This window comes from Corvus cornix, unplaced genomic scaffold, assembly GCF_000738735.6.
Source record: "Corvus cornix cornix isolate S_Up_H32 unplaced genomic scaffold, ASM73873v5 scaffold14, whole genome shotgun sequence".
Taxonomy (NCBI): domain Eukaryota; kingdom Metazoa; phylum Chordata; class Aves; order Passeriformes; family Corvidae; genus Corvus; species Corvus cornix.
The window spans coordinates 1-119,082 of record NW_024108682.1 but is presented as its reverse complement, the minus strand read 5'-3'; the positions used below and the strand labels follow the sequence as shown (position 1 = coordinate 119,082).

At 62.1% G+C, this 119,082-nt stretch overlaps 19 protein-coding genes and 5 long non-coding RNA genes across 32 annotated transcripts; 13 read left to right on the top strand and 11 right to left on the bottom strand.

Annotated features, from left to right (window-relative positions):
- Positions 1-5,084: 5,084 nt before the first annotated feature.
- Positions 5,085-10,767, bottom strand: LOC120412133. Of its 6 annotated transcripts, none has more exons than XR_005604760.1 (6): positions 10,686-10,767; positions 9,799-9,904; positions 7,315-7,439; positions 6,722-6,916; positions 6,175-6,361; positions 5,085-5,106 (listed from the first exon to the last, which is right to left on the bottom strand). It is a non-coding gene; the product is annotated as an uncharacterized LOC120412133 (long non-coding RNA). The 6 variants fall into 6 exon arrangements; XR_005604759.1 differs by lacking the exon at positions 5,085-5,106 and adding an exon at positions 5,113-5,443; XR_005604761.1 differs by lacking the exon at positions 5,085-5,106 and adding an exon at positions 5,591-5,661.
- Positions 10,768-17,524: 6,757 nt separating this feature from the next.
- Positions 17,525-17,929, bottom strand: LOC120412132. Of its 2 annotated transcripts, none has more exons than XR_005604754.1 (4): positions 17,911-17,929; positions 17,765-17,835; positions 17,645-17,685; positions 17,525-17,564 (listed from the first exon to the last, which is right to left on the bottom strand). It is a non-coding gene; the product is annotated as an uncharacterized LOC120412132 (long non-coding RNA). The 2 variants fall into 2 exon arrangements; XR_005604755.1 differs by having other exon boundaries at positions 17,765-17,808.
- A 7,837-nt stretch (positions 17,930-25,766) lies between these two features.
- Positions 25,767-26,246, top strand: LOC120412112. Its single transcript, XR_005604751.1, has 3 exons — positions 25,767-25,884; positions 26,010-26,047; positions 26,139-26,246. It is a non-coding gene; the product is annotated as an uncharacterized LOC120412112 (long non-coding RNA).
- Positions 26,247-26,389: 143 nt separating this feature from the next.
- On the top strand, positions 26,390-31,983 carry LOC120412128. The gene is made up of 9 exons (XR_005604753.1): positions 26,390-26,470; positions 26,553-27,762; positions 27,857-28,024; positions 28,104-28,183; positions 28,259-29,335; positions 29,414-29,455; positions 29,691-29,975; positions 30,080-31,350; positions 31,528-31,983. It is a non-coding gene; the product is annotated as an uncharacterized LOC120412128 (long non-coding RNA).
- A 766-nt stretch (positions 31,984-32,749) lies between these two features.
- PSMB6 (proteasome 20S subunit beta 6) lies at positions 32,750-35,924 on the top strand. The gene is given in 9 exon segments (XM_039572460.1): positions 32,750-33,206; positions 33,628-33,669; positions 33,671-33,696; positions 34,627-34,758; positions 34,838-34,967; positions 35,272-35,353; positions 35,356-35,385; positions 35,388-35,414; positions 35,708-35,924. Coding segments are annotated over 9 exon segments (696 nt in total). The 5' UTR covers positions 32,750-33,116; the 3' UTR covers positions 35,845-35,924.
- A 110-nt stretch (positions 35,925-36,034) lies between these two features.
- SLC25A11 (solute carrier family 25 member 11) lies at positions 36,035-39,319 on the bottom strand. The gene is made up of 8 exons (XM_039572458.1): positions 39,168-39,319; positions 38,499-38,651; positions 38,049-38,255; positions 37,856-37,946; positions 37,514-37,604; positions 37,322-37,421; positions 37,157-37,208; positions 36,035-36,731 (listed from the first exon to the last, which is right to left on the bottom strand). The coding sequence occupies exons 1-8, from the start codon at positions 39,242-39,244 to the stop codon at positions 36,504-36,506; spliced, it is 999 nt and encodes a 332-aa protein (XP_039428392.1). The 5' UTR covers positions 39,245-39,319; the 3' UTR covers positions 36,035-36,503.
- A 67-nt stretch (positions 39,320-39,386) lies between these two features.
- On the top strand, positions 39,387-50,664 carry LOC120412123. Its single transcript, XR_005604752.1, has 4 exons — positions 39,387-39,713; positions 45,889-45,995; positions 48,253-48,361; positions 49,968-50,664. It is a non-coding gene; the product is annotated as an uncharacterized LOC120412123 (long non-coding RNA).
- PFN1 (profilin 1) lies at positions 41,325-43,917 on the bottom strand. The gene is made up of 3 exons (XM_039572454.1): positions 43,746-43,917; positions 42,147-42,339; positions 41,325-41,578 (listed from the first exon to the last, which is right to left on the bottom strand). Exons 1-3 carry the CDS (start codon positions 43,875-43,877, stop codon positions 41,481-41,483), a joined length of 423 nt encoding a protein of 140 aa, XP_039428388.1. The 5' UTR covers positions 43,878-43,917; the 3' UTR covers positions 41,325-41,480.
- Positions 49,040-51,241, bottom strand: SPAG7 (sperm associated antigen 7). The gene is made up of 7 exons (XM_039572453.1): positions 51,062-51,241; positions 50,628-50,695; positions 50,443-50,531; positions 49,988-50,072; positions 49,823-49,912; positions 49,475-49,631; positions 49,040-49,269 (listed from the first exon to the last, which is right to left on the bottom strand). Exons 1-7 carry the CDS (start codon positions 51,210-51,212, stop codon positions 49,139-49,141), a joined length of 771 nt encoding a protein of 256 aa, XP_039428387.1. The 5' UTR covers positions 51,213-51,241; the 3' UTR covers positions 49,040-49,138.
- A 191-nt stretch (positions 51,242-51,432) lies between these two features.
- Positions 51,433-60,326, bottom strand: CAMTA2 (calmodulin binding transcription activator 2). Its single transcript, XM_039572455.1, is given in 26 exon segments — positions 51,433-51,827; positions 52,086-52,168; positions 52,170-52,388; positions 52,669-52,689; positions 52,791-52,862; positions 52,961-53,165; positions 53,518-53,738; positions 53,811-53,903; positions 53,905-53,981; positions 54,471-54,705; positions 54,895-54,973; positions 55,141-55,340; positions 55,550-55,674; positions 55,886-56,023; positions 56,105-56,228; positions 56,325-56,631; positions 56,633-57,047; positions 57,508-57,648; positions 58,101-58,184; positions 58,187-58,286; positions 58,364-58,435; positions 58,957-59,092; positions 59,173-59,240; positions 59,586-59,686; positions 59,760-59,849; positions 60,284-60,326. Coding segments are annotated over 25 exon segments (3,411 nt in total). The 5' UTR covers positions 59,791-59,849; positions 60,284-60,326; the 3' UTR covers positions 51,433-51,763.
- Positions 60,327-61,494: 1,168 nt separating this feature from the next.
- KIF1C (kinesin family member 1C) lies at positions 61,495-69,952 on the top strand. Of its 2 annotated transcripts, XM_039572462.1 has the most exons (22): positions 61,495-61,578; positions 62,650-62,773; positions 63,025-63,101; positions 63,170-63,349; positions 63,434-63,499; positions 63,899-64,077; positions 64,160-64,271; positions 64,840-64,917; positions 65,010-65,075; positions 65,198-65,273; positions 65,350-65,428; positions 65,527-65,648; positions 66,080-66,192; positions 66,304-66,383; positions 66,619-66,694; positions 66,785-66,864; positions 66,960-67,054; positions 67,337-67,420; positions 67,700-67,862; positions 67,946-68,003; positions 68,342-68,953; positions 69,207-69,952. In XM_039572462.1, exons 2-22 carry the CDS (start codon positions 62,668-62,670, stop codon positions 69,696-69,698), a joined length of 2,994 nt encoding a protein of 997 aa, XP_039428396.1. In that variant the 5' UTR covers positions 61,495-61,578; positions 62,650-62,667; the 3' UTR covers positions 69,699-69,952. The 2 variants fall into 2 exon arrangements, with proteins under 2 accessions (XP_039428396.1, XP_039428397.1); XM_039572463.1 differs by lacking the exons at positions 61,495-61,578; positions 62,650-62,773; positions 63,025-63,101 and having other exon boundaries at positions 63,177-63,290.
- A 411-nt stretch (positions 69,953-70,363) lies between these two features.
- Positions 70,364-75,180, top strand: PCOLCE (procollagen C-endopeptidase enhancer). 2 transcript variants are annotated; one of them, XM_039572464.1, is made up of 8 exons: positions 70,364-70,527; positions 70,922-71,039; positions 71,577-71,835; positions 73,252-73,376; positions 73,772-73,923; positions 74,317-74,582; positions 74,695-74,868; positions 74,947-75,180. In XM_039572464.1, the coding sequence occupies exons 1-8, from the start codon at positions 70,397-70,399 to the stop codon at positions 75,087-75,089; spliced, it is 1,368 nt and encodes a 455-aa protein (XP_039428398.1). In that variant the 5' UTR covers positions 70,364-70,396; the 3' UTR covers positions 75,090-75,180. The 2 variants fall into 2 exon arrangements, with proteins under 2 accessions (XP_039428398.1, XP_039428399.1); XM_039572465.1 differs by having other exon boundaries at positions 70,365-70,527; positions 73,787-73,923.
- Positions 75,181-75,738: 558 nt separating this feature from the next.
- Positions 75,739-80,080, top strand: LRCH4 (leucine rich repeats and calponin homology domain containing 4). The gene is given in 17 exon segments (XM_039572467.1): positions 75,739-76,124; positions 76,547-76,691; positions 76,765-76,891; positions 76,974-77,079; positions 77,160-77,436; positions 77,522-77,544; positions 77,547-77,617; positions 77,713-77,770; positions 77,857-77,903; positions 77,991-78,037; positions 78,127-78,204; positions 78,413-78,452; positions 78,562-78,658; positions 78,739-78,785; positions 78,889-78,981; positions 79,409-79,471; positions 79,550-80,080. Coding segments are annotated over 17 exon segments (1,629 nt in total). The 5' UTR covers positions 75,739-75,925; the 3' UTR covers positions 79,661-80,080.
- An 816-nt stretch (positions 80,081-80,896) lies between these two features.
- LOC120412119 (arf-GAP domain and FG repeat-containing protein 2-like) lies at positions 80,897-83,682 on the bottom strand. Its single transcript, XM_039572451.1, has 11 exons — positions 83,450-83,682; positions 83,071-83,164; positions 82,875-82,990; positions 82,694-82,790; positions 82,502-82,595; positions 82,271-82,384; positions 81,769-81,817; positions 81,638-81,681; positions 81,483-81,554; positions 81,341-81,400; positions 80,897-81,101 (listed from the first exon to the last, which is right to left on the bottom strand). Exons 1-11 carry the CDS (start codon positions 83,680-83,682, stop codon positions 80,956-80,958), a joined length of 1,119 nt encoding a protein of 372 aa, XP_039428385.1. The 3' UTR covers positions 80,897-80,955.
- Positions 83,683-85,055: 1,373 nt separating this feature from the next.
- LOC120412118 (basic proline-rich protein-like) lies at positions 85,056-89,204 on the bottom strand. The gene is made up of 7 exons (XM_039572450.1): positions 89,035-89,204; positions 88,224-88,374; positions 87,456-87,756; positions 87,217-87,354; positions 86,531-86,836; positions 86,303-86,448; positions 85,056-85,955 (listed from the first exon to the last, which is right to left on the bottom strand). Exons 2-7 carry the CDS (start codon positions 88,370-88,372, stop codon positions 85,388-85,390), a joined length of 1,608 nt encoding a protein of 535 aa, XP_039428384.1. The 5' UTR covers positions 88,373-88,374; positions 89,035-89,204; the 3' UTR covers positions 85,056-85,387.
- Positions 88,743-90,990, top strand: LOC120412117 (TSC22 domain family protein 4-like). The gene is made up of 5 exons (XM_039572449.1): positions 88,743-88,750; positions 89,425-89,902; positions 89,980-90,074; positions 90,318-90,366; positions 90,646-90,990. Exons 1-5 carry the CDS (start codon positions 88,743-88,745, stop codon positions 90,838-90,840), a joined length of 825 nt encoding a protein of 274 aa, XP_039428383.1. The 3' UTR covers positions 90,841-90,990.
- A 61-nt stretch (positions 90,991-91,051) lies between these two features.
- Positions 91,052-92,306, top strand: LOC120412125 (formin-like protein 2). The gene is made up of 4 exons (XM_039572457.1): positions 91,052-91,350; positions 91,568-91,792; positions 91,871-91,983; positions 92,076-92,306. The coding sequence occupies exons 1-3, from the start codon at positions 91,261-91,263 to the stop codon at positions 91,874-91,876; spliced, it is 321 nt and encodes a 106-aa protein (XP_039428391.1). The 5' UTR covers positions 91,052-91,260; the 3' UTR covers positions 91,877-91,983; positions 92,076-92,306.
- On the bottom strand, positions 92,295-95,666 carry MEPCE (methylphosphate capping enzyme). The gene is made up of 4 exons (XM_039572456.1): positions 94,526-95,666; positions 93,648-93,866; positions 92,921-93,047; positions 92,295-92,613 (listed from the first exon to the last, which is right to left on the bottom strand). Exons 1-4 carry the CDS (start codon positions 95,657-95,659, stop codon positions 92,561-92,563), a joined length of 1,533 nt encoding a protein of 510 aa, XP_039428390.1. The 5' UTR covers positions 95,660-95,666; the 3' UTR covers positions 92,295-92,560.
- A 1,069-nt stretch (positions 95,667-96,735) lies between these two features.
- On the bottom strand, positions 96,736-100,943 carry ACTL6B (actin like 6B). Its single transcript, XM_039572448.1, has 14 exons — positions 100,919-100,943; positions 100,464-100,535; positions 100,086-100,251; positions 99,625-99,724; positions 99,452-99,549; positions 99,058-99,152; positions 98,772-98,878; positions 98,351-98,440; positions 98,046-98,107; positions 97,850-97,964; positions 97,521-97,601; positions 97,335-97,430; positions 96,971-97,057; positions 96,736-96,884 (listed from the first exon to the last, which is right to left on the bottom strand). Exons 1-14 carry the CDS (start codon positions 100,941-100,943, stop codon positions 96,804-96,806), a joined length of 1,275 nt encoding a protein of 424 aa, XP_039428382.1. The 3' UTR covers positions 96,736-96,803.
- Positions 100,944-101,047: 104 nt separating this feature from the next.
- Positions 101,048-102,893, top strand: POP7 (POP7 homolog, ribonuclease P/MRP subunit). The gene is given in 4 exon segments (XM_039572447.1): positions 101,048-101,102; positions 101,379-101,486; positions 101,760-102,062; positions 102,065-102,893. Coding segments are annotated over 4 exon segments (1,026 nt in total). The 3' UTR covers positions 102,625-102,893.
- Positions 102,894-104,621: 1,728 nt separating this feature from the next.
- Positions 104,622-107,615, top strand: EPO (erythropoietin). Its single transcript, XM_039572446.1, is given in 8 exon segments — positions 104,622-104,895; positions 105,261-105,341; positions 105,344-105,392; positions 105,640-105,787; positions 106,318-106,402; positions 106,405-106,434; positions 106,437-106,489; positions 106,960-107,615. Coding segments are annotated over 8 exon segments (843 nt in total). The 3' UTR covers positions 107,083-107,615.
- Positions 107,616-107,997: 382 nt separating this feature from the next.
- LOC120412135 (transferrin receptor protein 2-like) lies at positions 107,998-111,330 on the top strand. Its single transcript, XM_039572468.1, has 9 exons — positions 107,998-108,061; positions 108,464-108,533; positions 108,638-108,843; positions 109,426-109,614; positions 109,805-109,939; positions 110,069-110,174; positions 110,245-110,365; positions 110,487-110,602; positions 111,057-111,330. The coding sequence occupies exons 2-7, from the start codon at positions 108,501-108,503 to the stop codon at positions 110,326-110,328; spliced, it is 753 nt and encodes a 250-aa protein (XP_039428402.1). The 5' UTR covers positions 107,998-108,061; positions 108,464-108,500; the 3' UTR covers positions 110,329-110,365; positions 110,487-110,602; positions 111,057-111,330.
- Positions 110,328-115,214, top strand: LOC120412113 (transferrin receptor protein 2-like). Its single transcript, XM_039572445.1, is given in 14 exon segments — positions 110,328-110,365; positions 110,487-110,602; positions 111,364-111,541; positions 112,030-112,148; positions 112,464-112,546; positions 112,626-112,689; positions 112,793-112,860; positions 112,958-113,034; positions 113,124-113,208; positions 113,281-113,344; positions 113,347-113,492; positions 113,711-113,851; positions 114,143-114,414; positions 115,133-115,214. Coding segments are annotated over 14 exon segments (1,533 nt in total).
- Positions 115,215-115,419: 205 nt separating this feature from the next.
- Positions 115,420-118,787, bottom strand: LOC120412129 (ephrin type-A receptor 4a-like; the record flags this gene model as incomplete). The annotated part of the gene is given in 9 exon segments (XM_039572461.1): positions 115,420-115,522; positions 115,659-115,844; positions 116,007-116,127; positions 116,130-116,256; positions 116,575-116,722; positions 117,003-117,220; positions 117,654-117,901; positions 118,254-118,367; positions 118,648-118,787. Coding segments are annotated over 9 exon segments (1,405 nt in total), but the record flags the coding sequence as incomplete, so codon positions are not given.
- Between the last annotated feature and the right edge of the window lie 295 nt (positions 118,788-119,082).

The window sequence follows — 119,082 nt, the reverse complement described above, 5'->3', positions numbered from 1 at the left end:
TGTTTGTTGTGTAGTGTGTGATTTTTGAGCCCTTTCTCTTTATTCCCTGGACTCCCCCGGGCTCTTGGCCTTTATTATGTTCTCCTGCTGCCTCCTCTTGGGCTCTTGGCCTTTATTATGTCCCCTGGAATGTCCCCTGGCTCTCGGCCTTTATTGTGTCCCCTGCAGTGTCCCTCCTTGGCTGCCACCCTCTGTGTGTTCTTCTAACCTTTTTTGTGTGGGTGTTGTCCTTCCATGGGGGCTGCGGTGTTCTCCTGGTGCTGGGGGGTCTGCCTGCTGCGGCTGGGTGGGCTAAAATGGTGGCCTGAGGGTGCTGTGGGGTGGTGCATAAATGGCGGGAAGGGGGGGCTTGCAGGGGGGGCGCCCTGAGGGGAGCCGCAATGGCGGGAAGGGGGGCCGTGAGGCGGGAAGGGGCGGGGGGTACCCTGAGGGGACCCGCAAAGGCGGAAACGGGTGCCGTGAGGTGGCGGGGGCTGCCCTGAGGGCCCGCGGGCGGCACGGGGCGGGGATACCTTGAGGGGACCCACAATGGCGGGAGGGGAGCGGCGGCGGCGGGGAGGTGCGGTGGGGCGGTGTGAGGCGGCAGAGCGGTGCGGAACCGGCGGGGGGGCGGCGGCGGCTCACGGGGGCTGGCGGGTGGCTGCAGGCGGCGACGGGTGCCGACCGGTGGGCTCCGGGTGGCGGCAGGTGCAGGAGCGGCGCGGGACTGGCGGGGAGTGGTGCCGGGGGCAGGAAGCGCTGTGAGGGAAGAGGGGCGGGGCTACATTGCGCGCGCGCGCGAGGGAAGGGGCGGAGCGGCGTGACGCGCGCGGCGGGGGCGGGCCGGGGGCGGGGCCGGGGCGGAGCGGCGTGACGCGCGTGGCGGGGGCGGGCCGGGGCCGGGACCGCGTGACGCGAGCCAGGCGGGCGTGACCGGGGGCGGGGGGCGTGACACGGGCCAGGGGGGCGTGACGCATGTGTGTGGGGTGGGAGCCTGTGATGAATGGGGGGCAGAGCTTAGGATGAGTGAAAGGTGTGGGTGGTGTGTGTGCGCACCGAAAAATTGGCTAATTAACTAATTATCCAATTATCTAATTCAATTAATGCTCCAGCTGGGATATATTAGATTTGACAAGGAAATTCAACTCATTTCCTTGTCAGAGAATAGTCAAAAACACCAGTGAGCAATGGCTCCTGTACCTGAAGGGAGCCTACAAGAAAGATGAGGAGAGACTGTAAGGGCCTGGAGTGACAGTGACCCACAAAGACCGTGCTGTACCCAGGCCCGTCCGTGGTCCTGGCACTTTTCCTGCATTCTGATTTTCTGTTCAGAAGTCACTATGTGGCCAAATCTCTGGGTCTGGCTAAACAGTGTTTAGTGCAGAACTGATGCGATGGTCACTCAGAATCGCCCAGAGCAGGAGCCAACTTGCAACTCTGGTGAAACTCAAGTGACACCAGCTGAGGCACACGCTCCAGATAACACACTGTGGGTGTGCCAGGGTCAGGGGCAAATGGTCAGGGCTTACCTTCTCCTGGTTTGAGGCCCGGTTTGGCAGCAACACAACATTCCAGTGCAGGATCATTGCCAAAGGGAAAGGCTGCAAAGATGCCCTGAGCCCCAGTCTCTGCATCAGCAGCAGTGGGTGGGTGGAACTCACCTATTTCCAGATTCAAATCCATTTGTTTGTCACTCCTGCTAGTTTCTAGGCTCTGAAAGCTCATTTCAGCTGTTGAGTGACAGCACTAGCTGGTCCGTGGATTTAAGGAAGCAGACAGTCTTTGGGAATGTGTGTTGCCATTTGTCCAACAAAAGGGGCACAGGGGGACAGGAGGAGGACAGGTGTTAGGGACCGAGTCCGGAGAGCTGGCCGCAGAAACAACACGTACACCGATACGATTAAGCATCCTTCTCCCCTTATTGTTCAACTATGCCAACTTATATCTACTTTTGCAAAGATTCATGCCCGGTCCCTCTAGATGGCCTCTAATCAGAGGGGAGCCGGGCAGCTGTATACCTGCCAAGGACTCTCAGGGCTGCCTGCAGTCAGGGGCCTGTTCAGGGCTTTTCCTCAGCAACCCTGGGTTGTCCAATCTTTCCAGGGTATCATCTGCCCTGTTCCATAAGGAATCCCTCTACAGACAGGGAGTTGTCACCGGCCCTGTGCTCATGGGCTGCAGGGGACTGTTGGGGTCCCTCCCCTGCCGTGTAGCCCTGGAGAGGGGCCCTGAGCGCACAGACACGGGGTTTCCCTGCCCCTGCTCAGCCTCGTTCCCATTGGTTGGTTTGTGTTCCCTGCGCGGCAGAAGGACCCTTGGTCCCGTGACTGGAACAGTTCCTGGGCAGATCCCGGCCATGCGGCTGGAGAAATAAACATCTCTGAAACAGCTATCAAGAATCTGTCTGTCCATATATATTTCCTTTCCACGGGACTCCTGGTTTGATATATGCGTGTTGCAGGATCCCCACTGCAACAAATGGTGGAGAATTGTGAGCAGAACGATCCCCGATCCCTAAGCGACTGATTTGTGTGAGTAAACCCTGGAAACTTTGGATTCCTCTTCTTGGTTTTGCTTTGCTATTCCGTATCTAAACTATGGAGGAACGGTGGGAAGACTCTTGGCTCTCAGAGCCGCATATGGACATTTATCTTAAACTTAAAATGATTCTTGAACAACGATTTGTAAATTTTAACTTGATTCAAGCTCAAAAAGAACTGAGACATTTCCTGGCATGATTGTTTAAGAACTTTTTCTATGTTTCTTGGGATTTAATTATTACCAAGGGCTTTTGGAAAACCGTTTGGACACAGTTAATACTGGAGTCAAAAATATATGCGATGGAAGAATATTTTCGTGAATATTATTTAGTTACCGAGACTGTTGAGCAATGTCAGCTGTGTCCTGGCGAAGGGAAGCCTGCGCAGACCGTGCGGCCCAGGCCACATGCGCCGAGCGCTCTGCGAGCAGCAGCGAGGCAGTTCCCGCGCGCGGGCGGAGCCACGCGAGCCGCAGTGTCGGTGGCGGAGCGAGGCGTGGCGGGAGCGGCGGGACCCGGCGGGACCCGCACGGCGCAGCACAGCGCGTGTGGAGGAGCCCCGTGAATGCCCGGCCGAGAGGGGCGGCGCGCGGCGGCGGCTGGCGGCGGTGGCGGTGGAGCGGAGCCGCGCCCAGCCAAGACGCGCGCTGGAGCAGGGCGCGGGGGAGCCATCGCTCGGGGCCCGGCCGAGATGTGGGTGCAGCACCTGGAAGTGGCAGCGAAGCTGCGACCAAGGAGGCGACGCACGGAGAACTGAGCAGTGCGGCCCGGCCCGGCCCGCGCAGCCCCGAATGCGACCCTGGAAGAGCGCGCAGGCACCAGCAGCCCCGACAATTCCAACACGGGAGCGACCGAAAGAGAGGGCAAAGACGCAGCAAGACAGAAAACAGCAGCCACTCGGAAAAAGGAAAAGATCATAGTAACTAAGACCTTAGGGATAGTAAAATGGTATAATGTTAAGCAAAATTATGGTTTTATAACAAGGTGTGACAACCAGCAAGACATATTCGTGCATAGAACTGCTATTAAAAAGAATAACCCTGAAAAATGCATCCCAAGCTTGGGAGATGGAGAAGTCGTGGAATTCAAAATTGTTCTAGGGAGAAAAGGGTTACAAGCATCGCAGGTCACTGGCCTGATGTGTTCCTGTAAAAGGCAGTATATATGCAAAAAATCGTAGTCATGTTAGACAATATCTCCCTTGTAAACCCCCCCACAGTCTCCCTTTCCTAATCCCACTTTCCCTTTTACCCTATGTCCTATTACCCCCAGTGTATTCCCAATCTGTTTTTTCACCCATGGTTTCCCTCACAAAACCATGCTTTTGCCAACTGTTTCCCCAAAAATCCCTTTCCAATGCCGAGTGGGGGATGAAAAGGGGAAGGGAAGAAGTTAAACCCTCTCCTGCCTCAGTTTCCCCACAAAGCATGCTCAGAGAATTTCTGTCTCCCTTCTGTCAGCCCTAAGATGTTCCACAGAATCTGTTTGGACATTTATAGACTCAGGAGGGTGGCTTGTTTTGTTTTGAAACTGTTCTTGTTATGTTTATCCAGTTGTTTTCATTCTCCTTTTATTAAAATAAAACGGGTGAGGTGTTGGGGTCCCTCCCCTGCCGTGTAGCCCTGGCAGAGGGGCCCTGAGGGCACAGACACGGGGTTTCCCTGCCCCTGCTCAGCCTCGTTCCCATTGGTTGGTTTGTGTTCCGCGCGGGCAGAAGGACCCTTGGTCCCGTGACTGGAACAGTTCCTGGGCAGAGCTCCGGCCATGCGGCTGGAGAAATAAACATCTCTGAAACAGCAACCAAGAATCTGTCTGTCCATATATATTTCCTTTCCACGGGACTCCTGGTTTGATATATGCGTGTTGCAGGATCCCCACCCCACTGAGGAGGAAATGGAAATGGGAAAGAGGGAAATGCAACCTGGTGGGATGCACCTCTGGCACCACATTTCCTCTTCTTCCTGCTGTCCTGGAAAACCCCAAGTAAATCCAGTCCCTCAGACCTTGCATCCCTGAACACCAGGAGAGCTGGTGTTTTACCCAGATCCCAGTGCCCTGCACGGCTGCGCTGACACGAGCGCAGGCCGATCGCTCCGCCCAGCACCATCCCTCATTTTCCTCCACAGCTCCCCAAGCGTCCCCAAACCACCCCAGCGTGTCTGTGCCGGGGCCAGGGCCTGCCCCGAGCCCGACCAGAGGCTGTCACCCAGCCCTGCACCAGCTCCCACCCCTGGGAGAGCTGGGAATGCACTGAGAGCTCGGCTCCCCGGGCTCCCCAGCACCCAAACCGGTCCTCAGACACACAAATAATGCCCAACCTGCCCCTCTGGGCACAGCCAAGCACCACAACTCCATCATCCCCAAGGAACTCTGGCAGTTGCCTCTTCACCTCTGCCCATTTCCAGTAGCCGGGGCTAGGACCGGCCTGTCAGAAAGCATTCCCTAGCAGTTCATCCCAGCCCAGAGGAGAAGAGGAGCCTGTCCCTGACCCACACCATGGGCAGGACAAGGGGGCCCTAGCTGGCTTTGCCTACTCTAACACCAAAGCTCTTGGTCCCAAAGATGGGAGTTCAGTGGTTTTTCCTGTCCTGAAAGAGAGCAGAAAAGGGAAGTTAATCCCACTGTGGAATCCAAGACTCCTGCATTTCATATTTCTGCTCTGATTGCTCACCGTGCAGTTTTATCCATGGGAAAAAAAAGGAGAATGACACCATATCAAATAAAAAGTGCCCTTTTCGAGCATTTTTTTTCCAGGCATTAAAAGGATGCTCATTTCTCTTCTAGCATTGTTTCCCTCATTTTAGGAGAACCGTTTTCATCCCAGACCCCACTCGTCAGTTATTCGATCCTCTGGCACTGGCTTTGGACAAAGGAAGGGACGCACCCGGATCGCAGGAAATCACTGAGAGAAAACCCTTCCAAAACCTGACAGAGAAAAACAACAGGACATGCAGGAAGACACATCCCTCATTTGCACGTCCGGAGCTTTTCTAAAGACTTCTCTGCATCTGGATGCTCTTTGCTCTTGGCTTTCTTTACAAGAATGCATTTGCTGCTAAACACGTCTCAGACCCTTACTTGATCGGGATAAGGTGGGATGGAGATGAAGACTCACACAGGGAATAGCCAGGGAGATGCAGGGCCTGGGAACATCAAGGACGGAGAAGAGATGGAACAGGGATTGTTTTTCTTGTTTAGAGCCAGCAGTGCTGTGAGCTTGGAGAACACACGGCACCGCAGGGATCCAGGGCAGGAGCGGGATAACTCCGGGATAAGGGGAATCTGCTCCCACTCCAGGGCTGTGCCAGTGAAGGAGGGGAATTTTTTAGTGCCTTCATTGCACACAAAAACCAAACCCAGCACCACCGAGCTGGACTTTCGTGAGCTGCAAAACAGAGCGGCCCCTGGCCTTTGGGGAACACAACCTCCCCGAGTCACGGAGCCAGGGGATGACACTTGGGAATGATCCTTGCTGCCTGCAGGCAAATCAGATGAGGAAGCCACAGGAGCTCTGGGGTTTCCTGCTCTTCCTGCAACGCCATCGGTCCAGACCAGGAGACCTTTCCTGGAACAGATCTTCCCTGTAAAGGGAGCTGCACCAAAGCTCAAGCCCTCATTTAGAGACCCTTGGAAAAGCAAAGGTGAGAGGGGATTACCTGGAGCCCCAGGGGACCGAGGTGAAGGCGATGAAGAAGCAGACAGCAAAGTGCTTCCACTGCTTCTCACTCCAGCAAGGGGAACATCCCTGGAATTTCATGTCCAGCGTCGCTCCCAAACCCCACAGGTGAACCCACAAGACTGATCTCCTTCAAACTTCCAGCAGCACAGACCCACCGGGAGGAACTGCAATCCAAGGACACACATCAGCAACCGTCTTCCCGCTTGCCGCTCTCTCCACATTTTCCCTTTCCAGTGGGATGCAGGTGCCACCCCCCAGAGGCAGGAGAACTGCCTTGCAATCCAGTACAAAACCTGCCTGGAAAGCCCAGGATGCCCGCAGCCAGCAGCCGTTTCTCCTGGAGCTCCTGCTGACAGGCATTTGAAGCCTGCTGTGCCTCACAGCTGCTTTTCTGCCAAGGGCATTCCCATCTTTTCTTTTTTAGCCCAAATAAAGGTTTGCAAAGCTGAGTTTTGTGAGAAGTGCTTCATATTTGGATTATTCTTAACTTAGAGTTTCCCTTGGCACCAAAATCAGGGGCTCACCTTTTGCTTGGAGCTTGGCTGAAGTCCTCAGCAATGCCAGGGAATGTGGCCATTGGAGGCTTTGGGCAGATTTGGCTCATCTACCTTTTTAGGCTTTGTTTCTTTCTCTCAGCCTTCCCACTGGATTGTGGCTTCCGAGGAATACGTAAAATCCCATTCCATTCCTATTCTTTTGGACAATTTTTTATACCGTTCCTGTACAAAACGAGGCCCCCTGTTTGGATGCTTTTCCCCACCGTTCCCCGGCAGTTTTATCTGCCACTGCATTCCCTGCGTTGGTTGGGCTCTTCCCAGATCTCTGAGCTCCTTCACAAGGCAGGAGATCGATTTGGCCCAGGAACTAAACCCTCCCGAGGAATTGTCTGATGCCATCTCCGCATTTGACAGCTGATCCTTGTGCTCAAAGGATCCCTCTTTCTTCCCTTCAGCCAATTCCAAGGCTCGCTGCCCCCAGCTGGGATCAGTTCCCAGTCTGATCCCTGCAGTCTTCCCTGCCGGGATCCTGCTCAGGAATCCATGGGCTACAAATGTAAGAATTAAATCTCCCCACCCCTGCCCAGTTCTAATTCCAAAGGATTTGGTGTCTGCCTTACCTGGCTGGAGCCTGCTTCCAACTCTGTTCTTGCTGCTTCTGCTGCTTTCCATTTCCCAGGAATTCCACCGACGGAGCGACAGCGTTTTCCACCTCCTCCAGGATTCCCTCTGTTGCGTTTGGGTGCTGGAAGGATATCAAAACCAGGGTCTCTAGGGCTTTACTATCAGGAAATTACATCCCCGGATTTGTTCATTTCCAAATATTATCTCTTCCCAACAAAGCACTGGGCATCCAAGGAATACAGAAAGTGATGGGCTGACCACTGCTTACTCCTCTGGAATGTCAGAGCTTGGAAAAAAAGGGCAGTTGAGGCTTCTCCTGGTGCTGCCTGTGAGGTGTATTTTACTTAAGAGCCCCTTCCCGTGTCTTTCCCTGTATCCACCAAAAAATCCACCCGTTCATTCCCCAGCTGCTTGCTTCCTCCCTCTTTTCCTGTATCCAACAGAATTTTAACAGGTGAATATTCCCCTCTACAAGAGCACCTTTCATTCCAAACCTAAGAACAAACGAATCACTTTCCTTCAACCTTCCTTATTAGGATTGCACTGAGAGCAGTGGATGGAAAATGATCCTCTCCTGGTCCCTGCTGGATTCCCGGAGCAGGGATTCTTTCCCTCTTTCCCCCCCCTGCAGTGCCCTCCTCCCCCTCCCGCCCCACCCCGCACCCTTTTCAGGCTTTGTTCCACAGCTTTTGCCTCCAGACCTCAGATCCTTTCGTTCTCCAGGAGCTTCCAGCAGCTCCACAGCCTTTCTTCTCCCATCCTGATCATTTCTCCAAGAATGGAGCTCTGCATTTCAATTCCCTTCTCTTTTCTCTGACAATTCCCACCAGTCCAGACCTAAAGCTGACACAAGGAACACTCGGTGCCCACAAATCCAAACCCAGACCCGGCCATCCCTAAACCAGCAACTCCCGGACAATTTGCGTTCATTCCAACCTAACACTGAGGACTCACCCAATCCTTCAAAATTCCCAACAAATATCCTGTTGCCTTCACAGCTCCCAGGGGATTCTGCTTCGTGCTCACACGGATTTGGGACTTCCCTGAAAAAACGCATGCAGGGCACACTGGAATCCCCGATCCCGTGAATCCGGGGAGCGTTAAAAGCTTGGTCCAGCCTGGGCCCCCGGAAATTTTTGCCAAATATCCCCCAAGTCCTCAGGATAACAGAACTCTCTGGTACTGCATTTTTGGCGTTGGAAAGCCTGGAATTACTTTATTCCTAGTGCTGGGCTCTGTATATGGCCGAGAAAATCCCGGCCTCCACACAGACCCAGATTCCAAACTTTTTGATACATTTCAGCAAACCGAGAAATTCACCTTCCCTGCTTCTTCTTAAGGGCATCCTTCTCTTCCCTTACCCGGCGTGCTCTCTCCCACTGGCGGTGGGTTTTCCCCTTCCCATGCTAATTAGTCCCTACTTCTAGGAGGTTTAGGTACCTTTCTTCCCTGGGAGGGATTTCTTAACACAGCTACCGAGGCTTTGGGAGTCTTCTTTTTCTCCTACTTTCTGGAAAAACACCCTGTGATCCATAAATGCCACAATCCAGATGCCCAACTTCAACAAGACATCCTTTTTACCTAAAAACACTCACTCTCAACTCTTAGATCTTTGGAAGTTTTACCCCACAAAATTCCCCTGTTTTTCCACCACTGAATTCCTCAGTCCTGCTTCCAAGGATTTCTTGAATACCACGGGGCTTTTCTCAAGATTTACCCCCACAACCTTCCCTACGTGCCCACTGCTCATCACCTCATTTTTCCCTCAATGTCTTCGTTTCCACCCAGAGAGTTTGTCAAGTGTTGCCCAAAATGTTCCCCATCTGTCCACTACTGAGTTCCATTTTGCCTCCAAAATATTCCTTCTGTCTCCTCCAGATTGCATCCACTTTTACCCCAACATTTTACTTCCTCTACAATATTGATTAAACCTTTTCCACCCCAAAAATGTGCATCTCTCCCTTAAACAGCACCTCAGCTTTTCCCTCAAAAATGCCCCAGAGAGAAACTCAGATTCAGCCCCCAAACTCCCATTTTCCTACACAAACAGTTCTTGTGGCCCCTCTCAATTCCCCCAGGCTTTCAGCTAAAGGAAGAACTGGAAGCCTATTCCCTCATCTCCGCCCGTTTTGCTTTCCTGGAAAACCTTGCGATCCCACGCTTTCTCCAAGAGATCTGCTGGGAGTACTGCAAGGTTTGCTCTGTCAGAGCGCCAGGGGGGTTTACAGCACTTGTTCCTCTGCATCTTTATCCTTTCATCAAGTTTCCTCTGGAACGGTGTTGTGGGAGAAGCTTGGAATTACTAGGAATGGATCAGGTTCTCATTTTTGCCCCACCAGTTTTTATCTGGTTTGAAATTCCTGGAATTACCCTCAAATGTGCCCTTAGAACACTGCTGTGAAAGGATCAATGAGAAGAACAGCCTGAAAGCAGAAAACCACCTCCAGCAGCAGCCGGAATGATCCCATTTCTCTTCTTACCTGGTCCTGCCAGAGCTCCCAACAGCCATTCCCATTCCGAAACAAGAGCTATGGAAGACATTCCTGCTGTCCGTGAGGGTGAGGTGGCAGTTCTGGATGTTCTTTGCTGTGGAATCAGACAACAAACAGAGTGTAAATGATCTTGGTGGTCCCTTCCAAGCCAAACCAGCCCGTGATTCCATGCGTGGATCAGCACCTGTCCCAGCTCCATTCCAGAAACCTCCTCCCACTAACCCAGAACTTTCCTTTTTCTGCTCAACATCAGGGATTTGCTGCCGAGTGCCCCGGCAGGGGACGCCTCAGCCTTCCCTGGGACCGCAGCATTCCCTGCGCTGCCTCAGCACTCCCTGCGCTGCTGTTCCACGCCGATCCCGTGGTCCAGCGCCTGTGCGGGCTGCAGTGCCGGGCTCTCCCCACAAGGCGGCAGCACCGGGAGCGAGCAGCCCCGGCCGGTCCCGCTGGCTCGGGGCAGCTGCGCCTTGAACCCGCCCTGAGCCGGCGGGGCCGTGAACACAGCGGGCACAAACCCCACCGGTGCCCTTTATTTCACCCTCAGAGGCACAGGATCGCAGCATTTCCTGGGCTGGAAGGGACCCGCAGGGAGCATCGAGTCCAAATCCTGGCCCTGCACCCCAAGAATCCCACCCTGTGCCCGAGAGCCTTGTCCAGACCCAAACTCTTCCCCCAAGATCCTGAAAACACAGCGGGGCTGGGAGAAGGATGACCATGGAGGATTTTTTATATAGATCTCCTTGTACGATCGTTATATAATATTATTAGATAGTCCAGGAACCCATCCCTGTGCCTGGACACCCATCCCTGGGCCGGAATACCGATCCCCCGCGGCCCCCACCGTCCGCTCGGGGCTGTCCCCGTTCCCCGCTCACCTCCGAGCCCGGAGCACCCGCGCCGGTGCCCCCGGCCCGGCAGCGCTGCTCCCCGGGCTCCCCGCCATTGCCGCTCCCGAGAAGGGCGGAAGTCACCGGGACCGCACCAATGTGGCTATTCGACCTTCTCAAGATGGCGGCCGGAAGGACCCCGCTCCGTCTATTCGACTGCCTGAATGCTCCCGCCTGCCCCAGGCGCCGCTGACCCCACAGTCGGTGTCCGCATAGCGGGAAACGCCTCAGAAATCTGCGTGCAAGCGCTGGGCTGGCGTCGGCGTCGGCGTTCAGGCAGCCGAATAGACGCAGCTTGGGGGGCCTTCCCTGCCGCCATATTGAGAAGGTCAGAAAACAGCGTACACGGCCGCCATCTTTAGTGTGGCGGTGACGAAACTTCCGCCCTTCGCCGCCATCTTGGGTGCTGGCAGAAGCCACTTCCGGTCGAGCCGCCATCTTTAGTGTGGTACCCTTAAGGGCCCCCGCCCCTTACAGGGGCGTCTATTCGGCTGCCTGAATCCGGCCCGGACTCCGACGCCGGCCCCGCGCTTTCCGCGAGATTTTCCGCGGTGCTTCCCGGTGCGAGGACACGGCTGGTGGGGTCAGCGGCGCCGGAGGCGGGCGACTGCTCCGCGACCGGCGGCAGGCATCGGCAGGGACACCTCTCAAAGGGGCCTAGTGCGTCCGCCATCTTGAGTGTGGCGGAAGTGTAAACCACCCTCTGCAAGCTCCTGGCAGGTTCTAATAAAAACGTCACTTACCGCCGTCCCGAGAGCGCCCAACTGCGCCTTCCTTTCCGAGCCGCCTCCTTGAGAGCGACACGCGGGCGGCTCGATTCCGACCGTGCCCGCCCGGTGCCCCCCGCCCGGGTCGCGCTGCGACCGCGCCTCTGCTGCCCGGCAAAACCGGCCGCCGGGCCGCCCCCGCGCTGTCATTCCTCGCGGTCGCGCCCCGCACGGCGCCCACTCCTTTCCATAGCTGTGGCCCCGCTCACGCACGGCCGTGTCCCTCGGCGCTCCGAACCGCCCTTCGCCCCTCCCCTCCGCTGACAGACCCAGCCCCGCTCGCTCCCGCTCCTTGCCCTTGCCACGCTCGGCAGCCACCGAGGCCGCCGCCCTCTCGGCTCAGCCGGCACCGGGCGGCAGCAGCGCCGGGGCGCCGTGCCGGGGGCGGCAGTGCCGCGCTCTCGCCACCAGGCGGCAGCAGCGCCGCCCAGCTCAGCCCGGGGGCAGGGACAGAGCAGAGGCAAAAGCCGGCTCTGGGCGCTCTGCAGCTCCTGCAGCCCGAGCGTCTCGGCTCCTGGGGCCAGGCACTTGCTTCCTTCCTTCCTACAGAAAAACGCCGGCTCGTTATTCTCAAAACTTGCTGATCTCTATTCCCAGCTTCTTATATTCCTGTATGCGACAGAGTAGAGAGAGAGGGCTGGCGCATTTCAAAATGAATTTACATCTAAATCAGTAGCATTTGCCTAGAGATGTAAAAATGAAGAACTTAACAGGTTTTAGTATTCTGCACACATCCCTCGCTGGGAGGAATGGTAAAAAGTTAAAAACAAATGAAATTTAAAAAGTAGAAAGTTAAAGTTACAACAACAGAAATTTAGAAACAAACAAAGAGGTAAAATACAAGAAACTAACAAATTTCTAAAGGTAGAAAGTTAAAAACAAACAAAGTTAGAAACAAAAAAAAATTAGAAACAAACAAAATTAGAAAGGTAGAAATTTAGAAACAAAGTCACAAAGGCAGAAGGTGTTGAGCCTTTGACAGGGTACCCTTCCTTCTCGGACCAGGGTGAAAGAGCAGAGGAGGCTGCTGTTCTGCTGAGTTCTTTATTTCACGGTCTCACAGCTGTCCTGAAGGCAGAGTTCGAATGGGGTTACATGATAAAGCCAAGCAGCAGCAGCAGGCAAAACCAGCTTCTTCTATATGCTCCATACACTGTATTTTTTCTTACAGAAGTGTGGATTCTATTTGTTAATTGACCAGTAAGATTAACACATGATTCTAGTTTTCTTTTTCTTAACCCATCCTGGTCTAATTCTAACAGTCGTAAGCCTCACACAAGTGTTACATCTGTATTACACAGATTTACACATGCAGTTTCTATCAGCTCTTACTGTTTATGTGAACAGTCTAATTCTATCTAGATTTTGTCTAAAGTAAAGAATTCTGTGAAAAGGTAACACTGCTGCAGCAAGAGCTGTGTTTAAGATCTCTGCTACAGCTTTTTCAGCTTTAAGGCACTTAGCATCTATTTCTACTAAAAGTTAAAAATCTGTATTTCTATTTCACTTTGGTGTGGCTTCATGGATGTCAGCTTGTTCAAAGGTTTTATTTCAAACTTAATGCTTTGGCTTCCCTCTGGGCCTGAGGGAACTTCTCTAACAAGAAGGTTAGAAACAAAGTTAGAAAGGTAAAAGTTAGAAAGTAAAAAACAAATTTAGAAAGGCACAAAGTTAGAAACGTAGAGTGTTAGAAACAAACAAAGTTAGAAAGGTAAAAATGGGGAGAAAAACAAAAGTATAAAGTTTCAACGTTACAAACAAAGGCAGAAAGGGACAAATCTAGAAAGTTAGAAACAAACAAAGGTAGAAAGTTAGAAAGGTAGCAACAAAAATGGTAGGAATGTAGAAAGGTAGAAACAAGCAAAAGTAGAGAGTTAGAAATGTAGAAAGTCAGAAAAGTAGAAACAAAGATAGAAAGTCAGAGACGTAGAAAGTTAGAAACTACCAAAGGTAAAAATGAACAAAGGTAAAAAGAAACAAAACTTTGAAAGGTGGTACAAAGTCATAAAAGTAGAAACAAAAAAGGTAGAAAGGCAGAAGGTCAGAAGGGTAGAAATGAACAAATGCAGAAAGGTAGAAACACAGAAATGAACAAAGGTAGAAATGTAGAAAGTTAGAAATGAAGAAAGATGGAAAGATAGAAAGTTCAAAGGGTAGAAACAAACATGTCAAGTTAGGAATTTAGAAAGGTAGAAAGAAACAAAGGTAGAAAAATAGAAAGGTAGCGACTCAGAACCAAACAAAGGTAGAAAGTTAAAAAGGTAGAAATGAACAAAGGGAGGAAGTTGGAGAGGCAGAAAGTGCAGAGGCTGGCAGCAGCCATTCCAGCCTTAACGAGAGCCCTGAGTGGGAGAGCAACTTGTTCCACTGATCTTCACTTTGCTAAGGGCCTTCTGCTCTCTTGGGAAAGATGCAGAGCAGGCAAATGCTACAGGTAGAAGCACCAGGTGTGACTGTTCTTCCTTCACCTCCCAGAAAGCTGGGGGGTTTCATGTTTGAGTCAGTGGCCTAGAAGGGGCAGAAAGTCTGCCCTGACAAGTGTGTGGGCATGGATCTGTTTTGTCTTTCCCTGTGCCCATTGCCAAAACTCTCTTAAAACTTTCCCAAGATAGAAACACAGAAATACTGGGGCTTGTGTAATAAAGAGAGATCCTGCCTGAAGAAACAGTGGTCTCTGTTTTTTTCCAAGCTGCTACAGAAACAAACAAAGGTAGAAAAGTAAAAACGAACAAAGGAAGGAAGGTGAAAAAGGTAGTTCAAAATCTGTTTATGGCCCCATGAAAAAGAAAGTTGCTTTGAGCTGAAAACCTAAGGAGGCTTTAGGCCCTCCCTGCAGGCACAAATTCCCTCTCTCTGCTTCTTCTTTTTCTGGGGCTGCATTTTGGAGCAGCCCAAGCTCAGGGATCAATCAGGGAATAAAGAGGATTTTTTCCCTTCACCTCTGCTTCCCCAATCTCCTGTGGCCAGGGACATTTAACAGCCCCCATTTAAAGAGCTCTGACCTGCAGACAGCAGGAAAAAGCTGCTTTTTCCTCTGCTGATCCTCAGATGTGTTTTCAGTCCCTGCTAGGCGGCTCCCTAATTCCAGCCCTGCAGCAAAAGGCCCATTTTAAACCCAATATTCCTATTTCAGGCAGAGCTGGGGGGATTTTTGCTGAGTTTGAAGTTCCTGGAAGCCTTTGGCACTTTGCTTTCAGTGATCCTGGATCCAGCCCAGCAAGAGCTGCCCCAGATCTGGGGCAAGGTGGAAAGAAGGGAGCAGATTAAGACCCTAATCTTGATTCCATCACCGATTTTTTCATCACCAGTCCTGGTGAATCACTTTCACTTTTATTATTGCTCCTGTCCCATTCTCCATCTGGGAGATAAGATCTTCTTCCCTGGGCTTTTTTTTAATTTAAGGTAGATTGCACTGACACCTTCTGAGCTGGAAAGTGGAAAAGTTAGAGAGAAAGAGGAAAGTAAAGCTAAAGAGTTAGAGAGAGAGACAGAGAAAGAGAAAGTAGAGTTGGAGAGAAGAGGAAAGAGAAAAGTAGAAAAGCACAGGAATAAAGACAAACAGAGGAACAAAGAAACAGTTAAAGAGAAAAATAGAGAAGGACAGAAACAGAGCAATAAGGAGAAAGAGAAAAGCAAAGAAACAGAGTTCTAGAGAAGCAAAGAAATGGAGTCAAAGACAAACAAGGAAATAGTTAAAGAGAAATAGGAAAATAAACCTGGAGAGAAATATAATTGGAGAGAGTGAGAAGAAGAGAAACAGAGACAGAGGTAGAAACTGAGAAAGACACAGAAATAACGATAGACATGGAAAAGTGAAGTGAGGAATAGACTAGAAAGTAAAGCAAAGCAAGAAATACAGTGAAAAAATGACTAAACCACACCAAAGAAAGACAGGAGCTGGGGGGGGGGGGGGGCTGGGTATCTTTATTAGGGTTTTAGGGTTTATTCAACTTGATTGAATGGATTTTTGTATACAGAAACAACAATGTATACAAATAAAGTACAAATACAATCCATATACACACTGGTAAAAGTCCAATTTGCATACAGAGCAATACATGGAAATGCAGCAGCAAACACAAATACAGACCAATACAGAGCAACACAAGCCAAATACATATCAATACAATATAACAATTATTCTATTCCTGGAAAACTTGCTACATTTTGTTTTATTGTTAGAGGAAACCCAAAACAACAGCACCACAGGGAGAACATAACAGTCATCCACCACACACACCTCTTTGAGCTTCCACACAACCCCACCATCATCTCAACCACTCTCCCCACCCAGGCCCCTCGGGAACAGGGTTCCTGGGAGCCTCCAAATTGTCCTGCCTGACAAAACCCCGGCACAGTCCACACCCAAACCTTGGCGATGAACGTCGCCTCGCAGACCGGCCGGGACCGAGGAAAAAAAAACCCAGCCGGGGGGAAAAAAAAAAAAACCCCAGCTGGGGTTTTTTTATTCTAAATTTAAAAGTGTGTTGAAAAACTGAAAGGCAAAAACCAAACACACAAGGTTAGACCCAGTCCACACACACACTCTCACAGGCAAACACAAACACATAGGCAGACACAACCTCTCACACACAGATACAGACAGTCACATGCTCTTCAGCTTACACCCTGACTGCAGCCATTCATCAAAACACTCCACTGATGGAGATACTTTGGTACATCTCCCCCGCTCTCTCGACATTGAACCGTAGATTCTGGGAAAATCCGTAGCATTGGTGACCGTGGAGATCCAAAGCCGCCTCGGGACCTGCGAGACAATGTGAGGTGGTCAGAGAGTGGCCCGTGGCTAGGAGTTATCCCCACACCAGGCCCATAAATTTTCTGCCCAAAACCCCATAGAAAATAGATGAACCCTTAAGTTTTATGACTGTTCTACCTAACTGTGACTCTACGTGCAGGGCAGGGCGGCTCCGACCCTAAGCGGCACACGGACGGCGGCACCCCAAATTAATAAGATGACACGAGGGCTCGAGATGAGTCTCCAGAAGATTAGTTCTCGAGCGCGATACGCTTAGAGGCGATGGAACCTACTGAAATGCTGCGGTCACGGAGGGAGGGTCCGATACACTCCCTATAGAAGTCCAAGGGAATGGTATGTGAAAAGAAGCCAGGACCAAAACTGAGAAGGAAGATGGATGAGAACATCTTGCGTACTTCCTCCGCTCTCAAGAAGTAAAAAGGTAAAGATGCCAGAATAAGCCCCATCCGGGCAAGTAGGCAAGTAGAGTACAGGCAATACAGCCCAGAACAATGCAAAAAAAAAATCACTGACATGCAACAAAGCCCCGTGACACAGAGGACAATGGACGCTACAGAACATAGACACAACCTACAGAACACAGACACAAGTTGAAACTGCCCAGCAGTTTCACCTGATGGACCCAAGATTCCTACTGCAAGATGAGCCAGAAGCTGATGATGCCAAAGGAAAGAAAGCTCTATGGCAATAGCACATGATGGCAAAACATAAGTCCCTACAAGAAGTTAGTACCAAAGCTGTTAAGAGGATGCTCAAGAAGCTCACTCAGTAGGCCTAGAGAAGAAGGCGACAACTGCTAGGGGACCGGGGCGATCGCTCCGGACCCGAAGGCGAGCTCCTCGGGCGAAAAGATCCGCGATGACATCGAGACTCAGAGAAGGCCGATGACATGAAGCTCGTGAGAACGCGGAGACGGGTCGGAACCGTCCTGCCCGGCAAAAGGTCGGGCGATGCTGAGGAGAAACCCTCTCCCTTTACTTCCAAGGGGCCTATCCCGCTACGGCCCTCTCCTCTAAGCTAACTTCAAATTGCCTCCTGCAATTCCAAAGGGTTTTCCCTTGTCTCCACCACCGGTCCCGACACTTAGCTTTTGGAAGACGAGCCGACAAAATCCATCCTCGATGGAAATGAACACGGGCGCCGTGGATGTTGATACAGTCCCCAGGGTCTGTTTCGGCTAAAAATTCAGAAAAAAAATTCAGACCGCGATGAGACGTCCCAAAAGCGACCCCTTCTGCAAGACCTCCCTCCCTCCTAAGAGCCGAGGCTCATCGCTTACTGTCCGCTTCCAAACTTTGGCTCCGGACCTGCTCACAGTACCTAAGACAACAAAACAGAAAACATCACTGTGGCCCTCGAGAATATTAATCCCCGGGTCCTCCACACCTACCCCGGCTCACCTCAAATCTTCATCCGATTCCAGAGGCGGCCCAGAAAATACCTGCAAAGCAAAAAGGTACATGCTTAGCACCGCCACATACCGCTCACCTATTACTTGCCCCACTTAAAGGCCAACTCACCTGATTGTCTCTATTTCTTGGCATGTCCAAGGCAGCAGCAGCACCTGCAAAGAAACAAAGCAAAAAAAAACCTGAAAGACTCTGAAATCACAACCTCCCCCCTCCAATTAAAGTACACTGCACCTATACCTTAAGCTTGCACCCACCTGGCTGCCAGCATCCCAGGACATCTTGCAGGTGGACCTCCTAAAATGCACAAAAAACAACAGATGCTTAGAGCTGCACCCGAAATTGATAACTGAGCAAGAAAAACTAGTTCAGTCCACCGGTCACCGCTTACCTCACTCACTTGACCTTGATGGCTGAGATCTGGCTTTACCTCCTAAAAATAAAGACAAAGAACAATGCTGGAACACAGCCACCATTTACACTTGCCCCACAAACACAAATGGTGGCTGACCTTCCTGTGGGAACCCCCTCACCCGGTCCAGGGCACTCTGCCATGGATTTAATCCCTCCGCATCTGAAAGAAAGCAATGACAAAAGTCAAAGGGCTGCATGAGAACTTAACAGCTCCAGCCATCTTGTGTCAATCTAGGAATATCATCTAGAGGCCAAACTACAGCCCAACCACCATTAACACTTGCCCCACAAACACAAACGGTGACTGACCTTCCTGGCCTCACCCAGTCTGGGGCCCTCTGCCACAGATTTAATCCGTCTGCATCTGAAAGAAAGCGATGACAAAAGTCAGAGTCCTGCATGAGAACTTAACAGCTCCAGCCATCCTGTGTCAATCTAGGAATACCATCTAGAGGCCAAACTACACCCTACATGACAAATTTCAAGGCCTTGGGACTTGTCCTACTACACCTATACACCAGACTACGCGGCAGGGCAGAGCAGCTCCGGGCCAAACCCACGCAGGTACCTGTGACACAGGAAATGACAAACGAGGAAATGCGATGAAGAGAGAAAACTCTGGCAAGAGGAATGACCGCGAGGACCGAGAGAATGCGGAGCGAGATGGTCTCAGTGAGACCAACGAGGCTTGAAGAAGATGCTAACAGAAGGGCTTCTTCCAAGAACTGCAAAGATGGATGCCCGAGAATCGCACGGTCAGAATCCTCTAACCCTCCTTGCATTCTGACAAGTCTTAATCCCCTGTAATGAATCACTGCGGTGCACAGCTGTGAATACAGCTCACAACAAGACCATCAAAGACCTCTGGCTCAATGCTTCTAAAGGGAGATGCGATTCCGATGCACATCCGAGCTCGTCGGTCAAAGGTCTCACGGTATCGGCACCCGGCCAAGGATGCTAAGGATGATGCCCAGCATTTCTGATAAGCTGGCCCCTCAAAGGGCTAAGGAAAAAGACCTAAGACGCAAGATGCCCAAAAGACACAGAACATACAATAGACAAGTGACACGACACACACCGGGACTGCTCTGCCCGCCTCGGCATTGTGATCAAAAGTGAGACTTGCCCTTTATGTGGGCTAAGGGGCCCCTTCTTGGACATTCCCGCCTTCAAAGCTGACTCAAAAATCCCTCCCGGCGAGGCCCGACCCGGCACCCTGCTTTCATCCCCTCTGTGGGTCATAACCCTCGACTTATCTCTCGGATGTCCAGGATGTGAATCCACCTCGGGTGCAAAACAAGGCTGCCTCCGCTGTCCGGGAAGTTCCTGCCATCTCCTAGTCGGCTACAATGAAGAAAACCAAACATCAGTACATGAACTTAGTGGCACGTCAGCCAAAACCTGACAATTCCGCTACTCACCGTCTCCTAAGAAGGCCGGGGTCCTCTGGCAGCACGCTTCGGCCACACTCTGAGGCCAACGCCATCGTTGTGGGGTATGCCTGGGTTAAGAAGGGACAAGGTGCTGTGGAATTGCTTGAACTTGAGGGGACCCTCGCTCCTCTGCATCCCTCCCCGACTCGCCGCAACTCCTCTGCCGTTGCCAAAGGTCACCCGCAAGGCACCTTGGAACAGAAATGTAAAGGCTTCATTGCAGAGTCCCATAACGCTTTGGAGGGCTCACAAGGGTGGCGAAGCCGGCTCTGTCAGCCAGTCGGTGAGGGATTTGGCATAATACAAGTGGACTGCCTAAAACACGCAAATGACCGTGGCTGCTTAAAGTCTAGAGTACCGGCACTTGGCCCCCGAGCAATAACAACTCTTTCCTTCCACCGGTCACCGCTTACCTCACTCACTTGACCTTGACTGCTGCTATCCAGCTTTATCTCCTAAAAATAAAGACAAAGAATGGTGCTATAACACAGCCACCATTTACGCTTGCCCAGCACAGACAGTGACTGCCCTTCCTGCGGGAATCCCCTCACCCAGTGTGGGGCTCTCTGCCACCGATTTAATCCATCTGCATCTGAAAGAAAGTGATGACAAAAGTCAAAGGGCTGCATGAGAACTTAACAGCTCCAGCCATCTTGTGTGAATCTAGGAATATCATCTAGAGCCCAGACTACACCCTACATTACCAATTTCAAGTCCCCAGGCCTTGTTCTATTACACCTACATGCTGGACTATGCGGCAGGGCAGAGCAGCTCCGGGCCAAACCCATGCAAGCACCCGTGACACAGGAGATGACAAATGAGGAGACATGACAAGGAGAGAAAACTCTCTGTGAAAAGAACAACTGCAAGCACATCGAAGGGCTAAGGCAGAAGAGACAAGATGCCCAAAAGAACATAACAATAGACAGGTGACACAACATGCACCGGGATTGCTCTGCCCTGTGCAATTGTGATCAAAAGTGATACTTCCCTTTATGTGGGCTAAGGGACCCCTTCTTGGGTATTCCCGTCTCCAAAGCCGGCTCAAAAATCCCTCCCGGTGAGTCCCGACCCGACACCTGGCTTTCATACCCTCTGTGGGTCTTAGCCCTCAACTTATCTCTCAGACGTCTGCCTCGGGTGCAAAAGAAGGCCGCCTCGCCATCCGGGAAGCTCCTGCTGTCATCAGGCTGTTGTCTCTTAGTCAGCTACAATAAAGAAAACCAAACAAACATCAGTGCACGAACTGAGCGGCACCTGGGTCAGAACCCCACAATTCCTGTACTCACCGTCTCGTAAGAGGGCCGGGCTCCTTGGGGCCGCACGCTTCGGCCGCGCTCCGAGGCTGACGCTGCTGTCACAGGGTACACCTGGGTTAAAGAGGAGACGAGGGGGTGCGGCATTGCTGAAACTTGAGCTGACCCTCGCTCCTCCTCCCTCCCTCCCCTCCCCCCAACTCGCTGCAATTCCTCTGCCGTAGCCAAAGGCTGCCCTGACAGCACCTTCAAATGGAAAAGGGAAAAGCTCGGTCACAGAGTCCCGTAACACTTCTGGAGGGCTCACGAGGGCGGCGGGCCGGGTCCATCGCTTTAGTGTGTTTTAAGACGTGTAAATGCATCCTCTGCGCTTCAGGAAAAGCCTTAGGGGGGCCAGAATAGACACCTTTTCCTACCATACAGCCCTCAAAACCCCTCCTGGTGCTTCCTAAACCGGTTACCCTGTGTTGGAATGAAAGCTCCTCTGGACTCACGCCCAGAGGGAAGCCAAAGCACAGGGGTTGAATTAAAACCTTTGCACAAGCTGAGATACCTGAAGCCACACCAAAGTGAAGTGGCAATATAGATTTTTTAACTTTTAGGAGAAATATATGCTAAGTGCCTTAAACATTAAAAAGCTATAGCAGACACCTTAAACACAGTTCTTGCTGCAGCAGCGTTACCTTTTTACAGATTTCTTTACTTTAGACAAAACACAGATGGAATTACATTGCTCACATTTTTTAGATGGAGTCTTCACAAACAATAAGAACCGATAGAAACTGCATGCCCATATCTGTGCAATACCTATATAACACTTGTGTGAGGCTTATGAATGTTAGAATTAGACCAGGATAGGTTAAGAACAGAAAGACTAGAATTGTGTATTAATCTTATTCATCAGTTAGCAAATATAATCCACACTTCAACAAGAAAAAATATAGAGTCTAAAAAATACTGTATAGAGTCTAAGAAATAGAGTTTAGTATATATAGAGCATATAGAAGAAGAAGCTAGCTGTGCCTGCTGTTGCTGCTTGGCTTTATCATGTAACCCCCTTCGAACTCAGCCTTCAAGAAAGGTATAAGACTATGAAATAAAGAACTTAGCAGAACAGCAGCCTCCTCTGCTCTTTTACCCTGCTCCAAGAAAGTAGAGTACCTCAATAACCCTGCTCGTGCTTCCTTTCCCAGTCACAATCCATGACTTACCTATCAGAAGCCTCAATTTTGGATGCCATCGCTGATGTGGGGCAGAGCCCTTTTGTGGCACAATGAAGGGGCTGAAAAAATTTGAAGTTTCATATTCGAGGCAACCCAGAAGTTACAGTGCTCCTAAAACAAAACAAGAACAAAAAAAGAAATTATAAAAGCACCTTACTACCCCTGAGCACACAACCCAAAATTGACAGCTTAAATACTCCCTGTGTTTAATGCTATCTTCTTCCCAGTGTCTTTAATGCCTCTATTGCTTTAGAGGCTAAAAGCACCCACTTGGAAAAAGAAAAAAAAAAAAGAAAAAAAGAAAAAAAAGGAAAAAAAAGGCTGCAAAAGGCTAACAGAGTCCCTTCCTTGAAATGAAAGGAGAACCCCCACCCCCATCAATCCCACAAGGGGAATAAATCCCCTTGCAAAAGGCTGGGGTTAATATACCCCTGGCCGGGCCCGCCTCTCCTTCCCACGATTCCCAGGAAAAGGGAGGGGGCAAATACCACGAGGTATAAAAGCCCTCAGAGGAGCTGCAGCTGCTTGCATCCTCTGGCTTAAGTGTAAGGTGAGTAAAGGGCTGGAGAGAGGAAAAATTTCTTCAGGGAAATGATAATGCCTTCTTTTTTTCTGCAACTGCATCAAGTGAAAGGGCAGAGACTGGGTAAGAAATGAAACTTTATGCTTTGGCAGCACAGACAGATAAGTGATATAACTAGTTGTTAATTGCATAATTGTTCCTTAGTGATTACTAACTAGTATTCCACATGTAACTAATTATGTGAATGGCTTTACTCACCTCAAACTTAAGTCAGGTGAGCTAACCAGCTGCAGCTCATTTGAGCTTTTACCCCTTGTGTTATTTGCCTCCTTCCTGTTCTAGAGCATCTTAGGAAGGACGGGTGGGCCTGGCCAGGGGTATATTAACCTCAGTATTTGGCAAAGGCCTTCATTCTTTTTCTGGGATTAACTAGTAAAAGAGCCCTTCTCTTATTTCAATGAAGGGAATCTTTCAGTTTATTTCAGCTTTTTTTTCAACAGGTGCTTTTGGCATCTAAATTGCCAGAGGCAGTGAAGAAGATAGCATTGAACAGAGTGGGTATTTAAGTTAATGATTTTGGGTTGTGTATCAGGGATGGTAAAGTGCTTTTTCTATTTTTTTTTTTTTTTGGCTTTGTTTTTTAAGAAGCATTGTAAATCCCTGAAATTCCAGGCTGTGTTAAGTATGGTACTTCGGACTTTTTCAGCAAATTCAGTGTGTTGCAAAAGGGATCTGCTGTTGGGGAGGCTGAAAGTTTGGTAAGACAGTTTCACAGCTATGTAGGCTTGGCAGAAAGACGTCTGAATGTAGAAACTGGGGATGAGGTAGAAATGGAAGCAAGTTTTGATATGGAGTAAAAGATGTTTTGCCGAAACAGTGATCGCTGAGTAACTGAGAAGGCAAAGGTTGGAGATGAGTTGGAAGGAGATTTTTAGGAGTAGGACAAAGGTATGTGATTACAAACAAAGACGTGTTTTTCACCAATTAAATAAGTCTCAAGAAGAGCATAAGTAAATAGAAAAAGTGTCTTTGCCAAAAAGAGAACTATGGCAGGCAAACAAGAAATGTTGATGTAGCAAGAAGAAGAGAAGTCTGAGAATTTTCCACTGAAAGCTTAAATTGTAACTTACTTACTCTTGTGATTGGATAATAATGGCTATAATATGGTGATGGTAGTAGCTATGATAGGCTATAGGCAAATGTAAAGGTATTGGGTATGGTGCTTCTTGGTTGTTATGTGTTAAGATACTCTGCAAAGAAAAGTATCTAATGCTTTGTAACTTGAACAGCAAGTAGCTTCAGGTATGCCTACAGCTGGAGCTGGCAGCTGTAGGGCTGGCTCTGGATACCCACTCCCTGAAATGCTGTAACTTCACCTATGCAATAAACAGCTTTCAAGAGAGCCTCCTGAAGTCCAGACATCCTTCGTGAAACTTTCTCCTATAATCTGCCCTGTGTCAGAGATGATGTCTCAGATTGAGGCTTTCCAATGGGTAAAGGGGAGGATTGTGACTGGGAGAGGGAGGGTGAGCAGGGTACTGGGTTAGGAGTTACGGTGGAGGGGTTTTGAAGGTAGCACAGTGGGAAATGGTGTCTGTTTGGGGGCCATTAAGGCTTTTCCACAGGCACAGAAGATGCATTTACATGTCTTATGGCACGTAAAGAAAGGCCACATAGCTTTGTCTCTCGCTAACCTGGGTGCCCATTGTAATAACGACTGCAGCCTTAGACTCGGGATGAAGCCTTAGGCTCCAGGACCCCGGCACACTTGCGACAGGGCGAGTAGCCATCTTGGTGTTTGGCCCATGTGCCATTAAACTCGTGCATTGATTTTGGTTTTCTTTACCGTAGCAGACCAAGAAGCTAACCGGTGATCGTGGGGCCTTCTGAGATGGCTGAGGTGGACTCGTTTCATGCATCTGGTGTGGATTCACATCACTGGTCATCTGAAAGCTAAGTTGGGGGCCAGGGCCCGGAGATGGGATGATAGCAAGGTAGTGGGTTGGAAATTCCTGGGAGAGATTTAAAAACTAGCGTAGGGGAAAGGGATGCTCTCCAAGGGGCTTCTTAGGTAAGCTAAAGGGAGCAGCCCTACTTTTGACTGCAACTGTAGGGTGTGCAGCGCAGAGCAGTTCCAGTGTGTTGTGTGTTGTCTAGCGTGTTTATGGGATCCCATGGCTCAGATATCTCTGCTTTTTCCCTTGAGGGCCTTATCCCGAGTGTCAGATGTCATCTATAGGTTCTTGAATGTTTGTGCTTCTCGGCATGACGCCGATATCGTTCGTTCTTTTACCGGTGGGCTCGGCCACATCTAGGAATTGCATCTCAGAAAAGACCTCGTTCCCGGCCGTGTTGCTGTCCGTCCTTTCCAGCTGTGAGCTATAGTGTCCTGGGGCTTATAAGACCATAAGGATATGGGGAGCATTCTGAACACAGCATTGTCTCTCAGCCGTCTTGATCATCGTGACCGACAGCTCTTCTAACGGGTCACTCTGTTACAGTCTTTTCTTCTGCTCCTTAGAGCCTCTTCCATCCACCGTTGCCGTGCCATCGGTCATCTTTTTTGGCGTCGTCTCAGTCCTCGCTGTCATTCTTCTTCCCGAGAGCTATTTTTTATCATTCTCTTGTCATGCTGCTTGTAGCATAATGTCTTGTTTGAGTTGGTGTTTAGCTTGGAACTGCTCTGCCCTGTGGAATAGAGTGAGGAGTAGGTGGAATAGAAAGAAGATTTTACAGGTAACCTTGAGCTTTGCCTAGCCACCCGAGCTGCACCTCAGACAGAGCAACCATGGCTGGTCTATTCAGGGGTGGGCTGAGACAGCAGGTGCACCTTGCAGTCCTCTAGGTATTTGTTTTAATGCACGCTGTTTGCGGCTCCTAGATGGTTTGCTTTGAGAAATGAGAACTTGGGGAAGGCTAAGCTTTCCCTGTGTGCCTGAGTGACTTTGACAAATAATTTTTTTTGCAGAGGGATAGGATGTAAACCAGACACAAATGGAGGAGGCCAGAGGAGCACGGCACCGAACCCCTGAGCGGCGGCCTGACTTTCAGCTCTGTGTTTACCTCATCGTTTGGCTTTTCCTTTAATTTTGAAGATGCAAAGCACTCGGCACGGCTGGGTATCGGCGCCGGGGGGACCGTGAGCCCGGTGAATACCGGCAGCCGAGATGAGTATTGATTCCAGCACACAACTGGGTGCTACCAGAGTTGTTGTATTAGCGATGGAACTATAAGCGTCCTTTGTTTTTTGTGTTTTACAGGTGGTCTGCAGAATTCAAACCACTACTCCAGTATGACAGAGACTACTGCAGAAAGAGGTCGCAGTGCAGCGGTTTCAGAGGGAAGTTAAACTGGCAGTGTGATGCTTTCGGACCCTATGTCGGTACAGGACTTTGCATTTTGATTTGCCCCTTCTCCTCTAGGAAGGTCAGTTAGTGTTCAGCTTTTCAGGGGAGGTGTGAATGGTGGCTGTGTTACAGCATTGTTCTTTGCCTTTATTTCCAACAGGGAAAGCCAGATAGCAGCAGTCAAGTCGATGGAGCGAGGTGAGTGGCGACCCGTGGACAGGAGCTGTTATTGTTTGGGTGTCAGGTTCTGGTTCAGCTCCAAGCATCTGTTATTGTTTGAGTGTTTTAGGCCATCTGCTCATTATGCTGAACCCCCTCACTGACCAGCCGATGGACCCGGTTCGCCACTCTCGGGAGCCCTCCAGAAGTGTTACGGGACTCTTCGACGGAGCCTTTACCTCTTCCATTCAAAGGTGCTGTCCAGGCACCCTTGGGCAACGGCCGGGTAGTTGCGGTGAGTCGGGGAGCGAGGGAGGGAGGAAAAGCAAGGGTCAGCTCAAGTTTCAGCAATGCCACATTCCCTCGTCTCCTCTTAACCCAGGCATACCCTGCGACAGCGGCGTCAGCCTCGGAGCGCAGCCGAAGCGTGCGGCCCCAGGAGCCCGGCCTTCTTACGAGACGGTGAGTACAGGAGTTGTGGGGTTCTGACCCAGGTGCCGCTCAGTTCGTGCTCTGATGTTTGGTTTGGTTTTCTTTGTTGTAGCCGGCTGAGAGAGAACAGCCCGGCAACGGCAGGAGCTTCCTACACGGCGAGGCGGCCTTCGTTTGTGCCCGACAGGGATTCACATCTCCGGATGGCCGAGAGATAAGTCAAGGGTTACAATCCACAGAGGGGGTGAAAGCGGTGTGTCGGGTCGGGGCTTGCCGGGAGGGGTTTTTGAATCAGCTTTGGAGATGGGGATGTTCAAGAAGGGGCCCCTTAGGCCCCTTTAGGGCAAAGTCTCGCCTTTGATCACAGTGCTGAGGTGTGCAGGGCAGAGCAGTCCCAGTGTGTGTCACTTGTCTATAGTGCATTCTCTGTCTTCTGGGCGTCTTGCGTGTCTTTTCCCTTAGCCCTTTGAGGGGCTTATTGGAAAGGCCGGGGGTCATTCTCAGCATCTCTGATCTCTGCGTTCCTTGGCTCGGCGCTGATAGCGTCGAACCTTTGACTCGCCGTGCTTGGGGGCGCACTCGAATTGCACCTCTGTTTAGAAGCGTCGAGTCAGACTTCTTTTCAGGTCTTGTTCTGAGCTGTATCGACAGCTGTGCACCACAATGATGCATTATAGCAGGTTAGGACTCGTAAGCATGCAAATACAAGTGGAGGGTTCCACCTGTACGGTTCTCAGGCATCCATCTTTGCGGTTCTCAGAATAAGTCCTTCTGTTTGCATCTTCTTCCTCCAGTGTTCCTGGAGCCTCCTCGGCTCACCATCGGTCTGGCCTAGGTCATGTCATTTGGCATTCTCTTGATCCTTGTGATCGTTCTTCTGTCTAAGAGCTTTCTCTCCTTGTCATGTTCCCTTGTTTGTCATCTCCTGTGTCACGGGTGCCTGCTTGGGTTTGTCCCGGAGCTGCTCTGCCCTGCTGCATAGCCTGGTGTATGGATGTAATAGGACAAGGCCCAGGGACTTAAAATCTGTCATGTAGGGTGTAGTTTGGCCTCTAGATGGTATTCCTAGATTGACCCAGGATGGCTGGAGCTGTTAAGTTCTCATGCAGCCCTTTGAGTTTTGTCATCGCTTTCTTTCAGATGCAGACGGATTAAATCTGTGGCAGAGCACCCCATGCAGGCTGATGGGGTTCCTGCAGGAAGGTCGGTTACCGTCTGGTTTTGCTGAGAAGGTGTAAATGGTGGCTGTGTTACAGCATTGTTCTTTGTCTTTATTTTTAGGAGGTAAACCAGATACCAGCAGTCAAGGTCGATGGAGCGAGGTGAGCAGCAACTGGTGGGCAGAAGGAGTTGCTGATGCTTGGGTGACACCTTCTGGTACAACTCTAGGCATCTGTTACTGTTTGTATGTTTTAGGCGGTCCACTTGTTATTATGCCGAACCCCCTCGCCGACTGACAGATGGACCTGGCCCGTTGCCCTTGTGAGCCCTCTGGAACGATTACGGGACTCTGTGATGAACTCTTTCCCTTTTCCCCTCGAAGGCGCTTTCTGGGCGGCGTTCGTCAACGGCCGAGGAGTTGCGGTGAGTCAGGGAGGGAGGAGGAGCAAGGGTCCACTCCGGTTTTGGCAATGCCGCGTCACCTCGTCGCGTTTTTATGCAGGTATACCCCGCAATGACGGCGTCGGCCTCGGAGCACAGCCAAAGTGTGTGGCCCGAGGACCCCGTCTTTCTTAGGAGACAGTGAGTAGTGGGATTGTCGGGGTTTGGCCCACGTGCCACTAAGTTCACGCGCTGATGTTTGGTTTTCTTTATTAGAGCCGAGTGAGAGACAACGTCCTGGCGGTGGCAGGAGCTTCCTGGAGCGCGGGGCAGCCTTCCTTTGCGCCCGAGGAGGATTCACGTCCCTGGATCTCCGAGACATAAGTCGAGGGGATGAAAGCGGGGTGTCGGGTCGGGGCTAGCCGGGCAGGATTTTTGAATGAGATTTGGAGGCGGGGATGTCCAAGAAGAGGCCCCTAAGGCCCCATAAAGGGAAAGTCTCACTTTTGATCAGAATGCCAAGGTGCACAGGGCAGAGCAGTCCCGGTGTGTGTCACTTGTCTATTGTGCGTTCTGTAGCTTTTGAGCATCTCGTGTTGCGGGTCTTTTGTCTCTAGGCCTTTGAGTTGCTTCTGGGAAACGCTGGGCATTATTCTCAGCATCTCCGCTCTCAGCATTCTTTGGCCCGGCGCTGATACCCTCGATCCTTTGACTTGCGAGCTCAGGGGCACATCGGAATTGTGTCTCTCTTTAGAAACATCAAGTCGGATGTCCTTTCTGATCTTGTTCTGAGCTGTATTGACAGCTGTGCACTGCAACGATCCATTATAGGGGATGAGGACTTGTAAGAATGCAAAGATAGCTAGAGGATTCCACCCGTCCAATTCTCGGGCATCCGTCTTTGCGGTTCTCGGAATAAGTCCTTCTCTTAGCATCTTCTTCCACCAGGGTTCTTAGAGCCTCGTCGGCTCACCATCAGTCTGGCCTAAGTCATCTAATTCCTCATTCTCTCGGTCCCTGCCATCATCTTGCCAAGAATTTCCTCTCCTCTTTGTGTCCCATCGTTTGTCATGTCCTGAGTCACGGGTGCCTGCATGCATTTGGCCCAGAGCTGCTCTGCCCTGCTGCACAGTTTGGTGTATGGGTGTAATAGGACAAGTCTCGGGGACTTGAAATTTGTGATGTAGGGTGTAGCTGGGACGCTAGATGGTATTACTGGATTGACACAGAAGGGCTGGAGCTGTTAAGCTCTCATGCAACACTTTGACTTTTGTCATAACCTTGTTTCAGATGCGGACGGATTAAATCCGTGGCAGAGTGCCCCATACCAGCTGAAGAGGTTCCTGCAGGAAGGTCGGTCACCGTTTGTGTTTGCGGGGCAAACGTAAATGGTAGCTATGTCACAGCACTCTTCTTTGTCTTTATTTTTAGGAGGTAAAGCCAGATATCAGTGGTCAAGGTTGATGGAGCAAGGTGAGCGGTGACCGATGGACAGAATGAGTTGCTATTGCTTGGGTGTCAAGTTCCAGTACAGCTCTAAGCATCCATTGTTGCTTGTGCATTTTAAGCGGTACATTTCGAAGATGTCCCTGCCCAGGGTGCCGAGTGGGCGCAAGCTTAAGGTCGAAGTGTGGCATACTTCAATTGGAGCAGGGAGCTTGTGGGTTTAGAGTCCCTTAGCGTGTTTTTTTGCTTTGTTTCTTTGCAGGTGCTGCCGCTGCCCTGGACGTGCCAAGGAACAGAGGCGAACAGATGAGTCGGCATGTAGGCGGGGCGACTAATAAGCGAGCGGTATGCGGCGGCTCGCTGAGCGTGTACATTTTCCTATTGCAGGTATCCTCCGGGAAATCCCCAGAGTCAAATGAAGATTTGAGGTGAGCTGGGGCGGCGGTTTGGAGGAGCCCCTCCATGATTACTCTTCTGCAGTCACGTTTCCTGTTCTGTCATCTTAGCTACTGTGAGCAGCTGCAAAGCTGAAGCTTGGAAATGGCAGGTAAGCGATGAGCCTCGGCAGTTAGGAGGGAGCGGGGCGTTGTGGAAGGGGTCGCTTTCAGGCCATCTTGTTGCAGTCTGAACTTTCTTTCTGCATCTTTGCAGCCGCCGAAGAGGACCGCAGGGAGCGTATCGACGTCTGTGGTGCCCACGCGTTCTTTTCCGTTGAGGATGGATTTTGCCCGCTCATCTTCCAAAAGCTAAGTGTTGGGACTGGTGGTCGGGAGTAGTGAAAAACCTTTGGAACCGCAGGAGGCAGTTTGAAGTTAGCTTAGAGGAGAGGGCTGTAGCGGGACAGGCCGCTGGGAAGTAAAGGGAGAGGGTTTTTCCTCGGCATCGCCCAACCCTTCACTGGGCAGGGCAGTTCTGACCCGTCTCTGCATTCTCGCGAGCTTCGTGTCATCGGCCTTCTTCGAGTCTCGATGTCGTGGGCGATCTTTTTGCCTGGGGAGCTCGCCTTTGGGTCCGGAGCAATCGGCCCGGTCACTCGGTGGTTGTCGCCTCCTTCTCTAGGCCTACCGAGCTTCTTGAGCATCCTCTTAGCGGCTTTGTCGCTAACTTCTCTTAAGGAGTTACGTTGCACTGTCGCGTGCTATTGCCATAGAGCTGCCTTTCCGTCGGCATCATCGGTCTCTGGCTCATCTTGCGCTAGGAACCTTGGGTCCGTTAGGTGAAACTGCTGGGCGATTTCGAGTCGTGTCTATGTTACGCGGTTTGTGTCTGTCATGTTGTTTGTGTGCATCGGCTTCTGTGTCACAGGGCTTTGTTACATCTTGATGCTTTGTTGGTGTTGTTCCGGACCGTATTGGCCATACTCTACTCGCATACGTTCCCGGATCGGGCTTATTCCGGCCTCTTTACTTTTTTACTTTTGGAGACTGGAGGAAGTACACAAGATGTTCTCATCTGTTTTCCTTCTCGGTTTCAGTACTGCCTTCTTTTCGCGTGCCGTTCCCTTGGACTTCTATAGGGAGGGTATCAGACCCTCCCCACGTGACTGCGGTAGTTCGGTAGGTTCTGTCGCCTCGAAGCCTATTGGGCTCGAGAATTAACCTTCCAGAGCGTCATCTCGAGCCCTCGCATCATCTTTGCTTATATTTGGTGTGCGCCGCTCGGGGTCAGAGCCACCCTGCCCCGGCACGTAGAGTCACGGTTAGGTAGAACAGTTACAAAACTTAATGGTTTGTCTCTTTTCTATGGGGTTTTGGGCAGAAATTTGCGGGCTCTGCGTGGGGATAACTCCTAGCTGTCGGCCGCTCGTGGACTGCCTCACGTTGTCTCGCAGGTCCCCGAGGCAGCTTCGGCTCTCCGCAGTCACCGAAGCTACTGATTTTCCCGGAATGTACCGTTCGACATTGAGGAACAGCGGCCAGCAGGTGTGTCGAAGCGTCTTCGTCAGTAGAGGGTTTTGAGTAAGGGCTGCAGCGTGGGTGTAAGCTGCAGGGCGTGTGACTGCGTTTGAGGGTTTGTCTGTCTGCGTCTGCTTGTGTCTGTCTGTGAGAGTGCGCGCGTGGAATGGTTCTAACCTTGTGTGGATGATTTTTGCCTTTCAGGTTTTTTCAAACCTAACCCTAACCCTTTGCCAGTTTTGAGGGGACAACTGGGGGTGCCCTAGTTCCCGGCAGCTTTTGTCTGCGACGTTCACAATTTTAGGAGGTGGAATCCTGTTATTGCCAAAAGCAATATCCCCTTTTGTGCCGTGGGCACCTGGCTGCGAACGATGGCTCCTTCCTGCGGGAAGGAAATCCTGGAAACCCGGTTTCTCAGGGACAGGTGAGAGGTAGCTCTCGAGGGGTCAAGTCCAGCCAGAGCCCTGAGCTGCCCAACTTCCTTTCCTGTGGAGAAGAACCATCCTCCCAGCCGGGCCCCAGGTGCCGAAATTTCTGCTCTGCCTCGGAATTTATGTACGGGCCGGGACCGCTCCCTCGTGAGAGACCGGTTGTCGGGGCGCGCGTAGAAGCGCTGCGAAATGTACGGGAACAGCTTGATTTAAACTCTTAGAATGCTGAGTGTTGGGCTTTTCCTTCAATTTAATCCTCTGAAATGAGTGAAAATGGGGTGGTTTTCCTCAAGTTAAATTAAATAAATGGGTTCCTCCCTTTAATTTAATCCTCTAAGATATCAGAAAAAAAGAGTTTTCACTGCTCTTTCCATCTCTCAAATGATGGGAAAAGGGGGATTTTTCTCTCCATTTCAACCCTTAAGAAGGAGGGACAACAGGGCTTTCCCCTTAATTTAGACCCTAATATGATGAACACGGAGGGCTTACCCTCAATCTAAACCCATAAAATGGCATGGTGAATGTTTTTCCCTTATTTTATTTTTAGCGAAAACAAATGGAAAACGGGATTCTCTGACAACTGGTATCCCTAACATCCTGGAAAAGGCAGGTTTTCCTTCAATTGATACCCTTAAAATTGCAAGTGAAGGGAGATCCTCCCCGGTTTAAATGCGGACAATAACAGAAAAAGGAATTTTTCCATTTATTTAAACCCCTTTTTCTCGTTGTATCGGCCGTTTTATTCTGGAGGGGCTGAGGGCACTTCAGAGGGACTGGGGGCACTGCGGAGAGACTGACACGATGAAATCTGAAGGGTAAAGGAGAAAGATTCCCCCTATGCCCCCCCCCCCCCCGCTGCTCCGCCTGCTCAGGTGCTGCCCCTTGGCCTTTTCTTTGTCCCTCGGCATTTTGTTGGAGCTACGTTCCATGACCAGGTACATCCGGGTGCTCCCCCAGCCCCTGCGCGATGTTCCAACCATCCTTCCTTGAGAGGCCTCCCGGGACTCCCCGCTCGGGCCCTGCCCACCAGCAGCTCCCTGCTCCCGTCGGCCCAGATCCGCCTCCCCGCAGTCAAGCCCCAGCAGCAACCGCCCCCTCCTCATCCTCGCCGGTCAGACCGGGGGCCACTGCACGGGGTGGACGCGAGGGGGGGCGAAGCCGCGCGCGAGGAGAGGCGGGCGTGGGAATTCCAGGTCGGGGGAGAAAGTCGGGGGATTTTTTTCCGAGAAAAAACACGACCGCCGCTGCGGGCGCCACGCTGCCGTAAAGCATGGCTACCGCCCCGCCGCTCCTGCCGCGCTGACGTAAAGCATCGAGCCAGCCGCGCCGTGCCGACCAGGCTGCCGTAAAGCGCGGGGGAAGATGGCGGCGGTGACGGTGTGGGAGCCGCGGGCCGCGTCAGGCCCCGCCGGGCTGCACCGGGAGTGGACGGCGGAGCCCGTCAGCACCGGCGTGAGTGGGCCGAGGGGCGGCGGGGGACCCACTTGGAGCGCTGCGGACTCGCGATGGGCGAGGAGGGATGGAGATGTTACGGCCCAGGAGAACCCGCCACGGGGTGGAGGGGGGCGGGCTGGGGGGCAGAGGGTCTCCGATGTGTGGCTGAGGCTGGACTTGGGGCTGGGTACGGGGCAGAAGGGGCTGGCGGAGCGGAGAGTTTCCCAAAGGGTGCGGGAAGGGGAATATGGGTCAGAGGGACCCCCCGGAGGGGGGTACTATGGGGCACGGGGTGGTTTCTCTGGGGAGGGAGGAGTTGCTGTGGGTCGGGGAGTTCTGCGGAAGGGGGTTTCTGTGGGGCCGCGGGGTAGTTTCTGCGGGGCAGGGGCTGCTGTGGGGCAGGGACTCGCAGCGCAGCCCCTCCCTTCCCTCCCCCCAGACCACCATCATGGCCGTGGAGTTCGATGGAGGCGTCGTCATCGGGGGCCGACTCCCGAACCACCACCGGGTGAGCGCCACGGGCCGTGACGTCCTCAGTGACCTCACGGGGAGTCCCGGATCCTGTCATGGGGTTGTCACTCTTGTCATGGCGTCACCGTGACGTCACTGGGAAGCCACCCCTAAAGCTGTGGGCAGGGTCCCAGATGTCTCAGGTATCAATGTCACACCTGACAGGCATTTTCCATCACCAAAATCAGCTAAGAATCCTTTATTTATGTGGAATAAGTCCTGCAAAAGCATTCTCAGGTTGAAGCTTGTGTTCTCGGTCCCAGTCTTTGGATTTCTCTCCAGGGATCCCATTTTTCAAACCATTTTTCCTCTTTTCAGGGGAGCTCTCAAATCCCAGAGAACCATTCCCCGGTGTGGTGGTAAAAATTTGATTTAAATCCCGTGTGTTAAAATTGCCCAATCCAAAGGGTTTCCTGAAATCCTTCTCTGTCCCATAATTCTCAATTCATCTGTAAAATATGGGACGCTTCCCACACTATCATTGTTATAAGTTTGAGTCCATTATATGGAAAAATTCTTTCCGATGCCTCAGATCTTTGAGCAAAACCTGAATTATTTTTATTGATTCCATCCTGGTAATCTTATAAAATCCGTTTCCCATCGTTTCCCGGGGCTTATCCTGGGCTTTCTGGGATTTCCTGCCCTATTTTTTTTTTTTTTGCTCATTGGCACAGCAAATGCCACATTTCTAAGTCCCTTGCCTGTAAAACCCAGCGCTTTGTGCCCAATGAAATTCCGGCATCTTTTTGGGACCGACGCCTGCTTTCCGGGGGTTTCTCAGCACCTCCAGCTCGTCGCTCCTCTTGCGGTGTCACCCTGGGGGGTTGTTACAGTAATATCACGCTGCTGTCACCCAGTGCCTGTTGCTGTGGTGTCACCTCCAGCTGCCGGGGGGCCGTGGAGGTGACATCACCACGGTGTCCCGCAGGTCCTATGTGGCCAACCGGGTGACGGACAAACTGACCCCCGTCCACGACCGAATCTTCTGCTGCCGCTCGGGCTCGGCAGCCGACACGCAGGCCGTGGCCGACGCCGTGGCCTATCAGTTGGCCTTCCACAGGTATCCCCCGTGGGCGTGGGGCAGGGCCGGGGGGGCTGTGGGGCCAACCCCCGGCCCCACACCTGGCCCTGCCCCACAGCGTGGAGCTGGAGGAGCCGCCGCGGGTGCGCACGGCCGCCCGCCTCTTCCAGCAGAGCTGCTACCGGTACCGTGAGGAGCTCAGCGCCGGCATCATTGTCGCTGGCTGGGACCCGCGGAGGGGGGGACAGGTGCGCTCCCTTCAGTCCCGGTGTCCCCCTTCTGTTGCCCTGCAGCATTCCTCTTTCTGCCCGAGCATGTCCTTGTTTCCACCCTGGAGTGTTCTCCTTTCTGCCCTGGAGCGTCCCTCCTTCTGTCCCATAATATCCTTTTTTCCGTCTGGGAGTGTCTCGCTCTGCCCCACGTCTCCTTCTGCCTCCCGGTATCCCCTTCTCTGCCCCACAGCACCTACTTCTGCCCTTCAGTCCCCCCTTAGTGCCGCACAGCCCCCTCCTTTGCCCCACAGCACCCTACAGCCCCCCCTGTGCCCCCCAGGTATACATGGTGCCAATGGGAGGGCTCCTTCTGCGCCAGCCCTTCGCCGTGGGGGGCTCGGGCAGCTCCTACATCTATGGATTCCTGACGCCACGTTCCGGTCTGGGATGAGCCGCTCCAGTGCCAGGAATTCGTTGCCCGTGGTGGTTTGGGGGATACTGGAGAACTTGGGGGCGGGGGGGTGGAGGGAAGGATCCTGAGAGGGATCTTGGGATCCTGGGAGAGGATTTGGGGGCACAGAGGAGTGTGGCTGGCATCGAGGGGTTTGGGGGTGGCCCGGGAGTGGATTTGGGGAACACGGAAGGGTTTGGAAGGTCCTGGAAGAGGATTTGGGGGCACAGAGGAGTTTGGGCAGTGCTGAGGGGTTTTGGAGTGTCCCAGAGGAGGATTTGGGAACACGAAGGTCTTTGGGGGTCCCTGACCCATGTTCCCCTAGCGCTGGCCCTGGCGATGGTGCGGGACGGCTCCAGCGGAGGCGTCATCAGGCTGGCGGCCATCACCGAGGAGGGGGTGGAACGGACAGTCCTGGCCGGCTCTGACCTGCCCTGGGGTGATGGTGGCCCGCCTGTCTGAGGGAGAGCTCCTCCTGGGACCCCCGAATTTGGTGGGGGAAACAATAAATGGCTCCGCTGCCTCTGCTGGATGTTCTTGGGGTCCGGCTTTGGCATCCCCTCCTGTCACCCCTGATCGGGGTGAGGCCACACCCACAGTGCGACAGACACAGACCCCGTCCCTGGTGCGACAGAGATAAAGCACCCCCCAATGTCTGTAGGTCTTGCTTTAATTATATGATCACGATCCATGATTCATTAACAAAGCACAAGGTCGAGGGTGCTGGGGGAAGAGAAGGAGGCGGAATCTGGGGGGGCTCCTGCCCCGCATTTTGAACTTGATATTGGCTGGTAACAAAACCCCCAGAGGGGCGGGAGGGGAGCACAGGGGGAGGGTGCCCTACACTGTCTCTAGGGCTGCCCCATAGGGACAAGGCATCCCCTGTTGTCCCCGTGGGAGGGATCCAGCACCCCTGTCAGGCCCAGGGCCCCTTCATAGAGCCCCAGGGATCCCTATAGCCCCAAGGAGTGGGTCATGCACCCTTACAGGGCACAAGACCCCTCCACAGGGCCCCAGGGCCACTTCATAGCCTTGACGGGGGCCAGGCACTCCTATAGAGCCACCTCCCCAGAGCACCTAAGGGAGAGGTCAGACCCCCCCCAAAGCCCCTTCGTGGGGGGTCAGGTGCCCCTACAGAACCCACAGGATCGGGTTGGATCCCCCCAACCCCCCCACCCACTGGGGGGAGGGGGTGTAGGCGCTGAGAAGAGCCGCTGGTACCACTTGTTCATCTGCTCGAGAAAGATGAAGGTGAGCACGGTGTGGGGGCCCAGGCGGGCGTAGTAGGGGGTGAAGCCCTTCCAGAGGCTGAAGAAGCCTTCATACCGCACCACCTTCAGCAGCACATCCTGCGGGGGGGGGTGGGGAAGAGCAGTATGTCAGGGGGACCCCCAAAATACGGAGAAACCTTCTGAAAAACAACATGGATGCTCTCCCAAAAGGATGGGGAGCTTTCTTGAAATAACACGCACACCCTCAAAATGATAGGGAATCCTCCCAAAACTATGAGAAACCTTCCAAAAATGAGGGATCCCCACCCCACCAAAATAGTGGGGAGCCTTCCCCAAATGCCAGGGGAGAGCTCCCCAAAATTACGGGCATCTCCTCAAAATGACCTGAATTTCTCCGCCACCTCCAATGATGTGGAACACCCCCAACATGGTGTGAAACCCCCCGCATGAAAGGGGACTCCTCCCAAAATTGACAGAGGAGCCCCTCCTAAATTGTTGGGGACTCCCAAACGGTGTAGCCCTCCTAAACCCTGCTCACTCACCAGCCCGTTGCGGTACTCGGGTTTCCCATCTATTGTCCGCATGTTCTGGATCCTGTTGGGAAAAATTTAGGGGCAAACCACGACGTTTTGGAGTGGAGTGACCACGTGTCACATCTGTGATTATCTAAAGGGGAGCGGGGGACCCCCCCCCCAAAATGAACCCACCGGGTCTTGACGATGTCGACGGGCATGGAGGCGGCCGTGGTCACCAGCCCACTGATCATGCTGGCGCAGAAGTGGCACAGGATGTCATCGCGGAAATGCCCTGGGGGCACCCCAAAACATCAAAGGGGAATGGGGGGGAGACGGCCCCAGGATTTGGGATTTCCCCACGGCAGACCCCCACCCTGAACTCACCAGAGTCAAGCAGGAATTGTTTGGACTGGGAGTAGGAGGCAAGCTGGGCAGCGTTGACCACCACGGCACGGGCCATGGTGGGAATACAGCCCTGGGAGAAAATGGGGTGGTTGGGTGAGTCCTGTGCACCTCTAGACCCCACCACATCGCCCCCTGCATCCCCGCTTTCCCCCCCAGACCCCGCTCTCCTCCTCACCACAGCGAGGATACGGAACTGGGGTGGGAGGCGGGAGTGTGGGGGACACCCGGCTTCCCCCCCATAGCGTGAGGCCAGCCCCTGCACCCCTGGGAAGGCAGCAGGGGAGTCATGGAGGATCTCAGGGTCCCCCAGCCCCCACCTACCCTCCACAGCGTGAGCACCCCCTCCTCCCTTGCCATCCTCACAAGGGCGTCGAACACATTGCGATACCCGCGGCGCTCACCAGGGGGCAGCCTGGGATTTGGGGCAAAAGAAAGGAATTTTGGTAAAAAAAGCATACTTGGGGGGGAGGGGTGGAAGGGGGCACAGGTATTTTTTGGAGGATTAGGGGCTCACCTGCCGTCAGCTGTCATGCGGATGAGGGCCACCTCAGCTGGGGTCCCCACGAAGGCCCCCGCGGCTCCTGCTGTCATGCCCATGGCTGCCTTGGCCAGGAACGGAGGGGGGGTCCCATCAGCCCCCCCAAAACGCTCCAGGAGGACGCTGTAGATGCCCAGGCGCGTGGTGGTGTAGGTAGCTTGGCGAAGAAGCCCTGCCGAGAGCCTGGGGGAACACAGAGAATGGCAGGGGTCCCAAAAATGGGAGGGCAGGAAAGGGTCACAAAGCTTGCAGATGCTTGGGGTTTTGAGGTTTTGGGTGGTCTGTACCCCACGTAGATGACCGGCAACCTCTTGTAGCATGGGATGGACCCCAGGGTGTCCAGGGACGTGGGGTTTGGGGGTTCAAGAGATGTCCCAGGGAATTGGAGGTTCAGGGTGGTTGCAGGGTGTTTTGGAGGGCCCGTACCCCGTGTAGATGCCCCTCAGTCCCTCGTGGCGTAGGATGGACCCCAGGGCGTGCAGGGACGTCCGGTACTCACGGCCCTTGGCCCCGGCCCCGCTCAACTGCATCCGGTTCTTCACCAAGTCCAGGGGCTGCACGAAGACTGTGGCCCCCATCCTAAAGAAAGGGGGTCAGGGAGGGTCAGGGGGACCCCAAAAATACTCACACCGCTCTCCACAGCCCCCCAAATCCACCCACAGCCCTCTCGGAGGAAACCTGGGGTGAGGAGGGAGTCTGAAGGAGTTTTGGGGATCTCTGGCGGGGGGCACAGGGAAGTCTTGCGGGGAGCTGGATGGGATTTCGGGAGGTTTGAAAGGGTTCAGTGGGTTTGAATTGATTTTGGAGGGCACTGGGGCTTGGGGGGGTCTGAAGGGGGCTTGGGGAGCATTTGAGGGACTCAGAAAGAATTGGGGCGGCTGTGGGGGGCAGGCAATTGGGGATCGGGGGGAGCTAAAGGATGGGGGGGGCTGAGGGGTTAGGAGGGGCATCGGGGGTGGTTTCGGCGGCTGAAGGGAGTTTAGGGGCGAGCTGAAAGGTCTGGGCGGGGGAATCTCGGTTTGGGAGTGCGGGATCGCGGTTTTGACGGGGGGACATATCTCGGTTTGGCGGGGGTGGGGTGGGGGGGGCTCTCACCCGGCCAGGCCGCCGAAGAGAAACTTCACGGACTTCGGGGAGGTCTTGGGCCTCTCAGCCGCCGGCGCCGCCGCCATCGCGGCCGGGCCCTGGTACCGGGGGCGTGGGGGGCGCGCGGGGTCCGGCACCGGCGGCGCCCCAAGGTGACTCGGGGGGGGGGGGGGGCCGCGGCGCCAGTGCGCCTGCGCGAGGCGCGTGCGCGGCGCCGGGGCGGGGGCCCCGCGCAGGGAGCGCGGCTTTGCGGAGCAGCGCCGCCTCTGAGGGGAGCGGGCGTGGCCGCGCGCCCCAGGGCGCGTTCCCTCCTCACGCCTCTGATTGGTGGGAAGCGTTTAGGCGGGAAGAGGAATTGTTCAGTAACCCAGGGGATTGGCTAGGGCGGAAGCAGGTGCTGAGTAGCCTCGCCCCTCTCTCGCGAGATTCCGCCATCTTGGGGGGCTTGAGAGGAACCGGTGGCGGCGGGAGGGGTCGGCGACCGGGACTTCCCGCACTCGGTCCCGCCGCTGCTCAGCGCCGTGGGGTGATGCCTCGCCAGTCCTGTTCCAGCCGGTGAGTGCTGGGGGGTACCGGGACGCACTAGGAGATGTTGGAAAGCATTTGGGACACTGGAGGGCGCTGTCAGGCACTGGAAGGCTCTGTGGGTATGCTGGGAAGCACTTTGAGCGCACTGGGGGTCACTGGGAGGCACTTCGGGTGCACTGGGGGTCACTGGGAGGCTCCTTGGGTGCGACTGACGGGCACTGGGGGGCAGTGGAGGCAGTCTGGGTCTACTGGAGGGCACTGGGGGCATTCTTGGGTGCATCGGTCAGCACTGGGGTCCCTCGGAGTCCCCGTACCCGTACTGGTACCTCCCACTAACCCCTACTATCGATTCCAACTGGGAGTCACTGGTGAGGTACTGGAGACCACCCCCATCCCTAGCACTTCTATTCCCCTCCAAACCCTGTCCCTCCTCTCCAGCCCCCCCCCCCGCCCCCCCCGCAGTTTTGGGGTCCCCTCAGGTGTTGAGGGTTGTCGGGGACACCAGAGGGCAGACGCTGTCAGGGATGACACAGGTGACACCACCATCCTGCAGGTGTCAGGGTGCTACAGGTGACGCGGTCACCTGGACACGGGGTGGGAGGGAGGCAATGACACTGTCCTACAGGATGTAGGGGTGCCATGGCTCCACAGGTGACAGTGATGGGGTGCTGGTGTGCCCCAACCTCACAGCCATGGGGGTCACCTCATGGTAGGGGCAAAGGCACGCAGGGGGCCCCAACACCTGAGTCCCTCCATGCTGGGTGAGGGGGTCGGAGGGATTGACACTCCATCCGGCCCACGGCCCAACTCCCGATACCCCAATTCCCCCCGTGGGGCAACTGCGGGCCCTTCCCCCCCACGTCCGTGAGTCAGACGGGGGGAGGGGGGGGAACAGGAAGCGCCGGAGCCACCACGTTGCCCTTATATGGACTCGATGGCACCGGAGCCGCTTCCTCCTGCCCGGACGCCTGATCCTGCCCCACATCACCTTCCCACATCCCCATCTCTGCCCTACGCCACCTTCTTCACCCACATCAGCCTCCCCATCTCTCTCTGCCCCACCCCATCCCCCCACATCCGCACTGCTGCCCTTCATCACCCCATCCCACCAACCTCCCCAATCCCCACCTCTGCCCCATATCACCCCATCCCACCAACCTCCCCAATCCCCACCTCTGCCCCACACCACTGCCTGAACACCTGGGGCCCCCCCTCACAATTTGCCAGAATATCTAAAGTTCCTGCCCCCCAATTCCCCACAGGCCCTTTCTGTTCCTCCCAAATGTCCCCCGCCCCCTTATTCCATCTTGCCGCCCCCCCAGCTGCTGTCTGGACCCCCAACTGACTTCCCCCCTGCTGCTGGTGCAGCCCCTGCCATCAGTGCAGCCCCCCAATAAAGCCTCTGCCTCCAAACTTTGCCTCCTGAGAGTCTGGGGGGAGGTCACGGGGCGGGTGCTGAGGCGTCACCCCCGCCCCATCGCGGACTTTGTCCCCCTGGGGCATGGCAGCACCCTTGGACCCGGGTATCCGGGGAGGCCTCCCCCGCCCTGGGTGGAGGGCAGGACCGCGCCCCATGGCCCCGGCCGCGCATCGAGGTTCCCCACAGCACCCAGATCCCTGAAATCCCCGACCCGCAGCGACTCCCCACAAGGGCACTTTATTGCTGCCGGCAGCGGGGATCGGGGTGGTGACAGAGGAGTTGAGGATGGGGTCCTGCTGGTCCCTGGCGGCTCCTGCTGGTCCCTGGGGGTCCAGGGGTCCCCGAGGGGGTCCCGGGGGTCCCCCCAAGCCCCCTCAGTACTGGCTGCGCCGCAGGTGATTGGCCATCTCATAACATTTCTTGTTGACGCAGCCACCGTGGACTCCCTCCTTGCCCATGGCCAGCACGATGGCTGTGGGGGTAGGGGCATAAGGTGGGGGGGCGTCATTCCCAATCCCCCAAAACCCCCATCAATCCCCAGACAGACAGAGGGGAGAGGGGCAGGAAGCAACAGATGGGATGAAGGGACCCCGGGACAGGTAATCTGGGGGGACTTGGGGCAAGGGGGAGGGGGGACATTAACGGGAAGCAGGTCAGGGGTGACACAGGTGAGAGGGCAGCAGGTGACGTGGCCAGGTAGAGTTGTGTGGGGAGAGGACACAGAGTGACATGGGGGCGGGGGGGGGGTATCTGGGGAGCAACAAGTGCTGGGGGTGACACAGTGAGGCCATGAGATACGTGGGGGGCACGTGCGGAGGCTTGGGGTCACGGGGGGTGACAGGAACAGGTCAGGAGGTAATAAAGGGTGACAGGAAAGTGTGGGGGTGGGGAGTGATACAGGGTGATGGGGTGGTTCCAGGGGGAGGTTCCTCTTGTTGGTGATTTTGAAGGTGGAGGGATCACAGGGGAAGGGGATGGCAGGGGGTGTGCTGGGGAGGGTGATGGGGGTGACACGGGGGTGGTTCCAGGGGGCCCCTCACTTTTGTTGGTGATGGCGGCCGTGATGTTGAAGGTGGGCGCTCCGGCAGCCCCCTTGGTGCGCAGGTCCATGCTGTGCTCCCCCTCCACCAGCAGCGAGTCCCGGATGACGGAGCAGCGCAGCCCCCCCAGCGTCAGTCCCTGCACCAGCAGTGGCCCCCGCTCGGGGCCCACCAGTGCCGCCACCTCCGCTGGCTGTTGGTACAAGGGTCAAGGGGGCACCCCAAAAACAGACCCCAGACCCCCAAAACCCACTCGTGACCCCGTAAAGAACACAGCTGTCTGGGGACTGCCATAACTCCCCCTGCTCAAGGTCCATCACTTTTGCAGGCCGGACAAGGGTGGGGACAGGTCAAGAGGACCCCAAAGGCCCACCCAGGGACCACCAAAACCAAACGCAGACGCCAAACCCCCGGGCAGGGCCCCTACAGGGCACTCGGCAAACAGGGACTCTCATAACTCCCACTCCATGACCATAAAAGGGACCCAGGTGTCCTGGGATCCCCATTACTCCCGGCAGGGACCCCACGTCTGACCCCTGATCCCCAAGGGAACCCCAGTAGAGGATCCGAGGATCCCCGTAACCCCCCAAAACTCGAGACCCTCCAGGGCCAATGCTTCCACCAGCTACCACGGGGGAGAACAGGTCAGGAACCCCAAAAACAGCCCCCCAGGAACCCCATAAGGGACCCCTCAAACGAACCCCCCAGGGACCCTACATTTAACCCAGTGTTAACCCAGAAAGCCCCATCGGGACCTTAAGTCCAGGGACCCCCATGAGCCCCCCCCCATAGTCCCCCGGGTGGCCCAGGCGTCCTGCGACCCCCATGACTCCCCCGTGACCCGCAACCTGTGACCCGTGGGCCCTGGGGGACCCCCGTAAATCCCCCATGACCCTACACAGGAACCAGGGGTCCGGTAGCTCCCCTTTCCCACCATGGGCCTCCCCAAACTTCTCTCCTCCCCCCCCCATTTCCGTGGGGGGAAGTGGGGAGGGGGGAGGGGGGGTGCGCGCGCGCCGCCCCTCCCCCACAGGAAGCCCCGGCCGCCCCTCCTCCACCGGGAAGTGGCCGCATTCCGTGCATTTTTAGAGGGTTTTTAAGTGGGGAGGGGTTCCTCCACCCCCCCCCCCCCCCACCTCCCCGACTAGAGCCCCGCCATTCACTTAGGGGACCGCAATAAAATAGATGGGAAGTGGAGAGGGAGGTCGTCCAACCACGTGGTGTTCGCCCATCCCCCCTTCCCCGGCCGCCTGCGACCCCCCCAAAGTGCTCGAAACGGGGTTAAGGAGGGGACTGCCTCGCCGCCGGGACCCCCCCCGGCCCCAGAGCCCCCCAGCACCGGCCCTCCCCCGGCACCGGGTCCCCGGGCATGGGCAGCGCCCGCGCCGCCGCCACCCCCCCAACCCCCCGCGCTCCACGCTGGCGCTTTTGCGTTTTTCTCCCTTTTTTGTCCTTCCCGGAGCCCGTCGCGGGAGGGGCGGGGGGGGTCAGCCCCGCCCCTCAGCGGCCACTGGGTCCCCCCGCCCTCCGCGCGCTTGGGCGGGAAACGCCTCGGCGCGCTAGCCCCCCCCCCCACCCCCGCCAGTCCCGGCCTCTCACCGTGATATTGGCGAAGGTCTTGCCGGGGGCGGCGGCCCAGACGGCGGGGGTGTCGCGATAGCCGACGATTGCGGCATCCTGGCAGGTGCCGTCCGCCAGCAGCGTCTCCACGTAGGGCGCCCACCCGCTCATGGCGGCGGCGGGCGGGCGGGCGGGGCGGGGAGGCGTGGCCTGCCGCGGGGGGCGGGGCTGCGCCTGGGAAGGGGCGGGGTTTTCGTCCGGCGCCGGCGCAGTGCGACCCGAGCGCGGCGGCGGCGGAGAAGCGGCGGCGGCGCCGCGCGGCGGTTTTCATAGGGGACGGCAGGGGGCGGGGCCTGAAGGGGCGGGGCCTGAAGGGACGGGAACGCCCCGCGCGTCCCGGAGGGCGCGCGGCGATGGGGGGGGGGGGGGGGGGCTTTGTATCGCGACCCTTCCCTCATTGTCGCGACGTCTTCCTCCCATTGCGATCCCCCGCGTTGTCCCAGCCCCCACTGTTATCGCGATGCCCGCACTCCCATTATTGTGAACCCTTCCCTTATTGCGCCCACACCTCCCCTCAATGCAATCCCCTCGTATTCTGGATCCGGCGATTATCACGACGCATCGGCCCCCGTTATTCAAACACCCCCTCAGTATCCCGACACTCGCTTCCGTTATTCCGACCCTCCCCGTTACCTCGACCCCCACCCCTTATTGTGCCCCCTCTCCCCCGTTAGTCCGACTCCCCCCCCGTTATCGCGACAGCCCCGCGGTTATCGTGATCCCTCCCGACTAATAACGAATCCCCCGTTATTGCGCCACCTCCCCCTATATTGTGAATCACGGTTTTTCTGATACACACACGCCCTTATCGCGACACCCCGCCCCGCGCTGGGCCCTACGTGCAGCCCCGAACGGGGGTCGCTAGCGGGGGATGGGAGTTCAATGTGGGTCTGGGGGTGCAGGACTCCCGCCCCTCCCCCCGTGGGTCGCGGTTTGACTCAGACCCGGGCGGGACTTTCCGGGGGGAGGGGGAGGGGCAGCGGTTTCACTTCCTGCCCCGGAGTGGGGGAGGGGTCCGGCGGTTGAGGACAGGGAAGGGGGAGACCAAGGCGTTCGGGATCGTCTCTCCCCGAGGGGGGCCGAGGGTGCCACGACCCCCAGTGCCGGATTGGGGGGGTCGAGGGCTCGTGAGGGCGTCCGTTCCACCCCCCATAAAAGGCCCGGACCCGCCCCCCCGGCGAGAAGTTCCCCGGGAAGTGGTCAAAGCCACCGCCCCTCCCCCACGCTGTGGCGCCCATGGGGCTGAGTCGCCCCCCTCCCCCCCTTCGGTAGTCCTTCGGGGTTGAACTCCCCCCCCCGCAAAGGACCTTCTGCACCCCCAAAACCTTGTCCCCCCAATTCACCCCCTCCCCTTCTGGCTGGGGCTGTTTCTCCCAGGGCCTTCAGGCGGTGCTCCAGCCCCCCGGCTGGGGGTCGTGTTATCGTGACCTTTAAGGGGGGCTAAAAATAGCCCCAAAGCCAGGGGGAGACGCCCAAGGACCATCGCCAAGTGCTACCAGCCCCGGGCACTTGGGGCACCACCCCTAACCCCCAGCAGGGGCTCAATTTGACCACGGTCCCTCCAGGGGAGAGGGGCAAAGAGAAGGGGATAAATTATCCCGGCGGCCCCTGTGGGGGAGGTGGAAGGGTCCCAGGCAGAGGCAGCACTGGGTGAGAGGGGCCTGGACCCGCCCTGGGCCCCTTTCAATGTCCCGGGTGCTGGGGAGAGGGGTCTGGGCTCACTCAGGGTCCCCCGTGGGATGGGGGGACATAGGGCCAGCTCAGGGCACCTGGACACAGGGGTTCCATCCCGGGAGCTGGGGGGGGGGGGCCTCTGCGGAGTCCAGGGTCAGGCTGGGATGCCCTTGACCTTGGCTTTGACCCCTGGGTCCCCTACCCCACACAGCCATGTCCATCCAGAAGATCATGGCCCAGGAGATCCTAGATTCCCATGGGAATCCCACAGCAGAAGTGGATCTGTTTACAGCCAAGGGTGTGGAGGGGCAGGGGGGGTGTTGGGGTGGGGGGCTCATGGGGGGGTTTGAGGACTTGGAGGAGGCTCAGGGTTGTGGTGGAATGTATCAGGAGTGCTGGGGACGTGGAGAGTCCCAGGGCAGGCAGTGACAGTCCCCTCCTACCCCAGGATGGTTCTGGGCAGCTCTTCCCAGTGGAGCCTGCACTGGGATTCATGAGGCCCTGGAGCTCCAGGATGGGGATGAGAGCCGCTACATGGGCAAAGGCGGGACTTTGGTAAGCTGGGACCTTGAGAAAGGGGGAAAGTGGGCACAGCCAGTGACCCCCAAAAACATTCAGGGACCCCCAAGACCCTGAAAGTCCCAAGGAGGTACCCTAAAACCCAAACAGATCCCCCCCAAGAGCCAACAATCCCTCCAGTGACCCCCCCAATGGTCCAACCAGACCCCTCGAGAGCCTACAACAACCCCAAGACCCACTTGGGTCCTCCAAGAGCTCCCAGGATTCAAATAGATCCCCCATGATCAGCTGCCTCCCCCGCAATGACCCTCCAAGACCCAACTGCATCCTCTACACCCCCACCCAAGACCCAACTGCATCCCCTAAACCACCCCTCAACACCCATCTCATTCCCCCCAAGACAAAACAAGCCCCCCAACCCTTCCCACATCCCCAAATCCCCACGTGTCAGGTCAGAGGTCACACCTTCTGCCCCCTCCAGGGGTCCTGAAAGCCATGGAACACATCAACAAGACCCTGGGCCCAGCTCTGGTGGAGAAGGTGCATGTGAGGGAGGGGCAGGAGGAATTGGGGGACACTTAGGGGTAGGCAGGGAGGCCGACACTCCCTCCCCATACCCCAGAAACTCAGCATGGTGGAGCAGGAGAAGATCAAGGTCACGACTGAGATGGACGGCACCGAGATTGGTTGGGTTTTGGGGTCACATCATGAATTTGTGGTAATTAGAGAGAGGTCATGGGGCAGTGGGGCAGGGGTGAGAAAGGGCAGGAGGTGGAGGGGGGGCACCTGGACACCTGGGTCCATCTGCCTTTGGAGGGAGGGCAATTAAGGGGGGTGGTCTTCAGGCCTGGATGCCCAGGTCCCCTTGGCCAAGGGTCAGCATTGAGCGTGTCCACGTATGGGGTCCCTGTGGTCTCTGGAGGGATTTGGGGGACCAAGAGCGATTTGGGTCCTGGTTGCCCCAGGTCTGTCTCTGCTGGGGTGGGGGTTCAGGGGAGATTTGGGGATTCAGGGGGAATTTAGGCCCAGCTCCCTGGGTGCCCTTCCAGCGCTGGAGCTTCTGAAAGCAGCCATTGGGAAGGCTGGGTACATGGACGAGGTGGCCATCGGGATGGACATGGCAGCCTCTGAACTCTGCCATGAGGGCAAATATGACCTGGACTTCAAATCCCCCCCTGGATCCCAAGCTCTTCATCACTGGGGAGCAGCTGGGGCAGCTCTACCAGAGCTTCATCAAGGACTACCCTGCTGAGCACTGGGATGAAACTGAGAGGGCACTGGGAGGGACTTCGATGGCACTGGGAGGGCACTGGGAAGGCACTGGGAAGCAGGGGAGTGACACTGAGAAGGACTGCGACGCACTGCAGGGCATTGGGATGACCTGGAATGGACTGGGGCGTAACTGGGAGGCACTGGAAAGGCAGCTGGGGACTCTGATAGCTGATACAAGGCCGTGCCCAGGGCCGCAGGGTGGTCAGTCCCTCTCCCACACCCCCAGGTGACTGGGCCATATTGGTGCACACTGGTACATCCTGGTGGCTGTTTCCCCACCATGGTGTCAGTTGAGGACCCCTTTGACCAGGATGACAGGGACGGCTGGAAGCAGTTCTTGACACAGGCGGACATCCAGGTGGTGGACAATGATCTGACAGCGACCAACCCAAAACTCATCGCACGGGCGGCCAAACTGCAGGCACGCAGCTGCCTCCTGCTCAAGGTCAACCAGATCAGATTGGTCACCAAGTCCATCCGGGCGCGAGTCCTCCGAATCCTCGTGCAACTCCCTGTGCAAATGCCCCGCACCGAGTCCATGCAGGCGTGATCCTCGTGTGACCCCACACCCTTGCGCGGGGGTCATCGTCCCCGCGTAACCCCCTCGTTACGGAGTCCATCCGGGTGTGAGCGCACGTGCAAATCCCCCACAGCTGAGGCCATCCAGGTGTGACTGCACACACAAATTCACACAAACTCTTGTGAAGACCCTGACCACGGAAGCCATTCAGGCTGAGTCTGTGCAAACCCTCCTGCGAATCTCTGTGAAAGCCCCCGGCTCACCGTGTCCATCCAGGCGCGAGTGCGCAGGCAAATCCTTGCACAAACCCTCGGGAAAAGGCTCCTTGGGAAGAGGCCTTGTGCAAACTCATACGAGGCAAGGCCTCTGCACAAAAATCTCTCATGGAAATGCCCCTCATCATCCAGTGCAAAGCCCTTGTGTGAAAACCTCAGGCACAACCCTCATCCCAGCTCATGTCCCCATGTCACCTCCCGTGACCCTGCCTGTGTACCTCCACAGGTGCAAGCTGGCCCAGAGCTACAGCTGGGGGGTCATGGTGAGTCACCGCTCGGGCGAGACTGAGGACACCTTCATTTCGGACCTCGTCGTGGGGCTCTGCGCTGGCCAGGTGAGTCCCAGCATGCCCTGTCACCCCCTGTTCCCCCATGACACCCTCCGTTGTCCCCCATCCCCCCCCAGATCCAGACGGGGGCTCCCTGTTGCTCGAAGCGCTCAGCCAAGTACAACCAGCTGATGAGGCGAGGGGTCTCCACGTCTGTGTCCCCTCCCTTGTCCCCAAATCTGTGTGCGTCCCCCCTTGTCCCCACATGTCCCCAGGGGTCCCTGCTGCCTCCATGTCCCCACATCCCCCACAGAGAGCTGGGGGGGTGCCCAAGCCCATCCCCATGTCCCCCCCAGGAGTGTCCTTGTCCCTGTGAGTCCCACATGTGCCCCCGCCCCTTCCCCAACCCCCCCACGTCTGCTGACCCCTGGATCACCCCCATGTCACCCCACTGAGCTCTCATCCCCCCCAGGATTGAGGAGGTCCTGGGGGATGGGGCCAAGTTCACGGGGCGCAAATTCCAAAATCCCAAGGCCACGTAGGACGGGGAGAGGCAGAGAGGCCCACCCTGCCCCCCCCGCCAAGGGGTTCCCCCCACTTCGTGAAGTAAACTTCATGAAGTACCAGGAGCTCCCCACTCATGCTTTGTTGGGAGCGGCGGGACACGCACACACACAATCTGGGATATGGGGGTGCCCCCCCTCACCACAACTGCCCCCCAAAACAGACATGGGGACCAGGCCAGGAGATGAGGTGCTTTATCACCCCTGCTGTGCATCCCTGTCACCCTCCCCCACACTGTTAAATACCCCCGGGGGCTACAGCCCCCCCACCACCCTCCTATCACACAGAGGGGCCCCCGGGGCCCCCCCCGGCCCCGCCCTCGTCCTCCGCCTGCCGCAGCCGCTTCTTGGCCCGGATCTCGTTCATGGCCTCTTCGATGGAGCGTGTGTCCCGCTTGTTGGCCACCGGCACTGGGGGGGCACAGGGTGGAACCAGGTGGCTGTGACTCCCACAGCGACCCCCCAGCCCTCCATCGAGAGCCTAGGTATTTGGGTGCCCAAAACTCCCCCGGGAAGGGATCCAGGTATCCAGGACACCTCCAGGCCTCCTGGACCCCGGGGACCCTCCTGGACCATCACAGACTCCCTCGGGACCTCCCCAGGACCCCCTGCTCACCACAGCCATACGCCTTGTTGGCCTCCATGGTGCGGGCAGCAGCTTTGGCGGCGTCGGAGCCGATCAGGTGCCGATATTTGTCTTTGTAGTCGTTGGGGGGACCCGGGGGGGCCGGGCCGCGCTCAAGCTCCGCCTCCTCCTGCTGTGCCGCCAGCTCCTGGGGGCAAGGCGTCAGCAACAAGCCCCGCCATACACCACCCGCTCAGGCCGCACCCACCAAGCCTGTGCCACACCCATATAAGCCCTGCCCCCACTGTGAGTGCATGCCACACCCATCTGGCCACGCCCTGTTGGGCCCCACCCATATCGCAATTAAGTCCCGCCCCACGGCCACTAAGCCCCGCCTACCCGGAGGCGACGCCGCTCCTCAGCTCGGGCCGGGTCCCACTCCTCGCCGCGCCGATACGCGTCCAGCTCCTCGTCCGACGGCGCGAACTCCTGGGGACACTGGCATCGCCCTGTGTTCCCTCACCTCCCCTGGTCCTCCCCACAGTGTCTCCCGCCATCCCCCACCTTTTTGAACACCATTACGTAGCGACTGTCCTCGTCATCTCCAAAGGAGAAGGATGTCAGCCCGGCCACCTCCGCCACGTCGTGCCTGGGGGAACAGGGAACTGCTGGCACTGGGGCTCCCCAGAGGGGTCCTTCCCCCCCTCACAAGGGTCCCCAACTGCCCCAGAGTACAGCTGCCATCCTGGTGTGCTCCTGTCCTGCCCCGTGTCTCCAGTGTCCAACGCCAGTGTTCACAGTATTGCCCCAACAGTGCAGCCATAGTTTCCCCAGTGCCCCCAGTATCCTCCCAAGTGCCCTCCCATCCCCACGTCCCTCAGGGTCGCCAATGTTCTCCCAAGCGCTCTCAGTGTCCCCTCTGCCCCGCCCCTGCCCTCCCAGTGTCCCCCTAGTGCCCCGCAGAGCACACAGTACTCCCCCAGTGCCCACCTTCCCAGTGTGCCCAGGGCCCCACTCACAAGATGCTCCTCTCAATCTTGTTCATGGGCTGGAACCGGCGCCGAGGCTCCCCGGTGGCCTGGATGAACTGGGACACCTCCTGCTCCATCTGGGGATACACGGGCAGTCCAGGGGGGCCCAGGAATTTGGGGGGGCCCATGAAGAGTGGCCCGAAATGCCCAGTGATGCCTGTCCCCCCACTCACCCTCTTTCTGAACTCGACCTTCTGGCGCTTCTCCTGCTCCTGCAGCTTCTTCATGCGAGCGGCTTGTTCTGGAGCGGACAGGGAGGGTCAGGTCGGCAGCGACCCCCCCCAGAACCTCCGGGGGGCGGAGGGGGCCGGGCCAGCACCATCCCGGGGATGTCACTGAATGGGCGGGGCGTGACCTGGGATGGGCGTGGCGTGGGGCGTGGCCAGACCCCCCCTCCCCCCGTCAATCAGGAGAGCAAGCGCGTGCACAGAGAGGGAGCGGAGCCAGCAGCCCGCGCGCGGCGGGGTCTCGCGTGAGGGTGGGCGCCGGGAGTGGGGGGGGTTGCGAGGGCGAAGAGCCGGGACGCGCCGCTCCCCGCCCCGACCGGTCGGTGCCCCCCCCCCCCGCCTTCCCCCGGTGCCTCCGCGTCCTCCCCAGCCCCGCTGACCCCGCGCCCGGCGCCGCGTCTCGCCGTCGGCGGCGGCGGGCGGCCGCTCCATGGAGCTCAGGATGGAACCCAGCAGGTCCAGCTCCGCCATCTTGCGACGGGGCGATGCGTGACGCCGCGCGCGGGCCGCGGCCCCGGCGTCTTGCGTCATCGCGTCGGGGACGTAGGAGGGCCCGGCCTCTGGGGAAAGGGGCGGGGCGTTCTGGAGAGGGCGGGGGACTGGGCGTGGCCTCGCCGCAAAGGGGCGTGGCCTGGCCTTTAAAGGGCCCGCCGGGGTCTGCCCGTGAGGGGCCGCCACTCCCCGTCCCCAACAATGTCCCCTCCCTCCCAATGTCCCCGTGTCCCTCTCCACACATAAACACACACACGCATCGGGTCTTTTACTCCCTCTTCCTCGTTTTTTAATGGAACTTTGTACAAAGAGCCCACACGGGGCAGGGGGAGAGTGGGGCATGCGGGGGGGGGGGCTGGGTACAGGGGCGAGTGAGGAGGGGGCGTGGGGTGGCTCTTCCCCCTTCTTCCCCTCCCCACGAGCCCTCCGGGGAGACCCAGACACACAAAAACGCCTGGGGGACACAGGGAGGGGAGCACCCCCCATGCCTGGGCTCCCCTGCAAGAGGGGGTAGTGAGGCCCCCCCAATGTCTGGGTCCCCGGGGGGGCGGTGGAGCCCCTCCAGTGCCTGGATCCCCAGTGTGGGTGGGTCACGAGGCCAGGCCCCGCGTCTGTAAACTGTCCACCTCCTTGTTCTGCTTTAGTTCCTCCATCCTGAGCGAGGAAACACGAATTGGGGAGGGGGGGCAGGCTCTGTTGAGACTCTGCCCCCATGGTGTCACCTGTCCCCAACCCCCCCAGTGTCACCTGCTTCCACCCACCTCTGGGTGACATCTCCCAGCCACACAACACCTCAACCCATGTCCCTGTGTTGCCCCGCAATGTCCCCATTTCCCCTCACTGTGTCCGACCCAGTCCCCGACCCTGTCCCCTCCCCTGTCCCCTCCCTGTCCCTCCACAATGTCCCCGTACCGGTGGCGGCAGCGCCGCAGGAACCTCATGATCTTCCGGGCTGCCTGGTCCTGCTTGAGGGTGAGGAAGGTGCTCCTGGGGGAAAATGGAGCGGAGGGTGAGGACCTCTCTGTCCCCAGTACCCCTTGTCCCCAGTGCCCCTCAGTGCCCCTCAGTGCACCGGTGCTGGCGGAGGCTACGGAAGCGCTGCTGGATGAGCACGGCCGCGCGCCGGCGCCGCTGGAATCGCTTCTGCTCCGCGTAGCTCCGGAACTTGCTCTGGATCAGGATGGCGGCCTGCGTCATCCGCTGGAACAGGGCGAACTGGGGGGACAGGAGGATACCAGTGTCACAGCACCCTCAAACAGGCACCCCAATGTCACCCCAGTATCCCAGCACTCCTGCGTCATCCGCTGGAACAGGGCGAACTGGGGGGACAAAGGGGATACAGAGGGGGGCACTCCAGTGTCACCCCAATGTCCCAGCATCCTCAAACGAGGGCCCCCACGTCCATGTGTTCCAGAGCCCAGGCATCCAGAGACCCCAAAACAGTTCAGAAAATGTGGGTGCCCCCCTCCAACACTCCCCAGGGAAACCCTGTTACCTTCAGAGCGATCCAGGTCAGCTTGTGGGGCAGAGAGAGAGGGTTGGGGGGGGGTCTGGGGTGCCCGGGGGGTACCCAGGAGGGGTCCACGGGGTTTTCAGGTTCCCCCCACACCTCAGTACCTGCTTGTACTTGCGGTAGCAGCGCTGGATGACAGCAGCCGCCAGCTCCTGCTGCTCCTTCAGCCTCCGGCCCTGGGGGCAGCGACAGGGATTGCGGGGCTCAGCGGTGCCGGGGAGGCCCCAGAGAGGCCTCGGGGGGTTTTGGGGTGCCGGGAGCAGGGGGTACACACCCGGTACTTGCGGAAAGCGCCCTGGACAAGGCGTGCGGCCTCATAGAGCTCGTGCTGCTCCTGGTCACTGAGGGTGAGCAGGGCCACGGCCCCCCCCTCACCCCGCGCCCCCCCTGACGCGTTCAGGAACTCAGCCCAGCCCGCGGCCGAAGGGGGGGGCGGCCGCTCGGGCACCCCCGGGGACCCCCGGGAGGCTGCCTCTGCTCTGGGGAACACACAGGACACAGGAGGGTCAGGGGGGAGGGGAGAGGATGGGAGACACCCCCCCAGGGAGGAATCTGAGTGTCATGGAATGTCCCCAAGAGGACACTGCGGTCTTCCAGGAGCCAGGGAGTTGTCCCCCCCCCCGGTGGGGTACTGGGGTTTTGCAGAATGTGGGAGACCCCTGCCATGGGGACGCTGGGGTATCATAGGACGTAAAGGGCCCTCCCAACAGATACTGGGATGTTCCAGGCCACGGGGGAATCCCCAAGAGTATCCTGGGGTGCTGCCGGATGTGGGTGACCCCCCCCAGGGATCTGAGGGTGCCCCCGGACACCCCCCAACCCCAGGAGTACCTGTGGGGAGGTGCAGGGGGACGGTCAACACTCTCCAGGTAGGTGGCCAGCCAGGCCATGGCAGCACCAAGCCCTGCTGGCCCAGCTGGCCCCGGCGTCCCGAGGGTCCCCCCTGCTGATCCCAATGCTCCCAGTGCCCCCGGTGGCCCCCCCGGTGCCTCCTGCTTGATGCGTTCAGGGGTTGCCTCGATGATCTGTCGTGCCAGTGTCACCACCTCGGCCTAGGGCAGGGGGGACGTTGGGACTCTCCTGCGCTGGGGGTGTCCCGAGCCCTGGCTGTCCCCCGCCTTTACCTGCAGGGTGTCGGAGGGTGGGGCCAGGGCATCCTCGGGGGGGCTGGGGGGCACTGCCACCCCCCAGCTCTCATCCTCGGAGGGACCAGGGGGGGCCGGGGGGCAGCGGGACGGAGCCAGGACCCTCTGAGAGCCCCGACGGGGACGACAGGCTGCTGGCTGTGCTCAGCCCTGGTGACAGGGGGGACATGGCAGCTGGGTTTAGTCCTGGAGAGACACACCTTGAGGGGAAGGGGGGACACGCAGGGCATGGGGAGAGGACAGGGGACACCATGGGGACACGCCAGGGACACAAAGAAGCTGGGGAGGACAGAGGACAAGAGGGACATGGGATGCACAGGAAACACAAAAGGGGGGGACAAAGAACGTGGAGGGGGAACTTGGGGACACCTGGATCCACAAAGATGTGGGGGAGGACAGGGGACACGGTGGGGGACACGGTGGGGGACACAGCGGGGAAAGGCTGGAGGGGACCAGCGATGCCCTGGGGGCACATGAAGGGGGGCAGGGGGACAGGGAGGGAATATGGTGACAGTGACAGCGGTCAGGAGCAGTGAGGGGACACGGTGACAGTGGCCACACCACGGTGGTGATGACCAGGAGCCCGGGAAAGGACACAGTGACAGAGGACAGGAAGGGGACAAGGTGCCAGTGCCATACCTGTGTCGGGGCTGGCAGAGAGCGGGGAGGGGATGCGCAGCCCGGGCAGGTGACAGCGCGGGGACGTGGGTGACACCTGCAGCTCCTCGAGGCGGGTGACCAGGGCCAGGTGGCCGCGGGCACGTGCCAGGGCCAGTGGCAGCCGCCCCAGGGTGTCGGGGACGGCCAGCGCCCGCTGGTCCCAGCGGCACAGCCGCTCCGCCGCCTCCCGGTGCCCCAGGGCACACGCCCACATCTGGGGACACGGTGACACGTGTCAACAGGGTGTCCCCAAGGTGTCCCCCCATCCCGAGACGCCGTCCCTTCCTGAGCCACCACCCCACGCCCCATCCCCTTGCTGCCACTGCATTCCCAGCCCTGCCACCGTGTCCCCACTGTCACCACCGCGTCCCCAGGGCCCTCAGTGTCTGCAGTGTCCCCTTACCAGGGGGGTGCAGGAGAAATGGTCCACGTTGAGGGGGTCGATCTCCTGCTCCAGCTCCAGGCTGTCAGCTGCCAGCATCCTGCAGGAACAGGAAGGGACACGGACAGGTGTCACATCCAGTCGGGGACACAGCCTGGAGGGGCTCACCTCTACTTAGGAGCATGGCCCGGGGGATCGCCATCACTATCCCCACCTCGTGCCAGTCCGGGTCCCCAACCAGCCCCTGTCCCCAGGTGCCCTGCTCACCGCCAGCGCCGCAGAGCCTCCACGAGGCTGGCGTAGCCCTGGGCGGCCGCCAGGTGCAGCAGCGTCATCCCACGGAACGTCACCCCGTGCGCCAGCATCGAGGTCCCCGATGTCCCTGGCGACGTCCCCGGCCAGCCCGGCCGTGCCATCATGGCCTCGCAGATGGCCACCACCCGCGCCTCAAAGGATGACCCCGGCCCCTGTCCCCAGGGGGGATGTCAGGGGACACCAGGGCACAAGGAGAGGTGTGTGGCAGACCCCAGGGAACGCCAGCCTATTCCAGCAGATGCCGGGGACGCCGCGCAACACCGGAGTACATTAGAGGATATCGGGGACATCACAGGACACGAGCGAGCACCAGGGATCTTCAGGGGCCATGTGGTGACTCAAGTGTTGGGGGAGGCCTCACCTGCTCAGGGCGGGTCTCAGACGGGGCCCCCCGTGGGGGCAGAAGGGGTGCGGGGGGGGGCAGGGCCCCCAGACGCGTCTCCAGCTGCTCCAGGCGCTCCAGGATGGACAGACGGAACTGGGCCTCTGGCAGAGCGGGGAACCAGGGGTGAGGGAGGCACACCCCAAACACCCTGACCCCGAATAGTGTCACCCCACGGGGAGAAGGACAGGTGTAGGATCCCCATAACAGGACCCCAACAAGATCTCAGGTGTCTGGGTGCCACCCCCCGAGGGCATGAGCCGTTTCAGGGTGTCCCGTCCCGTTCTGGGGGGGTCCTGGGGTGTCCTCGCTCACCGTCCAGTGCCAGCCAGTCCAGCTGTGCCCCGGGGGGGCCCCGGGCTGCCCCCCGTGCCCGATACTCGAACGGGGCGGCGGCCGAGAGCAGCCGGGGGGGACAGGCCACGCGCAGGGCGGCCACGCCGGCCTCGTGGGCTGTGGGGGGGGACACGGAGGTGGGGTCAGCGCTGCAGGAAGGGGGGACACGAGCGGGGACCCCGCCGCGGGGACACTCACGGGGGCAGTAGCAGCGCAGGACACCCGGCTGGACCAGCGCGGCCGGAACCGAGGTACGGTCGAAGAGACAGGAGTAGGCTCCGGGGTCCCCCCATGGGCCCGTGATCAGCACCTTCACCCCGCCCTGGGGGAACACGGGGGGGGTCACTGGGGACCCCTGGGGATGGGAGGAGAGAGGGCGAGGGGGAAGAGGACACCCCCCCCTCCCCAAAGCGCTCACCTCAGGGTAGGACCACTCTGGGGAGAAATCGGTGATGGCCACAGGGGAGTCGCTGGCGGGGGCCGGGGGGGACGAGGGGAGGTGGGGAGCGTGGGGGGCCTCGCGCGGGTTTGGAGGGACCCCCGCATCCCCTGTCAGCAGCTCAGGGAAGGGGTGGGGGAAGGGGGGCTGGGGCAGGGGGGCGGCGCTGAGGGGGTCATGGGGAACTGTGCCCTGTTTTACCCCCTCCTTCTCCTCCTCCTCCTCCTCCTTCTCCTTCTCCTCCTCCTCCTCCAGTTTTGGGGGTGCGGCTGGGGCGGGGGGGGAGCGCCGGGGGGGCCTCGGCCTCGCAGCCATAGGTCTGCCCGCGGCGGGGGCTGTTGAGGAAGCAGTCGGGGTCAAAGGCAGCCGGGGGGGGCGGCGCAGTGGGACAGGTTCCCTCGGGGGTCACCAGGTGCTGGCTGGGCGTCAGGCCCAGGGGTTGCTCGGGCCCCCCCGGCGCCGCCCCCCCACCCAAACTGGCCACCACCAACAGCGGCAGCCCCCTCGCGGGGGGCAACGAGGGGGCTCGGGGCCCTTCGGGGGGTGCCGTGCCTCCCCCCAGGCCCGGGGAGGGCTGGGTGGTGTCAGGGGAGGAGGGGGCAGGTTTGGGGGCGTCCCCTGGTGCGCCCCCCCCGGCCCCCCGCTCCACTTTGGGGGAGATGATGCGGTGTTTGGTGCTGCCGCACTTGTGGCCGGGAGTGCCTGCGGGGTACAAGGGAGGGGAGGGTTAGCAGGGGACAGGGAAGGTTTCGGGGGAGATTTTAGGGTCCCAAGGGGAGTCCTGAGGGAAATTTGGGCAGGTCCCAAAGAGATTCAGGGTGTTCCAAGGGTGTTCAGGGTGATCCAGAGGAATGTGGGGTTGTCCCAAGGAGTTTGGGGCAGTTCTACAGGGGTCCAAGGGACAGTTTGGGGTCCCAGGGGCTGCTCTCAGGGCCCCGAGGGGTTCTGGGGGTTCCCAAAGGGGTTCAGGGCATCGCAGTGGCTTTCGGGGGATCCCAGGGAGCGTTCAAGAGCACCCCAGGAGGGGCTGGGAAGGTCCCAGGGAGATGGGAGTCCCAGTGGAGTCCCCCAGGTTTTGGGGGTCCCATTGAGCTGGAGGAGCCCCAGGAAGTCCCGGTGGGTTCGCCAGGGGTTTTGGGGGTCCCGGGGGGTCCTGTCTCACCCAGCCCCCCGGCGCAGAGGCAGGCATGAGTGCGGGGGGGCGGCCGGGCCTGGTGCCGTTCCAGGATGTGCTGCACCAGCTGCTCCAGGGACAGCCCGGGGGGAGCCCCCCCATTCCCGCAGCCCCACTTCACCCCGTGGACTGCGGGAGAGGGGGGGAAAATCCCTCAGGAAGGGCATTGTGCAGTGCACTCCCTATCCAGCCCCCCTAAAAAGAGCCACACACACCCTCCCTCCCACTTCATCCTGCAGGAAAGCAAGGGCAAAACTGCTCAAGAACAAGGTTTGGGGCGTCCTCCCCAATCCCCCTAAAATGGCCTCACACTGCCCCAGTCCTACTTCATCCCACAGGAAAGGGAAGGCAAAACCCCACAAGGAAAGAGGTTTTGGGGGCATCCTTCCCCTCCCCAGCCCCTTCATCCTTTAGACCGTGAGAAAAGGGAGAACAAATCTGTCAAAAAAGGGGATTTGGGCTGTCTCTCCTTCCCTCCCAAAATGCCACACCCCCTCCCCCGTTCCCACACCCCCGTTTCTCCCCACAAACCGTGGGTAAAACCCCTCTGGAAAAGGTTCTGGGGCAGCCCCCACTCACACATGGGCGCAGCTGGGCCACCAGCTCCTCCTGGGACCACTTGAGCCACTCGCGGGGGTCGGCGGTGGCAGCGCAGATCGGGGGGCCCCGGCGCACAGTGGGGGGCTGCAGAGCTGGGGGGCGCAGGGGCGGCCGCACTCCTCCATGGCCGGCACGTTCAGGTAGTGAACCAGGACGATGTCGGGGTTCTGGGGGGCACACAGAGGAGTTCAGGGTTGGGGCCAGGGCCCTGGTGGCTCGGGGGTGTCCCGGTGCACCCCGTTACCTGCAGCAGCCAGTAGCAGCGGCGGTGGAAGGTGGGGACGATGGAGGAGTGGACGTAGCAGCCATAGAGGCACTGGGGGGACAGCACGGATTGGGGGATCCTGCCACCTCAAAGAGAACCCTAAAGCAGCCTTTGGGAGGGTCCCCACATCCTGTGGGGGCCTCATATCCAAGTATGGGGGACCCCAGACTTCCAGCTGCCTGGCTGGAAGAGTCTGACACCCTCAAATTGCCCCCCTAGGGATCCCCATCACCCCCAAACCACCCACTGGGGCTCCTGACATCCCCAAACCACCAACTAGGGAGCTCCCAGCATCCCTAGACTTGCAGCTGGGGATCCTGGACCACCTAAACCACCCACAGGGGGTCCCTGGCACACCAAAACTGTCCCTTGAGGGGACTCAGCACCCCCTGAGCCCCCTCTTGGATGTCCTGACACCCTCAAGCCCCTCCCTGTGCATTCCCAGCCACCCCCTCCCAGCTCCCCATACCTGAACCAGGAGCACTTTTACAGAATGGCGTTCTTTTTTTGGGGCACCAGGTGCTTCTTTTGGGGAGGGGAGGGCTCTGTTTTGGGGCCCCCCCGCCTCCTACCTCCACCCCCTGCACCTTCAGCTTCATGTGGTCCTCGCGTGTCGTCTTCCCATCCTTGCGTTTTTTCCAGCAATACCCGTCCTTGCGGTACTTGACCTTCTTCCGGTTGTACAGGATCACTGACCCATTCTGCGGCCTGGACACGAGGTCAGGGGGGCCCCCTGGGAGCCCCCAGGGCACCCCCAGGCCCCCAGGGCATCCCAAGGGCCCTCCCACCTGGTTTTTGGGGAGCACGAGAGCCACTCGTCATGTTTCTCGAAGGTGATGAGGTACGAGGCGATTTCCTGGGGGGAGAGGTGGCCCATTTGTGTCCCTGTGTCCCCTGTCCCCCGCCCGCCATGACACTGCATTGTCCCACCCCTGCTGTCACACCGTCCCGCTGCCTCGATGTCGCCTGTTCCGCCGTATTCCTACCCCTGTCCCCGTGTCCCCCATCCCACCCCCCTCCCGTGTCCCTTTAATGCGCCTTCCCTGCGTCCCCACATCGCCTCCCACATCTCCAAGTACCTCCTCTATATCCCGTGTTGCTTCCACGCGCCATTCCTGTGTCCACACATGCCCTCCCGCGTGTCCTCCATGTCCCCACATCCCCTCCTCTGAGCCCCCAACGCCCCCTTGTGACCCCCCACCTCGTTGGTGTTCCAGCGCAGCTGCTCCTTGGGCAGGACGGGACATTTGGGCAAACATTCCACCAGCTTCCGGGGCAGGAAAACCTTCAGGTGGCTCCTCTCTGCCGGGGGGAGGGCTCAATGTCCCCACCGGGTGTCCCCCCGGTCCCCCCTTGTGTGTCCCCCTCCCCTTACCAGAGACCTCGGGGGGGTCCTTGCTGCTCATCTCGGGGCACACACGGGGCCCTCAGGGCTCCCCTTGGGGGGCACAGGAAGGGCTGGAACCTGCAGGGGCCCCCCAAAAATGGGTGATGGGGTGGAGGAACAACGAGATGACATCGCGGGGGACACGGGACCAGGGACCCCGTCACCATCCTCAGCACCCTGCTCTGTTACAACCAGTAACTCGGCCGTACATCCCCCCCATCTCCGCCCCATTGCCCCCCACATCAGTACCCTATATCCTCCTGCATCCCTGCTCTATAACCCCACACACCCCTCCCCACAACCCTGAACTGTACCCCCAGCTCTGCCCCACTGCACTCCCCATCTCTATCCCCCCCACCCCCCACCTCATTGCACCCCGCACCTCTGCCCCATCGCACCCCACATGTCTATCCTACATCCCTCCCACCGCGCCCCACGGCAGCCCCACACACCGCCCCAGTGACACCCCCCCATCCCCCGCCCTCGGCCCCGCCCGGCCCCCTCGGCCCCACCTGGCGCCTCAGGGCCGCCGCCGCCGCCGCCCCCGCCCCCGCCGCCCGCCGCCATCTTCCCGCCCGCTGGGGCCAGCGCCGACAGCGCCGCCGGCGCGTGACGTAGGCGCGTAGGGGGCGGGGCCGCGCCGCCGGCGGTGGGCGGGCCGGGTGGGGGCGCTCGGGGTCGTGTGGGCGGGCGGACACCGGCAGTGAATTTTATCGCTTAAATTGCGCAAGTTCCTCGCTGTCAGCCGCTTTATTGACCGTACGTATGAATTTACACGCATTCAGTCATACCGCCACGATAAACGCTACAAGTCGAGCTACCGATTACGTTTTCAGGGTACATAACCACCAAATAATAGTATTTTCGATTGCACGAAGAGTGCGGCTACTATTGGGAATAAACTTTCTCGAGGCCGTTTTGAGGATTCGGAGGCCTTTTGGAGCCATTTTTGGGCCCTGCCTGGAGTAGAGGCCAAGGGTTCTCTGTGTCGTGGGGGGGTCCTGAGAGTGAGGCGAAATGGAAGAAAAATGGGGGAAAATGGAGGAAAAAGTATGAGAAAAAATTAGGGAAAGGGGGCCACGAGGAAAAAAGTGGAAGCAGGAAAATGGGGGGAAGGGGTGAGGGAGGGGGAGATGATGCAAAAAAGAAGAAAAGTGTGAGGAGAAAACGGGAGAAAGAGTGAGAGAAAAGTAGAGCGAACGATTGAAAAAAGTGAGGGGACAAACCTGTGAAAATTTGAGGGGAATAAAGGGAGAAGCCTGAGGAGAAAAACGGGGAACAGTGTGATGAGAAAAGGGCCAGAACAGGGAGAAAGGGTAAGGGAAAAACGTGTGAAAGAAAAAAGGGGAAAAGGGAGAAAAGTGAGAGAGAAAATGGAGAAGCTCAGGGAACACGAAGTGCAAATCGTGACAAAAAATGTAGGACAACCTGTAGGAAACGAGAAGGAAGGAAACGCCGAGGAAATGGAAAAAAATCATATAACAAAAAGAAAAGTGTGAGGAAAAGAATGGGGAACACCCGGAAGGAAAAAGCAGAGAAAAATGTGAGGAAAAAATCAGGAAAATCCTGAGAGAAAAAGGCGGGAAAAGACTTCTCATCTTCACCACGCTGGCCCTTTAAGAGGGGGCGGGGCGCTGGTCCCCGCCCCTCTGACGTCACGCTTCAGGCCCCGCCCCCGCGCCGGCCCAGCCCCGCCGGGCCCGGGCGCGGCCGCAGCCCCGGAGCCGCCGCGGAGCCGCCGGGCGGGGACAGCGCCGGCGACGGCCCGGGAGCCCCCGGGCCGAGGGGATGCGGCACCGCGGGACCGGTGAGCGGCCGTGACGGGGCCGTGGGCGCAGGTTTGGGGGGGTCTCAGCGCTCGGGGAGCAAAATCGGGGGTCACAGGGGCGTAGGGGCAGGTTTAAGGGGGCTGTACGGGGTCCTGGGGGGTCCGAGGAGTGTGGAAAGTGGGTTTCAGGGGCTCCGTGGGGCCTAGGGGCAGATTTAGAGGGGTTATAGGGTAGTTTGGGTCTCTTTTGGGGTGCTAGTTTAGGGGGTGTCACAGGGGGTTTGGGGGGGCTCAGGTCCCTGAGAGGCAGGTTTAGGGATGCTGTAGGGGAGTTTAGGGGGTTATAGGGGTGTAGGAATTGGGTTTAGGAGGAACAGAGGGTCATAGGGGCAGGTTTAGGGGGACTATAGGGGAAGTTGAGGAATCTCAGGTGGGTAGGGAGCAGGTACAGGGGTCCCACCGGTGATTTGAGAGGTGAAGAGAGTGAGCTTATGGGGTCACATGGGTGTAGGAGCAGGTTTAGAGAAACCTATAGTGCAGTTTGGGGATGTCTCGGAGTGTAGACGCAGATTTAGGGGTGGTATAGGCAGTTGATGCCGGCATTGGGGTCTCTCAGGGTCATGGGGTCACGGCCCTTGTTTTCCATGGTGGGGGGCCTGAGGCCCGGGGATGGGACCCCCGCATTTTGGGAGGGGGGTCAGTGACAGTCGGGGGCGGGATGGGAGGGTGTCATGTGCTGTTTATGCTGCCCTGGAATCATCTGGGACCGGGGGGGATCCAGGGGGCTTCTCACCCCCGTCTTCCTCTCTCCTTTACCCCAAATCTCACCCTTTGCCCCTACCCCTGACCTTTGACCCTGCCAAAGTGCCACCTGTGCTTTTGGGGTGCTAGGGAGGGTCGCGGGGGGCTCTTTCATCACCACCTCACCCGGCACCACCCCGGGTTATTTTTAGGGCTCTCCTTGGGCCGGGATTGAGGGAGGGACACAGATCCAGGCCCCCCCCCCCCTTCCCTCCCTGCAACCCCGGCTGGGGCGTTGTTGGGCGTGGGCGTGGGTCCCACACACCTCGCAGAGGGGTCCCGGCAGGTGACGTTGCCATGTCGCGACAGGGTGACGCTGTCACGGGCATGGCGGGTGCCTCGGTGAAGGTGGCGGTCAGAGTCCGGCCCTTCAGCGCACGGGAGAGCAGCCGCCAGGCCAAGTGCGTTATCCAGATGCAAGGAAACACCACCTGTGAGTGGGGGTCACGTTGGAGGGGGGGTCTCGAGAGGGAACACCCCAGGGGTGGGGGATTGCGGTGTGGGACCCCCCCCCCCCCCCCCACCGTCCTTGTCCCATGCTGGCCTCGGGCCCGGAGGACCAGCTGCCGCCGGGCTAAAAATAGCAACAGAGAGGTTTCTGGGGGGCGTGACGGTGCTGTGGGGGTTGAGGGTGACGTGGGGAGGGGGGGTCACCCCAACCCCACTGTCACCTCCCCACCCCAGGCATCACCAACCCCAAGCTCCCCAAAGACGCCACCAAACACTTCACCTTCGACTACTCGTACTGGTCCCACACCTCGGTGAGTGCCGGGGCGGGCGCGGGGGACCTGCGGGGGGATCTGGGGGTCCCTCACTCACTCCCTTGCAGGAGGAGGACCCCAACTTCGCCTCGCAGCGCCGGGTGTACCAGGATATCGGGGAGGAGATGCTGGCACACGCCTTTGAGGGCTACAACGTCTGCATCCTGGCCTATGGCCAGACCGGCGCCGGCAAGTCCTACACCATGATGGGGCGGCAGGAGCCGGGGCAGCGCGGGATCATCCCGCAGGTCCGGGGCCCGGGGGGCCTCCCGGGGGGCTTGGGAAGGGCTGGAGCCCCCCGCAGCCCCCAGCTCAACAGCGCTCGCCCGCAGCTCTGCGAGGATCTGTTCACCCGGGTTGCTCGGGAAGGGTCACCTGAACTTTCTTTTTCTGTGGAGGTGAGGGAAATTTGGGAGTTTGGGAAGCATCTCCTGAACTCTCCTTCTCCGTGGAGGTGAGGGGGGTTTGGGGGTTCAGAGCGTGACCCCCCGCTTGCAGATCCCCCACCAGGCCATTTGGGTGTTCAGCTCTTGCAGACTCACCCCACCCCCCCCAGCAGTCTGGGGGTTCATCTGCCACCCCTCCCAACATTTTGGGAGCTCCCCAGCAGTTTGGGAGTTTCCCCATCACCATTTTGGGGAACAACCCCCAACATACCCATCAATTTGGGGGTGTGCCCCCGAAGTTGGGCTTTCACTTGCCCCCAGTTTGGGTCTTTCTTCCCCACCGTTTTGTGGGTTCACCCCCTCAACCTCCATGAGTTTTGGGGGCCCTCCTGACCGTGTTGGGGCCCCCAGGTGAGCTACCTGGAGATCTACTGCGAGCGAGTGCGGGACCTGCTGAACCCCAAGAGCCGGGGGGGGCTGCGGGTGCGGGAGCACCCCCTGCTCGGACCCTACGTGCAGGACCTGTCGCGTCTCGCCGTCGCCTCCTTCGCCGACATCGCCGACCTCATGGACAGCGGCAACAAGGCCAGGTGTGGGCACAGAGGGGCACAGGGCACTCCCAATGCCCCTAATGCCCCCAGGCACCGAGGGTCCCCCCAAACTCCCCCGCAGGACAGTGGCAGCCACAAACATGAACGAGACGAGCAGCCGCTCGCATGCTGTGTTCACCATCGTGTTCAGCCAGCGCCGCCGGGACCCGCTCAGCGACCTCACCACGGAGAAGGTCAGGGGAGCCTCAGAGTCACGTCCTAAATCTCTCCCACTCCAATTTTGGGTCACCCCAACATCCCCCTGAAATGACCCTCTCAAATCTCCTGAGTCCCCCCAAAATTTGCTGTCATCTTCAGCCAGCACAGCTGTGACCTGCTGAGTGATCTCGCTGCAGAGAAGGCCAGGGTGCCCCAAAATCACCCACAGATTCCCCCAAAGTCACCCCTAAATCCCCCTGAGTCACCTCCAAAATTATCACCCAAATCCACTCCTAGAGCCCCCGGAAACCACCCTCAAAATTGCCCCCTCACCCATTGTTCCCCCGAGTTAATCCCTGCTGAATTCCCCCATGCTCCTGAAAATATCCTCAAATTCCCACCAAAACCTCCTCCAAATCCCTCCAAGCCCCTCCCAAACATCGCCAAATTTCCCCCACATCCGTCCCAAACACCCCCCACAATTCTCTCCACTCCCTCAAATCACCCCCACAAGCCCCCCAAAGTGCCCCCCAAGTCCCCTCACTCCCCCATTTCCCCCCTACATTCCCTCCTAGATCCCCCCAAATCCCCCTGCCCCCCCAGGTGAGCCGCATCAGCCTGGTGGACTTGGCAGGCAGTGAACGCGCCGATGCCTCGGGGGCCAAGGGCATCCGCCTCAAGGTGAGCGGTGACCCCCCTGCACCCCCCGAAAAGAGGGGGTGACTCCCCCCAAAGCCCTTCTGAGCCTTGCTTCCCCTCCTCCCCCTCCCCAGGAAGGCGCCAACATCAACAAGTCTCTGACCACTCTGGGAAAGGTCATCTCTGCCCTGGCCGAGGCGGTGAGTCTGGGGGCCCTGGGGGTTGTCGCCCCAATCCCTGTGGCCTCCCACCCTCAGGGGTCCTCTCCTTTTTTGGGGAGCCCTCACGACCGGCCCGTTCCCTCTTCCCTGCTCCCAAACAGACCAGCAAGAAGAAGAAGCCGGATTTCATCCCGTACCGGGACTCGGTGCTGACGTGGCTGCTGAAGGAGAACCTGGGTGGGTTTGGGGAGGAGTGGGGGAGAGTGAGGAGATTTTTGTGGGTTCCCAGGCCCCCCTAACCCCGTCCCCGCAGGCGGGAACTCGCGCACGGCCATGATTGCGGCGCTGAGCCCGGCCGACAGCAACTACGAGGAGACGCTGAGCACGCTGCGGTGAGGAAGGGGGCTTTGGCGGGCCCTCGGTGGGTTTTGGGGTGTGGGGAGGGGGGTCCCAGCCCTGATCCTGCCCCTTTTCTCCCCCTAACCCCCAGCTATGCCGACCGCACGAAGCAGATCCGGTGCCACGCCGTGATCAACGAGGACCCGAATGCGCGGCTGATCCGGGAGCTGCGGGAGGAGGTGACGCGGCTGCGGGAGCTGCTCAGCGCCCAGGGTGAGGGGCTGGGCGGGATTTGGGGGGCTGTGAGGGGATTTTGTGGGGCCGTGAGGGGATCTGGGGGCTGTGAGAGGATTTAGGAGTTTCGAGAAGCTGCGGGAGGAGGTGACGCGGCTGCGGGAGCTGCTCAGCGCCCAGGGTGAGGGGCTGGGTGGGGTTTGGGATGTGAGGATGGAGTTAAAGGGGTTTGTAGGGTCTGGGGGGTCAGATTTAGAGGGTTTTGTAGGAGGAACGGATTTGGGGTGTTGTTTACAGAGGGGTTTTGGGGGGAGAGGAGATTTGGGAGCAGAGCCAAGGTGGGGTTTGTGGCACGGGGGATTTAGGGGACAGTGTGGGGGCACAGCTGGGGTGCCAGAGAGACAGTTAGGGTTTGATATGGGGGTGCAGGAGGCAACACTGCCCCACACCGAGCCCCCATCTCCCCCCAGGTCTCCCTGACACCACCCTCTCTGCCCCCCCGGCCGCGACACCCCCCACCCTCAACGGGGGTCCGGGGCTGGAGCCCCCTCTGGGCCCCACTGAGGCCATGGAGCGACTGCAGGTGACCCCAAAACACCCCCCAACCTCTCCCCTGACCCACAGGGACCCAGGGAGTCTGTGACCCCCCTCCCCCAAACTGTGGGGTACCCCCCAAAATTGTTGCTCCTCGCAGGAGACGGAGAAAATCATCGCAGAGCTCAACGAGACGTGGGAGGAGAAGCTGCGCCGGACGGAAGCCCTGAGGCTGGAGCGGTGAGGGGCGCCCCAAACCCCCACCACAACCCCCAAAACACTCCCCAACCCCCCCAAATAACCTGAACCCCCCACAGCCCCACCACGGTCAACCCAAATGCTCCTTATGCACTCCCCATATGCCCCCCCAAACCCCACCCCAACACTTCCTAAACTCCCCCAGACCCCCTCCAAAGCCCTCTGGGCCCCCCCACACCCTCTCGGGCCCCCCCCCAAATTCCCTGTGCCCCCCCAGGGAAGCACTGCTGGCCGAGATGGGGGTGGCTCTGCGGGAGGACGGCGGCACTGTTGGCGTGTTCTCCCCTAAAAAGGCAAGTCAGAGGGGGCTGGGGGGGCCCCCACCACGAGGGACCCCCCCACCCTGACTCTGTTTTTATTTTTGTGTCCCCCTCCCCCAAAAGACCCCGCACTTGGTGAACCTCAACGAGGACCCACTGATGTCTGAGTGCCTTCTCTACCACATCAAGGACGGTGTGACCAGGTAAGGGGGGGGCTGTGGCACCCCCAAAACTCCTTCAGGCTCCCCCCTCAGGTCTCTTGGGCTCCCCCAATCTGCCCCGTGCCCCCCTCTTCCAGGGTGGGCCAGGTGGATGTGGACATCAAGCTGTCGGGGCCATTTATCCGGGAGCAGCATTGCCTTTTCCGCAGCCGCCCCGACCCCTCGGGGGAAGGTATGGGATTCAGGGTGGGGGCACCAGATTTTGGGGCGCCCTCCCCTGCCCTGCCCCCTCCTGGCACACCTTAATTCCTCTTTCTCCCCCCCAACCCCCCCCCAAACGCTGCCACTGGAGCAGGTCACCGCAGCCCCCCCAGGTACCGCTCCCCCCGTGCCGGTGGGAGAGGGAGGGACGTGGTGCTGGGGGGGATTTGGAGCGGTTGGGGATGGGATTTGGGGTTCCCCTGCCTCAGTTGAGCAGGGAGATGACTCGCCCTCCCCTTGTCCCTTCCTGAAGTTGTGGTGACCCTGGAGCCGTGCGAGGGGGCTGAGACCTACGTCAACGGGAAGCAGGTGACGGAGCCGGTGGTGCTCAAGTCGGGTAGGGACCCCCAACGCCCTCCCAGATCTCTGTGTGTCTCCCCGGAATCCCCCCCCAGATCCCTGTGTCTCTCCCTTGTGCCCTCCCAAAATTCTCTGCGTGCCCCCCAAATTCCCCTCAACCTCCCACAAATCCTGTGTCGGCCCCAAATTTTCCCTCAAACCTGTTATGACACTTCCAAACCCCCATTTCCCACCCAAGTCCCCCCAAAACTCCCTGTGACCCTGCCCAAATCTCCCCTTAATCCCCCTGTGACCCCTCCAACCCCTCCCCAACCAGGCCACCGCCTCATTTTGGGGAAGAACCACGTGTTCCGCTTCACGCACCCGGAGCAGGCGCGGCGGGAGCGGGAACGGGGGGTGTCCCCCGGGCCCCCTCCGGACTGGAACCTGGCGCAGCGGGAGCTGCTGGAGCAGCAGGGCATCGACATGCGCCTCCAGAGGTGGGGACACCCCCTGGGTACACCTGGGGACAGCCCCCGGGGATGGCTGGGGGGGCTCACCCCGTGCGTGTCCCCCGCCCCAGGCTCCAGGACCTGGAGAACCAACCCCAGCTGGAGAAGGAAATGATGGAGCAGCCACAGGTGAGGGGGGCATGTGGATCATTTGGGAATTCTGAGCTCCCCTGGCGGTTCCCTGGGTCACTTTAGTGTCCCCTGAGTGTCCCACGGGTGTCCCATTGGCAGTCCCTGAGTGTCACAGGTGACCCCCAGGTGCTCTGGATGTAGTTGGGTGGCCCCTGGGTGTCACAGTTGTGCTCTAGGTCCTCTTAGTGTCCCATGAATGTGCTGGGTGTCCCTTGGGGGTCTTCCGGCTATCCCTTGGGGGTCTCTTAGGTGTCCCTCGGGCTCCCCTGGCTGCCCGAGCTCCACGCTGGGCAGCGCCCACATCCCTCAACATTGTCCCCCACGTCCCCCCACAGCCCCCCGCCACCGACGAGCCCCGGTGCTACGAGGCCGGCTGGCGCCTGATCTCGTCTCTGCGCCAGGCGCTGCCGGCGCCCACCGTGCGCTCGGTGCTGCGCCGGGCCGGGCTCCCGCTGCCGGCACCGGGCAAACGCCGGGAGCCGCTGCGCGTCTACCAGATCCCGCAGCGCCGGCGGGGATCCCCGACCCCGTCCTCCCCGTCGCCGTCCCCGTGGGTGACCATGGCCGACCTGAAGGCTCAGGCTGTGCGGGAGCTGAGCCTCGAGGTGGCCCTGCGGGAGCCGCGGCCGGCGCGGCGGGAGCTGGAGGCGCTGAGCCTCGCGAAGCTGCAGGAGCTGTGCCGCCGCCACGGCAAGCGGGAGCCCACCGAGCGCGACGGATGGCGCGCCGTGGCCAGGGACGTGTGGGACGCCGTGGGTGGCGGCGAGGAGGAGGAGGGCTGTGGCAGCGGCGAGCAGCGTGAGCGAGGTGGAGGGCTGCGGCTGCACCTGGACAGGCTGGCCGGGATCCTGCGCGAGGTGAAGCGGCAGAACAGCGCCAAGGACGAGCAGATCCGCGCCCTCCGCGACCGCGTGGGGCAGATGGAGCGCGTCATCCCGCTGCCGCTGGTGAGGCACGGTGGCCCCCGTGCACCCCAGAGCCTGACCCACAGCACAGACCGCGGGGTCTGCATGGGGTCTGCCTGCCACAGCCCAACCCGCGACCTCTCGTAGCACCCCACAACCCCCTAACATAGATCCCGGCTGCCTCACACGGCTCCCTGACACCCCAAATCCACCCCTTCCCACCCCACAACCCCCCCCTTCCTGCCCCACAGCCTCCCCAGACTCCTCTAAGCCCCCCTCTCGTTCCCCCCCACAGGACGATGGTGACGAGGCTGAGCCGCCTCCCCAAGAACCTTCCAGGACCCCCCCCGGCCCAGCACGGACGGAGGGTCTCGCCCCCCGTCCCCCCCCTCAGCGGCGGCGGCGCGGCTGTGCCGGCTCATGGAGCAGGACCCGGCGTTCCGGCGGGGGCGGCTGCGCTGGCTGCGGCAGGAGCAGGCCCGGCTCATGGCGGGGGCCCGCAGCCCCCCCAGGCCCCCCGCCGGTCCCCCCGCTTCCACCCGGCCCCCCAGGACTCCAAGCTGCGCTTCCCCTTCAAGAGCAACCCCCAGCACCGCCTGGCCTGGGGGGGCGGAGGGGAGTCCCCCCAAGCCGAAAACAGCCCCCCCCGCCGCCCCCTCCCTCGGGGCGTCCCCGCCGAGGATCCCTGGACGGGGGGTCCCCGGCCCCCGCCGTGGGCACGCCCCCACCCCGTGTCCGCCGCCAGCGCTCGGCTCCCGACCTGAAGGCGCGGGGCCCCATCCCTTAGGGGGTGTGGAATTTTGGGGACACGCCCTCCCCGAAATGGACAATCACGGCCTTTCCCCTCCCGCCCGCCCCCCACAATCGGGGGGTCTCCGGCCGGGGAGGCCCCCAGCTGCTGTCACACTGCCCCCCCTCCGCGTGTGTGTGTCTGTGGGAGGGGCCCTCGGTCAGGAGGGCCCCTCTTCTTGCAGGGGAGCTCCTAATTAATGGCGATCCCACTAATTAAAAAGCGCCTCATTTGTGGGCCCCCTCCCCCCATCCTGGTGCCTCCTCTCTGCTGGCCCAGCCCACTCAGGCCTGGCAGCCGCTGGCCGCGCCCCGGCCACGCCTCTATGGGGGGGCCTGAGGGGCTCCCCGCCCGCACCTCGCGTTCCGGCCTCTTCCCGTTGTGGTCGCCACGTGGGCGTGGCGTTTGAGAAACGAATTTGGCGTGAGTGCCCCGCCTCCTTCCCTGGCTCCTCGCCTTTTGGCTGCGGTGGCCGTGGCTCGTGCAAGCACCGCCCCTGACCCGGGCGGCCCCGCCCGTCCCACGCAGGCAGCGCGGGGCTGGGGCGGGGTCGTTCGTCCGCCCCTTCGGGCGTGTCACCACGGGGTCACGCCCCTCCCCGTTCATCACCGCCCCCCACCATCCCTCCCCGTGTCCCCGGTTCCCCCCCCCCGCCGCCCCCGTTCCGGCCCCATTCGCCCCGGCCCGGCCGAGCCATGAGCCGCTTCGGGCCGCCGCCGCTGCCGCTGCTGCTGCTCGGGCGCTGGGGGCTCTCAGCGCTCCCCCGGCCGGCGGGGCAGGATCCGGCGCCGAGCCCCCAGCCCAGCGCCCGGTCCAACGCCAGCAGGTAACGGCACCCCCGGGACAGGACGGGACCCCCCGGGACAGGACACGACACGGGACGGGACCTCCCCCAGAACGTGGCACCCCGGGACGGGATCGACACCCCCGGAGACAGGGCTTGGCCCGAGGCGGGACATTCCCAGGACAGGACACCCTCGTCCAGGACCCCCCTGCGGTCCCGGACACCCCTCTGGACACCGGGACGGACCTTCTTGCTCCTCGGTCCAGAACCCCAACCACGAGCTAGGATCCCCCTTCAGACCCGGGACTGCCCCGAGACTCCCTGGATCCAGGAGCCCGCACAGCCCGAGACCCCTCTCCGGGGTCTGGGACCCCCCGAGCTCGGGTTTTTCCCCGGTCTGGGCCCCTCCGTGACCCCCTCCCCCATGTCCCCCCAGGCCGGTCTTCCCGGTGTTCCCGTGCGGGGGGGACCATCGCGGGGAGTCGGGGTTCATCGCCAGCGAGGGCTTCCCCCGGCATTACCCCTCCGGCAGCAACTGCACCTGGACCATCACGGTACGGACCCCCCGGGGCACCCCGAAACCCAGTGACACCCTGCCTGCCTCCCAACCCCCCCCCGGTCACCATCCAGGGACATCCCAATCTCCCCTCGGGCATCCCAAAACGCCGGGGTTCCCCCTGGGCTGTCCCAGCTCTTCCCCTCCGTGTGTCCCCAGGTGTCCCCATGTCCCACAGGGGGCTGAAGGACAGGTGGTGACACCGCTCTGTGTCTCCCGTGTGTCCCCCTGATGTGACTTCATGCTGCCCCCCCCAGTAACCCGAGGGCCGAGTGGTCATATCCCAATGTCCCCAGCGCTCCCAATGTCCCCTGATGTCCATCATGGCTCTTCAATGTCCCCATGCCCTGCTAGGTCCATGAGGACCAGGACCAGGTGGTGACACCCCAAAGTGTCATCCAAGGGCCAGGCGGTGTCACCCCAAAGTCCCCATGTCCTCCCCAATCCCTGAGAACCAGGTGGTGATGACTCCCCAAAATCCCCATCATCCCCCAGCTGCCCAAGGGCCGGGTGGTGACCCCCTGATGTCCCCTAGGTCCCCGAGGGCCAGGTGGCCACCCTGTCCTTCCGCGTCTTTGACCTGGAGCCGGACCCTCTGTGTCGCTTTGATGCCCTCTCGGTGTTCGGGGGCCACGGCCCCGGGGCACCGCTTTTGGGGCGCTTCTGCGGCACCTTCCGCCCGGGGGCCCTGCGGGCGCCCCAAAACCGGCTCCGGCTGCACATGGAGAGCGACGGTGGCACGGCCGGGAGGGGCTTCCTGGCCTGGTTCAGCGCCGGCAGCCCCCCGACCAATGGTGGGTGAGAGAGGGGCTGGGGGGGAAGACCCCCCCCAAAAATAAACCAAGGGGGAGGGAGCACCGCCGGCGGGGAGCAGGGACAATCCCACGGGGACACCCCCAAAACCACCCGAAGAGATCCCTGGAAATGTGGAGAACTCCAAAACGCTATAGTGACACCCCCAAAATGTTGTGGAGACCCCAAACCCCCGTGGAGACCCCCAAACCCCCATGGAGGCCCCCAAAACCGTGTGGGCTGAGAGGCTAAAACACCTCCCAGGAGGTCCTGGGGGTTGTGGAGTGAGGTGGGAAAAGAGGGAGAAGCAGGGGGAAAAACTGTGGAGTTGGGAAAAGTGTGAGGAGAAAACAGTGGGAATGAGGGAAAGGTGTGAATGGAAAAGGAGGGAAAGGTGTGAAAGTGAAAATAGAAGGGAAAACCCTAATGGGAGAAAATGTGAGGGGAAAGAATAAGAGGAAAATGAAGGAAAATTGTGAGGAAGAAATGGAAAAGGGTGGTGAGAAAACGGGGAGAAAGTGTGAGGAGAAACAGGGAAATGAGGGAAAAGTGCAAGGGAAGAAAGGAGGGAAAAGGTGAGGAGAAAAGAAGGGGAAAGTGTGAAGGGAAAAGGAGAAAAACGAGAGGAAAACAAAACAAAACAAAAAAAACGGGGGGGGGGGGAACTAAAAAGAAAAATTTTAAAAATGGAGGGAAAAATGAGTGAAAGGAAAGGAAAAGTCTGAGGGAAAAGCCAGAGGGAAATACGGGGCAAAGTGTCAGGAAAAAATGAGGGCAACGATGGCACAAAATGGAGGGAAAAGCTGAGGGGAAAAGGGGGACAAGGAGCACTGCCGGCAGGGAGCAGGAGACCCCCACAACCACCCAAACCCCCACGGAGACCCCCAAAACCCCCACAGACACCCCCCAAACCCATATGAAGAACCCCCAAAACCACACGGAACATCCCACCCCCCCCAAATCCACCGTGGAGCCCCCCAAAATCCCTTGAAAAACCCCATAGACACCCCGAAAACCCCCATGGAGACCCCCAAAACCACACCGAGCCCCCCGCAGACCCCTCCCCAATCCAGCCCAACCCTTTTGCAGGGCCCCCCCAGGGACGGCGGCGTTCGGGGGTCTTTTAATAAACCCCATTTTTTCGGGGAGTCCTGGCACTATTTTGACGGTGAGTACGACCCCCCCCCCAACCCCCCAAATTTACAAGAACATTCCCGGGGGGGGTCTTGCACCCCAAATTCCATTTCCTCCCCAATCCCAGGGTGGTTTTGGCAGAGCCCCCCCCCCCCAACTTCCCCCCGATTTTTGGGGGAGTCTCAGGGACAGAGGAGATGCCGGCGGTGCGGGACAGTGGGGGGGGGATTGTCCAAACGTGTCTGTGCCCCCCAAAATGTGACCCCGCCCTGCCCAACCCCCAGAGCATCAGTTTTGTGGGGGGCGGCTGGAGAAGCCCCAGGGGAGCCTGAACACCCCAAATTGGCCAGAGGAGAATTATCCCCCCGGGATCAGCTGCTCGTGGCACATCGTGGCCCCCCCTGACAAGGTTTGGGGCTCCTGGGTGGGTCGGGGTGGGGGGGAGGGGGGCGTTCAGAGGGGGTTTTGGGGAGGTTTGGGGCAACACCGGGGTCGTTTGGGGGTGTCAGGAGATCTTGAGGCAGTCGGAAGGGATTTGGGGGATGGGTGGGGAGGGGGAGTCAGAAGAGCTTCGCAGGTATCCCGGGGGGTTTGGGGGAGAGGAGGGATTGGGGGGGGGTGGGTGAGTGAGAAATCTTTTGGCGGGGGTCACAAGGGGGATGTTGGGGATGGTTGAGGAGAGACCAGGATGGTTCGGGGAGGCTCAGGGGAATCTGGGGAGGGGTCTGAAGGGGTTGGGGGGAGCCGGGGGGGTTCAGATGGACCCGGAGGGATCCGGGGCCGGGGGTTTGGGCCTGAATTTAGCGGGGCGGAGTGCAGGTGGTGGAGCTGCGGTTCGGGAAGTTCGACGTGGAGCCCGACCCCCACTGCCGCTACGATTACGTGGCCGTGTTCGAGGGGGGGGCGCGGGACGACGCGCGGCGCCTCGGGCGCTTCTGCGGGGAGGAGACCCCCGGGTGAGCCCCCCCCGAGCTCCCGCAGCCCCCCCCCAGACCCGGCTGAGCCCCCCCCACCCTTTGTGAGCCCCCCCAAACTGTCCCGATCCCTCCTAACTCCACCCTGACCCCCCCCCGAACCACCCTGACAGCAACCTGCTCCCCCAAGCCCCTCCCGACCACCCCCCAAACCTACCCGGGACTCCCCCAAACCCCTCCCGACCTCTCCCAATTCCTCCCGTTCCCTCCAAACCCTTCCTGACCCCTCCGATTACCGCCCCCTCCCAGGACCCCTCCGAGCCTCATCCTGACCTTCCAAACCCTTCCTGACCCCCCCCGCAAACCCCACCCTGGACCCCCCCAGCCCCTTTCGTGTTCCCCCCAAAGCCTCCCCTGACCCCCGTGTCCCCCCAGCCCCATCCTGTCCAGCTCCCCGGAGCTGCTGGTCCAGTTCGTGTCGGACTTGAGCGTCACCGCCGACGGCTTCTCGGCCACCTACACCCTGCGGGACCGGGGCAGCGCCCCCGAGACCCCCCCCCGAAACCCCGGGGGGCGGGAAGGGGAAACCCCCCCCCAGTCCCAAAGCGGGCCCCCCACGACCCCCCCCGCAGGGACCCCCTGCCCCCAGCGCTGCCGCCGCGCCGGGACCCTCCAGAGCAATTTCTGCAGCAGCGATTTCGGTGAGAAAATGGGGTCGGGGAGAGGCAGGGGAGGTTGGGCCCCCCCCAAACCCGAACCACGGGGGCGTCCGAGGTTTTGGGGTGCCTGACCCCCCCCTTCCTGTGCCTCCAGTGCTGACGGGGACGGTGAAATCGGTGTCGCGGGGGTCCCCCCAGGAGCCGGGCTGGGCCGTGGTGTCCGTCCTCAGCCTCTACAAGTCGGGGGGCCTGGGGGTCCCCCAGCCAACCAAGGGGACCACGCTGCGGCTGCAGCTGCCCTGTCACCTCTGTCCCGCGCTCAAGAAAGGTGGGTGCGCCCGGGGGGGCCTGCAAGGGTCTCTGTGGCCCTCCAGGTTCTGACACCCCCTCCCCAAATCTCTTCCAGGCTCCAGCTATGTCCTGATGGGGCGGCTGGGGGGGGACGGGGGAGCCCTGCTGCCCCCCGACGCCTTCGTCGTGCCCTACCGCCCGCAGCAGCAGCAGGTTCTGGGGAACCTCAGCAAGAAGCCGTGTCGGGGGACCCCCTGAGACCCCCCGGAGCCCCCCGGGGCCCCTCCGGAGCCCCCCGAGTTGGGGGGACGCCCCCCGCACATATGCAAATAAAGGGTGCAGCGCTGGAGCATGTGAGTGAAGGTGCTGGGGGGACCCCGCCCTTGCTCCGCACTCAAGGGGGGCACAGATTGGACCCCCCAACATGGGGAAGGCCGCCGGGGGACTCCCCGTGACGTCCCTTTAAATGGTGCGGCTCCTTTATGAGGGGTGGGGGGCGGGGTTTCGGGGGAAGGGGCCAAGAGAGGGGCGTGGCCAGTTGGGGCGTGGCTCCCAATAACGCTGGGGGCGGTGCTTACCTCAGTTCTGCCTCTGATTGGCTTCCTTGCTCCTTCCGTGCTTGTCAATCATTGCTCTCACTCCTGATTGGTGGAGCCGCCCCGCCCCGCCCGGTCCCCAGGCTCTCCTAATTCCGCCTTTGCCTCAAGACGATTGGTTGCTTTGCACATCAATCTGGGGTCTCCTCGAATCCGATTGGCTGCTGCCACCAAAATTGTCGGGGCCGTTGCCAAGCAACGGGCTCCGCCTTCTCGCTCGCCGTTGGTGGAGCGTGCCTTAGCTGTGATTGGCTGCAGTTGGGCACCACACCCACCGCGGCTTGATGACGATTGGTCAACTTACCTATCAATCAAAGAGCGAACTTCCGCATCTCTCCTGACGAAGCCCCCCACTCGCCCTCTCCGATTCGCCGCCGTCCCGCGCGCCCCTTGTTCTGATTGGCTGCCGCTCTGACCCCGCCCCTGTGGCGGGGTCCGGAAGTGTCCGGGGCTCAGTCGGGCAGCGGCGGCCGCGGCGAGCGGAGCTCCGGGGCCGCCATGGCCGCGGGGGCGGTGGGGGCTGTCACGGCTGAGTTGCCGCCGCCGCCGCTGGGCCGCCTGCCCGGAGGAGCCGGCACTGAACGCGCCCTGGAAGAAGCAGAGGCCTGCGGCACCCTCAGCCTGGCCGGCCGGCGGCTGCGCGCCTTCCCGGCGGCGGCGGCGCGGCGCTGGGACCTCAGCGACACCACACAAGCCGGTGAGGCCGCGGACCGGGGGCAGGACCCCCGACCCTTCTCCACACCCCGGGGCCACTCGGGATGTTTCCCCCCGCCCAGGGGAGGCTGCGGGTGCCCCGCCTCTTTCGGCGCCTCCCGGAGCCCGAGGCCTGCGGGAGGTGCCGGAGGCGGGTGAGGAGGCGCCGGGACGGGACGAGCCGGAGCGCCTGGTCCGAGCGGTCCGGCGGCCTCAGTTTCCCCCTCGCTGCTGGGCGGGTCTGAGTCCACGGACGGGGCGGTTGGGGGGGCATCAGCACCCCTGTCCCCGGGATCTGCGTCCCCTGTTCTTATCCCTGAAGATCTCTTGTCCCCATCAGTCCCTCTCCCTCCGTGAGGATCCCCCGTCCCTGTGGGTCCCCGTCCCTGTCCCGCATGTCCCCCCGTGTCCCCCTCGTCCCTCCAGACCTGTCCCGGAACCGTTTCGGGGAGGTGCCCGAGGCCGCTTGTCGCCTGGTCTCGCTGGAGGGGCTCAGCCTGTACCACAACTGCCTGCGCAGCGTCCCCCCGGCCATAGCCAACCTCCAGGCCCTGGCGCACCTGGACCTCAGGTACGGCCCAGCCCCGAGAGGGCGATTTGGGGGGGTCCAGCAGCGCCCCGTGACCCCGCCGTGCCCCCCGCAGCCGCAACCAGCTGAGCTCTCTGCCCGCCTGCCTCTGCCTCCTGCCCCTGCGCGTCCTCAACGCCAGCAACAACCGCCTGGCCCAGCTGCCCCCGAACCTCGGCGCCCTGCGCACGCTGCGGCAGCTGGTGAGCGCCGGGGCACGGGGGTCGAGCCCCGCGGGGGTCGGGTTGTGTTGGGACCCCCCCTGACCCCCGCTTTGCCCCGCAGGACGTCGGCTGTAACCGGCTGCGGGCGCTGCCGCCGGGGCTGGGGCAGCTGCGGGCGCTGCGGGACCTCAATGTGCGGCGGAACCAGCTCTCGGCTCTGCCCGAGGGTAGGTGAGGGACTCGGGGCGGGTCCCTCTGCTTTGGGAGGGTCCTGTTGATCCTTCGCGTGTCCGTATCCTCCCCTCAGAGCTCTCGGAGTTACCCCTGGTCCGGCTGGATTTCTCCTGCAACCGGGTGGTCGCGATCCCGCGCTGCTTCCGGCGGCTCCGGCACCTCCAAATGCTGCTGGCGGACAGCAACCCTCTCCAGTTCCCCCCGCCCACGTGAGTGGGGCCCCGGGGGATCCCTCGACCCCCAAAAGCTCCACCTGACACCCCTGTGCCCCCCCAGATCTGCCTGAAGGGCAAAGTCCACATTTTCAAGTACCTGGAAACCGAGGCTGCCGCCCACCCCCCCCCAGCATGGTAAAGGAGGGGCGCAAAGAGGGGGGACCCCACTGTCCCCTCCAGGGGGTTTTTGGGGTCTCTCAGCCCTGTTTGCCCTCTGCAGTCCCCCGGACGAGCCGTGTCCCCTCTGGCCACGGGGGGGCTGGACTCTGGCTTCCACAGCGTCGACAGCGGCAGCAAGCGCTGGTCAGGGAACGAGGTGGGATTTGGGGGCATTTTGGGGGGCAGAGGGGAAATTTGGTGTGTTCCTCAACTGACTCCCCCACCCTGCACCCCCCTTTGGCACCATTTCAGTCCACGGATGAGTCCTCGGAGCTGTCCCGGCAGCACAGGGAGATGCGCAGTGGGGCAGGTGAGGGGGGTGGAACCCCCAAAACCCCCCCCGGGACCTCCTGTCACCTTCTGGGGACCCCCCTGTCACACCCCTTGTCCCCACAGCTGGTGACAGTGACCCGGAGCAGCTTGAGGAGGAGCCCACGCCTGAGGTGACATAACCCCCCCAACCCTCCCTGAACCCCCCCCTCAAGTTTTGGGGTTCCCCTCCAAATCCTGGGCCCCCCTTTGTCCCCCAGGAGCAGCAGAGCCAGACCCCAAGAGGTGACACCCCCGAGGATATCAGGTGAGGGGCTTGGGGAGGTTTGGCAGGTTCAGGGAGAGTTTGGGGGCTCAGGGAAGATTTTGGGGGGTTTTGACTCCCCCTCTCCCTAGAGGGGTCCCCACTTCCCGGAGACGCCCCAAGAACCTGGAGGTGTGGAGAGAGAGGGAGAGGAAGAGGAGTCGGGACAGGTACTGGGGGTTTGGGGTTGGGAACTGGGGACAGGGATTAGGAATTGGGGGCTGGGATGGTGGATTTGGGGCTGGAAATCAGGGATGGGACTGGGGACGGGTGGGGATGGAGGGGGCAGACTGGGACAGGGACTGGGGGTGGGTTTGGGACGTTGGGAATGGGATCAGGGGACAAGGGCCAGGCACTGGCTGCTCTCACTCCCCACAGGAGCCCCCCCCAGAGACCCCCCTGGACGACGACGATGCCGGTGAGGACCTCGTTAGGCTCAGTCCTAATTAACACGGGTCTCAGTTACCCCTTCCTTCAGGCTCAGCCCTAATTAACAGGAGTCTTAATTACTCCTCCACTTCCCCCAGGACCCCGACAGAGCCCCTGGCCCCCCCTCCACCCCCCCAAAACCCAGCGCCTGCCTTGGCCCCACCTCCTCCTCCTCCTGCAGTGCCCCCAAACCAGGTAGGACACGCCTCCCCCCCCCCCTTGTACCCTCCCCCAGTGCCCCCCCAGGGCGTGACCCCCCCAAATCTCCCCCGCAGCCCCCCCGGACCCCAACCAGCGGGAGTTGATCGCTGAGATGCGCCAGGTAATGACCCTCCCTCCCCTCCCCGTTTATTTTGGGGGGGTTTGGGGGTCTGCTCCCCCCTCACATGTTTTGGGGGGTCCCTGCTGTGACCCCATCCCCACAGAGCCTCGAGGCACTGCTGCAGCTGCGGCTCCCGGATGAGTTGGGGGACTCGGAGCTGCTTGGCCGTGTGGCCGCCCGGCTGCGCCCCTGGGCTGTGAGTGGGACCCCCAAAGCCCCCCCGCGGAACCCCAAAACACTCCCTAAATCCCAAAACCCCCCCAGATCTGCCCGAAACACCTCCCTGAAATCTCCACAACGCCAAAACATCCCCCCCAACCCCAAAACATGCCCCTGAACTCTGAAAACACCCCCCGACTCCCCTAAAACCTCCCAGCCACCCCCACTCTGCACAAAATCCTTCAGAACTCTTCAAGACCCCCCTAGCCTCCTCAGACCCCTCTAGAACCCCCAAATCCCCCTGAACCCCAACCTCTCCCCTGACTCCTCTCATTACCCCAAAACCCTTTTTTATGTCTCTGGCACCTGCGTAAGCCCAACAAACACCCCCCAAGCCCTCCATGCCCCTTTTTTTTAAAATTTACCCCCCAAACCCTCCCTGACCCCCCCTTTTTCCCCCCCAGAGCCCCCCCAGCACCCGCCGGACGCCGCAGCCCTTCCCCTGCCGGCGCTCGGGGGTCCCCGAGGTACCGTTTTGGTGAGGGGGAGGTTGATTCGGGGGGGTCCTGCGCCCTCCCACAGCTGACATGGGGTTCCCCCCCCAGGTGAAGCCCCCCCGTCCCCGGCGCACCCCCCCTGGGCTGCTCTTCGCGCTCTTCTACGGCCTCCTCATGGCGCTGCTCGTCGCCGCCCACCGCGCGCTCTTTGGCTGCTGAGGGACCCCCAAACCCGGGGGAGCCCCCCCAAAACCTCGGGGGAGCCCCCAAACCCCCGGGGGGGGTCCCGCCTCTGCACCTTTCCCTCCCCCCCCCTCCCCTTTTCTTGTGCCTTAACGCTGGGGAAACTGAGGCAGGGAAGGGGGAGGGGCTGAACCCCTTTTGCCCCCCTGGGGGTGTGATGTTAATTATTCACATTATAATTAATTATAATGAGTTATGAGTTTTATTATTATTATGAGTTGTTACTATTATAATGAGCTATTATAATGAGTTATTATAATGAGTTGTCATACAAGACTGTGAGCATAATAAGTTAATAATTATAGTTAATTGTAACTTAATTATAATGGAAAGATGTTAAAATACAGATGACCAAAATTTATTGTAATTAATTATTATTAAAATTATTATATTTAACTATTATATCGTTTTTATTATAATTAATTATAATCATTATTTTGTGTCCTAAGTATGGATATCTCCCCCAAACTTATACTTGGTACATCCCCGTCTCTGTGTGATGATTGGGGGGGTCACCGGGTGGGACCAAAACCTGGGGGGGGTGTCACTAGGTTTTTTTTGGGGGGGGGAGGTGGTTTCAGTCCTGTCCGTCTCCTGCCTGCCACTGCTGAGCTTTTTGTCCGTTTTTGTCTTTTCTGCGCCCAAAAGGGGATGCTCCCCCTCCAGCTACGCTGTGTCACCCCCCATTAACCCCCTCCCCAAATTAACCCCCACTAATTCCCCCCTTCCCCCAGCAGGTCCTGGAGGAGCTGAGCCCGGCCCGAGCCCCGCGGGGGGGGTTGGGGGTGTCGTCCCCCCCCCGAGACCACCCTTAATTACCCCCTCCCCCCCGCCGGAGCCTCAGCGAAGCCCCGCCCCCAGCGCAGCCTCGGCGCCATCTTTGTTGAGGGCAGGCGGTGCCCTCAGCGGTGAGGCGGCGGCCGCCATCTTGGCTGAGGGCAGGCAGGGGACTGCGGCGGCCGCCATCTTGGCTGAGGGCAGGCAGGGGACTGCGGGGGCCGCCATCTTGGCTGAGGGCAGGCAGGGGACTGCGGCGGCCGCCATCTTGGCTGAGGGCAGGCAGGGGACTGCGGGGGCCGCCATCTTGGCTGAGGGCAGAGCTGTGAGGGCGCCACCCGTGGCCGCCATCTTTAGTGAGGGCCCCACGGATTTAGAGGGGAGGGGCGATTGCGGCGGGGGAGTTTCAGTTCCAGAGAGGTACCAAGATCGAAGCCGTTTCTATCGAATATATATTAGATATCACGATAAATCTCTCAAACCAAAAATAAAACCTAGTCCCGGCGGAGGAGGAGGGGCTCCCCACAATCTGGGGGGGCTGTGAGGGATGGGCCAAGCGCCCCACGAGCAGCAGCAGTCAGAGGAAGGGGTTGGTGCTCGGGTGCCTGATGCCGAATGGGGCCATTGGGGTCGGAGCCGTCTGCAGGGGGCACAAAAGGGGGGGGTCAGCAGCAGGGAAAGGGGGTTGAGGAACCTCCCCTCACCTCCTCAACTCTCCCCTGGCCCCCTCCTCACCACAAAGGGGTTGGTGGAAGCTTTGGCAACGTTGAACCCACCAAAAGGCAATCCTGGGGGGTGAAATGGGGAGGAGTCAGCGGGGGGGGGGTTGGGCAGAGGTTTCCCCAATATTTAACACCCCCACTCCCCTCCGGCTCTTACCATCAGCCTGGAAGGGGCTGGGGAATCCCCCAGGAACGGGGGGCGAGGTGAAAGCAGCACCTAAAAGAGGGGACACAGCATTGGGGACCCCCCAGATCCCATCCTGGTCGGGGGAGTGGGGGGGGGTCAGGGGGTCACTCACCAGGGCCGTTGCTCTGGAAGGGGTTGGTGGAGGGTCTGGGGGTCACGGGGGCTGTGAAGGGGTTGGTGTAGCCTGGGTGGGGGGGCACAGGTGTCACCCCTGGGCCCTCCCTCACCTTTAGAGGTCCGAAGGGTTGGGGATGAAGCCTGACTTACCCCCATAGGGCAGCGCTGGGGGGGCACGGAAGGTCCCAAAGAGGCTGCAGGGGAGAGGGGTGAGCCGTGAGGGGGGGAGGGTCAGGTCCTGCACGCTCAGCAAGGTAGGGGGAGAAAAGGGGGGGCACTACCTGACAGAAGCTCCTCCCCCTGTGGGCAGAACAGAGGTGGCCCCACCCCCTGCAGGTGCAAGAGAGAAACCATGGCAGGGTCCCCAAAAGCTCCTAGGACCCCTGAGAGTGACAGAGCCCCCAAAGCCCCCCCCCCCGCCCCCAACACTCGACAAAGAGAGGGTTGATACTAATCCTGGATGGGAGGGGACCTAAAACTCCTTCCCCAGCCCCCAGAATGTGATGGGGGGGACTTCCTCCCCCCTCTCCAAAAATTCCAGGGGTCTCAGGTTGCCACCAAATCCTTCCCCATTGGCCCCACAGTTACCTTAGAATGGTGCTGGGACCCCAAGCCCCATGCCCAGAACCCCACAAGGAATGGGGAGACCTCAACTCCCCCTTTCCCATTAATCCCAGGTGTTCCAAAGGTATGGGGGGACACCAAACCCCTCCCTAGTCCCCCATAGGCTGCCAGGAAGACCCCAAGCCCCCATCCCAAGAGTCCTGGGGAGTCTCAGGGTACCTGTGGTGGTGGGTGGGGTGTGGAAGGGGGGCACAGCTCCCCCAAATGCTGGTGCTCCAGGGCTGGTTCCAAAGGCATCAAAACCGGGGAAGGCAGACCGGGGTGGGGCTAGGCCTGGGGAGGGGGCTGGGGTCACTCATAGCTGGTCACCAGGCCCCCAAGAGACCCCCATGCTCCATGACCAGTACCCTCCCAGCCCTCCCAGAGCACCCCGAAACATCCCCAGCTCACCGGAGAAGGCAGCAAAGGCAGGTCCTGGGGCAGGGCCAGCAAAGGGGTCGCCCCCGATGTCAGCCAGGAGGTCGGTGCTGGCCTTTCGGGCAGGCTGGGGAGGCGGTGGGTGGCTTGGCGGGGCTGGGGGGGCACCACAAGGTCAGGGGGTGGAATTCCCCCTGGGTACCCCCAAAAGTGCCCCGGTCTCACCTGTGGCAGTGTCCCCGTGTCCCCATGGAGGAGCTGGGGGGGCGCAGGCTCCGCTGTGTTGCTTTGGGGGGCTTTCACTTGTTCTGGTGCCACATACCTGCCAAGGGAGGGCAAAATACTGACTGAGAGGGTCCTCACACAGTACTGCCCTCCACAAATGTGCCCCCAACTCCTCTTATACCATCGTTTTTTCTCGTATTTCTCCTGCAGGAACTCCTTCAGCTTCTGGGGGTCGCAGGAGTCAGGGAGCAGTGAAGTCCGGGGGTCGAAGGTGCCAAGCCAGACCCGCCTGCAGGCCTGGGGGGATCGGGGAGGGGACATGGGGATGTGGGCAGGGTGGGATGAAAAGAGCAGGGCCTTCACAGCCCCTCCCTTACCTCATTCCCGTGCTCCTGCAGGAACAGCACCTCGGCCTCGGTGAACGTCGTCATGGAAATGGACTTGACACGGTGGGGGGGGTTCAGTCCCCGCCTGCGTAGGGATTCGGGGGGGCAGCGCCCCCCCTGCGCCCATAAACACCCAAAACGGAGCTTTTTCTCTCAAAAAAAGTCATCCAAGAACTCAAGCATGCGGAGCAACGTGCCTCGGCCACGCCCCCTCCCGCTAAGCCACGCCCCCCAGCGGCCGCAGCCAATCAATGGCCGCTTGACCCGGTGTGGCCCCACCCACCGCGAGCTGACCCCGCCCCCCTGGGCTAAATTGGCCCCGCCGCCTCCCGCGGCCCCGCCCTCACACCCACGGCCCCGCCCAGCTCACAGCGCCCCAGAGCAGCCGGTGCACACGAGGCTGCCCACGCTGATGTCCACGTAGGTGACGCCGCGCTGGCCGCACTCGAAGCAGAGCCGGTTGGCGGGGACCGCGCTCACCAGCTCCCGCACCCGCCGGCACCAAACCTCGGCCTCCGCGTCCCGGTTCGCGCTGCCCCTGCGGGCTCCGGGGCCTCCGCCGGGCCCCGCGCCCGGCCCGGCACCGCCGCCGCCCGCCGCCATCTTCCCGCTCCCGCGGGCCCCGCCCCCGCCGCAGCGCCGCCGCTGATTGGCCGCGTGCCGCGAGCAGCGCCCCCTGGCGTCCCGTGCTGCGCGCGGCTCTTCCCGCCCTTTCCGTCCCCTCAGCGCCAGCCCCGCCCCCGCCGTGAGGGGATTCGCCCCCCCGACACGGCGGGAAACGCCCCATTTTGGGGAGGTTTCACGGAAAATCAGCGTTTTCCACCACGGGCGCGTCCCGGCTCTTCCCGCTGTGACGGAGGGGGGGTCTGGGGGGGTCTCCGCCCTCCCGGCTCTTCCCGCCCTTTTCGTCCCCTCAGCGCCGTCCTCCCCGAGCCCGTCAGAGGAAAAAATTCCTCTTTTGAGATAATTTCCCCCCAAATTCTCCATTGTTGGTTCTCTCCACCACAGCACGAGACCATCTGGGGAGTCTCAATGCCCTCACTCGGGGTCTCTCCCCCCCATTACTAATGTTCTTGGTGAGTGTTTTATACCCAAAACCGAGGTAAAGGCTCCCTAATGTGGGTCACTTTCCTATAAATTTCCTATTACTCCCTTCGATTTGGGCGTTTATCACAGAAAAATCCCTATTACTCCCCTCTATTTTAAGTCGTTTCTCCCAAACTTCACTATTATTTCAACTCCTTCATCCCTTTTTGGGTCATTTTCCCACAAATTCACTATTATTCAGCCCCCCCCCCCCCTTCCTTTGAGTTACTTTCCTACAAACTCACTATCATTCCCTCTCTTTTTGGGTCATTTCCCCACAAACTCACTATTATTACCTCCTCCATCACCTCATTTGGGGTCATTTTCTCCCAAACCCCCTATTCTTCCCCTCTGACCATATTGTGAGGGGCTGTAGGGGGGGGGTCCCAGTCCCATTTTTGGGGTCCCCCCTCTCGACAAGCGTTTCCAGCTGCATCTCTCTTTAATAGTGCACAGAACCACGTTACAAAACCCCCCCGTCCCCATGCCCCCCCCCCAGATTGGGGCCCCCCCAGACCCCGCGGGGACAAAGGCAATTCTGGTAACGGGGGGGGGCAGCGGAGGGGGGATGAGGCACAGAGGACCTGGGGGGAGTCCCAGGAAAGGGTTGGGGGGGCCCTCTGCTCCCCCCCATGGTCCCCCACCCAAAATCCCAGAGGAGATCCCCCCCTCCCCTCTCACCCCCCCCGCACTGGGGGCCCCCCCTCCAACACAACACCCACCCGCACCCCCCACAGGCCGCACTGCGGACCCCCGGAGTGGAACCCCCTCCCCGGCCCCTGCTTGATGCACCCCCATAAATACCCCCCCCATAAATACATTGCAAAGCAGTTACAGCACCCTCCCCTTTCGGGGGGCTGGACACCCCAACTGAGGAGTGATTCCCCCCCCACTTTTTCGGGGGGGCTGGACACCCCTAGGGAGGGGTGAACCCCCCCCCCCTTTATTGGGGAGTTCTACCGCCCGTTTATAGGGACCCCCTTAGTTCACAAGGGGAGCTGTACCCCGATATTGAGGCTCGAGACCCCCTTAGTGGAAGCCCCCCCGCACTGGGGGGGTTTAAATCCCCCTTAATGAGGGGGTCGAACCCGCCCCACTTTTTGGGGTTGTTTTTTTTCCCCCCCATTTTTTGGGGTCCCTCCCTGTTACCCCGGGGGGGGGTGGTTTCCATCCTCCCCCCTTTGTTTGAGGAGCGTGTCCACCCCGTTACTTACGGGAGGGCTCAACATACCATAAATACCCACCCCCATTTCTCCCCAACCCGGCCCAGCCGTGTCGCCCCCCCTCCCCACTTTAGCAGCCCCCCCCTTTTATCTTTAGGAGCCCCCCCCATGATTTTGGGGACCCCCCCGAAGTTATAGGGGCAGGATTTGGGGTGCTCCAGGCACCCCGGGGGGGTCAGATCGCGGTGTCCCAGAGCACGGCGTGGGGCCGGCGGGCCGGGGGGTGCCGGGAGGCGGCGGGGGCGGGGGGCGGCCCTCGGGAGCGGCCCCCCCTTTCCAGGCGGGGGGGCGGGCAGGGGGGGCAGGCTGTCCTGCTTGCACAGCCCCCCCCCCCGCCCCCCCCGCGCCTTTATCTCGGTGCAGACGCAGCGTTTTCGGTCGATCACCTCCTGCAGCTGCCCGTCCCGGGGCCGGGGGGCGGCGGGGAACCCCCCCCCGGGACCCCCGCCGGGGACCCCTCCGGAGAGGGGGCGCGATGAGGGGGACCGCGTGGGAACGGGGGGGCCCCGGCCTGGCGCACCCCCGAGGTGGAGGCGGAGCGGCCCAGGCGGGGACCCCCGGGGAGCTCTGGGGATGGGGAGGGGGGTGTCAGGGGGACACGGGGTCACCCCCTGCCACCGCCCCGGTGTCACCCCCCTTGCCACCCTCCCCGTGTCACCCCCGTTGCAGGACACCCCATTTCTGTGGCCGCCCAAGATCTCTCTGTCCCCGTAAATGTCCCCCGTTCCCCCCAGGATGCCTCCCCGCGTCGCTCTACATGACGCCCCCCCCGGTATCCTCACGTAACCTCTTGCCCCCCCCATTTCCCCGTGTTCCTCCGTGTCCCCCCGGTGTCCCCATCTGCCCCGCAATCTCCTCCCGCCCCCTCGGTGCGTCGCGACATGTCCCGACACCGGCCCCCACACCGCACGTACCCGAGGGTCTCCCGCAGGCAGGGAAGGTCTGGCAGGGAAGGGGGGGTCCCGGCCGCCCCCGGGGCCCCTCGGCCCGGACGGGGATCCCCGAGGGGGGGGAACGGCCCCCGCCCCCCCCCGCTCCTCCCGGGGGGGCTCCGGCGCCTCTGCGAAAAGGGGGGAGGGGGAGTCAGCCCCGCCCATGGGGCCCGGCCCCGCCGCAAGCCCCGCCCCCTCCCCGTCACTCACTCTCGGTCTCCTTCCCGCGCCGGGAGGAGGCTCCGCCCCCTCGGCGTAAGGGCGGGTCATCTTCGCGGGCCGGGGCGGGGCCTCCCGAGGCCACGCCCCCCCGCAGGCTCTCGTAGGCGGGCGGGCGCTTTCCGGGGGGCGGGGCTTCGGCGGAAGGCGGGAGCGGCAGCGGCCCGAGCCCCGCCCCCCGCGCTCGCGCCCCGCCCCTCCCGGCGCGTGGTGCGGGGGGAGGGGCGTGGAGTGGCTGCGCGCGCGGGCGGGGGGAGGCGCCTCGCGGCGCGAGGGGAGCGGCAGGCGCGAGGCGCCCTCGGGGGCGGGGCCAGCGGGGGGGGGCGGGGCGGGAGGAGGTTGGGGAAGGGCGGGGGGATGGGCGCGGGGCCGGAGAAGGGGGCGTGGCCTATGAAGGGGGCACGGCCGGCGTGAGGGGCGTGGCCAGAGAAGGGGGCGTGGCCGGTGTAGGGGGCGTGGCCAGAGTGCGGCACGTGGCCACTGAAAGCGGCGTGGGGGGCGTGTCCGTGGAATGGGGCGTGTCCGTGGAAAGGGGCGTGTCCCGGCCCCTCCCCCGCGGGCAGGGGGCAGCTCATTTCCTCATAAATGGCTTCGGGCTCCTCGGCGGGAGGGGGGGGTGCTCCTCCCGGCCCCCCCCGCCGGGGATCCGTCCCCGGGATCCCCCGGGCGTCCCCCACCATCTCGATGTATACGGGCTCCTCCCCCTCCCCCTGCTCGGCCAGGGGGGGTGGGGGGCCCCGGCCGACAGCCGGGTCTGGGGGCTGCGCGAGGGCTTCAGGGGAGGCGTCTGCCGCACGCAGCCCCCCGGGGGGTGCCTGGGGAAGGGAGGGGTGTCAGGGGGGTGGTACGCCCTCCCTGCCCCCTCAAAGCCCTCGTGTCCCCTCCCTGCCACCCCAACCGCCCTGAGCCCCCTCACCCCCACCTCCTCCATCGCCCCCCAGCCCCACCAAGCACTCCCCAAGCCCCGCCAGTTCCACTCACCACCTCTCTTGGCGGGCGGTGCCTCGAGCCCCCGGCCCTCGGGGGGCCCGGTGCGGGGCCCAGGGGGGCGCAGGGGTACCCCCGAGTCCGGGAGCCCCACAGCGTGGCAGGACAGGGAGCGGGGGGCCATGCCAGGGGCACAGGGCCGGGGGCCGCGTTCCTGCGGCGCTGGCAGGGTCAGGAACCCCACGCGCAGTGGGCGACGCAGGGACCCCCCGTCCCGCGCCTTGGGGACCCTGAGGAGGGGACACAGCGGGTCAGGGCGACCCCAAAATTTCTGGGGACTCCCTGACCCACTCAGGAATTCTCTGGGACTTGGCTCCCCTGGGGCAGGGGCACTGGGATACAGGGGGGAACTGTGGTCCCCCATCTTCAGGGGTTCTGAGGTGCAGAGGGTGGGCCGTGGGTCTGGGGGGTCATCCCACGAGCGCAGGGGGCCATTGCAGCTCTCTGCAGGGGGGTTCTGGAAAGGGGTGGAAGTCCCAGGTTTCCCTGGGGTGAGTCGGGGTCCTGCAGGGGGAATTCCCAGGGTGGGGTGACCTCCCAGGGCAGTCAGGAGGGATCCCAGTGTCCCCCCAGAGTGGTCCAGAGTAGTCCTGGGGGTCCCGGTGTCCCCTGAGGGTGGTCCCAGGGGTACCGGTTTCCCCCCAGGGTGGTCTCGGGGGGTTTCTTCCCCCGGCGCGTGTCCCCGTTGTCCCCTCACCCCTTGCGCGGCTCCTCCTCGCGGGGGCGCCACTCGGGGCGGCCCTTGCGCTGCAGCAGGTTCATGGCGGCCGCCGGGGGGCGCTCCTCGCCCAGGCGCAGCAGGGCGGCGGCGGCGGCGGCGAGCTCCGACCGCGGGGGGGCGCTCATGGCTGGGGGCGGGGCCTTCAGACCCCGCCCCCTCCCGGACCTGGGACCCCCCCCCACCCACCCCCGCCCCCCGAAATCTGGTCCTGAGAGCCACCCGGACCCCGTGTCCTGAGACCCTCCCCGCCCCACCCGGACCTCCACATCTCCCTGCCCACCGCGACCCTCAAGGCCCCAGCCCCCACTTGTTCGTGTGGTCCCAAATGCCCGCCCTCCCCAAACCCCCCCAGACGCCTCAGTCCCCTCCCAGGACCCCCCTCCCCACCTGGAGGCTGAGTCCGTCTACCCTTCCACCCCCCCAGAAGGGATCCTGGGGTCCCCCTGCACCCCCGCCCGCCGGGTTCCCGAACCCCACGAGGACCCCTCCGCGGTGATGCCGAGGTACCCCCAAACCCATCCGAACGCTTGTGAAACCCCCCGAGCACCCGGCTCCCTCCGCTCACACCGGTGCTGGGGATCCCTCAAACCCGTCCGGTTCCCCCCAGCACCCCAAGACTCCTCCTCCCCACCCAAACGCTCAAATTACTCTCAGTCCTGGGGTCCCCCCATCACTTCCCCCACCCCCCCAGGATACAGGGTCCGGGGTCCCCCCACCCCACCAGGACACCGGGCTCCTCTCTCCCCCCCCAGGGCGCTCGGCCTCCTCCCACCCCGCCCCTCGTTACCTGTCGCTCTCTCGGGGGTCCCAGGGTTGGGGGGGGGGGGAAATTCCTCCGCCGCGCCCCCCCCCCCACCGCCGCCAGCACGGCCGGGCCCGGGCCGGGGGCTCACGGGGGGCGTTGGCCCATGGCGGGGGGTGCTCTAGCGGCCTGCGGGGGAGGGGCAGCGGGTGGTCACCGGGCGCGGGGGGTGCCCCGGGCCCACCCCCATCCCTCCCCTCCTCCCTCACCGGCCGCTCCCGCCTCCCGCTCGCGCCGCTCCATTGGCGCTGACGCAGCGTCCGGGACGCGCCGCGGCTGCGCTGCCGCCCCCTGGCGGCGCGGAGGACCCGCGGAGCGCTGAGAAGTCACGTGGCGCAAGGGCGCGCCGCGGGGGCGTGGTTTTCTATGAGGGAGGCGCGGTCTGGGGCGGCGCCGTCACGCCTTAAGGGGCAACATCACTTCCGGTTCGCACTTCCGGGTTCTTGCCGCCGCCGCCGCCGGTAACGGCTCCGGGCCGGCCCCGCCATGTTCCTCCTCCTCCTCCCGCCGCCGCCGCCCCCATGAGCCGCAAGAAAAGCGGCTTCGCCATAACCAGCGTCCGCGGCGGCAGCGGGACCGCGCCCGGCGATGCCTCCGGCGCCGCGACCGGTTCTTCCTCGTCCTCCTCCGGCAGCCCCAGCGGGTCCCGGTTCCGGCTCGTTCGCTTACTGTCGCCGGGGGAGGTGCTGCGGCGGGGCCGGTGGCTCTGCCGCGATTTCTACGAGCGGGACGCTTCACCGCGGGGAGGCGGCGGCGGCGGGGGAGGGTGCCGGTGTCTCTGGACGCCCCCCGGGCCATCGCCGCCCCCCACCAACCCCGGTCTCTCGGGGCCTTCGCGCAGCTCGTGCAGCAGGTGAGGGGGCGGGGTCTCCTTGGGGCGGGGCCACGCTGACCTCGCTCCCGATCCCCCTAAATTCCCTTTGTTTACAGGCGCTGCCCCCAAAACCCCCCTCGCCACGCCCAGGGGGCGGGGCTGAGCTCAGCGCGCGCCTGGGATTGGCTGGCGAGGAGAGCGAGGACGAGGGGTGAGGCGGGACTTCCGCTCTGGGGACTTCCGGGTTGGGGGCTTCCGGTGTGGGGCGGGGCCGGGCAGGTGCGAGGGAGGGGCGCGAGTGCCCCTCCCCCACACAGAAAAGGAGAAAGAAACGGGGGGGGGGGGCGGAAGGGGAAACTCTGCCCCTCCCCCACTCACCCAAGGTGTCCGAGGTGGGGGAGGGGCGGTGTCCATCTGTCTGTCTCACCCCATCCTTGTCCCTCCTCTATCCCAGCGCCGGCAGCGGTGTCACCGCCATCGACAACAAGATTGAGAGGGCCATGGTGAGATCCCGGGGAGATTGATGACTGGGGACCCCGGGGTGCGGTGTTGGTCCTGAAAGGGGCGAGGGGGCTCAGGGTCCCCATGGGAGCTGTAGGACCAGGCTGTGGGGGCTTTGGGTCCATGATATGGCGGCTCTGGGAGCTGGATGTGAGACTTGGGTGCTGGGAGGGAGGCGTTAGGTCATAACTGGCCTGTGTGGGCGGCTGTGCGATCTGGATGTAGGATTTGGGTCCTGGACGTGGGGTGCTCTGGGTGGGACCTGACACCTCTCCCCACAGGACCTGGTGAAGTCCCACCTGCTGCTGGCAGTGCGGGAGGAGGTGGAGGCGCTGCGGGAGCAGATCCGGGAGCTGAGTGAGCGGCGCGCGGCGCTGGAGCGGGAGAACCGCCTGCTCCGGGCGCTTGCCACCCCACAGCAGCTCGCCCGCCTGCATTCCCCGCAGCCCCCCGGGCCGCCCTCTGGGCCATCCTGAGCTCGGGGGGGTTCTCGGGGCGGGCAGGGGGTTCACGCTTGGTGCACCGCTGCTGCTTTATTGGGAGGAAGGGGCGGAGTGGCACTGAGCTCTCTCGCCTTTCCTGCGCAGTTTGGGGCCTTTTTTAATAAAGCCGCGATTTTTACAGCACGGGGGAGGGGCCGTGGTAATTTGGGGGGAAATCCGAGTGAATTGGGGGCGAATAAAGGGGTGAGAGCAGCTCCGGGCCAAGGAGAGGCTCGAACCCGCGGCTTGTGAGGCGCCGCCACGTTAGGAAGGGCCCCGGCGCCATATTGGGAAGGGCGAGGCCGTGGCGTCCGCCATGATGGAGAGGTCAGAGAGGCGGGCAGCGCCGCCATCTTTGTGAGGTCAGCGCTTGAGGCGTGGCCAGTGGCGGAAGGGGGCGTGGCTTCGGCCGCCATGAGGCCGCGCGCGGTCCCCCCGCCGCCGCCGCCGCCGCCGCCCGGAGGGATCCTGAGGCGGGGGGGGCGCGGAGGGGGGAACCGCCAGGTGGGGGCGGGGGGCACGGACACCCCGCAAAACACCGGGGGTGTGGAACGGGACGGGGCCTGGGAGGGGACGGGACACCCCGAAACACAGCGGGAGCGGCCCTGGCATGGGGGGGGGGCTGAGGGGGGGCAGTGGGACCCCCCCCCCGAAACACAACGGGACAGCCCAAACCCGCAGCCGGGGGGGGTTCAGTCACCCCAATTCTTCCCACCCCCAGGTGCGCTTCGCGCTGAGCCCCGCGGAGCCTGATGAGGAGGAGGAAAATGAGGAGGGGGCGGTCCCCGCCCCGCCCCCCCTGGCCCTGGCGACCCCCACCCTGCACAGCAGCCGGGGGGTCCCCGGCGGGGCCCCCCCGAGCCGTTCGACGCCTCCCGCGCCGCGGCCGCGCTCCTGGGCAGCTCCTTCGCCGCTCGCAACGCCCTGGGCGGGGCGGCGGCCGCAGGTCAGTTTGGGGAGGGAGGGGTCACTCATGGCCCCCCCTCCGCTTTTCTGGTTTAACCCAAATCCCGCTTGTTTTTAGCCATGAACGTGCCCCAAGCCCAGCGGCTCTTCCGGGGCCTCGTCAGCCTGGCCGTGCCCCCCCCGCCGGGGCCGCGCAGGGGGGTCCCGGCCACCCCCGTGCCCACCCCACAGGTCAGACCCGACCCCCGCACTCCCCAAATTCCCCTCTGCGTCCCCCCAGTGTTGATGGGACCCCCCCCTTCTTTTTTTCTGTTGCCCCCCAGGTGCCCGGGCCGGAGTTGGGGGTGCTGGCAGGGGGTGCGGGGAGGGGGATGGGGTGGCCCTGGCTGCCTCCTCCCAACCCCCCCGAGCCCCCCCGGGCCCTCCCGCGCCCCCCCGGAGCCGCCTTTGCCATGTATCAGAAGCTGCAGCAGTGGGAGGGTTGCTGAGGGGGGAACAACTGCCCCAAATCCCCGTTTTTTTACCCAAAAAATAAACCATTATTTGTGACTTTTGCTGGGGTGTGTGACCTCCCCTGCTCCCCCGCAGACCAATCACCTCCTTTATTCCGGGGCCCCCCCTCGCACAGAGCAAACCACGGCAAACGCCGGGGGGGGGGGGGGGAGGGAACACCCCAAAAATTGGGGGGAGGGGGGCAAACAGACCCCCTCCCCCCATTTGGCATCTGGTGGGGTGGGGAGCAACCCCCCCTTCCCCCACCCTGGGAGCATCAGGCCCCCCGAGACCGGGGGGGAGTTCCAGGGGAGGCTCAGGGGGCGTCACCTCGTCCCTTGTGGAAGAGATAAATCGGCCGCTGGAAGCCTGGGGGGAGAAAAAGGAGGATTGGGTCGGGGGGCCCCCAAATTTCTGACCCTGCTACTTGACCCCAAGACACCCCAGGTATCCCCCCAGCCCCAAACTCCCCCCGGATTTGAGGTCTCCTTCCCCCCACACCTGATCTGATTCCCCCGCTCCCAACCCCTCCAAATCTCCAGGTGACCCCAAACCCCCAATTTGGGGTGTCCCCCCTGCCAGAACCTCCTTTTCTGTCAAACCAGGTGCACCCCCCCCCCCGACCCACAAAAACCCCCTGAGATTTGGGGTGCAGCCTAGCCGTGGGGCCCCCCACCTTTGGAGCTGTGCTGGGGGGTCCCCAGGAGCTCGCAGCGCTCGAACCCCACCTCGGGGGACGTCAGGTAGGCTGGGAACTGCTCCGGCCGCAGCCGGATCCGTTGGTAGTTCCGGTACGTCGTCTCCTGGGAATGAGGGGTGAGCCCACAGAAACGCCAAACCCCCCCTCAGAGTCCCCCAAAAACTCACAGATCCCCTCCATTTCAGCCCCTTTAAATGCACCGATCCCCTCAAACCCCACAATGATGCTCCTAAATCCCATGGACACCCCCCAAGAACCCCCAAAACCCACCTGAGACACCCTTTAACCCCCCCCCCAAGCCCTGCTGAGTCCAAGGGAGCACCTTTTAACCCTCTAAAAATCCATTTGACCTGAAACTCTCCTGTGACTCCCTCAAACCCTCCTTTAACCCCACCCACAACACCCCAAAACCCCAGAGACTCCCTAAAACAGACCCGCCAAACCAAACCCCCTCCCCCAAGATTGCCCCCAGACCCTTTTATAACCCCTCTGTGACCCTCCAGACTCCTTGCTGACCACCCCAAACCCGTCTATAACCCCTCTGTGACCCCCAGACCCCTTTATAACCCCTCAGTGACCCCCCATGAGCTCCTCTCATTTGCAATTTGACCCCCAGGGCTGCGGCTCCAGCAACAGAACTACCCCCACCCCCCAACCCCTCCGCGACCCCAATAATGCCCCCCCAAAGCCTCCCCAGACTCACCGTGAGCCCCTTGCGCTTCCGATAGGACTCCCAGGGCTGTGGCTCAAGGAGCAGGATCCCGCCGGGCCGCAGGTGCCGGAACGCCCTCCGGAAGAGCCGCTTGAGGCCCTCGTCCCCCCAGTTGAGCTGCACCCACTTGGTGAGGGACAGCAGCAGCACCACGTCGAACTCGGGGCGCTGGGCCCCCACCGCCTCCTCCCGCTCCGGGACGTAGTTCCCCTGGGAGTGGGGGGCACCGGGAGAGGGTTTTGGGGGGGGGGAGCTTGAGGGAGTTTTGGGGGACACTCGCTGAGCCCCACAGAGGGGATTTGGGGTAGCCGTTGATGGATTTTGGGGAGTACAAGCTGAACCCCCACTCAGGGGTTTTGAGGATTCCCCCAGACCAAGGCCCAGAGCTGCCCCAAACAGACCCCAAGGATGGAATTGGGGGGTCCCACAGCACTTCAAACCCCTGGTGACCCCTTCAGACCCATCAAGAGCCTGAAACTCATCCAAAACCCCCCAAACCTATTTAAAATCCTTTAAAAACTCTTTTCAGCTCCTCTAGTCCCCTTAAACCCAATAAAACCCCCAAAACCCCAACAAAAACCCTCCTAAAACCTTCGCCAGCCCTCCATACCTGTCACCCCCTTAGACCCACCAAGACCCTCCTAAAACTTTCCTCAGACCCACTAAGACCATCCAAAACCCATCCCAAGCCCCCCCCACTTGTCACCCCTTTAAATCCACCAAGACCCCCCAAAACCCATCCAAGACCTTCCTAGAACTCTGCTTAAGCCCCTTTTAGACCCACCAACACCTTCCAACATCCATCCCAACCCCCTGTTCCCGCTTCTCCCTCCCCCAAATCCCCCACCAGACCCTTCCCTCGCACTCACCGTGACAAACACGACGTTGTGCGGGAAATCGGCGGCCCCGGGCCCGTCGGGCGGGAGCTGCGGGGCGGCGATGGGGCCCCGGCTGGCCAAGAGCGCGGCGGGGAAGCCTTTCCTGGCCCCCCCCGCGGCGTCGCCGTCCGCCCCCAGCCCCTCGGACAGGTAGTGGCGGATGTTCTGCCGGGCCGAGCGGATCAGCCGCCCGTCAATGTCCAGCCCCACGACCCTGGCGGGCGCCCAGCGCTTGGCGATGCTCAGCGTGAGGTGCCCCACGTTGCACCCCACGTCCAGCACCTCCTTCCCCGCGAACCACTCGGGCCGCAGCGCCCGCAGCCGCGCGTCCTCCACGTCCGGGTTGCGGTACCCGTAGTATTTGCAGTAATTCCCGTACTGGAACTTGCGCACCTGGTGCCGCGGCCGCTGCGCCGCCTTCCCGGGGGGCTTCGGCTTCTCGGCAGCGGGAGGGGGCGGCGGGCGAGGCCCCTCGGATTTGCTGCAAGTCCGTCGGCGCTTGCGGTGCCGGCCGGGGGCGGGGAGGGCGGCGGGGCACGGCGGGGCGGTGGAAGCGGCGGAGGGTTCGGCGGGGCGGGCGGGCTCCTCACCGGGCGCGGTGCTGGCGGTGCTGGCGGAGGCGGCGCTGGCGGTGTTGCCCCGCTGCTGCCCGCGGTGGCGGTGCCGGCGCCGCGCGCTCTTGGCCGGGGACGCCAAGCGCAGCCCCTCGCCCGGCGCGTTGAGGCTCAGCGGGTCCGTGATGTCCCGCGGCACCAGGATCTCCACGGGGTCGCGGCCGCGCTGCGGGAGCGGCGAGGACTGCGGGGTGCGCGCGTTCAGCGCCCGGCTCACCTCCTCGTCCAGGAGGCTGTTGAGGTTGAGCGGGTCGAAGATGTTCCCGCCGAGCAGGAACTCGGACGGCAGCACCGGGCCGCACTCCGAGGCCGCGCGGCGCCGCCGCTTCCACGCCGGCTGCTTCGCCCCGCAGCTGCTGCGCCGCTTCCCGCCGCCACCGCCCGCGGCGCGGAGGCCATTGCGGGGTCGCGGGGGCTCCGGCGGGTCGGAGGGTCCCGGGGGTGCCGCGGCGGCGGCGGGAGGAGGCGGCGGCGGCGGCGGCACCAGGAAGGCCTCAGGCGCCGCCGCCATGGCGGCCCGGCTCGCGCCTGCGCGCTGCGCCGCGCCGCCCCCGCGCATGCGCCGCCGGAGGAGGGGGGGAAGCGGAGAAAGCCGCGCGCGCTAAACCTCCGCGCCCGCCGCCTCCCGCCCGCGATGGCAGCGCCGCGACGGCCCGGCGGGGCTTATATAGGGAGGGGGCGGGGCTAATCAAGGACGCGCCTACAAGTGGGGCAGGGGCGGCAGCGCGCCGCCAATAGGAGCGGCTGCCGGGCGCACAGCGGCCAATAACGGGAGGCGGCTCGCGGGGGGAGAGCGGGGGCCTGAAGAGCTTGGGGTGGCCGCAACGAGCGCCTGCGCGGAGAGCGCGGGAGAACGGCGGGCGGGGCAGGTGGGGAGGGAGCTGGGGGAGATCCTGCTGAAGGTTTGGGAAAGGGAGAGGTGCGGGAAGGGACAGGGTGGGCGGCTGGAAGGCGGAGCAGGCGGGATAAGGGCGCCCCACGCGGGGGCCTCGCCACACGCGCGGGGGTTGCCGGCAGTTGGAGTCTGTGCAGGGGTTGCGCGTGCTCAGTGCGCGGAGTGTTCTTCCCACACACCCACTCCCGTTCTAGCGCCGGTGTCTCCTCCGTCCCTCGGCGGCGTACTCACGTCACCGTTGCGCTCGTGACATCACCGAACTGGCTCCCCCCCCGTCCCCGCCCCACCCGCCCGGTAACGGGGCGCACGGCTCGGGCGCGCGGCTCTCGCGAGAACAGCGCGCAGTTCCTGCGGCGGTCGCAGGGCGGTGCCGCCGCGTCTCGCGAGAGCTGCGCAATGTCTCGCGCCGGGCTCGGGACGTACCGCGCTCTCTCCCCCCGCCCCCCAGCTGTCACGTGATCTCACGCATGCGCAATGTCCCGTTCCTGCACGTGCCTCCCGCGCTCCTCCCGGCCCCCCCCTTGTCACGTGACCGAGGGCGTGAGGGAAGCGCCCGCGCTCCGTTTTGAGGCAAAAACCGCCGGAATCGGTGTAAAAGTCCTGCAGCTCCTCACGTAAACAACTCTCGTTAAGCCCCGCTGCCACCAGACCCCACAGGCACCTCAGAGACGGTTTCAGGTGGGTTTTGTGGATTTTAATTTTTTTTTTCCCCATTTTTCCCCCTCAAGGGCTCAAACCCCCCTCAGGGGCAGGACCCCCCTCAGGGGCACTTGCGCTCTACACACTGCTTCCCGCCCTCCTCGTACTCCTGCTTGGAGATCCACATCTGCTGGAAGGTGCCCTGGGGGAATTTGGGGCGTTTTCAGGGTTTTTGGGAGGTTCCAGGTGGGGGGATCCCCCCGGTTCTCCATGGACCCCTCGACTCACGAGCGAGGCCAGGATGGAGCCCCCAATCCAGGGGCTGAAGCGCCGCTCCATGGTGCTATTGCTGGCGATGAGCTTCAGCCGCATGCTCTGCAAAGGGCGGGGGGGGGGGTCACTGGGAGCCACTGGGAATCACTGGGGGGACAACTACGAACCACTGGTGGCAACTGAGAGTGACTGGTGATAATTGGGAGAAACCCAGAGGCCCCATTTGTGTCCCCCTCCCAGCCCCCAAACGTTCCTCAGAGGGGTTTAGGGTCCCCCCAGCTTCCCCCATCCCAAATTCAGGGGGTCCCATCCAAGGAGAGCTTGGGGTCCCCTCCAGCCCCTCCCAACGCCCCCAATCCCGAACTCAGGGGTCTCTCACAGGGGGGGTTTTCTGCGCCAGCTCCCGGTTCAGGCGGTCGGTGAAACCCTGCAGCAGCGTGTTCCCCCCGGTGACAATGACACTGCCGTAGAGACCCTGGCAGGGACACAGGGAGGGGACCAGCGGGATTTGGGGTGTCCCTGCTGCTCCCCACATCCCCCCGGACCCCCCGGTCCCAGGACCCACCGGCCGGATGTCGATGTCACACATCCCGATGCTGGTGGTGACCACGTGTCCCACGCCCAGCATGGTGTTCCCTGAGAGGCCCTGGGGAAAGGGGGGGTCAGGAGGTCCCCAAAACCCCGGGACCCCCCCCCAGGACCTCCCTGTTCCCGATGGGAATCCCCAAATCCCCTGGGAGCCCCCAAACCCTACTGGGAACCCTTAAACCTTGACATTGGAAGAGTTAAAGAGACTCTCAGGAATTCAGAACTCAGGGGATGGGGGTGCCCTAAAACCCCCAGGACCCCAAAACCCCTGAGCCCCCTCAGAGACGCCCCCCAAGACTCCCAAACCTTGACGTTGGAGGGGTCAAAGAGCCCCTCGGGGATGCGGAGCCGCTCGGCCCCATAGTCGGTGTTGTACCCATTGGGCATCTCGTAGTGAACTGTTGGCATCTGCGCCGCCACCCTGGGGGGAAAACAGCAGATTTTGGGGTCCTCCCCCCCCCCAGAATTCGTCCCTGAACCCCTCCAGAATCCCAGAACTCACTGTTCGTCATAGGGGGAGTCCGAGACCTGCAGCACCGAGGCCTGGAAGTCCTGGATCACCTCCTGGGACCCCAAAAAAGGGACTCAGGGACCCCCAGAAAAGGGACACAGAGGGTTGAGAAAACCCCCAAAAATAGACCCAGGCGTTGGGGCCACCTCCCCTTCATAAAGGGGCACGGGGTGGGAAACCCCAATGGAAAGGGACCAAACAACCCCCCCAAACCAGGACCTATCGGGGACTCCCCCAAAAGGGGGTGGGGACCCCCAAAACCCCTTTCAGGGCCCCCCAAAATCCCCCCTACTCACATTGCAGGTGAAGTTGTGCCAGGACTTGGACACCTGGGGCAGCTTCTCCTTCTTCTTCCAGCTCGGGGGGGCTCCTTCCCGCACCGGCTCCTGGGAGAGGGGGGGTCCCGGGAGGCGTGGCCAAGCCCCAAAGGGGAGTGGTTTGAGGGGCTTAATGATGCTAAGGGGGTGTGGCCAAATGAAAGGGGTGGAGCCTCCACTGGGGTGGGGTAAGAGGAGGAGTCTATGGGTGATGTCACCGAGGGGTGGGGCCCAGTGTGGGTGTGGTCTCTAAAAGGGGTGGAGCTAAGCGCTAATTACATCTCCAAAGACGGTGGAGCTAAGGGATAACCCCACCCCCAAATGGGGAGGAACTTTAAGTTTGGCCCCACCCTGCCTCTGTCCCCTCTGATTGGCTGACCCCCACGCTGGCCACGCCCACCTTGGCGGCGATCATGTAGGGGGGCACGATGTCGATGTTGAGCTCCTGGAACAGCTCCCGGCACTGCATGGAAATGAAATCCCCGGCCAGTGGAGACTTCACGATGCCTGCGGGGACAGGTGAGGACTTACCTGGGACAGGTGTGCGCCCACCTGGCTGGGGGGCGTGGCCATTGCGCATGGCCGCGGGTCCCAGGTGTGTTCTCCCCTTCCCCAGGTGTCTCCTGGGCGTGTCCCTGGTGCCCCTGCCCCAGCTGTGTTCTCACCTGCCCCAGGTGTGCTCTCACCTTGCTGCAGGATGTACCCATCGTGCACGGGGATAGCCGTGGTGTGGGTGGCTCCCGAGTCCAGCACCAGCCCCGTGCTGCGCCCATTGGCGAAGCTGCACCGGTCAAGGGGCCACAACGGGGAGGGGACACCCAGTGACCACCCACCCAAGCCCCCCGGACACACCCAGCAGCCCCAGCGAGGGGGTTGGGTCACACAGGTGACATTGGGGGTGGCACGGGGGAAGGTGACCCCGGGGGGGTCCCTGAGGGGTGACATTGGGGATGGCACGGAGAAGTCCCCGAGGGCTCCGGGAGTGACACAGGAGGGTCCCAGGGTGCAGTACAGGGGGAGGTGACACTGGGGACACAGGGGGTGACACGGGGGTGACACCGGGGGTCACGCTGGGGATACGCAGTCAGCACGGCCGTCTTGCAGAGGAAGAAGGCCGGGATGTTGTAGTGCTCGAACATCAGCTCCGTCAGCTTCTCCCGCTTGGCCCTGGTGTTCCACTGCGGCGCAGGGGACATTGGGGACACTCAGGGGGACACGCGACCCCCCAGCCCCGCCCCAGGGGTGGCACCTACCGGGGCTCGGACATGAGCACCGGGTGCAGCCCTGGCTCCGACTTGACGTGTTTGCCGTAGGTGTGGTCCAGGATGGCCTGGAAACACTCCCAGTCCTCGACTGGGACCGGGGGGGACAAACGGGGCGCGGGTGACATCAGGTGACCCCTGAGATGGCCCTTACTGGTGTCCCCATCCCGGGTCCCCTTTCCCCCGCAGGGACGTCCTTGGGGTGTTCCCACACTGTCCCCCCATGTCCCCCAAAGTCCTCCTGTGTCTCTCTGTGTCCCCCATGTCCCTGCTCTTCCCCCTCATCCCCAAGTGTCCCCATGCTGTCCCTCCTGTTCCTGCTCTCTCTCCATGTCCCCTCCATCCCCACTCTTCCCCATGTGTTCCCCCAATGTCCCCCCATCCCTGCTGTCCCCCCAATGTCCCCCCATGTTCCCTGCTGTCCCCAGTGTCCCTGCTGTCCCCAGACTCACTCATGCCGTTCTTGAGGGGTGACAAGACCTCGACGCCCTCGCGGGCCACGTGCAGGGCGTTGGTGTCGATGTAATAAACCTTCCCCCCCTTCTTGTCCTTGTCCCCGTCCAGCTCCAGGGACACCTCGTCCGGGGACAGCAGTCCCACCGTGGTGGGGAAATCCGCCTTGGGGACATCGTGGCCTCGGTGACGTCACCGTGGCGGGCCATGGGGACGGTGGCGTTGTCCACCACGATGAGGACAATGGCCTGGGGGTGGCCCTGGGGACACCTTAGCGGTGGGGATGGCATGCTGGGGACACGGTGGCCTTGTCTGTCTGGGGGGGGCGGTGACAAGGACATGGGTGGGGGACACGGAGGGGACATGGTGACACCGACCTTGGGACAATCCTCGCCGGCATAACCGGCCCGGACCGAGAAGGAACCGATGTCGAACACCAGTGCCCCGACCTCATCTGGGGGGGGGGGGATAGGGGACATGGTGACACCGGGACACCCCAGGACAATGAGACCGCCCAGAAAACCCCCGGACCCACCCCCCCCGACTCCCACAAAACCACCGGGATCCCCATTGGGGGGGGAAGGATAGAGACACCAGGACCCCCCCCAGGACATCGTGACCCTCCTGAACCCGCAAGCCCCCCCCGCCCCACGACACCGAACCCCCTGTCCAAAAACCCCGGGGGACCCCCCACATTCCCTTTGGCCCCCCCCGCCCCCCGCCTTGGCCCCGCCCCTCCGGCTTTGGCCCCGCCCCCCGCGCCTCGGCCCCGCCCCGTGAGACTCTGCCCCCCGCGCCGAGGCCCCGCCCCCCGAGGCCCCGCCCCCGGCACCGCCGCCGTAGACGCCGCCGCTCATGGCCGCGTTCAGCACCGGGACAGCGCCGGCCGAGGGGGCGGGGCCTCTCCCGCGGCCAATCAGCGCCCGCTGCGCGGCGCGCGCGCCGATTGGCTGCGGCCACAATGGCGGCGCTTAAAGGGGCCGCGGCCCTTTGTCAAACAGGAGGGGGGCGTGGCTGTCGGTGGGCGCGTTTTGTGGGACGTGACTCCTCCCGTTTGCGGGCGTGGCTCGGGGTGTCAAGCCACGCCCGCTGCGGGTGTGGGGCGCGGCCTGAGGGGGAGGGGGCGCGGTTTCCCCTAAGCGCCTCCTACCTGAAGCCCCCCATCCCCCCGTGCCCACTGCGGGGGGAGGGTTGAATAAAAGGTTTTGCTGAATAAAAGCCCCAAAATGGCGGATTCGGGGGGGCGGAGCGCGTGCGAGGGGAGGGGGCCCCTCCGCGTTCGGCGTAAAAAGACCCAAAACCCCAAAAATGCTGCGCGGCGGGGCGCGGTTTGCTGTGGGTGTGGCTCCGGAGGGGGCGTGGCCTCGGAGCGGAAGCGGCGGCGGCGCGGGACGCGCGAGGTGGGGACGGGGGGGGGACCGGGGGGGTTCCCGGGGGTCTTTGGGGGGGATCAAAGGTCAGGGGGTGTTTGGGGGATCCCAGGGGGCGTTTGGGGGGGCTACAGGGGGCCCGGGGGTGTCGCCGTTGGTTTCGGGGGAGGGGTCACGGTTGGCTTCGGGGGAGGGGGTCTGGGGGTGGTTACGGGGTCCCTGGGGGCGTTGGGAGTGGGGCAGGTCCCGGGGGGCTCGGGATCCACCCCTGACGCCCCCTCCCCGTTTCCCTTCCCCCCCCAGAATGTCCTCGGGCCGCCCCGCAGCTCCGTCTCCTCCCCCGGGGGGCTCCCCGGGCCCCCCTCCGCCGCCGCCGCCGGGGCCCGGCCCCCCGCCCCCCCCCGGGGCTCCCCCCCGCCGCCGGGCCCGGCACCAATGACGTGTTCGTGACGTCACGCTCCGACTTCCGGGCGCAGCTGCGGCGCTGCCAGCGGCTCCTGGCCCCGGGCGGGGGTCCCGGGGGGGGCTCCGGGGAGCTGCGGCTGCACGGGCTGGGCCTGGCCGTGCCCCGCGCCATCAACCTGGCGCTGCAGCTGCAGGCGGGGGCCGGGGGGCCCTGCGGCTCCACGCCAGCACCTCCTCCGTGCCCCTGCGGCCCCCCGCGGCCACCGCGGGGCCCCCCCGCCGCGGGGCGACGGCGACGAGGACGGGGACGGGGACGGTGAGGACGGGGACCCCCCCCGGCACAACTCGGCCATTCACATCCGACTCTGCAGGGAGGCCCCCTGCGCCTGAGGGGGGGTCTCCTGGGAGGCTTCCCCGAGACCTGGGGTTTCTCGAGGTTTTGGGGGGCTCCCCGAGGAGGGGAGGGGGGGGTTCCCCAAAGTCCTGGGGGGCTCCCCGAGGGTTTCGAGGCCACCCGCGAAGTCTGTGGGGGTCCCCAAAATGCGGGGGGCCCCCCAGGTGTCCTGGGCTCCATCACTGTCACGGGGACACCCCAAAGCCCTCCCCCCCCCCCGGGAGTCTCCCAGGTCTGTCAGGGCTGCGGGGACCCTACGGAAAGTCTTGGGGACACCCTGGGGACACCAAAACCCACCGGGGCCACCCGTGGGTCGAGACCGCCTTGAGCTGGGGCCACCAGAAGCCGCCGAGGACTTGGGGACATTGAGATGCCACCAAGAGTTTGAGGCCACCACGAGTCACTGATGGCCACGGGGACGCTGTCACCTGGAGCCACTGACGTTTTGGGGACACGGACGATGCCACCAATGGCTCGAGGCCACTGAGCTGCCACCAACGGGTCGGGACCACTGTGATCTGGGCCACCAGGATGCCCCGAGCCCCTCGATGTCACCCTGAGTCCCCCAGTGCAGCAGCCTCGGGGGTTCGGGGGAGACACGGGGACGTGACACCAAAATAAAGTCGGTGGCAGCAGCAGCGATGTCTTGGGCGGTTTTGGGGGATTTGGGGGGGCTGGGCTGGGGCTTCCTCTGCGTCATTGGTGACATTTGGGACAGGAAACCCCCAGGTGACAATGGGGGATGGGAGGGGGGCACAGGGAGAGAGTCCAGGTGACAACGAGGGGGACTCAGGTGACAAGGAGGGACCCCAGGGGGGAAATGTGGGGACTTCGGTGATGTGGGGCGGGGGTCCAGGTGACACTGGGGACACTTAGACGTCCACGGGGGGTGGGAAAATGAGGAGAACCCAGGTGACAAAAGGGACACCCAGGTGACAGAAGGGACACCCAGGTGACAAAAGGGACCGCCAGGCACCCGGGGGAGCGGCAGGAGACCAGAGGGGACTCCAGGTGCCCCGGGGGACCCCCAGGCGTGCAGCCCTCGTTCCCAGGGAGTCCCTGCCGGGGGGACACCGGGGTGCCACGGGGACACCCCGGGTGTCACGGGGGGACCCGACGGCGTTGGTGACGTCACTGTCGCCGTCCCCCCGCCCCCGCGTGCCCTTTGGCCCCGCTGGCGCCGGACCCGCGGCCAGGCTGTGCGGAGCCGCACGTACGGCCTGGCAGGGGGCCCGCGTCACCTCCGGGTCCCCCGTGTCACCTCCCGTGTCACCTGGGTCCCCCGGGCTCCTCTCCCGAGTCCCCCGTATCCGCCGCGTCCCCTCCCCTCGGCGTGTCCCCCCTCCCGGCCGCGGGGGTCCCCGGGGCCGCCCCCGGGGCCGCGGTGGCGCTGGGGACGGGGACAGTGACGGCGACAGTGACGCTGCCCCATTGTTCGGCCGCTTCCGCCGGCCCGAGGGATCCCGGGATCCCCCGGCCTGGCGCGTCCCCTTGTCACCGCGCGTGTGTCACCGCGCGCGTGTCACCGCGGTCCCACGGCCCCGCGGGGGTGTCCCCGTGTCCCTGCGCCATCCCAGCGGCCGTGTCCCCTCACCCGCAGCCACGTGTCCCCGTGTCTGTGTCCCCATCCCTGTCCCCCCATCCCGATGTCACCGTCCCGTCGTGCGTCTCCACGCCACTTTGTCATCCCCGTGTGCCCCGTCCCCGTGTCCCCTCCTCTGTCGCCATCCCGAGGTCCCCGTGTCCCCCCGCCCCCGTCCCCATCCCGCACCTCCGTGCCCAGGACACTGTCCCGTGTCCCCCCCATCCTGCTTTCCCGTGTCCACGTCCCCAGCTCTGTCCCCCCATCCCTGCCCCGTGTCTCCCCAACTCCGGGTCGCCCTGTCCCCACTTCTGTCCCCCCACCCTCATCCCCGATTCCTCGTCTCCGTGCCCAGGTCCCCGTCCCCCTGTCCTCCCGTGTCCCCCCCGTGTCCCCCTGTTCCCACACCTCCATGCCCAGGTCCCCATCTCCATGTCACCCCCGTGTCCCCCCCGTGTCCCCCCGATGTCCCCCATTCCCACCCCTCCATGCCCAGCTCTCCATCCCCGTGTCCCCCCGCCGTGTCCCCCCCGCCTGGCCGGCGCCGTGGCCGGGGCCGGGGGTGGCCCGTGGCCAGGGGCCGACGTGCGGCGGCCGGCGCGGCCTTTTCCTCGACGGTCTGGGGGGGGCGAGGGGGGAGCGGATGGAACCCCCCCCCCCCAAGGGCCCTTCCGGCCCCGCGGCCCCTCGGATCAAACATTAACCGGGGCCGGGGCCGGGGACGCGGGACGGGGACGGCCACAGCCCGGGCCACCAGGGACCCCCGTGCCATGAGCAGCCGGCGATGGGGCGGCGGGTGAGAGGGGGGGTCCCAGGGGGGCCGCGCAGGGTTGGGGGGGGCTCGGACATCGCGGGGAGGGGGTGGGAGTGCCCCAGGTGTGCGGGCGGGATCCAGGTGTGCGGGGGCAGGGTGGGGACACCCACGTGTGCGGCGGAACCGGGCGAGGGGGGCCACAGGCACCCGGGTGGGGACCCGCGTGTCGCCGGGGGCTTGGGGGTCTCGGGGGGCGTGGAGGACCCGCGTGGCCGGGAGGGGTCGGAGGTCCAGGGGTCCCCACGTGTGTCCGGCGCGCTCAGGTGTCTGGCGGGGACACAGGTGGGGGCGCTCCCAGCAGGGGGGGGTCCTGGGACACCGCGTGGGTGGGGGGTCCCAGGTGTCCGAGAGGATCCCGGTCACTCGGGGGTCCCTGAGGTCACCAGGTGGGCGGGGAGTCCCCGACGTCCCTGGGGACGTTCTTGGGGGCGGGAGGGGAGGCACTCGGTGGGGGGGGAGGCACCCAGGTATCCCGGGGTCCGGGTCTGGGGGATCCCGGCGGATCGGGGGGTCCCGAGCCTCCCTATCCCCGCGGGGAGGGGCTCCCCAGTTGTCCCCAGTTGTCCAGTGTCCCCAGCGGGTCCCTGACCCCCCCATGCCCCCCCCCAGGGCTGTGCGCGCTGCTGCTGCTGCTGTTGGGGGTCCCGGGGCCCCCAGCCCCCCCCGAGGGTCCCCCCTCGCTCTGCGACCCCGAGTGATCGAACGCTTCATCCTGGAGGCGCGCGACGCCGAGCGGGGGCGGTGAGGGGACACGGGGACAGCGGGGGGGGCTGGGGGCGGCGGGGGGCCGTGATGAGGGGGATCGGGACCCCCGGGGGGGCTTGGGCACACAGGGACATCGTGGGAGGGACACCCTGGGGATGTTGGACTGGTTGGAGACAAGGGTGGGGGCACGGGGACCCTCGGAGGGGTTGGGGACACCACAGTGGCTCCTTGAGTGGGGGTTGGGGACACCATGGAGGGGTTGGGGACACCGGGGGGGCCCCAGGGAGGGCTCAGGGACCCCCGCGGGGTCGTGGCGGGGGTGTCACCGCGTGTGTCCCTCCCAGGCTGGGTGTGGCCCCCACTGTGACCTCCCCGAGCCCGTGGCCGTCCCCGACCCCGGCGTCAACTTTAACCTCTGGCGGAGCCTGGACGTGAGTGGGAATGGGGGAAATCCCGGGAAATTGGGAAAAATGGGGGGAAATCCCAGGAAATTGGGAAAAATGGGGGGAGAGCCAGCGAAATGGGCAAAAAGGGGAGGGCGGGGGGGGCGGAGAATGGGACAGAATTGTGTGAAATTGGGAAGAAATGGGGGGAAATGAGAGAAAATGGGGAATATTCGGGAAAACCAGGGAGAAATGCACAGAATCAGGGAGAAACGGGGAGAAATGGGGTGAAATCCAGGGAAATGGGGAAAAATGGGGGGAGGCAGCAGGGCAGAGTTGGGTGAAATGAGGAGAAACTGGGAGGAACGGGCGGGAAATAGGAAAAAAATGTAGAGAAAAACGAAGAATTGGGCAAAATGGGGAGGAACCGGGAGAAATGGGCTGAAACTGGGGGAAGTGGGGAGAAATGGGGAGGGATGGAGGGGGAAAAATCGGGAAAAAAATGTGGAAAAAACCAGGGAAAAGCCGGGGAGAAGGGGGTGTCCCCCGCTGTCCCCTGACCCCCGCCGTGTCGCCAGGCGGGGTCCCGCGCGCAGGAGGTGGCCGGGGGCCAGGCGGCCCTGGCGGCCGCGGTGCTGCGGGCGCGGGAGCTGCTCCGGGACCCCGGGTGCGCCCGAGCCTCGACCGCGCCTACGGGCCGCGCGGAGCCTGGCGCGGCTGCTGCGGGGCTGCCCGCGCCGGTACGGGCGGGTTTGGGGGGTTTTGGGGGGGGGTTGGGGGGTTTTTGGGGATTTTTGGGGTTTGGGGGGTTGTGGTCTTGCGCGGCTGCTGCGGGGGCTGCCCGCGCCGGTACGGGCGGGTTTGGGGGTTTTGGGGGGGGGTTGGGGGGTTTTTGGGATTTTTGGGGGGTTTGGGGGGGTTGTGGTCTTGCGCGGCTGCTGCGGGGGCTGCCCGCGCCGGTACGGGCGGGTTTGGGGGTTTTGGGGGGGTTTGGGGGTTGGGGGGGTTCGGGGGGTTCTGCGACAATCATGGGGCGGTCTGGGGGCTCGGGGGGTTCTGGGGGTTTTGGGGGCTCCTGGTGGGGCCTGCCCTGCTCTGGTCTGGGTTTGGGGTTTTGGGGGAATTTTGGGAGGTCCGGTGGGATTTTTGGGATTTTCGGGATTTTTGGGGGGTCCGGGGAGGGGTCGCTGGCAGGCCCCTGACCCCTCCCCTCCCCCCAGGCCCGCCCCCCCTTCGCCCCCGCCCCGGTGCGGGTCCGGACCCTCCCCCGGCTCCTGGGGGTCCTGAGCCGCTTCCTGCGGGGGAAGGTCCGGCTCTTCCTGGCCGACGCCTGCCCCAGGTGACCGGGCCGTCTATCACTGCCGGAGACAGCTGTCAGTCACCGCCAACAGCTGTCAATCATCACGTAAAGCGGCGACTCACAGTCGGCAACTGTCAATCACCGACAGCTGTCAATCAACAAAGAGAGCTGCTGGTCATCAGCAGCTGTCAGTCATCATCAACAGCTGCCAATCATCACAGACAGCCCTCGATCATCGGGACTGACAGCTGTCAATCATGACAAGCACTGTCAGTTGTCAGTCACCAGCAACAGCAGCAGCTGTCAATCAACAGCCCAGACAGCTGTCAATCATGAGGACTGACAGCCGTCAATCATCAGCATCAGTAGCCGTCGCTCGACAGCACCCCCTCCTCTCCCCCCGGCACGTTGGACGTGCCGGCAGGTGATTGACAGCTGTCAATCATCCTCCTCCCGCCTGAGCGCCCTGGGCTGCCCAGGCCTTGCGGGCGATTGATTGACAGCTGTCACTCAGGGGAGACAGCGCCCCTGAACCCCCCCATGTAACTTAATGCAAACACGAGAATATTTATGAGAGCTGCGCCCCCGACCCCAAAATCCAGGACCCCCAAATGCTCCGGGACCCCCAAACCCCCCGGGACCCCCAAATCTCCCGGCACCCCAAACTCCGTGACCTCCAAACTCCGCGACTCCCAAGCTCTGCGGCTCCCAAATTCCGGGACCCCCCCTAACACCCGCTGACCCTCTGAAACCCTGGACCCCCCCAAAACTCCCCGGTCAGTGGCCGGCTCGGCCAATGGGCGCCAGGACCTGGCGGTGCCGCTCTCGGCCACGCCCCCGGCCACGCCCTCATCAAACACTGCCTGGACACGCCCATTCCCTACAAACCACGCCCATTCCTACAAACCACGCCCATTCCCTACAAACCACGCCCATTCCCTACAAACCACGCCCTTTCCGACCAGGCCACGCCGCTTTTTCGCACCTGTGGGGGCGGGCCACAGCGGGTCCGGCAGCCGCGGGTGAGCGGGAGCGGGGGGGCCGGGATTTTGGGGAGTTTTGGGGGAATTCATGGGTTTGGGGGATGAGAGGGGGTTTGAGAGTTTGGGAGTCACCACGAGGGGATCTGGGGGGGTTTTGGGTTGGAGGGGACAGGATGGGGTTGGGCAGGGGCGAAGCCCGGCCAGGCCAAAGTCCGTCCTTTTGGGGGGGGGTGGGACTGGACCCCTGGGGACCCTCAGGACCCACCCCAAAGACCCCAAAACGCTCTGGGGACCCCCTCGAGCCCTCCCGGACCCACTGGGACATCTCGAGACCCCCCTTGAGGCCCCCAAATCGCTCTGACCCCCTCAGACCCTCCTGAAACTCCCCCCGGGACTCTCCTGAGACCCCCCCGGCCCCCCGGCCCCTTCCCCCCCCCCCAGGACTCCCGGGATCCGCTGGGACTCCCCCCGACCCCCGATGGAGACCCTCAGGCGCTGCTTCCGTGCACGGGTAAAGCCCCCATCCCAAAATCGGGCGGTCCGGGACCCCCCAAAAGGGACCCCAACTTCGGGGACCCCGCAAAGCCCCCCCGGGCCCCCTGACCGCGGGCGCAGCCCCCCGGGGGGGTCCCGTGTCCTATTCCCGCACAGGGACCCCCGGGGGAGAACGAGGAGGAGGAGAGGAGGAGGAGGAGCCAACGGTGCAGCTGCCCCGGCCCCGCCCCCGGCCCCGCCCCAGGCGCAAGCCACGCCCCCAGCCACGCCTCTGGCTCCACCCCTTGGCCACTCTGGCCCTGGGTTCAGCCACGCCTTCCTGCTGGGTACGGACCACCGAGTGACCCCCAGTGACCACCCAGTGACCGCACAGTGACTCCCATTTACCACGCAGTGATCCCCCGAGTGATCCCCAGTGACCCTCAGAGACGTCCAGTGACCCCCAGTGAGCCCCAGTGATCCCTGAGTGACCCCCAGTGACCCTCGGAGACGTCCAGTGACCCCCAGTGAGCCCCCCACTGACTCCCAGTGACCCCCAGTGACCCCCAGTGAGCCCCCCACTGACTCCCAGTGACCCCCAGTGATCCCCGAGTGACCCCCAGTGACCCTCAGAGACGTCCAGTGACCCCCATGACCCCCAGTGAGCGCCAGTGAGCCCCAGTGAGCCCCAGTGATCCCTGAGTGACCACCCAGTGATCCTCAGAGACATCCAGTGACCCCCAGTGAGCCCCCCACTGACTCCTAGTGACCCCCAGTGAGCCCTCCCAGTGTCCCCCCGTGTCCCCAGGTGACCCCCCAAGTGACCCCCCCACCCGAGGACCCTTAAAGTGACCCCCACTGACCGCCATGACCGCTCATTGCCCCAGCCCCTCCCCTGTGACCCCACCCCTCTGTGACCCCGCCCCCAGGGCTGTTGGTGGCTGGGATTGGCCACGCCCCGTGTGGGGGCGGGGCTGCAGGGGCGGGGCCTCTGGCTGGAGGCTCCACCCCCGATGGTGTTTGGGGCGGGGCCAGCGCAGAGGCTCCGCCCCCCGGCCCCGCCTGCGGGAGCTGCTGCGGCGCCACCTGGTGGAGGAGCGGGTGGAGGCCTGGGTACGGTGAGTGGCCACTGACCATTACTGACCACTGACCGTTACTGACCACTGACCGCCCTGTCACCACCTGAGTCCTCCTTGGGTGCTGTGAGTGACCACTGACCACTGACCGTATGCGACCCCCTGTGACCCTTTGTGACCCCCGCTGTGACCGTTGACCCCTGCCCGCTGACCGCTGTGCCCCTGTCCGCAGGGAGGTCAGCGCGGGGCCGCACAGGGCGGGTTCGGGGCGTGGCCGGGCTTTGGCCCAATCGGTGCTGAGCGCCCTGGCGGAGGCGGGGCTGACCCAGGCCTGGAGCCGTCCGCAGCCCCTCCCCCTCCCGATAAGGTAATGGGGGTCGGGGGTCATTCGGGCGGCCTGGGGGTCATGGGGGGTTCAGGGGGTCAAAGTCCCTGGGGTCATTAGGGGTGGTCAGAGCTCATTGGGTGACCCTGGCCCTGTGACCTTTGACCCCAGGGGCGAGGTGACCCTGCGCTGGGTGGGGCCGGAGGGGGATGAGCTCGAGCGGCTCCCCCTTGACCCCGACGCTTTCTGCGCCTGGAGCGCCCCCGGCAACGCCACGGTGAGCGCTGACCCCTGACCCCTGACCCCCGACCGCTGACCACTGATGACCACTGACCGCTGACCCGCAGGGGGGGCTGGTTTACGGCCACTATGGCCGCCCCCAGGACCTGGCCCAGCTGCGGGCCCGGGGGTCTCAGCCAGGGGTCACCTGATGCTGCTGCGGCTGGGGAGGGCAGCCCTGCCCAGAAGGTGAGACCCTCAGACTGGGGGGGCTGTGAGGGGGAGACCCCAACCCTAAAGTTGAGCCCCCAAATTTGGCGGCGGAGGGGCGGATTTGGGCCCCCGATGTCCCCAATGTCCCCCCCCGCAGGTGGCGGCCGCAGCGGGGGCAGGGGCCGTGGGGGTCCTGCTGTACCCGGACCCCCAGGACACGGCTGGACCTGGGGGGGGTCCTGGGCTGGGGGGGACACGGCTGTGACCGTCCACGTGAGTAGGGGAGGCTGGGGGAATATTGGGGGGTCTGGGGTGGACATTGGGAGATCTCGGGGGGTCTGAGGGGTTGGGGGTGGACATCGGGGATTCCGAGGGGCTGGGGGGACATTGGGGGACATTGGGGGGGACATTGGGTTCCTGGGGGGTCCTGAGGGGGACACTGGGGGAAAAAATCGGGAATTCCAGAGGGCTGGGAGGACATTGGGGGGCCTGGGGGAGCCTAGGGGAATTTGGGGAGGATTTGGGGGGATTCCAGGGCGCTGGGGTCAGTTTTGGGGGTGGGAGAGGTCTCTGAGGGTCTTGGGGTCAGATCTGGGGGTTCTGGGGGAATCTGGGGGAGCTGGGCAGGGGTTGGGGGCTCGGAGGAGCCTGGGGGTGATTGGGGGGTCCGGGGGGGTCTGGAGGGGGGTAATTTGGGGAGGGGTCGGGGTCTGATGTGTTCCCACAGGTGCAGGAGGGGCCGGGGGACCCCTTCAGCCGGGGGTTCCCCTCCTTCAGCGGCCGCGTTCCCCCTGGGACCCCCCGGGGTCGCCCCCGATCCCCGTCCACCCCGTGAGCGCCGGCACGGCCGCGCGGCTGCTGCGGTACAGGAGACTCCTCCTCAGATCTGGGACCCGCAAATCTGGGACCCCTCCCTAAAATCTGGGACCCCCTCGAACCTGAAACCTCCCCCAGATCCCCCCGACCCATCTCCCCCATCATTTCAGCGTTTTGGGGTTCCCAACCCCCCAGCCCATCTCCCCCTCCCATTTCAGGGTCCTGGGGGGTCCCCGAGCCCCCCCGCACTGGATCCCGCCCGGGCGGAGCCTGGGGGGTCCCTGCGGTTCCTGCCCGGCCCGGGGGAGCGGCGGCTGCAGCTGAGTGTGGGCGGGGGGACGCAGCCCGGGACCCTCACCAGCGTCTTCGGGGCCCTGCGGGGGCGGCTCGAGCCCGGTGAGGGGCGGGGCCGAATGGGGGGGTGCTCACCTGGGTGTGGTCATTTGCTATGTGGCCAAACTGGGCGTGGTCACCTGGGTGTGGTCATTTGGGGTGTGGCCAAACTGGGTGTGGTCATTTGGGATGTGGCATAACTGGGTGTGGTCATTTGGGATGTGGCCAAACTGGGTGTGGTCATTTGGGTGTGGTCATTTGGGATGTGGCCAATGCAGGGTCATTGTGGGGCGTGGTCAGAGTGGTCACAACATGGGCGTGGTCATGGGGAGGGGCGGGGCCAGAGAAGGGCGAGGCAATGGCGATAATGGAGGTGGATGGGCGTGGCTGAACTGGGTGTGGTCATTTGGGTGTGGTCATTTGGGGTGTGGCTAAACGGGGTGTGGTCCGTGGGGGTGTGGTGGGGAAAGAAATGGGCGGGCCAAAGGGTGGGACAGGTGCTTGGGTGTGGCCAGAGGGGGCATGGCCTCCCTGATGCTGGCCCCGCCCAGACTGTTACGTCATCGTGGGGGCGCGCCGCGATTCGCTGGGGCCGGGGGCGGCGGCCTCGGGCGTGGGCACCGCCCTCCTGCTGGAGCTCGCCCGGTTCTTCGCGCCATTGGCCGAGAGGGTGAGGGGGCGTGGCTGGGCGGGGCTGGGGCAGGGCCGGGGCGGGGCTGGGGCTCTCCAGTTTGGGTAGGGGTGCTGAAATTGGGGAATTTGGGGTCCTGGGGAGTTATGGGGGATCCCAAATTGAGGGGGGGACTCCGAGGGTGTCCCCAGGGTGGGGGAGGGGGAATCAATGTGGAGGGGGCCCAAATGGGGGGTCATGGGGGGGAGGGGATTTCCCTGCGTTTCCTGGGTGTCCCCCACTTTTGGTGGGGGTCTCCCTCACCTCCGAGTGATCCCCGGACCCCTCTGGGACCCCCCCCGGACCCCTCCCCAGGGTTCCAGCTCCGCCGGACACTGCTCTTCGTCAGCTGGGATGGTGGCGAGTTTGGACATTTGGGGGCAACCGAGTGGCTCGAGGTGACCGCGACTCCCTCCGATGACCCCGTGGTGGCTCAGTGCCTCAGTGACCCCCCAATGACCCCTCCGGCCCCCCCAGGGCTACCCCGACCTCCTCCACACCAAAGTCGCCGCCTACATCAGCCTGGACCAGGCAGTGCTGGGTGCGCCCCTCCCCCTCCCACAGCCTGCATTTGGGGGGGGGGGGGGTGTCTCCGCCCCTCCCCACTCCGCTGACCCCACTGACCTCTCCCCTCCCCCACCCAGGGGCCGAGCGGTTCGTGGTCAGGACCAGCCCCACCCTGGTCAATCTCATCGAGAGCGCCCTGGAGCAGGTGGGGGAGGGGCGGGGGCAGGGGTGGGGGAAGAGCGGGCTGTGGGGGAGGGGCCGCCCCCCCAATCACCCCGGACACCCCCCCACCCCAAAAAAAGGTGGAGAGCCCGAACGAGGCCGGGAAAAGCCTCCTGGAGCAGCTGACGCGGCCGGGCCGGGTCTGGGAGAGCGACGTGTGAGTGAGGACACCGGGGACACCGCGGACACCCGTGTCCCACCCCCGTGTCCCTCTGTCCCACCCCTGTCCCCCCCATGTCCCCGCAGGGTCCGCCCCTTGTCCCCTGACTGCGGCGCTTTTCCCTTCACGGCCGCCGCGGGGGTCCCGGCGCTGGAGCTCGGCTTCGATGAGGTGGGACCCCGAGTGTCCCCGAGTGTCCCCGAGTGTCCCTGTGCCACCCCTGTGTCCCCCTGTCCCCCGCAGGCCGTGCCCGGTGGCTCCCGTGCGGCGCTGGGGACCCGCGAGGACACCCTGGGGCGCCTGGGGGGCGGCTGCGGGGGCGGCTGCCCGCCGTGGCCCGGGCAGTGGCCGCGGTGGCCGCCCAGCTCCTGCTGCGCCTGGGCCACGACCCCCGGCTGCCCCTGGACCCTGGTGCGCTCGGGGATGAGCTGGTCCGGCAGCTGGCCCCGCTCCAGGTCAGACCAGTACAGACCAGTATGGCACTGGGAGGGCACTGGGAGGGTGCTGGGGGACACTGGGGCACGTGGGGTGGCACTGGGGGTTCACTGCTGTCCCACCTGGTGCCTCTCTGGGTCAGACCAGTATGAACCAGTCCATCCCAGTACAACCCAGTATAACCCAGTATAACCCAGTATAACCAGTCCGTCCCAGTACAACGGTTCCGCCCCGGCAGGCGCGGGGCCTGTCCCTGCAGTGCCTGTCCTCGGCCAGGGGGGGCGTGGTGCGCGCGGCGGCCTCGCTCCGTCGCGACATGTCGGGATCCGACAGCTCCAACGAGCGCCTCAACCGCGGCTTCAATGCGCGGCTCATGGCCGTGAGTGTCCCCTCTGTCACCTGTGCCACCCCTCTGTCCCCTCCGTGTCACCTGTCGCGGGTGCGTCACCCGCGGCACACCTGGCACTGTCACCTGTCCCCATCCCTGCCCCTCCCGGTCCCCCTGTGTCCCCTCCCCAACCGTGTCCCCTCCTGTCCCCCATCCCTGATGCCCCCATTGTCCCCATGTCCCTCCTGTCCCCTGACCCTGTCCTCCCTGTCCCCATCTCCCTCCTGTCCCCTGACCGCGTCCCTCCCCTGTCCCCCGACCATGTCCCTCCTGTCCCCCCAGGCCGAGGCGTCGCTGCTGTCCCCGTTCGTGTCCCGCTGGTCACCCGTTCCGCCATGTCCTGCTGGGCCGGGGGGGTCACACGCTGCCCGCGCTGGTGGCCGAGCTGGGGACAGCAGGGACACGCAGGGACAGTGCCCGCCTGCGCCTGGCACTGCTGGCCTGGACCCTGCGCGGCACGGCCGGAGCGCTGGCCGGGGACAGCTGGGACTGCGGGGACCTTGGGGACAGGGGCGGCCTCGGGGACAACGGGGACTGCGGGGACATGGGGGGGAGTGGGGACATCGGGGACCACGGGGGGCGTTGGGGACTTCGGGGACAGGGAGGGCTTTGGGGACAGCTGGGTGGCCTTGGGGACATTGGGGACAGCAGGGACCGGGAGGACACGTGGGATTATGGGGACACCTGGGAGCGGGGTGGCCCTTGGGACAGCAAAGGGGACCTTGGGGACAGCGGGAGCCACGGGGACACTCGGGATCGGGGCGGCCCTTGGTGACACTCGGGACTGTGGGGAGAAAAGGGACCCTTGGGGCCGATGGGGACACCGGGGAGCTCGGTGGTGGCCTTGGGGACACCTTGGGGACAGCAGGGGGCACGGCCCCACCCCCCCATTTGCATTGGCTGCGTTTATTGGCTGCCGCCCGGAATTGGGGACAGAAAGGTTCAATAAAAGCACCGGGGGGCCCCACCCAGTGGTGGCCACGCCCACCAACCACGCCCACGCTGGCACCACCCACTCGTGATTGGACCACGCCCGTTGGTGACCACGCCCTCGCAGGCTCCGCCCCCTGGATCGCCCCATCCAGGCCCCGCCCATCGGGTCATTGGCAGGCGGCGCCAATTACTTGGAAAATGGCAGCCATGTTGGAATGGCAGCCATATTGGATTGGCAGCCATGTTGGAATGGCAGCCATTGTCCTGGCAGCCATAATGGAATGGCAGCCATATTGGAATGGCAGCCATATTGGATTGGTGGCCATATTGTCCTGGCAGCCATAATGGAACAGTGCCCATATTGGAGCGGCAGCCATATTGTCCTGGCAGCCGTATTGTCCTGGTGGCCATCTTGGAATGACAGCCATGTTGGAATGGCCAGCCATATTGTCCTGGCGGCCATATTGTCCTGGTGGCTATCTTGGAATGACAGCCATGTTGGAATGGCAGCCATATTGTCCCGGTGGCCATATTTTCCCAGCAGCCATCTTCCTCCCCCAGCCAGCTGAGTCCCTTAGCGCCGGTCCCTGGCAGCCATCTTGCCGTGGGCGGGGCCGGGGGCGGTGTCAGCACTGGGGGTCCCCTTTGGGGGGGCTCCGCAGGCTCTGGGCGCCCTCCAGGATCATCTGCTGGTGCCCGGCCAGCGTCACCCCCATGCGCAGCAGGTCCCTGGGGGACACACGGGGTCACCATGGGGTCCCTGCGCCCCCCACAGTCCCCCAAAAGCCTCTCCACCCCCTCCCTCGCTGCGGCTCCAGCCCTGCCCCCCACCACCCCCACCATCTGTGCCCCCAGCCCCCCGTACTCGCTGCGCAGCCGCGGCAGCAGCTCCAGCCCGGTGACGCCCGCGCTGCGGAACGGCTCCTCGTACCCGCCCCAGCCCCAGGCCCCGCAGCCACTCCCCCACCGAGGGCCCGGGGGGGGCCGCGGGGGCGGGCCCGGGGGAAGTGGCCCGGGGGCGCCGCGCTGCTCCAGGCAGGCCGGGGAGGAGCTGCGGGGACAGAGGGGGGGTCAGAGCCACGTCTTGGGGACACCCTTCCCCAAACTCCGGTGTCCTGGCACCCCCACAACTCAGGTGCTCCGTGTCAGCCCCGCCCACCCCACAACCCCAACCCCAAAAAGTCCTGGTACCCCCGAGACCCTCCCAGCGGACCCCAGCATCCAGCGCCCCCCAGGTGTGTCCTCCCCGCCCCCCCGCTCCCAGCTCACCCGTGGGGGTTCCGGGGGGGCCACGCGGAGGCTCTCGGGGCGCCGGATGAGGCGGTCGAGGCGCGGACGATGTGGGGGAAGGTGGGGCGGGCGCTGCGCTCACGCTGCCAGCAGTCCAGCATCAGGCGGTGCAGGGGCGGGGGACAGCGGGGCGGGGGCGGCAGCCGGTAGTCCTGCTCGATGGCATTGATCACCTGGGGACAGGTGAGGGGACAGGTGAGGGGGGACAGCGACAATTGTCCTGCTCGAAGGCCTTGATCACCTGGGGACAGGTGAGGAGGATTTGGGGGAATTTGGGGATTTTGGGAAGGTCTGGGGGACCCAGATTTTGGGGTCACTCCTGTGCTGGTTGGACACGTCCCCGAATGGCAGCACCTTGTCGTGTCCTGGGTTTTGGGGGAAATTTGGGAGAACTTAGGGATTTTGGGAGGAGTTGGGTGCATTTGGGGATTTTGGGGAAATTTGGGGGTTTTGGGGAGGGCCGGGGGATCCCGGATTTCAGGGTGACTCACGTCCTGGTTGGACATGTCCCAGTAGGGCCGCTCCCCGAAGCTCAGCACCTCCCACATGACAATCCCGTAGCTCCAGGCGTCGCTGGCCGAGGTGAAGGTGCGGAACGCGATGGCTTCGGGGGCCGTCCAGCGGATCGGATCTTCCCGCCTGGCTCGGGGGGACGGGGGGGTCAGGGGACCCCAAAACCCCCCAGGAAACCCCAAACTCCCCTGGGAAACCCCAAACCCCCCCTGGTGGCCTCAAATGTCCAGGGGGGCAGGTGACACGAAACCATGAGACCCCAAAAACCACCTAAATCCACCCAAACCCCCCCTAAAACCACCCACACCTCCCCAAATTCAGCAGGGACAGGTGGGACACCAGTGAGGCCCCAAAACCCACCCAAATCCCCCCAAACCCTGGTCCTGAGGGGGTCCCGGGATCTCACCAGGGAGCTGGTGTAGGTGGGGTCGCTGTCCCTGTCCCGTCCAGCGCCCGGGACAGGCCGAAGTCGGACACTTTGCAGACCAGGTGAGCGTCCACCAGGATGTTCCGGGCGGCCAAATCCCGGTGGACAAAGCCGGCCTCGGCCAGGTAGCGCATCCCAGCCGCGATCCCGCGCAGCATGGCCACCAGCTGGAGCGGGGACAGCGTCCCCTCCCGGCCCTGGGGACAAGGGGACACCGTGGGGACACGGCAGGGACACGGCGCGGACACCACAGACCGTGGCCGTGAGCTGGAGCAGGGACAGGGTCCCCTGGGGGGGGACAGGGACATCACACGTCCACAACGTCCCCAATGTCCCCAAATGTCCCCCAACGTCCCCGAATGTCCCCAACGTCCCCGATGTCCCCAGTGCCCCCAGTGTCCCCCAGTGTCCCCCAATGTCCCCAATGTCCCCAATATGTCCCCAATGTCCCCGATGTCCCTGATGTCCCCAATGTCCCTGATGTCCCCCAATGTCCCCAACATCCCCAATGTCCCCAGTGCCCCCAGCGTCCCCAGTGCCCCCAGTGTCCCCAATGTCCCCAATATGCCCCCAAGCCCCCTGATGTCCCAATGTCCCCAATGTCCCCGATGTCCCCAGCGCTGTCCCCACCCTGAGGAAGGCGTCCAGGGCGCCGTGCAGCAGGAACTCGGTGACGATCATGGCCGGGGGCCCCGCGCTGACCACTCCGCGCAGCCGGACCACATTGGGGTGGCGGAACTGCCCCATGCGCGCGGCCTCGCGCAGGAACTCCCGGCGCTGCCGCTCGCCCGCGCCCCCCTTGAGGGTCTTCACGGCCACCTCGGCCTCGGGCTGGCCCGGCAGGGACAGGCGGCCGCGCCACACCTCGCCAAATTCGCCTGGGGGACCCCGAAATCCCGATAATTCCAGCCAAAAACCACCCAGAAACCAAATAAACCCACCCAAACCCCCCTAAAGACCCCTAAAACCTCCCTAACACCACCCACACCTCCCTGAATTCTCCTGCGGGACCCCCAAAGTCCTGATAAATCCACTCAAAAACCACCCAGGAAAGGTGAGATACTCGTGAGACTCCTAAATCCCATAAAAACCACCCCAAAACCTCCCCAAATTCGCTGAAATCCACCCAAAACGCCACCCGAATTCAACTGGGACAGGTGAGACACCTGCGAGACCCCAAAATCCCCCGATATCGCCCCTGAACAGCTCCCGGGGTGCCCCGGGTGCCACCTGCGCCGATGACCTCCTCGATGGTGACGCAGGTGACGTCGATCTCCTGCGCGAAGTCCCTCAGGGCCACCTCGGGGTCCTCGTAGGTCAGGGGGTCGATGTAGAGCTTCCCGCCTGGCGGGGGACAGCGGGGTCACCCGGGGTCACCCAGGGTCACCCGGGGTCACCTGGGTCATTTGGGGTCAGCTGAGTGGCGCGGGGTCACCTGAGGTCACGTGGAGTCACCCCGGGTCATTTGGGGTCATCTGGGGCCACTTGGGATCACCCGGGGTCACCCTGGGGTCACTTGGGGTCATCTGGGGTCACCTGGAGTCACCCGCTGCCACCCCCCACCCCCGTGGAGACACCGGGGGACTTTTGGGGACATCTGGGGACATTTTGGGGTCCCGCTTACCGAGCCCCCCAGGGGTGGGGCCGGGGCCGCGTCGCTGCTTCTCTGCCCGGAGCCGCCACCGCCTGCGGGGATGGGGGGAACACGGGCATGGGGACCCCCCCAGGGACCCCAAATCCACCTCAGAGATCCCCCAAATCCACCTCAGAGATCCCCAAGTCCACCCCAAACCCCTCCAGCCCCCTCAGGAGACCCCCAAACCCCCCAAATTCCCCCCAACCCCCCCAAATCCACCCCCAAACCCTCCCCAAGCCACTCAAGAGACCCCAAAACCCCGCAAAACCCCCCTAAATCCACCCCAAATCCCCCCAGGAGACCCCGAAACCCCCAAATCCCCCCAGAGTCACCCTGGGATTCCCCCAGACCCCTCTGAACCCCCTCAAATTCCCCCAAAACCCTTCCTGGGACCCCTCAAATGCCCCCCAACCCCCCCCGAGA

Excerpts from the sequence above, each read along its gene's own strand:
- KIF1C (XM_039572462.1), top strand. The coding sequence starts at position 62,668 with ATGGCGGGTGCCTCGGTGAAGGTGGCGGTCAGAGTCCGGCCCTTCAGC. Across the intron at positions 63,350-63,433 it reads AGCGCGGGATCATCCCGCAG|CTCTGCGAGGATCTGTTCAC; the intron begins GTCCGGGGCCCG and ends GCTCGCCCGCAG. Across the intron at positions 67,863-67,945 it reads ATCGACATGCGCCTCCAGAG|GCTCCAGGACCTGGAGAACC; the intron begins GTGGGGACACCC and ends CCCCCGCCCCAG.
- LOC120412119 (XM_039572451.1), bottom strand. The coding sequence starts at position 83,682 with ATGGCGGCGGGCGGCGGCGGTGCCGGGCCGGGCGCGGGGCCCGGCGGA. Across the intron at positions 82,991-83,070 it reads TGCAGGAGCACGGGAATGAG|GCCTGCAGGCGGGTCTGGCT; the intron begins GTAAGGGAGGGG and ends CGATCCCCCCAG. Across the intron at positions 81,401-81,482 it reads CTTCCAGAGCAACGGCCCTG|GTGCTGCTTTCACCTCGCCC; the intron begins GTGAGTGACCCC and ends CCCCTCTTTTAG.
- SPAG7 (XM_039572453.1), bottom strand. The coding sequence starts at position 51,212 with ATGACGCAAGACGCCGGGGCCGCGGCCCGCGCGCGGCGTCACGCATCG. Across the intron at positions 50,532-50,627 it reads AGGTCGAGTTCAGAAAGAGG|ATGGAGCAGGAGGTGTCCCA; the intron begins GTGAGTGGGGGG and ends GTGTATCCCCAG. Across the intron at positions 49,270-49,474 it reads CAACAAGGCGTATGGCTGTG|TGCCGGTGGCCAACAAGCGG; the intron begins GTGAGCAGGGGG and ends GTGCCCCCCCAG.
- ACTL6B (XM_039572448.1), bottom strand. The coding sequence starts at position 100,943 with ATGAGCGGCGGCGTCTACGGCGGCG. Across the intron at positions 98,879-99,057 it reads TGGGTACATCCTGCAGCAAG|GCATCGTGAAGTCTCCACTG; the intron begins GTGAGAGCACAC and ends CTGTCCCCGCAG. Across the intron at positions 98,108-98,350 it reads GGCACAACTTCACCTGCAAT|GAGGTGATCCAGGACTTCCA; the intron begins GTGAGTAGGGGG and ends TTGGGGTCCCAG.
- PFN1 (XM_039572454.1), bottom strand. The coding sequence starts at position 43,877 with ATGAGCGGGTGGGCGCCCTACGTGGAGACGCTGCTGGCGGACGGCACC. Across the intron at positions 42,340-43,745 it reads AGACCTTCGCCAATATCACG|CCAGCGGAGGTGGCGGCACT; the intron begins GTGAGAGGCCGG and ends TTGTACCAACAG. Across the intron at positions 41,579-42,146 it reads GGCCGCCATCACCAACAAAA|CCATCGTGCTGGCCATGGGC; the intron begins GTGAGGGGCCCC and ends CTACCCCCACAG.
- LOC120412125 (XM_039572457.1), top strand. The coding sequence starts at position 91,261 with ATGAGGCCGCGCGCGGTCCCCCCGCCGCCGCCGCCGCCGCCGCCCGGA. Across the intron at positions 91,351-91,567 it reads GCGGAGGGGGGAACCGCCAG|GTGCGCTTCGCGCTGAGCCC; the intron begins GTGGGGGCGGGG and ends TCCCACCCCCAG.
- PCOLCE (XM_039572464.1), top strand. The coding sequence starts at position 70,397 with ATGAGCCGCTTCGGGCCGCCGCCGCTGCCGCTGCTGCTGCTCGGGCGC. Across the intron at positions 70,528-70,921 it reads GCCCGGTCCAACGCCAGCAG|GCCGGTCTTCCCGGTGTTCC; the intron begins GTAACGGCACCC and ends ATGTCCCCCCAG. Across the intron at positions 73,924-74,316 it reads TGCGGGGAGGAGACCCCCGG|CCCCATCCTGTCCAGCTCCC; the intron begins GTGAGCCCCCCC and ends GTGTCCCCCCAG.
- LOC120412117 (XM_039572449.1), top strand. Across the intron at positions 89,903-89,979 it reads TCGCGCAGCTCGTGCAGCAG|GCGCTGCCCCCAAAACCCCC; the intron begins GTGAGGGGGCGG and ends CTTTGTTTACAG. Across the intron at positions 90,075-90,317 it reads GAGGAGAGCGAGGACGAGGG|CGCCGGCAGCGGTGTCACCG; the intron begins GTGAGGCGGGAC and ends CCTCTATCCCAG.
- MEPCE (XM_039572456.1), bottom strand. The coding sequence starts at position 95,659 with ATGGCGGCGGCGCCTGAGGCCTTCCTGGTGCCGCCGCCGCCGCCGCCT. Across the intron at positions 93,867-94,525 it reads ACAACGTCGTGTTTGTCACG|GGGAACTACGTCCCGGAGCG; the intron begins GTGAGTGCGAGG and ends CCCCACTCCCAG. Across the intron at positions 93,048-93,647 it reads GGAAGCGCAAGGGGCTCACG|GAGACGACGTACCGGAACTA; the intron begins GTGAGTCTGGGG and ends CCTCATTCCCAG.
- LOC120412135 (XM_039572468.1), top strand. The coding sequence starts at position 108,501 with ATGGAGACCCTCAGGCGCTGCTTCCGTGCACGG. Across the intron at positions 108,844-109,425 it reads CAGCCACGCCTTCCTGCTGG|GGCTGTTGGTGGCTGGGATT; the intron begins GTACGGACCACC and ends CCCCGCCCCCAG. Across the intron at positions 109,615-109,804 it reads CGGGTGGAGGCCTGGGTACG|GGAGGTCAGCGCGGGGCCGC; the intron begins GTGAGTGGCCAC and ends CCCTGTCCGCAG.
- SLC25A11 (XM_039572458.1), bottom strand. The coding sequence starts at position 39,244 with ATGGCGGCGGCGCCGGCGGCTGAGAGGCCCAAGACCTCCCCGAAGTCC. Across the intron at positions 37,947-38,048 it reads CGCATGACAGCTGACGGCAG|GCTGCCCCCTGGTGAGCGCC; the intron begins GTGAGCCCCTAA and ends CCCAAATCCCAG. Across the intron at positions 36,732-37,156 it reads CCGAGTACCGCAACGGGCTG|GATGTGCTGCTGAAGGTGGT; the intron begins GTGAGTGAGCAG and ends CCCCCCCCGCAG.
- LOC120412118 (XM_039572450.1), bottom strand. The coding sequence starts at position 88,372 with ATGAGCGCCCCCCCGCGGTCGGAGCTCGCCGCCGCCGCCGCCGCCCTG. Across the intron at positions 87,757-88,223 it reads GAGGAGGAGCCGCGCAAGGG|GGTCCCCAAGGCGCGGGACG; the intron begins GTGAGGGGACAA and ends TCCCCTCCTCAG. Across the intron at positions 87,355-87,455 it reads GGGCGATGGAGGAGGTGGGG|GCACCCCCCGGGGGGCTGCG; the intron begins GTGAGGGGGCTC and ends TCCCTTCCCCAG.